Raw genomic sequence first — 144,179 nt, 5'->3', positions numbered from 1 at the left:
CATACAAATGCGGCTCTTTGCTCTGCGCATTGTATGGGGTGCCAAAGTGAAATTGACAAGCTGCCCCGGAAATGGAGACACAGAAACGTGAAATTGACAAGGTGCCGCCGAAATTGACAGCACGACTTCAGTGCGAATTGGCTCTGTGGTATCTATAGCTATTTTTTGGCTCTTTGTCTCTGACTGGTTGGCCACCTCTGGCTCAGATAGATCCCTTCAGCCAGTTTCTTAAGTATTCTAGGATGCATTTCATTAGGCCCTACTGACTTGAAGACATCTAACTTGTCTAAGTAATTTTTAATGTGTTCTTTTCCTATTTTATCCTCAGATCCTACCTCATTTACGCTGATTTAACTATGTTAGTCATCCAGTCACTGCTAACTTTTTTGATGAAAACTGAAACAAAAAAGGCATTTAACACTTCAGTCATGGCTGCATTTTCTGTTGTCTTTCCCTTGTCATTGAGTAATAGGCCTACCCTGTCCTTGCTCTTCCTTTTGCTCTTCTTCTCCCCATGTAGTAGTAAAATATTTACTTATTACCCATTAGGTCCCTACCTAGATTAATCTCATTTTTGCCTAATTTTGTCCATATACACTTGTGTTGGGTTTTTGTATACATCCTTTGAGTTTCAGGGTTTGAATTTCAGTTTATAGGCATATAAATGTCCAGAGACTTTATAAATAATGGTTGGTAACATTTTGGAAGGGATATTAAACTTCAATAGCTAGAGTTTGGCTTAAGATTTGAAACAGGGACCTAGTATGAGAAACAGATTATCCCAGATAGATTAGATGTTCTTGCATCTTCTTCTGAAGCATCTGGAAATAGCCACTGTTAGAGACAGATACTGGACTAAGTGGATCCCAGGTCTGTTCTAGTATGGCAATTCCTTTGCAAGTGTACTTATTTTAGCTCTGACACCTGTTAGCACTTATACAAAAAATACCAAAACTTTCTCCCCTACCCTGAAAAAAACATATGCTGTCTTCACTTCTGTATCATTTCTTGTGCCTTGTCTTACTATTTTCTCAAAGAAGTTACTACATAAATTCTAGTACATTAAAACTCCTACTTTACACAGAACAATTGTTCACTTCAAAACTTGCAACATCCACTGTTTTACAAACATGGTTTTAAAATGTAGGGATATTACATTAATTAAAAATTGTTATATTTTCAATCATTCCTAATTGTATTATAGTCATTTTCTAAAAATAAAAACTGAATGAAACGTTGCTATATAACTACTTTGAAATGTGGAATGTTATTTTGTGCCTATAAACTGCTGACTAGCAATGTCCAATTCTATATTCTTCCTATATTTTTGTTTTACATTTAGAAACAAACTCTGGTCATTGCTTCATCAAGTAAATTTTAAAATGACAGTCCTGCAACTATGCTGGTATTCATGCTTTGGTCATATCAAAGTAATTCTTAGGTTTCCCCTGTCCTGTGTATATTTTGCCAGCATATTACTTCTCTTATGCTGATGCTCTGTGGAGCAAGTGCACAATGGAAATTTTGTCTGGAGCTCAATTAAAACATGGCTACATGTCAAGTACAAGTGCGATGATTGTCATACCCCCTCACAGAGACTGAGTGAGGTAATATCCCTTAGTAGACCAACTTCTGTTGGTGAAAGAGACAAGCTTTTGAACTCTTTAAGCTTGAAAGCTTGTCTCTTTCACTAGCAGAAGTTGGTTCACTAAGAGGTCTTACCTCACTCACACTCTAATATCCTGAGATGAACACAACTACAATAACACTGCATATCACCTCATAGTCTGGCTAATAATGATGGTATCTTGTAGTTGACTTGTACAGTATGAAATTAAATTTTGGGGAGCCAAGTGTAGAAGCAAAGAGGTGAAGATCCATGGTATTATCAATACAGCTCTTCCAAACACCTGCACAGCAATGAATTAGGGTAGAAGTCAATTGCCAGATAAGCCTATTTAGTGAATTCCAAATATGAGTATTATGAAACTTCCATGCCCTCAGGCATCCATTTCTTGAAAGATGACAGATTGTGGTTTTCAGGTCACACATCTTGACTCTGTGTGTGAAAGGAAGGCTTTTAGATGTTTTGCAAATTACTTTTGCTATGACTGGCTGGAAGAAACCTATGGATAATATATGCATTCCTTTTTAGCACACCCTCAAGCTTTTACAATAGTGAGTGAGGGGTGCATAAAATTGTATCTGCTTTCTAAACTTTTATAACTGAACTGCTACACTTAGAATGCTTCCCCCCCCCCCCCCCCCCCGTTTCCAGGCATGAAGTGAAAGCTAACTATTCTTAAAGATACTCCTTTTATTCATACTAAATGAGGGCATGCCTAAAGAGCTTTTACTAAATTGCATCTCCAGACTCTTAGTAGAGGTTGGAGGCAAAACACTTCAGGTAAAGAATAAAAATAACTAAGGTGGGTATGTACTACAGATTCCTCAGGATTGGACAGGAAATTTCAAGGACTTTGAAAATTGTAAAACACACTAAAATTAGTTTTGAAGGCCTTTGGGGAAGATCTTAAGGAGCTCTGTGCACTCTCAGTGCTATAAAATATTACCCTCACACTTCATGCATAACAGGGACTTCTAATAATCCATATTTAACTATGTTAAAGGGCCCTTTCTGAACCAGTAATTTAGAATTCAAGGGATCTCTTCTAGGCCCAATGCCTCTCAGTATTTTTATCAGTGGTCTGGAAGTAAATATAAAATAGCTGCTGGTTTTAAAATTTTGTAAACACACACACAGACTGGTAGAATGGTAAATATTGTTGACAGGATAGTCTCAGTGATCTAGATCACTTGGTAAGCTGGGCCTATTTGATCAGACAACTTACTGTGGCCAAATGCAAGGTGATAAATATAGAAGCAAAAAATGAAGGCCATACATGCAGAACAGGGAGACTGTCCTGGAGAGCAGTGACTCTGGAAAGGATTTAAGAATCATTAGTGGATTATCAACTGAACATGAGCTCCCAGTGCAAGCGCTGTAGCAAAACAGGCTAATGCAATCCTTGGATGTATAAGTAGGGAAGTAGTGAATAGAAATAAGGAAGGTTACATTTACTTCTGTATATGGCAGTGGTGAGAGAAATACTAAACACTGAATCCAGTTACGGTGTCAACATTTTTTTATAAGGATCTGAAAAATTGGAGAGTATGTGGGGAAGAGCCACATTTCTTGAAAGCTGGAAAAAATGCTTACAGTAAGAGACTGAAGATGCTCAGTCTGTTTATCTCCACCAAAAAGATCAAGAAGTGACTTGATTATGGTGTATAGATACTCTCAAAGGGAGAAAATACCAGATACTAAAGGGCTGCTTTATCTATCAGAAAGGTATAACAAGGCCAATAGCTAGAAGCTAAAGGCAGACCAATTCAAATTAGAAGTAAGGCACAAATTTTTGGTTAAGCATTGGAACACCCTACCAAGGGAAGTGCTGAATTCTCTGCCTTCAGATCAAGACTGGATGCCATTCTGGAATATGTGCTTTAGCCACACACAAGTTATTGAGTTCACAGAAGTAACTGGATGAAATTCTGTGGCTTGTGTTGTACAGGTCAGACTAAATGCTCTAATGGTCCCTTCTGACTTATACATATGGGATGCAATTCATAGACTATCTGCCCCAGTTAATGAAAAGCCTTTGTGAAGGTAAAGAACATTGCTGTCTGCTTCCAAATACTTGGGAGAGAATCTAACTGTTCAGTAAACCAGTGGACACAATGATGGAGACGTTGGGCGAGATCAAGACATTCTAACCCTAGGCAGTGCAGGAAAAGTTGCAAGCAATTTTACAGAGTGGAAACTAATTAGTTGTTGTACTCAAAGACTGAAATATTTTTAATGGAGTTTAGTGCATGTAGCATATGCGTAGTTACATAGCATACTCCTTTGGTACTGAACTAGAAACAGTTTTTTTAAAGGTATAAACTTAACTGTTCTGGCAGTGAGGAAAATGTTCTGAAGGCATCCTATTTTTTTTAAATTAGGTGGATCAGTAGAATTGCTGCTAATGGTAATCCTGAATACAAGTTATGACTGCCACTTAAGGTCTGTAGTTTCCATATCGTATATTAAAGAGGCAGCTTACTTAGATTATGCCTGCCTTAGCTCATATAGTGGTATGTATCCAGCAATTATCAGCTGATACAAAATTAGTGTTAAAATTAGTTTGTCAAACTGTGAACATCAGATAAGTACATAGCTATTGGCACAGTTACAGTACTTTAACACTGTAAAATAATTTAAGCCCTTATAATGTCCTGTAGTAGAAGTTTGGGGTGTAATTTTTTCTTGTATATTTTAGGTATCAAGGAGGTGACTCAACACTTGCACCATGCGTGAATACAAGCTAGTTGTTCTTGGCTCAGGAGGTGTTGGAAAGTCTGCTCTGGTAAGTAGTATTCCTTTAACTACTGTAACTAATAGATCTCTTTGGAGCATTTTATACGTGTTTCTTTTTCTACTGACTTCAGGCCTTATTTTTAGTTAGTAGGTAGGTGTGCTTTCATGCACGCTTCCATATGTGCATGGAAACTAATGACTTGTGAGTGTGCATGGCTAGATAGGCACTTACCTCACCATGTATATATGCAAACTGGGGCTTTGTTTATGCACATCCAGTAGTGGGTGCCCATTTGTGTCCATGAATGTACGTTTGCCAAATTGCTGGAAATCAGACCCTTAGTACTAAAAGAATGCTTAACATAACCTTAAGAACACATTCTTGCTGATCTCATCAACTTGAAGGTTAAGATTGAAATATGTCTGAGATCTAAGTTTGACTTTATCCATCTCTGTTTTTGCTAATACCTAGCTGTCATAGTGCTTTACAGCAATAGCTCTCAATGTTTTGCAAAGGAAGGAAAGTACCATCCCTGCTGCACAGGTGAGAAACTGAGGTTACCAAAATGAAATAACTTACTAAAGGTCACTCATGTATTTGGTCAGTTACAGGGCTGGAAGTGGAACAGATCCCAGTTGGGTCAGTTCCCATTTTGACTGCCAGCTACTAGAGACAAAGGTGGTGTGGTTCCCTCCGCCCCACCCCCGATATTTTCTTGATTACAGTCACCAGTACAATAAGGATATATACTGCTCTGGAAGCCTAAGTGAAATCTCCTTGTGTTCCTTTAAAGGGACACTTTATCAGGGTCTAGTATATGAACACTAAATGAATTCCATGTTCATGGAATCTTGATGTATTCAGATGGAAGTAGGTGTTCTCATTTCTCATGTGAAAGTGAAACATATACTATACTGCGGGGTGGATTTTGTCTCCTCCGCCTCTTAAAGGTACCACGTGAATATCAAGAAGGTAAAACTTGATTTTTCGGTACTTTATTGGAGGGCCTCTGGGAGCTTTTGGGGTGTGTACTGTGAGCTCTGGTGCCTTAAATAAAGATAATCAGGGTCTCCAATTATTTAATAAAGCCTTCTTTCATCCCAAAATGTTACTCATTGGAGTTGCATTACAATTTTTAGTCAGAATGTTTAAAAGTTCTTTCTCCTGGATATTTTGATATCTTTTCACTGATTCTCAAGGACTTTTTAGCCTAAAAGGACTTAAATTGAAACCAAATAATCTTTATTATGTGAGTGAGACCCCAGACTCCTCAGGTTGCCTTTTTACATCATAAAGAAGCGAGAATGGACACAAGTCCAATTATATTTCCTTTGTAGGTTACGGTTTAAATAAAAAATATAAACATTAGACAAAGAGTTGTACTGGACACAAGAGAATAAATAAGAATCATTGGCACCTGGTCCAGAACAGAAGACTGAATGCAGAGATACACTTGACTCCCCTAGTTTAAAGATTTATGTTCTGTGGCTTGATCTGGCCCAAAGGGCCCTTTCCTCCAGAGCCCCCATATTTCAAAGTGTTAGATTTGCACCTAAAGGAGTCAGAGGGGAGAGCTTGAGATTGGGGCTGAGGAAGGAGTTCATGCCTGACTCTGCACTGGTACCAAAGCCGCTCCACCCAAAGCTGCAACCAGGGCTTAGCGTGGTCTATTTTTGAGCCCTTCTCCTACCCCATCCACTTCATTACTACCATAGCTGAGCCTGCGGGATTGGGCTCCTGCTCGCTCTCAGCTGTCGCTGCTGCTGCCACCATTGAGCCTCGTGAGACCAGGCTGAGGGAAGATGATGTTTCTGTTTACTTCCTCTCTCCCCAAATGTCCAGAGAATGGAGGATGGAAGGGTATTCTTCAAGGGATAGAGAAAGGGAGTATATTTCCCCAAAGGTGGGATGGGGAAAAGGGGAAGGATTGAAGTAGTGATGGGATTCCTAAAGTGTTTGGGGTGGAGGGCAGCAGGAGGCTTACGCAGTGTGTGAGTTAATGAACTAAGGAAGGAAGTTTTCATAATGTTAAAGTAAATGTGATACTTAACCTGGCTAAGAAGGCATATTCTGCAGTTGGGCATGACAACAAAAATTGCCTTTTGCCACTGCACTCTATACCTGGACTCTGTGAAAGAGTAACTTGGCCCTTCCCAAAGAATGCATAAACCCCTGATTTACACATCATTGCTGTTGTTGCGGTTTCATTTTAATTATTAATTGGAGAAACATAATACTTAAAAAATCTGTATGGCCAACAGTTCTAAGGGCAACAAATACAAAAGGGAGTGCCCTCCACCCCAAACACTTTAGGAATTTACTGTCTGTCAACAGGCTTATTCAGGAGAATTGTAGCGTTTCATCTTTAAGGTAGACTAGTTATTTGCAGGGACTTATCTATGTTTTGCATCTGAGCATAGAACTTGCCTTGGTTTGCCCTCAATTTAGGTTAAATGAGTGTTAAATAAGTGGGACAATGCAGAATATGTAAGTTTGGGCCAATAAACAGTTTTGTAAAACAACTTTTTCCATTAGTGCAGATGTGGAATATCTCTTGTATTTATACCTTATTCCTGTCACTAAGGGCTAGTCTACACTTAACATTTACCGCAGCACAGCTGTTTCGGTACAGCTGCACCACTGTAAGAGCGCTTGTGTAGCCACATTATATCAATGGAAGAGAGCTCTCCTGCCGACATAATAAAACCACCTATACAAACGGCAGTAGCTTTGTTGGCGGGAGAGCATTTCCCACCAATATAGCGTTGTCCACACAACTACTTATGCCTGCAAAACTTAGGTCAACTAGGGGGGAGGGGTCATACTCCTGAGACACACAAGTTTTGCCGACATAGGTGCTAGTATAAATGAAGCCTAAATGAAGTGAATGACTTTGTTGGTGAATCTGCATATGTACTTAATTTGCCTAACATATTCTAATACTCTTAACTGCACTAGGAATTAAGTCAGTGTCTTTATCATGAATCCTGTATTTGAGGTGGCTTCTAACTTGCCTGTTTTTGTTGTGGTGATCGGTGTAAAAATTCAAAAAAGGTACAATTTTGAGCAACTAGATATTAAATCTGTTCAGGAGCTTGTTTGTATTTTAAACAATAGTTTTGTGAGTGTGTCTGTGTGGATCCGGTTGTAGGCGCACATGTATCTGAGATTGGAGTCTTTTGAATAGCAGTGTCGTGGACTGCATGTCTCCTTGTGTTGCCATGCAAGAGCGTAAAGGGCAGTCAGCTGCGATGCTGCCTTAGTTCCATCTTACTGCTTGTGGTAGCGAGACAGCAAGTCAGACATTTGCTAGGTTCTATGCTCTCGAAACTTTGAAACCATTTTTCAACCAACTTTGTGAAGAAATTTTCCTCTTCACACTCCGATGGAATTAGATGTTCCAAAAAACCGTAGCCCATCCTCTCCTGCCATGTACAGCTGGAGAGGGTGCTTCCCACAACCACCACGCCTCATGGCAAATTCCAAACATTCAGGGTTCATACCCTTCATGTCCTGTGACTGACTGACCTCTGTTAAGGATGGACATAGCCAGTGCCTCTTTGCTTAGGGGAAAGCCCCATTCCAGAGAGGCCTCTGTGTGCAAGTCCTCTTTCTCCAGCACCTGCAAATCCAGGGACATGCAGCTCAAGCTACATCTGCTAGGACAGTCTCTTTGGATCACTTCAGACCTAGAGGTGACGGTCACTACCAGAGTAAGACCAGATAAGCCAACATCACTCAGTGCTTCCTCGCGTTAAGCACACATTATACACTGGAATTGGGCAGTGGAAAGAGGGTGAAAAGCATGCCATCAGAGCTGGCACCAGTGACTTTGATGCCAACCTCCTCAACATCGCCAACTGCCCAGGTAGCAAAGCCAGCACCTATCACTATAGAGGTGTCACTGAATCAAAGCCAGATGAAGTTCAAACAAAGCGCCAAGCACAAAGGAAAGTTGCACAAAGAGGGGACACAACATTACTCCAAGGACAGAGCCTGCATGTCCTCAATCAGAACGCAAATGGCAAAGTGGAAGAGAGACCCCATTCTGACCTCTGTCCTGGTGTTGTGACTGAGCCCAGTAAAGGCCTGAGTTTTGTCCTAGAGGGATCCGTATGACTTCTGGAGACATTCCTTTTCCACTAGGTCTGGTTGGACATCATAGCTGAAAAATGGGCATTGAACATCGCCCAAGGCTACCTTATACATTTCCACTCCTTAACTCAGTACCTATCCCCTTCCCTTTTCAGGGACCCTTCTCACAAGAGCCTGTTACAAATAGAAATGGTGTTGTTGTCTTGTCTAGGAGCTGTAAGAGGGGTACCTATGGAATATGGAAGAAGAGGCTTCTACTCAAATATTTCCTTGTCTCAGAGAAGAAGGGGGTTCTCTATCCTGTTCTCGACCTGAGGAGACTGACAAATACTTACACCACCACAGATTCAGAATGGTAACACTTGCCTCTCATTCTGTCTCTTCCAGCTCAAAACTAGCTGAAGGGCAGATCCTAGCAGGAATATGGTCTAGAATATGGTCTCTCACTGTTGAACTATGAAAAATAAGTTCTTAGCCTGTCATAGATAAAGACTGAGAACACTGATCCATTCAGGTCAGTGAGTGTACCTTCCCAAATACAGTCTTGTGAATGCAGTAGCTCTTGCTCTGGATAGAAGCAAATGACTATGATGGTAGAAGTGTCTGGGGCTGCTAATCCATATATCAGTATGTTCATATGTAATGTTGCTTGTCAGACTTCACCTTTGGCCACTCCAGCTCTATCTCAGGTCAGGCTATTCCCCAACAAAACACTAAACAAACAGTCATGATCCCACATCATGTCATCACAGGGCTGACATGGTGGAAGAAACCCAAAAATAGGATAGGGAGCCCACCTGGACAATCTGCATCTGCAGGGGAACTGGTTTCCAGAAGACCTGGGACTCTATCAGTGTTTTGGAGCCCTAAGCCATCAGACTAATCTGAATAGCCTCCCTACCTGTTTTTCAAAAATCCGTCATACAGATTCTGACTGGCAACATGCAAGAAAGCATACACTCATTCCCTTTCTGTCTGGAAGCTATCAAGATCTGAGCATGATGCCAACAAAACAGGATAACTGGGTGGCTTTTTACCTCCCAGGAGTCAGCAACAACCTGAACAGAGTCTGTTACCACTCAAGTGGTTACTGTAGAAATCAGTCATAGCGCCAATATGCCTGTGTTGGCAGACCCTGGTGGTACACTTGTTCAACAGTGGGTGTCAGAACTCTTGTTCAGAGGAAGTGTGAGGCTGGGGTCATTACGACACCTTTCTTCTGCAGTGGTCACAAGGTGTTCTTATAAGCCTTTACATCAACTTCCAGGGTAATGTCAAAATCAAATGAGACACAGCCACAATCACACTTGTACTTATCTACTGATAGAGATGGCTTTGGTTGACAGATCTACAAATGTCTGTTCAGCAGCCTGTCACTCCCAGATGGCCCGGATTTAATCTTGCAGCACTATGGCCAGATACTCCATCCAGACCTGAAGTCAGTGCACCTGTCAGTGTGGCTAGAGGCTGAGTACCACACACAGGGACTGCTACCTACAGATCCTGAAAAGAAAGAGGTTCTTGATATGGGAAGCCCAACATAGACTGGGTCTAAATAACAGATTCTCTACTACCTATTGCACTTAAAACAGATGGTCTTTCATTATGTTCTGCTAAGGTCAGCAACTTCAGCCTCCTATCCTTCCCATGCTCTTTTCTCACCTTACGGGATCTAAGTTTCTCAAAGACCCGTTGAGGCTGTTCTAGTAGCTATCACCTTGCTCACTTTTCTGGCTAAGCTTGAAGCACTTTTGGCTGAGCCTCCCTATATGACACTCCAGGGCCGGAATAAGGTAGCGCTAAGACCTCATTTATCTATCACATTCTGTATTGGGAGAAAGTCATGCTCCCACTCAGTGTCTCCAGGACATTGCTCTACTCTGTTGACAAGACTTAAACTGGTGACAGTCTGAACATCTGTTTCTGGCCATAGCTATGTGTTCTAAACATCAGGCCATCTCTTCACAGAGAATATTGAAATGGAAAACACGTATCTCGTATTAACCAGCTGTCTGCTATACGTCTCCCACCAAACGTTAAGGCTCACTCCACCAAGGCTCAAGTGGCATCCTTCTCCTGCTTCAGGAACGTGCTGATAGAAATCTGCAAAGCGCTCTCCCTGACCTGGAGTAACCCACCTAATGTCAAGCATTATGCATTGGACTTTAACAGTCCGGTCTGATGCCAAGTTCAGGAGAAACTCTGAAACCATTTTTTTTCACTGACACAACCGGTACTCCTCACTGCCACCATCCTGAATAAAATACTGCTTGTTAGTCATCTACAGTGGGATCCACACTGACACATTCAGGAAGAGGAGAGACCTGTTACTTTCCCTACAGTAACTGTGGTTCTTCAAGATATTGTCAGTGCAGATGTCCCAAATCACGTTCCATCCCTGCTTTAACAGTCCTCAGCTATCCCTGACTTCAAATTCCCATAAAACTGCTGGAGGCTCCACTTCACCCCTTAATGGCGTCACAGAAGCATCACAAGGTGCATGCACAGCTCTGAACACTACTGTTCAAGAGACTCTGATCTCACATGTGAGAGATTCTACTTCATCACAGCTGGAGTGGGGGAAACCCTGAAGGACCAGGGATGAGACACACTGATGGATCTGCTTTCTGGAGTTGCAGGCAACTGGTAGGTTGCTCTTTGGGGCAGCAGTTACTTGCTAGCAAGTTTTAACTTCTGGCAAACTCTGTCACTCATAAAATCACTTGCTGAAAAATAGTTAGGTCTTACATAGTGCTTTTCACCCAAACATCAGAGCACTCTGCAGAGAGAGATAAACCTTATTATCCCCATTTGACAGATGGGAAACTGAGCTACAGAGAGGGGGAGATCAGTAAAAGCCAGAGTAGAACAGAGATCTCAAGATTCCTCTCAATTGGACCATTTTAAATGTGGGTAGGGAGATGTGCATCCTTTATGTTCAAATTCAGGATAAAAAATTATCACAAATGGTGGCTTCATCTTGCTAGCAAGTCTACACTCAGTCAAGATCTAATATCTGAATAGTCTGACATACTTTAATACAGGTATGTGACTTTTTTGAAATCTGACCTGAAGTGCATATAGTCTTATTTCCCAAACTCTTGAAATTTGAATTTCTCCTTCAGGAGAATCAGTTGTGCATGCAACAACCTTTCCAGTGTCAGCCAAAGTTAATTTAATTGATATGAAAATAAGTAGTACAATTGGTATGTTAGCTTTTTAATTTTAAATGAAGCTCTTGCAGGATCTTCAGTCTCCTGCATCAGAGCATCACAGAGCGTAGATATAGCTTCCCGTGAGTTACGTTGGTCTCAATCCTAGAAAACAAAGCAGTGAGATGAGTTTGGGAAGAGCATAATAGAGTAGAAGAAAATGAGCAGAGAATGTAATGGAGACAAGATTACGCAGGAAATCAGACACAGAAGTACTACTTCTTGAGGAAAGCTGGGGAAGAAAATGGCTAGAGCAGGCTGGAGAAAACCCTGCGTGTGCCGTACAAATTCACTGAATACTGGCGAAACTTACTGAAAAATATATTCACTGTACAATATTTGCAGCCCTGTGACATATAATTGCAGCTGTATGCAGTAACTTTCAGGCAACATATTGTGCTAAGTTTATGAATGGGTTATATCAAGGTGGGCCAGGGATTGTATGCAACTCCATGGGGGAGAGTGGCCACAGCTCTACTAGGAACTAAGAACAGTGGGAGATAACCTAAGTGATTCATCTTAAACATCTCCAGAGAAGTATTGGCAACCAGGAGAGGCTTGCCATGTACTGGTTCAGACTGGGTTTTCCAGAGACCAACAGAAGGGTGACTTTTGGCACAAAAGGGCTGTCTTAACTGACTTGGGGCTGCCTTTTTGATCCATCAAACAGACAGGACCTTTTTGTCCAAGGGGTAGGTGGAGAGGGGGCACATGTTGGCAGAAGGGTTGGAAAGACTTTGGCCAACTAGGGCCCCAGAACACTGGGTGACCCCTGGTATGTTTTAGTATGTTTTTAAATGTTTGGTTTTTTTAGTATGTTTTTCTGTAATGTTTTTACCTTAAGAATAAATGTGCTTGCTTAGAGCTGTGTGGTAACTCGTAACTGCTGGCAATACTGTTCATACCCCTTGGGGAGAGAACAACATACAGGTGCTGGCCAGTAGGCTGATTGGTTTGCTGGGGATATCAGCATAAGGAAGGAAGCTATGCAGCCTTAAAAAACCCCTAGTCAGATGGAGTGGGACAAGGGTAATGACAGGAGACCTGAAACCTGACTAGGCACTTCTGGAGTGGACCATGTGGGAGGGAGTATAGGTGCAGTTACCCTGAAACTGAGACACTTGTTGAAAAATATATTAATTGTACGATATTTGATTAGCCCTACTTAGTGCATCCTTTGCATTAGTTATACCTTATTTGTTGTGCTCCCTTTTCTTTCTTATTTATGATAGATCATGATTAAGGTTAAGATTTTGTTGCATTTTTTTAGTAAAAGTCATGGACAGGTCATGGGCAGCACACACAAATTCACAGAAGCCACGACCAGTCAGTGACTTTTACTAAAAATAACAGGGCAGCAGCTGGGAAGTGCCCAGGGAGGAGAACGAGGAGGCACACCTGGGGGAAGATGTGGGAGGGGGGTCCTGGCTGGGATCCTCTGCAGCAGCCGGGAGCTGCGGGGACTCTTGCCATCAGCTTCCATGGATGGTGGTGACCCCAGAGCTCAGAATTGCTGCGGGCAGCAGAGGGACCCCAGGACTTGGAGCTGTGGGGCTCCAGCCTCCGGGATCCTCCCATGATGGCTCAGGTCTGGGGGGTCCTCCTCATCACCTATCAAGGCTGGGGGCAGTGGGGTTCCTCCACCACCTGCAGTGACTGGGAGTTGCAGGGTCCCCCGTGGCTGCTGGGAGTTCCGGGCACCCCTGCTGTCAGCTGCACAGGCGGTGGGGACCCTGGAGCTCAGAGCTGCTGTGAGCAGCAGAAGGACCTTGAAGTGCTGAGGGTTCCCCTGCAGCAGCTCAGAGCCCAGCTGCCCACCCCAGCTGACAGCAGTGGGATCGGAGGCTCGGGGCACAGAGTTGCCCGATCCTGCTGACAGCAGTGAAGCAGGATCACTGCCGTAGCCCCCAGAAGCTGACAGCTTCCACCCCACAGGTGAGGTCCCAGGGTGGAAACTGAAAAGACTTATTTCACAGAGGTCCCTGGAAGTCATGAAATCCATGACCTCCATGATAGTCTTATCCCTAATCACAATGTATTTTTCTCAGAACTGTCTCATGATGTTCCATAAAACTCAGTATACTTTACTTTTCCCTTCTGTCTTTTCACGTCCGTCCATGCATGCATGCACAGATCTTAGAAAATGCACCAGACGTGTACTAGCCAGAAGACAAATCTGCCATCTATAAACTAATAAGAAAGAGATTACTGCTTTGACTGTCCAGGAACAAAGTCAAAGTGAGGAACTCTTGCCTTTCCTTCTACCACTCCAGCTTTTGGGAAAGCAGAAAGTTCTGGGGTTCCTATTGGAGTGCTGTCCTTGAGTTTGTTGAAATGAGGGTCTGGTTTCTACAGAATTTGATGCTACTCACCCAGGAAAGCTTCAGACTCTTCATAGACTTTTCTTTTAAAAGCCCTGGTGTTGCCTATAACTTCCTAGAATAGATTAAGTCTTTTAATAGGGAACTAAGGCACTTTTTGGAGCAGAAGCCTATTCATTATGGATAGGCTTTAGCTGAATACCAGCATACAAAGAGACCTTGCTGTTTAAAGAGGCAGTTTGGAAGGGTATTTCAACAAGAGCAAGGGACCGAGGATGAAGCTTTTGACACTACCTAAGTGAGTCCTAGAACTGTATAAACTGAATAGCAGGTTGGTTAAATGGTTGTATATGTAATAAGCTTAAATTATAGATCTTAATGGTGAGATCTTCTTAAAGAGGATTCCCCGGGGTGTTGCTTTTTAGTATATCTAACTTACAGTAGGCCTGTTACCAAAGTTGTAACTTGATACTGTGGTATAGCAACCCCCCCTTGGTCTTGCCTATTGGTAGCAGTCTCCTTTGTCAGTGGGGCCTGCGGTAACTCCACCCCCAGGCTGAACAGGTCTTTTGTCCCTTCCCCTAGGCATGCCCCCAGGGCCTGGGGAGGTACCTTGCTGTGGCTCCATCCTGCTGGCTGGGGCCAAGGGTTTTCTCCTTCTCTGCTCTTGCTGCAGAGAAGCACTCTCTCCTAGCCCGGGGGAAGTTTCTCCTCCAGCTGCCACAAGTCTTCTGGCAGCTTCCTCCTCCTTTGCTCCCCCCTTCCCTTTAGGGAAGGCAGGATTTAAGTACACCTGGAGTAGCCCTTCACTGGGTCCAGGTGTCTCTAATTGCCCTGCAATAACCTCTCCTCTGCCTGCAGGAAAAAGGCCCTTTGGCATTCTTGGGCTCACATACTGGCTACACACTACTTACAATACTGGAAACATACCTTGAGTGACTTCCTCTTCAGAAATAAATGTAAATGTGCTAGGAGAATGGATTGTGAAGTGGAAGGGGGTTTAATACTAGCAAATATAAAGTCTTGAATTTATAAATCATAAAGCAACTACTGTAGCAGCCACATAATGTTCAAAAATCAAAATTTCTAAGTCTTTCACACGTGATCTTTTTGACTGTCAATAGTTACAAGGACTCTCTTTCAAAATATTCCCTTTGGGGATGGTCATTTGTTGGTGCCCGGAAAACATGTAATCTTCCCTTTCTTCCCCCACCCCCACCATCTCAACTACCCACAAGAAGTGGGTCAGAGCTGTCTGTAGCATTCTGGGGCAGAACTGGAACGGTCTTCACCAGCCTCTGGTCCCTGCCAGACAAAATGTTTGTCCACCATTTTCACACCGCCATAAGAATCAAAAGGTACATGTAAAAAATCTGCAATATTGCATTAAAAGCTATATTTTTTTTGCAAAGAATGGGAATAATATCCGAGAGCTTTTCTGGGACCGCTAAATTAGAGGTCCTGTGGTTGTGGTTCTCATGAGGCCCCAAAGACCAGCTATGGTAACCTTAGTTTTTGGTTTTATCAGTAAGGTTGCCTTCAGTAGTCCCTTATGCCAGTGGCTCACAGATCTCTCCACTGACACTGTTGCCTCTCACTTCTATCTGCCATCACACACTTCCTTTGACATTTACTTGTGATAAACTCATGTTTCATATTGTCAGAATCCTACACTTTTGAACTCAGTAGCTTGTTTGAATAATGTCTAGTACAAAGGGAGCCTTAATTCCATTTGGAGTCCTTAAGTGCTAATAGAAATAATGTGCAAAAACACTAGGAAGAAGAAACTATAGAAAGCAACTAATTTTTTTTCTCAAATGCATTTGTCTCTATAGAGTTGTTGCTCAACTGCATTACAGCAACCTATAATATTCCAAAACAGAAGTCGCAGAGCATTTGCTGTTGGTCTGTGGAGAACTGGGTGTTTGCACTATGCTGGTGTCTCCTTTCCAGCTGCTAAATGGCATCTACAGAGAGCTTTTGGTCATGTTACATACTTTGGGATCTTCTGTCTAAGCAATTTGTGCAGTTGCCATCGATGTTATGACAAAAAACTTGAGTGGGAGGCAGTCCAGGAGACCATGCCTTAATTAAAATATAACTTGTGCTATGGAAAAGTTTAGGAACCTTGACCTCTAACTCTCCCAGCATATATAGGAACTGTGAATGTTCTGTACTCCAACTTTTTTATATATGCTTTAGCTTATGTGTGTGGGCTACTGACCAAAGTGAAATCTTTTTCTTTGTAAAAAGACAATAACGGGCAAATTTTCCACCAATTCTGTCTAAGTTGGCTTTGACATAAAAGGAATCCAGAGTTTTTGGTTGAGGGTAGTGGAATCTTTTTGCCTGGGTACTGCCGTTTTGATGTTGAATGTAGCCCCTATGCTCTCAGCCATTGGACCTTTTAGTCAAAGATCCACCAATCCCACATTGAAAGTATGCCTGTGTCCCTGGCCTACACAGATACTCTACCGAGTATGGATCTGACACACTGAGGGATGTCCTGTATAAACTTCTGGAATTCTGCTTGCCCAGCTTACAGAACACTCCTTCCCCGAAAGGAGAGGGAGCAAGATTTGGCCTGAAGTTTAGTAATCTAGAAAATACTGACAGATATTTAGTAGTCCAGGATGCACATTTTGAATTTGTGGTACTAATAAATAGGTTATGGACAATACAAAACAGCTCTTGAATTTTGTGTTGGAAGTCTGACTGTCATGTGGTTAATCACGATTTTTTTAATCACTCATAAGTTTTTGGATGTTCTCTACGTTTTCAAAAATACTGATTTCAATTACAACATAATACAAAATATACAGTGCTCACTTTATATTTTTATTACAAATATTTGCACTGTAAAAAAGAAACAGTATTTCAGTTCACCACATACAAGAATTGTGGTGCAATCTCTTTATCGTGAAAGTTGATCTTACAAATGTAGAATTATGTTTAAAAAAAATTAAAAAAAAAAAAAACTGCACTCAAACAAAACAATGTAAAACTTCAGTTTACAAGTCCATTCAGTCCTACTTCTTGTTCAGCCAATCGCAAAGACAAACAAGTTTGTTTACACTTATGGGAAATAATGCTGCCCGCTTCTTGTTTACAATGTCACCTGAAAGTGAGAACAGGTGTTTGCATGGCACTGTTGTAGGCGGCGTTGCAAGGTATTTACATGCCAGATGCACTATACGTTGTATACCCCTTCATGCTTTGACCACCATTCCAAAGGACATGCATCCATGCTGATGATGGGTTCTGCTCGATGACAATCCAGAGCAGTGTGGACCAACGCATGTTCATTTTCATGATCTGAGTCAGATGTCACAACAGAAAGTTAATTCTTTTTTGGTGGTTTGGGTTCTGTATTTTCTGTGTCGGAGTGTTGCTCTTTTAAGACTTCTGACAGTATGTTCCCCACCTCATCCCTCTTGGATTTTGGAAGGCCCTTCAGATTCTTTAACCTTGGGTCGAGTGTTGTAGCTATCTTTAGGAATCTCACATTGGTACCTTCTTTGCATTTTTGTCAAATCTGTGGGGAAAGTGTTCTTAAATTGAACAACTTGTGCTGGGTTGTCATTCAAGACTGCCATAACATTTTTAACAAGCATCATCAGCATGGAAGCATGTCCTCTGGAATGGTGGCTGAAACATGAAGGGGCACATGAATGTTTAGCATATCTGGCACATAAATTGTAACGCCAGCTACAACAGTGCCATGCAAACACCTGTTCTCACTTTCAGGTGACATTGTAAACAAGAAGCGGGCCTCATTATTTCCCGTAAATGAAAACAAACTTGTTTGTCTTAGCGACTGGTTGAATAAGAGGTAGGACTGAGTAGACTGTAGGCTCTGAAGTTTTATATTGTTTTGGTTTTGAGTGCAGTTATGTAACAAACTACATTTGTAAGTTGCACTTCCACAATAGAGCTTGCACTTCAGCTCTTGTATGAGGTGAATTGAAAAATAGTATTTCTTTTGTTCTTTTTTACAGTGCAAATATTATAATAAAAATAGTGAGCACTGTACACTTTGTATTATGTTGTAATTGAAATCAATATTTGAAAATGTAGAAAAGCATCCAAAATATTTATAATACATTTCAATTGGTATTCTATTTAATAGTGCAATTAAAACTGATTGTGATTAATTTTTAATTGAATTAACTCAAAACAAATGAAGTGCTTTCACTAACTGCAATTGACAGCCCTAGTTGAAAGAGAGATAATTATACAAGGTGTTTATCTACCAACTATACTAAGCTGACTTCCTCCAGGTTATGTAAGTAAGTATTTCCTAGTAACATTAGTTTTTCAGACATATATTGAGAGCTCTCATTTGCTTTAAATAGTCATATTTTAAAAATGACTTATCCATGTAACTTGGGGCATAAAATTACATGCAAGTAGAGAGGTATGTATGTGGCCTAATGTATTTTATTTACAGTCTGGAGGAAATGTCTACCTGTCTTACACACACTCAGATATTTTACAGCTAGACATATGTCTGCCTTTAATAAATACAGAAGCGTGCTCTTGGAAATTGTATATACATCTAGAATGATATTTTGTGTTGGATTGATTGTCAAAATATGCAAAGAAAGTTATATAAAGGAACTTCTTTTGTGTTGCAGACTGTACAGTTTGTTCAAGGAATATTTGTTGAAAAGTACGATCCTACGATAGAAGACTCCTACAGGAAGGTAATGCAATAAATATACAATGATACTACTCTAACTACAAGAATTAAAGATCATTTTTGAAACTCTAAAATGAACACTATTTATTTAAAAAAAAAAAAAAAAAGGGCGGGGGGGGGGGGAATACTTGACCATAAAATCTGAATGGTAAGGGAGCATTATAACACACCTATCACTCATTTGACATCCATGAAGTGTAAATATTCATGAGTCAGTGAACCAGAGCCAGTGATTATCAACATGGTTACTGTTGATAAGTCACTTTTTGATGAACCTAAAAGGGTAATGTGAGTACAACTTTCAGATAAAACATTTAAGCTTAAATTGTAATACTGTCTACAGAATGACTATTAAATTAATGTGCAGTATTGGGGTGTTGGAAGTTTATCGTTTATACAGGATATCATGACAACACCAATTCAATCAAATTCTTCATAAAATCCAAAGGCTGAATGTTCTGAACATGTCTAAAAGCTTAAGCAATAAACAGTTATTACACCCTACAATAACAGGTATAAGTATTTGATCAAGATACTTACAAATGGTGTTGTAAAACCAGGTTGGCTGGCTCCAACTCAGTAAGATGGCTACTTACAATGAACCCTTTAACAGCTCACCTTTTTATATCCTCTAGTAAATAAGTGATGTCATTGCCAGTTGCTAACTTTAGCTAAGAACCAGTTTGGGGTGACCCCTTTCTTGTCGTTGAGTAGACAAGATTTTAGGACTGACCCCCTTCTTTAACGTACTAAAGTTATCTTGGTTACTTTCAGTTTTTATCAGATCAGAAAACAATGTCTATTTGTCTGTTAGAACTGGTTTGTAACCACCTCCCCTTTAAAGGCCCCTTTTCCCAGAAATGTTTTCTCATTAGTCATATTCCAAGTTTAGCATTCTCCCCAAATTTGTCTTGCTCTCGATGCCACGTTTGTTCTAACTTTTTTAACCTAATATTTTCAAGGCCTTGTTACATTTTTCTCTATATTTTCAAAGCCTTTCTATGGCTGCTAAAACCACTGAAATTACAAAACATTATCCTTGATTTCTGTGTGGCGGCATTGAATGGAATAGGCTTTCACTGCAGCTGGAAGCTGTCTACAAAGGTGGGTTGGTGCTTAGTGTTGCAGCTGGTGTAAGTCCTGCTTGAGGCAGTAGTTATAGCAGGGCTGCATTAGTGAACTCCTAAAGCAGTGGTTCTCAAATCATCATGAACTACTGGAGACTATTCATTATATGTACTTTTAATGAAATATTAAAATAGCCTTACCTTTTAATCTGATCTAATTGTGGTAAGACTGACCAGACTGAAACTGCAATGACATGTGAATATTCCTTGTCCTGTCCTCAGCTGGAGAGGGTGGGGTAGGCCCACCCCTCAACCTGGTTCCTGTACTGTATACGTCATCTCTCTGTTGGCAAGGCACTGAAGCAGCTGCTTTGTGCTCGCTGGGTGATAGCACAGGAATCACTGAGAGCAAAGAATATTCTGTATTTACTACTTTCCTGATGACCAAGTGGAGTCACCGAAGTGGAAAATCTCTCTCATGTGAGACTTGTTCCAGCTCTAACTATGCAGGAAATCTAAAATAATCTTTTATTTTTTAAGCAATTTGATCTCTTTTTAATATCAGCCTCAAAAATAAGGGTCAAGAATTTCAGGCCCTGTCCAGATACTATTGGACTCTCACTACTTCAAAATGCCTGCAGTAAATTTACACCAAAAATGCGAGCAAGCATTATGAAAGTGGTGAAATGTTCCTTACTGCATGTATTTAGATCGTTCAGCAGATCACCTTAGACTTGACATTTGCAAATATTTGAAAGATCAGCTTTCAGAAGAAATGAAAGCCACTAGAAGTATGAAAAGGTCAAATTGTCTCAAGAAATAAATTAATCTTGGCTTCTGTTAAACAGGGTGCAGCAGATTTGCGCAGGCCCCCCCTGCTCATCAGGTCCCCTGTGCCCACAAATCATGCACAGTCCTCAGCTTTGTGCTCCCACCAGTGCTCTCTTTCTTCAGGCTTCCCCACCACCAACTATATACAGCAACAGTCCCAGGCTAGGGCCACGCAGCCTCAGCTCCCTAATCAGGGCAGCTCGCCTCCAACTGCGGCCTCACCCTTGCAGCTTGGGTACTCATCCCTTCCCTTGCAGGTCCGTCATCCTGTTCCCCCCGCTGCCGCCGCCATGCTCCCCTGAGCCTTTATAGGGCTAAGCTGGCTCTCCCAGCTGGCTCCACTTCCCTCTTAATTAGGGCTCTGGTGGCAGCGGGCTGGCTTAATCCCCAGGGCTCAGCCAGCACCCTGTCGCACCTCCCCCCTTATGAATCCTCAGGTCCACTCCTCTCTGCCTGCTCAGTCCTCTCCCCGGACGGTCAGAGCGGGGAAGGGTTACTCTCTCTATGGGGTGATTCGCCAGGGTTGTCATCTTTGGCTCGTCCACTCCCCACCTGCAGAAGGTACACTGCGTGGGGGCGGATGGCCCCACAGCTCAGCAGCTGCCCACAGGTTATCACAGCAGTCGCACCCTTGTGGCCGCCCTCGCTCCTTTCGCCCCTCCTCTCCCAGAAGGGGGTCTGGGTTTTGTCACGACCTCCCCCAGGACTGCTAGGGCCGTGGGCTTCACTGGCCCATCTGGGGTTGTCTGGGGTGACCCTCTCAGGAATTGTCTCAGTAAGGGCTCTGCTGGCCCTTCCCCCTTTTCCCTGGGATTGGGGCTAGTCATTCGTCCTGTCCCTTTCTCCTCTGGGCTTGATTGTCTAGCGTTCTCTCTCATTTTTCCTCCTCTGGGCTCTGGGGACCCCCCTATTGACCTTCCCCCTTCTGGACTCTGGTGTCAGGCTTCTCCACCTTCAGTGGGGTTCCTCTACTCCGGAGGCCCTACTCCCTCCTTCTGGAGACCTCCCCCTTTTTCCTGTCTCCAGTTGACTTTCCCTTTGGGGAAGGGGCCCCAGTCCATGCCCAGCACTACTGGGTACGGCAGGCCCTCCATTACTACAACCTGCTTCATCGAATTGGCCCCTCGTCTCCAGGGGCACTTGGGCCACCAGGCAGGACTGCCTATCCCAATGGATACATTTCAAATTTATCCTTTCCCCTGGGAGCATCCACTGGGGTTATACTAGCCCCCTCTGAATGAGTGAGCAAACTGAGGCCATGTCCACTATGCCCCTCCGGGCCGTCCTTCCCACCCTCACGGGGATGGTGGACAGCCTTGGCCCCTTTTCTCAGCCGCTGCCTCCCACTACCCTCAGTCCACTCACAAAACTCTGTGTAGCCACAGTCCATCTGCGGGCAATCATTTTTCTTATGTCCTGGAGGTCCACATTGCGAGCAGATCAGCCACCTGGCTCCACCAGCAGCGCCTCGGGACTCCTCCCTCTTCTGCTTCAGGCCTTTCCCAGGGGTCTGTTCCCAGGGCTGCTTGCCCCGTCCTGGTTCGGTGGACCCTCTTGCCAGAGCAAATGTGCCTCCACATACTCTTTAAGTTTAACTGCTGCATCCACTGTCCCTGGTTGATACCTCCGGACTGAAATTCAGATGTGTTAGGGTAGGCTATGCAAGAACTGTTCCAGGACAATCGCATCCATCATTTCCCCTGTGGTCTGTGTCTCTGGCCTCAGCCACCGTTGCCCCAATCCATGAACCTCTGGGCAAAGGCTCAGGGATGCACACTCCGTCCATCGGGCTGCCCACAACTTCTAGGCCAACCCTATCAAGGATAGCTGCCCTCACCGCATCGTAGTCCCTGGCTTCTTCCTCACTTAATGCCATGTAGGCCTCCTGCGCTTCTCTGGCCAAGTATGGGGCCAGCTGTAGGGCCCAGGTTGCTTGGTCCCACCCGCACCCCTAGCTATCCTCTCAAAAGTCCCGAGGAAAGCATCCGGGCCATCTGCCAGGCCCATCTTACAAAGTTCCAGACCTAGGGGTTGACTGTCATCCCTGATCACAGGTCTCACCATTTGCTGTAGGATCCGCTGCTGTATGCTGGCCTGCTCCAGGATAAACTCCGGGAGGCTTTTCTGCTGCTCAGCCTGCCAGGTGAGCAGGGCCTGTCTCGGTCTGTTGTGCCTGCTGGAAGCTTTGCAGGGCCTGCTGCATTTGCTTCTGCTGCTTCACAACTAATTGCAGGGCTTCCTCCATCCTAGGCTGCCAACCACAGTCTCTGGCTTCAGGTCCTGGACAAGCCCCCATGTGTAGCAGGTTCGCACTGGCCCCCTCCTCATCAGGCCCTCTACGCCCACAAACCATGCCCCGTCCTCAGCTTCGTGCTCCCACCAGTGCTGTTTATTTGCAGGCTTCCCCACCACCAACTTAACAGTTCCAGGCTAGAGCCACATAGCCTCGACTCCCTAATCAGGGCAGCTTGCCTCCAACTGCTGCTTCACCCTTGCAGGCTGAGTACTCACCCCTTCCTTTGCAGCTCCCCCACTGCCACCATGCTCCCCTGAGCCTTTATAGGGCTAGGCTGAGTGAGCCTCTACCAGCTGCTCCTCACTAGCCCCAACCCTGCAGGCTCTCCCAGCTGGCTCCACTCACCTCTTAATTAGGGCTCTGGTGGCAGTGGGCTCAGCCAGCACCCTGTCAGAGGGCTTTCAACTAGGATTCACAACAAAAATTAACATCTGTCTGACTACATGTGGTACTGGAATGACTAAGAATCCTATGAATTTCTTGTTCTCTGAATTGATCTGATTCTAGATAAATAGATCTAAATTCTATTTAGTCTGAACAATATCAATACACCTCTTTCTCCTCCCCCCTCCTCCCTCCTGCCCCCATGCAGCAAGGACAATAGCACTGGCATTCTAACTTGCTTTCTGATTTCTGTGCTTGAAAGCATTGCTTTGGCAATTGTGGTAGTTATGTATATACCTTATTAAATCTTAACTAATATTAAATAAAAGCTTTACTTGAAGTTCAGACTAATCTGCTTTAAGTATTAAACTAATTGCCTTTTAAAACTTGAGAATTCTTTGATTACAATATCTAAATTATGACTTGAGATTTCAACTCAAGATGCCTTATAAAGGAAATCATTCTGAGTATTCCACTTAACAGCATTTCTTTGTAGCCTATTTGTAGTACAACAGTAGCTACTAAAGGGGTCTTATACTCTTCAGAGGGAGAAGAAAATGAAGGGAGAAAATAAAAAAAATTAAAAACCCACCCCAATCTTTCCTTTTTCCTTAAAGTTTTTAATTGATTCAGAAAGTAAGCCTAAACTTAAACTGTCAATCATACATTAAAAAATTAAGTAGCAAGCTCCCATAAAGATATCAATTTGCAAAGCAGTTCTGCCAGTACTACTTCATGGGCAAAGTGCCAGATGAGATGGACCCAAATACCTTGAAGGGGAGAGATGTTGTTGTATTGCACACTTAAACTGATGAGTGATAATTCCCTGTGTAATCTACTCCCAACTCTCCATTGATCCAAATTGCCCTTTTAATGATCATCAGCATGTCTCTTTGACTTTCTAGCTTTTGATCTGTGCTTTTCTTGACCTATCAAGTGTGTACGTGCTTGCTGAGAGCACCCATTGAACCAAGTAGAAACTAGCTATGTTCTCTGCTTATAGTAGACTAAAAATTTATTATACTCTTTAGTATATGGATGACATTTTAAAAAGTGCATATGTACCACTTTCACATTGTTTAGGCTCCTAAATCACTTAGGGGCTTCTGAACACTATCTCCTATTTTCAGAGTACATACACAAACTTATTAGAAGCCAGGATTTTATTTTCAATTACTTTGTCTTGTTTAGGTTTAATTGTAATGGGAAACCAGTAGTCTATTTGACCGACTTTCTTTTTTTGAGAAGAAAATATTTTAACCTGATCTTTGTTTTCTTGGCAGCAAGTTGAAGTAGATGCACAACAATGTATGCTTGAAATCCTAGATACTGCAGGAACGGTATGTAAAACAAATTAGCTTCAGTGTATATCTATAAACACTCAAGCAATTTAAAAGATAATTCCAAAGTAGAGAAATGGAATCGCAATCAGTAGTTTTTAATCGTCCTCTGTACAACACTGATCACATTTACCCCCCACCCCACACACACAGTTCTTCACCAAACCAGTATTTAAGCAGAATTGGAAGTAACCATCAGAAAGTAAATTGTATGTTTCGTTCTTGCTTTACTCTTGATAGGAAAACTTAAAATGAAGCATTATAAGCAACATAGGCCTTGTGCTAGCTCTCTAAGGGATAATTCATGTATGTAAGAGTCTTAAATTTAGCCCAGAAGGTGGTAATCCTGATTTCTGCTGGGGAATACCCCTACCTGAGGTCTGGCTATTCTTGTTTTATTCTAGTCTCTTCTTGTCAGCCAAAGTTGGGCTTAAGTGGGAATTCAATGGATGTGTAGGCTTTGTGCTGACTCTTTGCACAGGAGTGAATTTTACCTTTATGGCCTGATCCAAAAACAGTTAACGTTACTGGACTCCCATTGAGTTCAGTGGGCTTTGGATCAAGACTCTTAGAGTGGACCTTCCCCCAACAACTGTAACAGCAGACTGGGTCCCGTAACACTTCCCTGGGAATTAGCAGCAGAGTTGTCCTTAAATGTGTAAAATGGTAAAAGGATAGAGTGGTCTTTTTTCCAAAACAGGTAATGCTTTTATCATAAGCTATGATCAAATGTGGTTTGTAGCAGGATGATGTGAAAAGAGAGAGGCATCAGAGTTCCACTAGCCTTCTTTTGCTTTCATTTTTCAATATTACTCGTTCAGAGTTTCTTATTCACCTTAAATGTTTGATTTCTAACTACATTTTTCCTATGTTGAATCTAGTTTAACATTTTCCCAGGTTTTACATTCCCTGATTTAATATTTCTGTCTACTAGTGTTTTTCCCTATAGTCATGAAAGCTTTAAATGTTTCTTAATATATGAACTCTGTCCAAAATTAGTATGCTGCTGCTTCCCTCACTGCATCATCTTTATTCACTTCAACAGAGTACTTACATCCTTCTCATATCACCTAGCTCCTATTGGCTGTCAATCTATGGTTGTGCCAGTCACAAGGTTTTTGGCATGACACTGCAGTATTAACACTGCAATCTGTATTGTATGGTAAATACTTCTCACATAAGTTTCTCTAATAAGGTGCTTCCACTTGAGTTAAATTGTTACTCCCTAAATACTCAGTTGTCAATTATAATGTAAATGGAGTGTAATACATTCATTTATAAACCAAAACTTTAGTTTTAGGCACATTCTTTTTAACACACATCCTTTAGTATGACTAACTTGGTTTCCTTGCTAAAATTAAGTTAAATATATTTGGTCATCTCTTCTACTTTACCTAGCTAAACCATGACTTAAACGTGGAACTCCACTGATAACTCTCACTACTTTTGGGTGGTTAATATTTTGGTAACTATAATTCATAAACTATTTTGCTGAATATGGCATGGCATTCTTGACAAGATTTTACCTTAATGGATCTCATTCTTAGCCTTAGAAGCAGAAAGGCCAGGGCATAATTTGTGTATAGTGGGAACACAGAGATAGGAACCAGTGTTGTTTCTCTCATTGTGTCTACAAAGTTTGGTGAATTATTAAAACTCTCCATTGTTATGCTACTTACTGGATCTCCTGTGCCCAGAGTTGGGAAAAATCCTGGGGTGGTTTTTAGAAAACTGCCTCCCTGCAGTGGGTTTTATCAAGCTTATTCTTTTTTTGTAAATTCAGATACAGAATACTTGTAAGTTTTTTGACAGAAACATTAGGGCTTTTACTTTGAATATGTGAATAAAAACTCAACCTTTTGGAATAAAGGGAGGAATGAGACCATCAAAGTGCTTGTTATGGCTGTTAAGCAATAAGCTATAGAACTGTTAAGAAGCATAGAAGGGAAGGTGAATGAATGAAATTGTAGTTGGTGGAATCTGATGTCTTTTAAACATTGAATTGAGGATGTGGATGAAGTTGTGAACTATTATGGGTAGATTGGGTTGCGGATATCTGGAAGCTTCGGGTATCTGTTTACATTGGGCCTATTAGAAGCTATCTGACTCAGGTTGTTTAGTGTTGAATTCACAAAAGTGGCTGATTCTCAGAGCTTGTCTACACATGCAGCAGTGCAGCTGCGCCATTTTAATGAAGGCACTACTACTCTGATAGGAGTTTCTCTCATCAGCATAGTTAATCCACCTCCTCAAGAGGCAGTAGTCTAAATCATGGTTTTTTTCCATACCCCTGAGCAACATAGTTATATCGACATAAGTCTGTAGTGTAGACCAAACCTCATTCTAACTGAACTAAACGTGAAAATCTGCAATTATGAGTATAGGAATTGTCAAGCCGTGTGAATTTAACTAAAATTGAAGTGATTTGAAAATGTATAATTAAAGTATCCATGTGGAAAGGATTCACAGTCCTCTCAAAGTATGGAATATTTAAGATCTTCCAAGATCAAATGTTCCTCTACTGGGTATTATGAGATTATGGGAGACTTTAATTTCCCAGATATAGACTGGAAGACAGTGCTAGTAACAATAATAGGGCTCAGATTTTCCTGGATGTGATAGCTGACCGATTCCTTCACCAAATAGTTGCTGAACCAACAAGAGGAGAATGCCATTTTAGATTTGGTATTGGTGAGTAGTGAGGACCTAGTAGAAGAACCGGTTGTAGAGTACAACCTTGGTTCAAGCAACCATGAGCTAATTCAGTTCAAACTAAATGGAAGGATAAATAGATCTGTGACTAGGGTCTTTGATTTCAAAAGGGCTAACTTTAAAAAATTAAGGGAATTAGTTAGGGAAGTGAACTAGACTGAAGAACTCATTGATCTAAAGGCGGAGGAGGCTTGGAATTAGTTCCTGCAACTTTAACTTGAAGTATCTGAAGTCTGCATCCCAAGGAAAGGGAAAAAATCAAGAGTTTTAGACGAAGCTGAATGAGCAAGCATCTCAGACAGATGATTGAGAGAGGAGAGAGCCTACAAGGAGTGAAAGATGGGAGGGATCAGCAAGGAAAGTTCTCTTGGAGGTCAGAACATGTAGAGACAAAGTAAAAAATGCCAAAATGCCAAGTAGAGTTATACCTTGCAAAGGGAATTAAAACCAATAGTAAAAGGTTCTATAGCAATATAAACAAGAAGAAACAAAGAACGAACAAGTGGGACCGCTAAGCGCTGAGGATGGGGTGGAGGTTATGGACAATCTAGTCATGGCCCAATATCTAAACCAATATTTTGCCTCAGTTTTTAAATGAGGCTAATGAAGAGTTTATGGATAGTGGCAGGAGGGCTAATGGGATTGAGAATATGGAGGTAGAAATTACCACATCCGAGGTAGAAGCCAAACTCGAACTGCTTAATGGGACTAAATCGGGGGGCCCAGATAATCTCCATCCAAGGATATTAAAGGAACTGGCACGTGAAACTGCGAGTCCATTAGCAAGGATTTTTAATGAATCTGTAAACTCAGGAGTTGTATCGTATGACTGGAGAATTGCTAAAATAGTTCCTATTTTTAAGAAGGGGGGGGAGGAGTGATCCAGGTAATTACAGGCCTATTAGTTTGACCTTAGTAGTATACCAGGTGTTGGAAAAAAATTTTGAACGAGAAAGTATTTAAGGACATTGAGGTTACCAGTAATTGGGACAAAATACAACATGGTTTTATAAAAGGTAGATCGTGCCAGACCAACCTGATCTCCTTTTTTTGAGAAGATAACAGATTTTTTTAGACAAAGGGAATGCAGTGGACCTAATGTACGTAGATTTCAGTAATGCATTTGATATGGTTCCACGTGGGGAATTAGTTAAATTGGAAAGGATGGGGATTAATAATATGAAAATTGGAAGGTGGATAGGGAACTGGTTAAAGGAAAGACTACGAGTCATACTGAAAGGTGAACTGTCAGGCTGGAGGGAGGTTACTAGTGGAGTTCCTCAGGGATTGGTCTTGGGACCAATCTTATTTAACCTTTTTATTACTGACCTTGGCACAAAAGGTGTGAGTATGCTAATAAAGTTTGCAGATGACACAAAGTTAGGAGGTATTGCTAATACAGTGAAGGACTAGGATATCATACAAGAATATCTGGATGACCTTGTAAACTGTAGTACTAGAAATGTGATGAAATTTAATAGTGGAAAGTGCAAGGTCATGCAGTTAGGGACTAATAACTTTTGCTATAAGCGGGGACATATCAGTTGGAAGTGACAGAGGGAGGAGGAGGAGATTGGCATATTGGTGCTGAGCTTTCTGTGATCAACCAATGTGGACACAAGAACAAATGGATATAAACTGGCCATCAGGAAGTTTACTCCTGTGACGGTTAGAAATCTTCATCTAATTTCAAGTCTAAAGTTCCAAAACAGCCTTCCAGGGGGTACAGTGGGGGCAAGAAACCTAGCTGGCTTCAGGACTGAGCTTGATAAGTTTATGGAATGGATAGTATGATGGGACAGCCTAATTTGGCAATTGACTGATCTTTGATTTCTAGAGGTAAATAGGTCTAATGGCCTGTGATAGGATGTTAGATGGGGTGGGTTCTGAGTTACTACAGAGAATACTTTCTGAGTGTCTGGCTGGTGAGTCTTGCCCACATGCTCAGGGTTTAAACTGATTGCCATATTTGGGGTTGGGAAGGAATTTTCCCCCAGGGCAGATTGGCCTAGGTCCTTGGGGTTTTTTCGCCTTCCTCTGCAGCATGGGGCATGGGTCACTTGCTGGTGGATTCTCTGTACCTTGAAGTCTTTAAATCATTTTTAGAGGACTTCAGTAACTCAGTTTTAGGTTAGGAGTCCATTACAAGAGTAGGTGGGTGAAGTTCTATGGCCTGAGTTGTGCAGGAGGTCAGACTAGATGATTATAATGGTCCCTTCTGACCTTAGAGTCTGAGTATAATTGAATGCAGCTTCCACTATTGAAGTGGAAGAACAAAAGATCGATTTGAAATCCTCCAAATGAGATGCTTCTCATGCCAATTTCATTGAAATAAGCCATTATATGCTGGAAGGCCTCAAACAGGAACTTGTATATTGAATATCAACTTAATTCAGAAGCACACAATATTCATCTTCAGCACCCCCAAAATTGTAAAGATCAATTGTGTTAATTCCATAAAAGTGAAAACTTGGATTTTATAAGAAGTTGTAACCTATTAGGTAAACATTTGACTTTAAACGGCTAATTTTGTGCTACTTGAAGAAATGCCTGAAACATTTAATCTTTGGAATACTCCTCCACACATTTCGACTCACAGGTCCCATACTGGATGCTGCAGAGGAAGAAAGGAAAAATTAGAGGAAGAATTAAATTGGTAACATTTGTGTAAATTGGTTGGTTTAATGTATGAAATGACTCAATAATGTCTTCAAGCATCCACATGGGAAAAAAGTACTCATTACTGCCATTGAGATTAATCTGAAAAAAGGACAGCATGTTCAAATAGCTGAAGATAACATCTAATAACGCAGAGAAAAGTGAGATGGATCTTTGCCACTTTCTCAGACAATGAAAATAAAACGAGACTTTTCAGATAGTCATTCTGAATTTCTAGTATATGGATGTTTAGCACACTATCCATACCTCCATGGAGAAAGAAACTTAATGTTAGTCCTAAAGCATGCAGCAGTTGTAGAATGACTTTTGAAATTCCAGTGCGCCTCATAGTTGATGGCCCCTATTTCCTGTTGGTATTTGGGACTCTTTCTGGAAAGCTTTGTATTTCCAGTCAACTGCCAAGTGTCAGTTTATAATGGAGCATAAGGACTCTGATCAAAATTCCACATGTTTTTACACGTGACTAGAGAGTAGAGTTGCAAAAAGAACTAAAAGTTCTGGAGGGACTGATGTATTGCAGGCGCCTGACACTTTTGTCATTGTCAGAAGAAATCTGTTCCATTTTTGTTAGTTAGATCCAGATAATGCAAGCAAGAAAAAAAAAATCCTAGAAACAATGGAATCTCTTCATTATTTAACCAACATGAATGATAAATACCAGCGCACTTTGTTTATAAGAATTACTGATATAAGAATCAACTGCATATAGTGATCAGAACCACTGGGACAAAATCATTCCTATACTAACCATGCTAAAGTACGCCACTTGTAAGAATCAAGCAATCCACTTGTAAGAATCATATTGGGGCAAACTGACTACAAGTAATATGATACTCAATCAAGAGCAATGACAGTAAAAAGCCAATAAAGCCGTTCTGAATTTGAATTTGATCACATCTCACATTATTAAGCAAGTAGCATGTATCAGTCCTGTGTGAGAAAACGAGTCATATCATTTATGTGCGACGTGGCAGGAAAAGGGCGCTTTCTGCAGAAGAACACCACCACCTTCTGGAGTCCTACGATAGTCTTCCCAAGATCAGCCAAAGAGATGCAGCTCAGAAACTGGGCATTCCATAACCTACATTGTCTAAAATTCTCAGACTAAGAGCATCATACAAAACTAAAGAGACAGAAAAAGAATGCGGTCAGGCAAAGCACCTATGGTTGAGGCAGCATTTATAAAGTGGTCAGAAACGCTTGAGAGAGAAATACCCCCCAAGTGGACCGTTGGTGATGTAGAAAGCAGCAGAACTGGCGGTGGCAGTGGACTTTACCAACTGTGGTAATTGGTCTGTTGGTCACTGATGTTTATCAGTGTAGGCTGCGTGCATGTGTCCTTGTGTAGATGCTGTCCCAGTTCTGATCAGGAAACTGAGACAGCTCTCACGATCAAATGAGTCGACATGACCACAGATTAGCTGAGCAACGAAGGCATCCAGGCCAGGTTTATTGCGTGCGGCACAAAGAGAAATGACTTAGAGTATCTCTGGGTCAGTTTCGCATAGGCGGCGTTACAATGGTCTCAGCCCAACGGCGGGACTTTCCGTTATCCCCTAGACCGAACGCTGGTATTCCCTCTGACACCCTCTTTTATACACTGTTACATACACTTTCGATCTGCCCCCTTTCACGGAGGTAGTTGCCACCCTCCTGACGTAGTCTAATACCACCTTTTTCCGTTGATTGGCTGATTTGGGCACCGCCACTCCATGTATCATTTCTATTCATAAAAGTGTCATTTCAGAGAGTTAGTATCTTGGTACCTCTTATACCTACTACATATTTTAGTAATATTTTGGCAGTCTTACAAACTTGCAGTATCAGCACTTTCCTGTACCAGTTTGTTAACTTGAGTGACCTCTTATACTTCTGTTCACTCGGCTTTTTCCATTTAGGCCTTAGCCTGTTTTACAGGCCGTAAGCTCTCACTTCTTACTACACCAACTTCAAGGCCAGCTCTGGCTAGTTTGAGCACTTTAAAAAATGAGCGCGGATTGTTTTTTTTTAAAACTGCATGGAGAACCCAAAGACACAGACATTAGGGCATGTGAAGAACGGTTAGAAAACGAGTGAATTCAAATGAGATGTGTCTTTGCTGAAGAAGACATTTGGAATGCAGATGAAAGTGGAATTTATTTTTGAGACTAGCCTGATGACACTCACCTTTTAAATCAGACAATAAAAAAGGAGGGAAGAAGTCTAAAGAGAGGGTTACTGTTCTGTTCATCTGTTCCATGACCGGTAAGAAAAAGGACTTTTTCATCATCACAAATAGTCAAAAACCCCTAGTGTTTTAAAAATATGAAACATCTTCCAGTCTGCTATGCTGCCAGTGCATCTGCCTGGATGATGGGGTATCTATTCAGTGAGTGGCTGAAGGACTGGGATCGACAGTTGAGCCTGGAAAGGGGAGAGATTTTGCTATTAGTGGACAACAGCACAGTCCACTTGACGCAGCACTGAGGAATATCCAATTTGAATGCCTCCCAAAGATCACAAGTTCTGTCCTTCAGCCATGTGATCAGGGAATTATCAGAATTGCCAAGTCGTACTTTTGCAAATAAATGACTCACATGGTGTAGCACCATATTGATGATGATGACAATGCTGATGTGGAAATTGCTAGGAAGATCAGTTTTTTAGATGCCATTCTAATGCTTGCGAACACCTGGTCTCACGTTGATATTTCAACAATCCAGAATTAGTGGAAAAAAGGAGGTCTGGTTCTAGTATCCATGGAAGAAGCAATTATTGTTGAGCCACCAAGAGAATTCAATGCACACAAATTTGAAGAGTGGATAGAAATTAATAATGCTTTTGTTACACAACCTCTCTGCTCAGGACATTGTGACTGAGATCAGAGACCAATTTGAAGTGAAACCCAAAAACAATATAGAGGCAGACTCTGATGAGGTAATCCTCCCATCTTCAACCCAAATGAAGGATGTAATGAAAACTTTGACATCCAGCCTATTGTACAGGGGCTTCAGTGATTTTTAACCTCCTACATCACTTTGAAAAGGAGGTTAACAATGTGGATCATGCAGTGATCCAGGAACACTGGACAAGTTGGTAATAACAGTGACTGCGCCACTGCATTGTGCATTCACAGGTCCAGACATGCCATTCCAGTGACACTCCAAAATAAATATTAATGAGAGTCAATACTGTTAAACAGTCCATTTTGTTTTACGTTTATATTTATGCTATAAAAGTCAGTGTAATGCACTTTCATATGTTAGTTTGAGATTTTTAAAATTTTGTATCTTTAACAGAATTATATACTTAAGGTAATTTACACTTTATGTAAAGTTTTGTAACGTGCTTTACAGTATTAATTGCTTGAATAAAAGCACTATCTAAACGATTGGATGATAAGAGTAGCATGTTACTCAGTCAAAATGTTGGTATGGTTTTGTTCCCTCTTTAAAGTGTAAATAATTTAATTATGGTAAATGAGATGTTTCTCAATTGAATAAAAAAAGCTGGTTGTTTAAAACATAACGGTTAATTTAATCCATTCTTTGCAGTTCTGCTTGTAAGAATCAACCGCTTATAATAATCCAATCATCTGGGTGGATGTGATTCCTATAAAAGGAGTCCACTGTACCAATGTTATAGGTTGAAGCCAGGACAGAGTTAGAAATGAAGCAGATGGAACATATCGTGAATTTTTTTCCTTTTCTGCTAGTATTTAAAATGGAAAATCGATTTCTACCCCAGGTTTGTGTTTTCAAATGTTTCATATTTCAGTTAATCAAATAGAAGGTAAAATCACAGAAGAGAAGGTGGTCAAATACAAAACCTTGTCAATTTAAGGCCCTCCATGTCCAGTCTGCTTAGCACCAATCAAATGTGTTTAGCACACTTGAATTGATTTGACTGAAACATTGTAAAAGGATAGGTTCTGCAAAAGCAACTATCTTTGTATAACAGGAAAAAATATAAAAGAAAGGTCTAGCTAGTTCTTGTTTTTCCTCACAGAACTGCAAGCTTTCATTTTGAACAGTTTCCCTTTTTGGATTAATATATTATTAAATGAATAACGCAGTATGTGTTTTTGTTTTATTTTATAAAACCTTAGTGAGTTTATTTCGCTCTGTTCTTTGGGTTGAGACATTACAATAGCTTTGATTTGCCATCCTTCTAGCATTCTAGAGATTTCTGGACAGATCCTAGAACGGTTTCTAAATACTACATTCTGCAGGTTATCTCCCAAACAATATATATATAAAAAGACAAAAAGTCAGATCAATAATAATATAGCCCTTAGATATTCTTAATGTTACAATGCACAGGATAAGCTTTTAAAGCACAATTTGTGTTCCAAAAATTTAAAACTTTACCACTTGTAATTCTTGTCTGGTTTTATGTGGATATTGGTGATCTGGCATCTTCAGTAGGGAAATTCAAATTAACAGTTGTATGTATTTTTCATTACAGGAACAGTTTACAGCAATGAGAGACCTCTACATGAAAAATGGACAAGGCTTTGCATTAGTATATTCCATCACAGCACAATCCACATTTAACGACTTACAAGACCTAAGAGAACAGATTCTTCGAGTCAAAGACACTGATGATGTGAGCAGTCCCCTAAAGTGCTGTAGAAAAACTGATATTTCAAGTCCTCGTTATAAATGCCTTTTAAAGCTGTACTTGCTTTGAACAGATACATCATTGAATTCATTACAAGCTTTAATTTGAAAGGCAAATCGACCTCTATATGCATTGTATTGAAAATGCGACTTTTGCGACAAGCAGGCGGGGGGGAAAATTATATGCACTTTCATATGGTATCAACGGTGAATCTGTCAGTCTGTTAATCTTTTGCTTTAAAGTACTCTGATAGTGTATATAAGTACACCTAAAACAAAAGTACTGCAGAAGACCCTGTCTTTAAAGCTAAGTTCGGTCTTACAATTTCAGTCTTCATTGTTGTTCTGTGAATGTTTATACCACACAGTTAGCTATAACCAAACTTTTACTTCCAACAGTATTGTTATGAAAAGAGTCTAGCTGTGGACTCATCTTTGAATTTCTTGCTTTCAGAAAGTTGTACTGCAGTTATTAATCAAACTGGGCTATTTTAACAGTTTCCTTTTTTGTGAGTGTACTTGCAAGACTAAGCTTATTATTTTCACACAATCTTAATTCGTATCCCTCTGTTGCTAATGACTGTTCTTGAAAATCTTAAAATGAGACTGAGTCTTTCAGCATTAATTGGGTGTATATTACAGTTTAGGAAGTACATAGATAATTTATCACTTTTGAGTGATGGATAATTTTCAGAAGTTTGTGTTTTACGGTTTCTTAAATTTGTGTTGAACAAAAGAAGCAATTGCATAAAGGAAAAGGGAGCGATTTAATGTGATGAGCTGAGGAACAAAGGTGTCAAAGGAAATAGTGAATCTCTCCTCTACTTCCTCATGTTAATGTGTGAAATACATACTACAGTTCTTGGGTTTTTCTGCCTTTACTTCTACCTTCTCCCTGTTCCTGTTCAGTTGCTAAACTTTGCAGGCAGCTGGATAAGTGATAGGTTATATCTTCAGAAGGTAAATCTGCTCCTAATTTTCCTCTAGCAAAAGTAAATTCTCTGAGCTGCCTGAAAAATACTGCAGCTGCTGGAGGGTGGGGGAGTAGCTTACTTGTCTTCTAGCTGTCTTGCTTGACATGCTTAAGAGGCAACTGGACTGCTGTTCAGTTCTGTGTAAAGCTAACTTTTGGAGGATTAGAGTAGGAAATTTTGACACTTTCAGAAATTCCTTTGACGGAGAAGTAGAGGAATTGCAGATCAATATTTCTTAGACATTTTCTTCCTTTTGAGCACAATCGTGGCTTTTGAGCACACATGAGAAACCTGTGAACAGAACACTCTTTAAGTCCCATAAACATCTGTGGAAATTCATGCATAAAGGGCTATATATGGCTCTCAGTGCACAGTTTATATACACTCAGAACCCAATCTACTTCTCTCTTGGCTGCTTTGAGGGGAGGGGTCTTTCTGAACATTGATGAGGGCTGGGAAAGAACACCTCTCTTCCCCTGCCTTATGCAGCAGGTTCCCTTTGGTGCTCAGATACTATGGGGAGGCAAGTACTTCTGAGGTACTCATCTTTTTATTTCTCTGGTGTTCTTTCTTTCAATTCGGCTATTCCACACAGCAGGATATGTCCTTACTCCTACTTCTGAGTAAAGCATGCTGCTGTGATTACTGCTGCACTCAGTCTATATTGGCAGTAGTTGAAAGAGATGAAAAACTATGTATGCAGGTGAGAGGGAGCACTGATGGAAGCAATTAGGGAAAAGGAGGAAAATTAACTAAATTCAATATCAGAACCAAAATATTTGGCTGTACTTTTGGTCTTATCCTTTGTGCTTTAACACTATTCAACTGAACTTTTAAGGCATTTATTTTTAAAGCATTAAATAGTGCTCTTAAGAAACTGTTCAGCATTCATAGACTTCTTGGATAGATGAGGTACTGAATGTGTTAACTGACAAAACATGACTGGCCGTGGTCATGCTGTACCTGTAAACATTCCGGTAAATGTGAAACTTGGGGGTTGAATAATTCACTGTTAAAATTCTTGTGATAATGAAATACTACACACTGCTCTGACAGCCATTCAGGTAAGTAAGGTGAAGGAGTCTTGCACAGTGATGCAAACTAGACAACACACATACTTTCTGAAGAATCCTGGTCCAACAGGACCTGGAGCATTCATAGATTCCAGAGTCAGAAGGGACCACTGTGATAATCTAGCCTAACCTTCTGTATAACACAGGCCGTAGAACCTCTCCAAAATAATCCTGTTTAACCTATACAGCATACCTTCTAGAAAAAATCCAATCTTGATTTAAATGTTGTCAGTGATGGAAAATCCATCACAACCCTTGCATTCCAAAGGTTAATTATGCTCATTGGTTTAAAAAGAAAAAAAAAGCAGCAGCACTAGGCCTGTGTTCAGGGTATCATGGTCAAGAGAATTCTGGGTAGCCCTTTCCTTGAGAGCAGTTGCTTATTGAAACTCCATCTATATATGGAAACTTCTTAGTCACATAGTGACGTGACTCCTTTGAGAACAAAGATCTGCCTACTTACATAAGGTCAGCACCAGAAGGTGTGAATTCTCTTGATTTGGGCCTCAGAGCGCAGAGCAAAACTCTTAATACTAGGGCCATCAGTTTATACATGGTTGAATATGCAAGAGCAACCTTTCCACCATATCATGGCTGAAAACAAGGTTCTTGGGGCTTGGAAGAATTATGTTCTTGGTGTTTGCTTTTTATGAAGCATATAACCATTGTTCACATGCACACAAAAAAATAGTAACTACAGACAGTGTAGTAGAATGTGTCAAATAAGCCCCTACAACTGCTTCCGTCCATCTCTTCACGTGGCCTTCTGAAGTCAGTGTGTTCAAGTTCAGTAACGGAGGGGAACTTACAGGAATTGTGTGGTCTCAACTTGTAGTTTAACCAGTCAAGTAGTTCTTTTTCCACTAGCCTAATACAGCTGGCAATCTTCAGTTGGGAGAGGTCTTGGAGTAAATAGCTTGAGCTGACTTAGTAAAATGAACTCACTTGAAATATTTTGCACATGTGACCAGATCCTGTGATAACCAGCAGCTCAGTTTACAGTTCTGCAAGCCGTTCATATTCAAATCAAAATGACTTGATGTAACTCTTAAGTTGCAAAAAGATCTTCTTGTGCTCTTTTTTTCCCCTGTTGGTTGTTAGTGATTCAGCTTCTGTCTTCATTTATATAGATTAAAATATCTGTCCTGTTTAGGTGCCAATGATTCTGGTTGGCAACAAGTGTGACTTGGAAGACGAAAGAGTTGTGGGAAAGGAGCAAGGACAGAATCTAGCAAGGCAATGGAATAACTGTGCATTCTTAGAGTCTTCTGCAAAATCAAAAATAAATGTTAATGAGGTAAGGCTTAATACCTAATGAAAAAATGAATTGCTATTCTACTAACAATTTGTTGCTTCTTGCTGTCTAAGAACATGAAGTTCAGAATTTTGTCAACAGTTCCCTTAGATTTCAGTGGGCAGAATTTTACCCTAATGCTGCAAGAAATGTTATATTATGTCAGATGCTTGTAATCAAGACTTATCTACCTAGTCACTGTTTACTGCTAACTTCCTAGTTATAAACTTAAGGCTATGGGATTGCAACTGCTTTTATTTCTGCTTGCTGTGGATTTTTCACCTATCATGCCAGCACTTAATTATTGTATTCAATTATTCATTGAAAACATATTGGACAGAACATGTATTCTTGCTTTGTTTCTAGTTTTTGACTTTTATGATAGAGGTGGAGCAGCAGGGTTGCTTCTTGGGGACCAGTATCTAGTAGGGAGGGATCCCAGCCATTTTCCACAGGAAATGTCTTGCACAAATGTCGTTACCAATTGTGTTAATATAAATGACCTTTTGTGATATTGTTGGCCTTAGACAGATCTAGTTTCAAAGCATGTCATAGCAAGTATGTATTTTTCTATTTAGAATTTCTGAAGACTACCTGCTAGCCAATAGATCAATCCATTTTGTTAATGGTAAAAGTAACACATTTTAATGAATTAGAACCTCATGCAGTAGAAAACACTTGCAGAAATAGGTAGGAATAGAATATTCCAATGTGGAAAATACCCAGGAAATAACTATAGTGTAGCCATAACCTATGAGCTTATTTCAGGACATTCAGAGATTGAGGAGATACTACTGGGAGAGGTGGAGGGGAGAGACCTTTATTTATAACCTGAAGCATATGCTATTTATTCCAGTATTTAGACCTGATTGACTTGCATCTAAATTAGTATTCTTAGGAAATTAGTCCTTGTACAATTCCAATTAGATAAGTATTCCTACACTTCCTGTCCTAACTTATGTAGTTTTGCTATGAACTTTTCAATTATTGCCACATTTTAACCCCTGAGGAAGCTGCTGAATGAAACTTCTATTTTGATTAAAAATCAGGATGGTACTCTAATATTAAATGAGTCATTAAATGTATGAAAAATCAGGCTAATTTAAACACTAAGAGAGAATTCATAGATCTTATCAAATGTGTAACTTACACCTGAGAGAGTGGTTACAAAGCATGCAACATTCTAAAATATACAATAGGAATAGACTAGAATCCTCTTACAGAAATAATCTCTTTAGGGGAAGTAATTCTACAAAAAGTACATAAATTGCTTATAGCTCAATTTTGTCCACTGCATTTGATCTGAACACTTACAAATAAAAATAATGTATATAGTTAATTAACCGTGTTGGAGTATGAAATATAGTTCAAATATATGTGAATACAGGAAGCTTTGCCTGCAAGAAAAGCTGCTCTTGATGCTACCTGAAGTATGTTACCTCACTTCCAGTGAAACTGAAAAAGCCTTGACAGCTTTAACTAGAAGGGGAAGGGGAGATGAGGCAGAAAACAAATAGGTATCTACTAACACAGTTTGAATAGGTCTCAAAATGTGAAAGTTAAATGTGTGCTTTTTTTAAGTAAACAAATGCGTGAAAGACTTAGAGGCTAAAAGCCAGAGTAGCAGCTTAAATTGCCTAAGCTAAGAACTTCTTGTGTTTGCAGATCTTTTATGACCTTGTGCGGCAAATTAACAGAAAAACTCCAGTGCCTGGAAAAGCACGCAAAAAGTCATCGTGTCAGCTACTTTAATTCATAGATGTACTGTAGCTCTGAGCCAGGTAAGCTAGCTTACTTACTTTTAGTTTCTCAGCTTTTTTTGTTGTTGACTTACCATGAACTGTTTTCAAAGGTTCAATTTAGCTATTACTTTAATAGTGAATACAAAATAGGATCAGAGTTTTTACTTGTTTTAACTTAAAAATATTTGAAATAGTGTTTTGGGCTTGGCCATTCCAGAGTCAACTGAAAAGGCATGCATAAGATATGCTTCTCTCACTAATGGACCAAAATCTTTTGACAGACTAAAGGAACAACTTGTATTATGTTCAGAAGAAAATGCAAATATCACATTCCTTTTTGAGGTATCTTAAAGCATTAAATGTAGCTAGCAAAAATAGGCAGGCTTATATGAAGGCTGATTAAACAAAATTTATCTTACTGATAAAATTGCAGTTCTGGAAGACAGCAGTATACTACTGTATAGCTAAAATGTCATATTTTGCTTTGTGATCAGTTATAAATATGTACATAGGATCATAGAATCTATATTTAGATATAGTTTTTTAAAACTTGCTCTGGACTGTAAGAGCATTGTGTAGGTTTCCCTAACACTTCAAACATACGTTGTCCTAATAGAGGAGTTAGTCTTTAAAAAAAGAAATACATTGCAACACGTATATTTGGAAGAGAGCCATTGGACAATCATGTTTCATATGCATCACTTCCTGAACCTCTTTTACTGGGAGCTATTGGTTTACTAGATAAACTTTTTTAATGTGACAATTAATTAGTGCCTTATATAGCTAAGAACCAGTTCAAGCATGCACTTTTTTCGGCCACGTTTTTGAGAAGTTGGTGTTGAGTCACAAAGATTTTGAGGTCAAGTTGGTGTTGAGCCACAATTCTCATGGTTGTCCTGCCAGTGGATAGCTGTCATCTGTTCATATTGATTCTTTCAGGTCTGTTGTCAGCCTTCAGTAGGCTAATTAAATGGATAGGATGCATTTCAGTGGTTCTGTTCTTCTAAGTGCTCTCATACAGGATTGTGTCATCCCTCCCACTCAGTGTATTTGAGGCTTATGTGGGTGGAGGGAGTTTTACTGTCTGAGCTATGGTATCATTAGTACAGTGATAACATGCAGACCTGTCTTAAAATTCAGACCTGATTTTCTGACAGGCTCACCAATGGTCTGACCAGAAGGTATTTAGATTCTTGTCCCAAAATTACAGGATGTTGAGTTCAATACTTTGGGTATGTGGCAAGGACATTCACACTGAGGACAAAGCCAGGCTTTAGAGATCTTCATTAAAATAAATGACAGTTATTAAAGCTACAAACCCTAGAGCTATGAACGTGTAATACAGTTCTGTAGCCCCTTGTGATAACATTCCTTTACAAAAGCTACTTAATCTAACATACTCACACCCTTCTGAGGAGACCCGGCAGTAGGTGACAAAGGACCAACCTTGTTTCTGGCATGCCAGAATGGGTTTGAGGGTCCAAACTGGTAAAGATCAGGGTCAAGTGTTGACTAATTATGCTATATTGCTAAACGCAGGGAAAGCAAGAAAAGGACCACTTCCACATGGAGGGTTGCCCTCTTATAGGGTCTTGGTACTATTCTGAATATTCATGTCAGTGCCCAACCTTCCATGCCCAAATCTTATTTCCTCACCCTAATAAATCTTAAGGTATACATTCTCTATTGGCTAACATACTCTTACATATTAATATCAATGATCTCATCCTTGAAACCATTATCTTTGGCCTGAACTCTTGTGGTAACCAGTAATCCAGAATCCGGGTAAACACATTCAGCTCTCGATTCAGTTTCCCAAAGTTAAAAAGGGGTAATGGGTAAGCCATTTATCTATGCCAGAGGTTACAAAGATTTATGCTAACTTGCTCAACTAATCATACAGGACACAGGGCCTGTAGGTTCCTTGCATTACAGCTAAATATAATGAAGTAATGTGTACTGGAATTATTGAGTACAAAAAAAAATATAATAAATCAAACTAATAAAGAATAAACAGATTATATAATATAGCAAGCTTGAAGGCTATCCTCATGAGCTACACAGTGCATTCTTTTCTTTTCCAGTATCTGGCCAAAAACTGTCTAGGCTATGTGAAGTGTCCTGAATGCAAATAAAATTTGGTTGGTTGCCAGAAGCATCTGGAGAGAATGACAAGAATGATGATTACACCCTTTGTTTAATGGGGTTTCACTTTAGTGGTTGGTCTTGATCCCCAATTATTCCTGGGTTTTGGTAGCCAAAAATTTCTCATCTGTGTGTAGTTTCTCTGACACGATAGTAATCCTATGCCTTTGACTTCAAGGTTGGGCTACTATGAGTTTCACATGGGGCTACCCTTGAAGACCACTCAAGCTACAGCTGGTACAAAATGTAGCAGCTCATTTCCATATCAGTTAGTTAGCTGCCCACAGCACATTGCACCAATGCCACAAAGGCTGTGCTGGTACTTTGTTTGTTGCTGGGTGCAATTCAAGGCTTTAATAGAGTATCTGCAAAGCCATACATAAGCAACTTTCAAATTGGTACATAAGCTGAAATAAGAAGGTAAATACACTGTAAACCAGTTTATCTGAATAATCAATTATAATTACACTCGTATTTTCAAGTAGTATTCCTAAATAATATATATTGCTTTAAAGTCTAAGCAGTGCTGCCCTCCTCAGTTTGGGTCCTGGCTACAGAACTATTCTCTTCCTCCTCCCAAGGGGACTTGAATGAGCTAGTATATGTGCTCTCACTTAGTCTGACTCTAGATTTTCAAATCTGGAGATGATTTTCAGTGTACTCTGTCTCCTTGGTCTTGCTAAACCAGAATCTGATTTTTAGGGCACAGTATAAAAATCTGTTTGCTCAGACTTTTGCCTAGTGAGGTGTGGTGATGTACAGTAGCTGTTTGTTAGTTGACAAACTAAATCTGAAGAGGCAGCCTAATATTATGTATTCTAAGGTTTAAAGACAATGTTGAGAGCACTTATTTTTTTTAAAAGTTGGCTCATATGCACAGCGGAAGTTATATAATCATAACCTAAGATAACAAAATTCCATTCTCTTTTAATCAAGTTGGTGTTGAAGTGTGTGATGTTCTACAAAAATTCTGAGTAGGTTTAACCCATTTCTTTATTGTGCTTCTGTAACTGAAATGGCAGAACAGTGTGGCCTCTTTACATGGGGAGATGCAAATTTGCAAAATTGGTGATAAGTGTTCCTGTCCCTACGTGAAGTTCTGAATTCGTTTCATTCTGGAGAGATTCTTGTTGACTAGTCAAAAAATACTGAAACATTGTCAAATCTTATAACAATAGATGTGTATGCCAGAACTAAGTAAAGTAACAGTTGGGGGGGGGGGGGGGGGGGAGTAAAGTAATGGGTCTGTATCAAAACCCCAGACGCCCCTGAACTATTGTAGAAGTGGCATACTCTGTGTACTAATAATAATCCATAGACTAACTAAATGGTTTGGGCTCATCATCAGTGTAAAATACAAGCTGACAGAGAGAAACTGAAAATTAATCTGCCTTCTCTCACTCAAGTTTAGAGTTTATCCAGGAATCAGGCAAACTTGGGAGATTTTCTATCATGTCTGAGTTACTGAAGTTTTAAATATGGTGGTGCTGGTGCTACAAGTTAGGGTTTTGGTACTTCTGATGCTGCATAGTTGTACCACTTCAATCACTCTACATTGGAATTCCACTGTTTACATTGTTGTTATAGCAAATGATTGATAGTTTTTAAGGTAATTTAAATGTATGCTGCCTATATTTCCCTAATCTCATTAAATTATCACTGACAAATGGTGTACCTTTCGGGGTATCAGCATCCACCTGATTTTTTTTTGCTCCCTGTCTAATTAATGTCTTTACAAATCCAAATGTTGGAGAGATTGGTAGTTCTTCACATGACAGCACTAGTGACTCAACACAGTAAGCAGAGAAATGTTAAAGGAAAATTTACACTCTTGCTTTTCATTGGTTCTTGATATTTAACAAGCAAGGTTATAAAGGTAGAAACTACACTAAATAAAACTTAATTTAAGTTTTTATTTTTAATAAATCTGGGGGTATCTCTTTGGGTAGCTTTTTGTTCCTGTTGCTCATATAATGTGAAGATCCACATTTCTGGAATTTTTATCATAACTTCTCCACCTAATTAGTTTTCTGAAACTCTTAAAAAGGCAGCCTCTGGGGCTGTTTTCATTGAAAGGTAAAAGTGAAAATGTTCACAGTTACAGTGAATACCCACATAACTTGGGAGTATTGAGTCAAAAAGTCAAGTAGTACACTTGTACATAAGTAGTAAAAATGCACTTATCGAAATGTAGTGCTGTTTTTATAATACTTCAGTTTTGGTCACAAATTGGCTCATTGGCCCATAAAGCTAGTCCCATTTCCTCATAATATCTTTATCAACCGATCTGACTTTCTTTTCTAAGGTCCCTTTTGTAACTAAATGGTCAAAAGCAAAATTTTACAAAAATATATTTGAAGAATTCTTTAAAATCCATTTTGTTTGGCTTTTAAACTAATTCAATTAATAAAAGATTAGGTTAAGTATGCTGTTAAAAAAGTTCCTAAAATTTTTAACTTAATTCTGAGAGTTCTATTAACTATTTTTATAATTTTCTCCCATTCTGTCTGATTTAAAATCTGTCAAATACATCATTTTACTGACTTAAATTAAAAAAAAAGTTGCTGATATAAATGTCTGTTGCAACTTTTTACTTTCCAGTGTGAAAACTCAGGGTCTTGTGTTTCCGAAGCATGTGTCTGAGTTGTTTCAGGCAAAATGCACAGGCAAGATGCAGAACACTTGCACAGGCAAGATGCAGAACACTTGCACAGTTTTCTAGGACTAATCTCTTGTTTCAATATTACAGGTCTGAAGAACTGTTGCCCAATTCAACAGTGCCAGCATTCCAACTTTATTAAACCTACCAACATTTTAAATGGACTTTCCTGTGGTGGTACCCTTTAAGAAGTGGATGAAAGCTACTACATCAGTTTGCACATTCTAATCACTTTCCAGTGTCACAAGAGATTTTTACTTATAAATATTCTAAGTGTATGCAACTGGTAAAACCAGAGCCTACATCCAGTATTACTGATAAGAGACGTTCATCCACCAATGTTGTACATGTATGAAAACTGTGTACTGTATACTTCAATAATCCCCATACTTTCTATTGGAGAGTACAATAATGTAAATCCTGAAAGCACCACTATTTTAGCATAATAAAAGAAAGTCCAAAGAGCTCCTATATAGACTACTCCAGATAACTTTGCTTCATCGGTATTTGTAGCTTATTGTAACTTTTTTTTAAAGAAATACAGGATCATCATCATCATATTATACAAAACCGCTTTGATTAACACAACAGCTATATAGTTTTTTAATTTTAGGAAAAACCTGTGGAGACAGTGATCTAGTCTTTAAAATAAGAGTCCTTTCAGTATGTCTGACTAAAGACATTGCCTTTAATATCTGTTGGGAAGGAAATGTCCAGACTTTTCAACCTTTTATTGTATGTTTCCTTTTCCTTGTTTACATAGGGAACAATGTTTATAGTTGTGTGTACAGTGGGGGTCTACAACAAGAAGTGTATATTTTAAAATGATTTTTTAATGATTTAACAATTTTGTAAATCATTTTCAGGCTTCTGCAGCTGTAGATTCTCACTGTTAATTCCCTTGCTTGCTCATGCATAAGTGTATTTGCAATACCAAATATACAGGTTTTAGTACTTTTGCCTGTTAGTGATTGTTTTACATGTGTAACGTTTTGGTTGAGATGTTAAATGGTGGAAGAGTACTGTGGATGTGAATGTGGGAAGTAATTTTAATCATGTGTAATTGGTCACAGGGCCTAAGTTGCAGTAATTAACTTTTGCTGATTTATTTAACAATGCCTTGTTGCTTTGTATGAATTAACGTTTGGGTGTAAAGATTGTGTGTATATCCAACAGGGAGCCACAGTATTTAAATTGACCAACCTAATGTTACAACTGCTTTGAAGTGGCCAAATGTAAACTAAAAGCCTTAATTAAAAGTGGTGCAATTTTGTATGACTTAGCATCAGTAGTTCAATAAATTTGGATTGCCATGCAAGGGCTTGCATTACAATTATCTACTACTTGAATGTTTTGTGTAGTGTTTTAACAGTGCCAGTAAATATGGGTTTAACAATTTTAAACAATGTGCATTTTGCACTGTGTGGCTTCATAAATCTTAGGACCAAAAGGGAGGGGGGACCCTTCTGATCATACATTCTGGCCTTCTGCGTAACACAAGCCATAGGAATTCATCCAGCTTAATGAGGGTGAGTGAGTAAGTGCCCATTGATGACCATGACTACAAATGTTGTCTATCTAGTGTTACATAGACAGATGGGTTTTTCTCAGAGCACTAGTAGTATCACATTCAAATTTTTCTTTTCCTGTGGAAAACACTTACTAAAGGAAGCAATCCATATGACACGAGTTTTCAGTGGCTGTTTTGGGGTACTTGAAAGTGTTGTTTGTAACTGACTTTTTATAGGATGATCTTATCACTAAAATCAGCATGTTATGGCTATTAAAAAGTCTCTCTGGATGAAGTGAACTAACATACTGCTTCTTTCTAGATTAAAACATGCTTTCTCCAAGATCAAACAAGTATCTGCAATGCTAGGTACAGAAGTCTCACCTCCCTCTCTCTCTCTCTCTCTCTCTCTCTCTCTCTCTCTCTAAAAACATTAAGGTTGTCAAGCACTCATTTAGGATATGATAGAATTAAGGTTGCCTTTACCACTGCAACGTCAAGCACTCATTTAGGATATGATAGAATTAAGGTTGCCTTTACCACTGTAATTCAGCCCCTTTTGTGCATATGCATTATGATGGTCTTGAGACTACATGAGACTTGTATAGACTCAGCTGCCAAAATCAGTGGGGGGTGGAGTGTATACTTCAGCTGCCTCACCATGCTCTCGGGTGGGATGGCCACTCTGGGGAATGGGGGGCTCACCCTGCTGCCTAAAAAGGGGGAGCTCTGTGATATCAGGTTTTGCTCTCCAGCATGGACTCTGATGTTGTAGTGAAAGTCATCTCACTGGGGCCGGGGGCTGAGTTGGTGGACGTGATCCGCTCTGACCAGACCTACACCATTCTGGCCTGGACCATCTTTGATAACCTCTGTCTGGCCCAGGACATTCTCCATCAAGAGTGTAGAGAAGATCTGTCGTTCACCCACCTGTCCTTGGACCAGGAGAAGATATTTGACAGCGCACTTGGGGGGCTTTTGGCTTCCAGCCCTGCTTCATGGGGTTTCCCCAAGTGCTGTAGGCCTTTGTGGATCAAGCTCAACTGGGCCTTGACTGAACATGTCATCTTTGGTTGAGGGGTACATCACGGTGCCCACTGTCTGCTAGCAAACCCTCCTTTTTCTTTTCCACAAGAGGATGTTGAGGTTGGTGCTTGGGGAGCCAGACTTTTGGGTGGTCCTGTCAGCATATGTTGATGACATGCTCCTCCTGGGCCAAGACCCAGGTGACCTCTCATGGGTTGGGTCTTGCCAACTCATCTATTTGGTGGCTTCCTCCATCTAGGTCAACTGGGTCAAGAGCTCTGGCTCGAGGGACAGGTGACAGGCAGGCTCCCTCCCACCCATGCTCCAGGCCATTTGGTGGAATGCAGGTCCATTGCTCTACCTGGGCATGTATCTTTCTGCCAGTGGTCCCTCCCTGCTGGAGAATTGGAGCAATCTAGAGGCCAGGGTATCTGACCAGCTGTGGAGGCGGAAGACATGGCTGCTCCAGTAACTTACTTTCAGGGAAGGGTGCTGATACTCAGTCAATTGGTCCTATCCGTGCTCTGGCACCAGTTAAACACTCTGAAGCCACCCCCAGGACCCCTGGTCAGCCTCCAGAAGAAGATCCTGGAGTTCTGCTGGTGAGGGCTGCAGTGGGTCTCTGTGTGTCCTAAGCCTCCCCTTGTGGAAGGGCAGATAGGGCCTGGTGTACAATCACAGCTAGGTCCATGCCTTCTGGTTCTGCACAAACTCCTTCACCGTGTATATAGTCTGGCATGGAGTGTGCTGCAAGGGCTCCAATGTGACCAGCAGCTCTTTTACCTCCACCTGCGAGGTCTTCCCCAAGACCTCTCTGAGCTGTGGACCTTTTAGCAGGACACTCTCAGAATCTGGAACTAGTCTCATTGGCCAGGTCTGTAGCGGTCATCGAGGGGGAAGACCTCCACACAGAGCCCTGGCTATACAACCTCCAGCTCCTCCCTTGATGGAGTCTTCCTTGATGTGCTGGAGGTTGGTCCTGGCTAGTACCCCAAGACTGAGACCTTCTGGACTATGATCAAAGGGAGTGGGTGGATCCCCTACAGCACTCTACCAGTGCATGGGGTTGCATGTCCCCTGTTGTGTGGTCCAGCAGGCAAGAGCTGCTTTGCCTCCTGCTTCTCTCACTTTCCTCAAGTAGGTCCTGTGGGAGGGTGCTCCTCACTCACCCCTGGCCTTCTGGAACTCACCATAGGGCCCCTGCTCTGCAGGACTCCCCAGCTGTCCCAAACATGTCACTTGAGCTGGCTGCACAATATCCAGGCAGTCTGCCTCTGACTGTGCCTAAAGAACAGCTGGGTGTGCCCGTGCTTCACCCCATCCTCTTCCTCACATCCTTCCATGAGACTGAGTGGTGAGACCTGTCACCACCCGAGGAGGGCAAGGTACCCCAGTAGGCAGTCTGTACTCCACTATGGGCCCACGACCCTCTGGGAATATTAGTTGGCAGTGCTCTCACTGAGCTGTGAGCACAGGTGTGTACCTGGTGTGGTTCACAAACTCTCCTGACATGTCCTTTCTGCAGTGAGAGGGAGACCCTGGCATGCATCTATGTAGGGTGCATCCCTTCTGGTTCCTCCAGAACTTCTTACTGCGGTTCTAACTGCACTTTTCCCTATGCCTCCCATCCATGGTCTCACAAAGTTGTAGGACCTCCTCGTCAACCGTCTCATGGCACTGGCTAAGGTGGGCCATCCATCACTCTAGGACTGTGGGACCTGTTTCTGATCCCTTGTAAAATTGTGCTTCCAGGCACCGTTCCTCTGGGTCCACTGACTCCCCAGCCACTCTTGAGAAGTAGTGGGTGCTGTTGGGGGTTCTCTGCTCAGAGTCCCACTCTAGAGCCCTGATTTCCAAACCTTGACCCCACTCCCACTCCTTTTCCTTCATTTGTTGTCCCCAGAAATCATTTGTTGCCTGGGATCTGTGGTTCCTCCCTCTTAATTGAGGGGAGGACCATTATAGGCAGGTCTAGACCCACTTGTCCTTACTACTTCAAATAGTACACACACTCCAACTTCTTCAACAAATGAGGCAGGGGTTCTAAAGACAACAGCTTACTTCATTATACGACCCTGATGCATTCCCTGAGCATTGTCCATCCTGTGCAGTGACAGTGATCTTCCAGCCACCTCTGGCTCCCACTATCTTTGCCCAACCAGTCCCAGTTTCATCAGACTCCTTGACCCTATCTACTCCTTTCCCTCCCCTGCTCTGGCTTTTGTCCCCTCTGCATTCAAAATAGACAGCTTCCTCCTCCACTCTGCCTAGCTACCAGCATAGGGGTTATTGAGAACACAGGGGAAAGGCTTCTTGCTTTCAGTTTCAGTGCCCTGCCCAGCCACTACAGGGAAAGTCCAGATTTGCCTTTGTAGCCCTGGGCTGAAGTATTCCCCATTGCTCACAGATAGTATATGCAGTCTGATCACACGTAGGAGCTGTGGGGAAATAGAGCCTGCACCACTTGTTTTGTGGGGACAGCATGTGTGCGCTATGGCCAGCAGAATAAGTGATGAGAGAGTCAGGCATGCTCAGTGAGAACAGAATCTTCACAGATTTTTATATGCTAACGTCTCTAATAAGCATCTATGAACTGAAATTTTCCTAAGGCATATATAGTTTAGCCACACTCTTGGGGGTTCATAATGGGAATGCTAAAAGCCATATCCCAGACCCCATGGCCACCCCTGGTCAAATTTCCATATCCTGCTCCAAAGATTGGGGATAGTAATGTGTTGTCAAAGATCTTTAATATGGACAAAATGCTTTTCCCTACCATAGTTGGATAGGAAATGACTCGGGGCTTCAAGAAAGGCATGGAGGCTGCCCCAAAAAAGTGGAATAATAGTTGTAACAGTTAAGACATTAATTTATGATTTATTTTAAAATACTTTTCATATCATCCCTCTCTGTGGCTAATCTTATTGCTAATAAATGTGGGTAATACAGTGTTGACCTGGCAGACAAGTAGCAATGTGTTGCTAAGTAATGGGTTTAGGTCCTGGCCTGGGAAGGTGAGTACAACACATTCCTCCTACAGAGAAGCTTATTCAAGTAATTGCTTGGCAGACCATGGAAGGAAGCTGCATTTGATTATTAGAGGGAAGACACCTAACAAAGGGCCATTAAGGGAGAAAGAGAGAAGTCATTGGATAAAAGTGAGAGAAATATCACTACCACCTGGGAGGGTGGGAGAGGACAAAACATTGTCAGCTTTTGTGTTTGGAATGTTATTGAAGTTTTGTTTGGGGGTGTGGGAAATCACTACTACTTTTGTAAATTAATTACAGCATGAAAAGCTGCTGCTTTGCTTTTGTGAAAAGGTGAACGGCGAGTTCCTCATGGCAATTGGTGCTGTGTTTTTGTAAAAGAAAATGTTTAAACAGTAACTAGACTAGACTAAAGGCTCAAAGTAAGAATCATCTTTACATATGAATTTCAGTTTGAAAAACAAAGTTGGAAGGCAAATACTTCTGTGGACTATTTTACAAACAGAAATCCACACTACTACTACTACTACTACTACTACTACGGTGAAATAAACACTCCAATACGACAGCCAGTACAATTTAGGAATGTAGATAGTCCTATCTGTTTTCTTCTTACTCTAAAGATGTCCCTCAGGGAGGCAACCAAATCTGTCAGACTACACTAAGTTTATATTCCAGAGGGGTAGCTGGGTTAGTCTGTATATAGCAAAAACAACAGGAGTCCTGTAACACCTTAAAGACTAACACATTTCTGCGGGCATAAGCTTTCGTGGGCTGCAACCCACTTCATCAGATGCATCTGATGCGTCACCTGCATCTGACGAAGTGGGTTGCAGCCCACGAAAGCTTTTGCCCGCAGAAATGTGTTAGTCTTTAAGGTGCTACAGGACTCTCATTGTTGGTTTTTTTTAAAGTTTATAGTGGGTCCCCAAAGACACAGAGAAGCATCCATGTTTTTAAAGAAGTTTTGGCTAGTAAATGTAAGAAATGCCTCAATAGAAGTAACAATATAAAACTATCAAGAAACTGATGCAGTAGTTTTCCCAGCAAATTCCCACATTTCTCCATCTCTGAACATTTGTACAGAAATGTGGCATTCTTGCTTACCTGCTGCTTCTTGTAAAGTTATTTTACTCGTAGGAAACAAACTGTAGCAGGCAAAAGCTACAACTATTTGATTTCTAGCTTAATCTGGAATTGGCACATCTACAGGCATTAAATTAGTCTCTTAATAAAGTTTCCTCTGAAAGTAATACTTATTCCCTGAGTTATAAAAACATTTTCTATTTAGGAAGAGTGGGGTGTGGGTGTCAGGAGTCCTGCCTTCTATTTAGCATTCCCCTACTAAAGTGCTTTTACCTTAGGCAAGTCACTTAACCTCTCTCTCAACTTTCTACTCCGTAAAATGAATATGTTTGCTTACTTATGTCACAGGGGTGTCTGAGGCTTTCTTTGTAAAATGCTTTCAAACCCCCAACTGAAAACTAAATACAAATTATTACTCTTATCTCAGGTGTGTCGTATCTTGTAGAAAATGCCAGAATTAAATATCCAGGTGGTTTCATAATAAGATGATTAAAATAGGAAATATTTTAACATAATTTACAACTTGTAAATAATGTTTTAAAAAAATCCTTTATTTTATCAACATCTTAATTGATTGTTTAAAAGTGAAAATGTGAAACTCCAACGGATTTGTCACTGCCTCACTTTTTGTATCTCTGTCAGGTTGGACATAAGAAGTCACTGAGTCAGTTTACTTTGTTCTCCTGATTTTATATTCAATGTTGAAATATTCTGTGTTTCAAACAACATGGATAAAAATTCATTTTATTTTAAAATTGCTTTCACTGAAATGTTCTTTAAAAAGTTATGGAAACCTTTATTTTTGTCTTAAGCTACATGAAAGCTTTTAATTTTGAAAAAATGTAAACATCTTTTTGAGTCATGGATTTTCAAGATGAGGGTCACAACAGTTTTTGGGGCCTCACCACCCTCTTTTCTTTATGGCTAGGTCTGAATGGGATGGTGTTGCAAAATTTGTCTGTTGTAATGGACATAGTAGGGGAAAAGGTTGAATCATTGCTTGAAGTTAATCAATTAGCATTTAGTCCCAAGACATCTTAACTCCAATGTTATGAGCTCTGCAGAGTATAGAATTGCAGATTTAATGTTTTTCTAGGAAGCTCTATTAGCTACCACTAGCTTTTTCCTTCAGGACTGTGGCTGGGCTAAGATATGGGGAAATTTTAAAATGTTTCTTTCAAATGCAAAATCTATTCCTGGCTGCCATAAGATCTTCTCAGTCTCTGATTTGAAGTGAAATTGTGTTTCCTCCTTTGACAGGTATTGCATAATTCAATAATACTCAGACCTCAGTGATTCAAGAGCCAAATTAGCGATCAACATTACCCAAACGAGCCACAGTAGTGTGAATTCACTGTTTCATTATATATATAAAAATTCTCACAGCAAAATGACTGACCAAGTATTGTACAATTGATAACTTAGTAAAAGCATCCTGATTGGTTAATAACTTACAATTGGTTAATTAAATCACACAGTGTTTTAATATCATGTGCTGCAAAGAGCCGCAGGAGACACATTAAAGAGCTACCTGAAGCTCCCAAACCTTTCTGGGAATCACTGGCATAACATATAGCTACGTTATATTTGTCTTCCTCTAGGTCTAACAACGGGGGATTCAGTTGCTCAAGTCACATACTGGGAACACCAACCAAAGAATTCTTGTTCTTCTTGTTCTAAGAGAATAATTGAATAATAGGTAACTTCTCAGGTGAAAAAGGGGTATGCATACCTGTACTTTAAATCTTAGCTCCCATAAACTAAATTATATGTACGTACAGTGCCTAGCAAAATGGAGTACATTCTTGTTTGACTCCTAAACACTACCATAATAAACATGATAATTGTACAGTGTAGACACAATAGTATTAAAGACTATGCGACTGTCACCATCTGTCAGTTATAAAGAACTAAAAGGCTACTCCCTCGAGCTCTGTAACCCCTAGGAGTAGAAATAATTGAGCCAACATTCAATTTGCACTGATCTTATAGCAAGACTTCTCTTCATTTTGTTGAGTTAGCTCTAGTCTACATCTTGAACTCAAGTAAGCACATGAACAATATCATCCTTTAAATCACTGTAAATCAAGAATATGTAGGTCTAGAATCTGACATTAAATACTTTGCATCAAGAGAAGGAATAAGATAGGGGAGTTCTTTCTTCCCTTCCTCACTTACAGTAGTGAATGTACATGTTTTTTCTTTGTACTTATACTGCAGAAAGCTCAAGTAAACCTGTTCTTGTTTCTGGCAATCAAAGTGTGTTCTTGGGAAAAGTACATATTGCTTTCAATAGTAATTCTAACGGAAAGTATGAATTGTGCAATTTTGTGACAGCTGGCATGATTTTCTATTGTTGTGATACCCACAGGTAACTGCTATTGTTTTTGACTTTCCTATTGAACTGCTATAAAACTTTATTTATTCAAACATGCACTACTAGGTAAAGGTAAGTTGAGCCAGCACTCTGATCAAAGTGCAAAGCTCATCTGCTAGCTCCCATCACTCTGTCACATTCTGGAACTAATTAGGTCCCCAAGGGGGTTTGATTGGGTTGCACTTATCTAATCAGGTGGGGAAGGGGTTGCTAGAGGATTAATCAGCTCATCAGCTGAGGACTGATAAAAAGGCACAGGAAGGAAGTGTTGGGGGTAAGGAGCAAATCTAGCAGAGCCCAGATTCAGAGAGAGCTCCAAGAATGGAGCCTTCTTTTCCTCCTCCTGAGCCCTGGAGAGAGGGCTGACAAGAGAAGAGACAATGTAAATAGTACTTCCACAAAGAACTTAATGGCATTGGTGGAGGGAACTTAAATAAACTGCACAGAGTGGATACCTACCAAGTGGAGTCGGAGCGGCTTTTGCGGCGCAAGAAGGCAGGACCAGAGCATGCCCTGTTACACACTCCAAATCTCTGGGTTTTACTGTAAAACAAACAGGACTTACAAGATGATGTACTTATATAACCTACTGTGTGACTGCACACACATTTTAGAAATATGAAAACATGCAGTTCTATGCTCGCAAATCCACAGAAGTTAGTGATGGAAAGATCTAATTTAACCTCCCTACTAATACACACATCCTACCCTACTGAACCACCAGTACCATGCACACTCACCTGTGTTCGCCTTAGAATTCTTCCATGCAAGTATAAAGTATCCGACCCTATTTGGGTTTTTGACTGATAATACGACTACAGTTGGAGGTAATATGGATGCAAGTATGTGAAACTTATTCTGGGCTTAAACTCAGTAAGACTCTAGATTGTTCAGAACCAAGGGCTCTCAGTATGCACCATTGTGAGCCCCTTTGATTCTCCAATACACAATGTATCAGGCCAGTGAGAGATGGTATGTAAGAGTGGGTTGGTAGATCTAGGGCTTCCCCCTCTGGCCCCTGGAACTGTGTGAGAATGGTTTCCTAAGACATGTTTTCCTTTGTTTCTTCACTTGCTTGTCCTGTTTGTGTGCCCTCTTACTGTTCTCTTTTCCTATCTATGTTTAGTGAGCATATGGAGAATGTGAGAACCATGAGGAAAAAATACTTGCACTCCTTCTCATATGTAAGTCATAGTGAACAAGGCCACATGCCAGCACAGGTCCACAGGCTGTGGCTAGTTCTTCTGAGCTCATAATCAAAGTACTTTTTTCTGAATCCTTTTCTAGGGTTACCGTTGTCTGGCACCTGCCTTTCCAGTTTCTGTCCAGCCTTAGCATTCCATTTGCTGATTTTTTTTCTCCCTTGCCCTGTTTCTCATCTGCTATATTGCTTTTCCACTTATTCTCTACCTCCTTCGCCCAAGAAGAAGGATGTTCCAGTGGTTAGGGTGGTAGCCGGAGACGTCCAAGACATGGTTTCAATTCCCTATTCCACCACAGGCTTCTAGTGTGATCCTGGCCAAGTCACTTAGGCCCATTTCCTCAAAGGTATTTAGTCAATGGGTATTAAGCACCAAAATACCTCTGAGGACTTGGGCCTTAGTTGCTGTATGCCAATGCCTCAGTTTTTTTCCCCAGCTAACTGGGATTGGGTCACTGGATCAGTTTTTCCAGGCTTGCCAGTCCAATGCTCACTATCCATTTCAACATCCCTGTGAACGTGCTCTTCTAGGAGCAGCGTCTGGGGTTGCCCTCTGAGCCCATTACAGAGGGGAACCGGTCCTCCTAGCTCTCCCTTGCCGGGGAAACAGCCTAGTCTTTTGCCCCGGCCCTGGGCAGGGCGGGCGGGCCAACAGTCTTTTGCCCCGGCCCTGGGCAGGGCGGGCGGGCCAACAGTCTAATCTCTGGGATGGTAAGGGGGGTAAGGTTCTCCCAGGGTGGCTCGGGAAGGGGGACGCAGGCCCCCGTCTCTAGCTTGGAGCCTCCAGGGAGAGGTATCCTTCTCCTCAGCACTGCGTCCCAGCCCAGGGCCCTAGCAGTGGCAGAGACGCCTGCCACTGCGTTGGTGGGGCTCCTGACGCAACACGCCAACCGGGTTGCCCCAGACTCAGCCACTGTTTAGGGCTGCCCTGGGCTTCTTCCTCCCCGTACCCCCAGGTACCTGATTCCTCCGGGTCATTGGGGTGTGGTAATCCCATCAGGCCCTCCTCGTCCACTGGTGGCAGTTCCGGCAACTCCATGGCTTCCTCCTCAGAGGGCAGCTCCTCCAGGTCCTCCGGCCCCCAGGCCACAGGTAGGTTCTCCGGGTCCCAGGCCTTGTACTGCTCAGGCCTATTCTCCTCCTGTTCCCTGGCAGCAGGTAGCCCGGACATTGGGTTTTGTGATATCTTTTATCTGCTAGATTAAAGAGCCCTTTATCAAATATTTGTTTCCTATGTAGGTAGTTATAGATTGTGATTGTTACCCCATAGCATTCTCTTTAAGCCAAACAGATTGAGCTTCTTGATTCTATTATCAGGCATGTTTTCCCATGAGGAATTGTCTTAAGGGAATCCATCAGGATTATTAAAATAAACAAAATATAAGGTATTTTCTACTGTTATCTTTATGCCCTTTATAAGCAAAATATCAAGAAAGAGACTGTCACTGAATTCAGAACAGGTAGGAGAAAATATAGTATCTGGTAATTTTCATGAAATAGTGTGTAATGAATAGAGTTCCTCTGTAAATATACTGGCAAGTCTTTCTCCTAGCCCTCACTTATGGAATGAGAGTACAGAAATTAACTGCTGTGTGTTGCAGTGAAATATCTGAAACCTAGTTGTAGAATAAATATAAAATTAAAGAATTAGTTAGTTTTGTTAAGGAAATGTGTTTGTAAAGAAAAGTCCTAACTAGCAAAAAGAAGGAAGACTTTGAAAGTAATAAGTTATTAAGGACAGAAGGAATGAAATAGGGAGAACGTCTGGTTCAAAAATAACTAAGGGAATAATGGGAAGTTTCTAAGAAGGCCTCTGACTAATAGGGGTGACTGCAGATGTTTTTAAATAGAGTATCTTAGAAGGAGCCAACATGGCCCTTCCCACCCCACATACCAGTGTTCTCTCAAAAATTAGGTCCTATGTGAACCTAGGTGCAATGGGGAAAAATTATTTAGTCAGCAGGAAGAAGGGGAAGAGATAGGGAGGAATGGCCTTGGGAGAAAGGAAGAAAATCTTGTCTGGATTAAAACTGGAAATAAGGGTGAACTGTCTCAAACTGTTTAACTGATGCTGATAAGTGGCAATGACTTCACTGGTTTGTCAAAGGGCATAAAACAAATAAACTCTTAAAGGGTTCATTGCTCATACTTGCCCAAATTGGAGCTCATTTGTAAGCATCTTGATCAAATGCTTATAACTGCATGAGTGTAGTAAATTGCTATTATTTAGGCTTTTTAGAGCAATTGTATAAATATCATTTAACCTTTGGATTTAATCAAGGAATTTAGGGTTAAATGAGTGCCATAGTAAAACCCTATCTATATAATAATAATAATTCCAACACTAGTTCATGATATTTTCCACTTATTTCTCTTAACTACGGGCAGAACCTGTCATCCGAATTACCCATTAACATCTATTTAGAAGTGGCGTATTTTCCTTACGCAGCATTAACTTCCCCAAAAGCAATCGAGGGCAAAGGTTTCTAAGTCCCCTTTGCTGGCGAGGAAGACGACGCCCTCCCTACCTTGGGCTGGTAAGCGATCATTCTTTGAAACATTATGTATTTAATAGCCGACAGGGGCACGGCTTTATGCTGGGAAAGAATCTTCCACCTGCGCCTCTCAGCGGTAAAGCACCGCTGCGTCTCGCACGGCTCCTGCGCCCCAGCTGGTGCTCAGGAGGGAGATTAACAAACCGTGTGCGCCTTTGCGCCTGAAGCTGCCCCCCACTGACGTCCGTTTGCCCGCAGCCCAGGGAAGCTCCTGGCAGAGGCAGCCCCGGCTATGCTGGCGAGCGGGGTAGCTGTGATGCGCTCGCCCCTCACTATGAGACAGGTGAAGGCTGGCAGGATTGAAGGCAGCGTCGAGCACATGCCTGTGCGCCCGCCCGTCGGAGCTGGGCGGGAAGGACGCAGACAGGCGCAGCAGGGGGCAGCCTGCTCCGAGGGGCGGAACCCCGGCGCTGCAGAGTCCGGCGATGGGCGGGGCTCCCCGACATCAGCCGCCGCGCGCAGGGGCGGCGGGGATACCTATGCAACCCCACCAGCAACGCGGCGCGCGCGCCAGTGATGAAGAAGGGATGCCCCCGGCAGCACGCGGGCAAAGAGCTGAGCCCTCGCGCCGCCTAAAGAACGCAGCAGAGCAGGGCACGCCGCTATGCGCATGCGCAGCGCAATGCAGGACGGAGCGACTTCTCCCCCCGGCAAATTCAGTCTCAACTTCCGGGTCAGAGAACCCAACCTCATCATGCGCTTCCGGAAAGCGGCGGCGGGCCGGAGTGAGGTGAGGTGAGGTGAGGAAGTAGCGCGGCGGCCGCTAGGCCCGGGGCCATGGAGCGGTGAGTGAGCGCGCGCGCGCGCGGCAGGCGGGGCCCGAGACAAGGGAAGGCCCGGCCCGCAGGCAGCCCTGGCGCTCGCTTCTCCCGCCCTTTCCCGGCCCTGGGGCGCTCGCTCTTCTTCGCCCGCCCCCCTCGCGCTCGCTGCCCCGGGGCTGAGCCCCTCCCTGGGGCATTACAGGCCGGGAGGAGCCGCCAGGGAGTCCGGGGCGAGGCGGGCGCATCCCTTCCTTCTCGCCTGCTGGCTCGGGGCCGCGCTCCTTGGAGCCCTGGGTGGGGGGGACGTTGGAAAGGCTGGAGGGTTTCTCCAAAATAATTCCCCCTGCTTCAAGTTGCTGGGGTTGAACTAGAACATGTCTCCTAGAAAAATATCCTGTCTTGATTTCTAAAACTTCTAGTGATGCAGACTCCACACTGTAACCCTTGGTAGATTGTTCTAATGGTCAGTTAACCCCACTGCTAAAAATGTGTGCAGTAGTTCTAGTCTGAATTTGTCTTATTTCAGCTTCGAGCCACTGGATCTTATGTGTTTTAATACAGCTAAATGCAAGGTCATACATTTAGGAGCAAAGAATGTAGCTCACACTTGTAAAATGGGAGCCTATAATGTTGCAATCAGGGACTCTGAAAGGGATCATAGTAGATTATTAGTTGACCATGTGCTTTCAGTGCAATGTTGTTGTTGTTAAAAGGGCAAATGCAGCCCTTGTAGAGGGATACCAAGTAGGAGCAAGGAGGGCATATTACCTCTGAATGTGACAATAGAGAGTCTGTTTGTAATATTGTGTCCAGTTCTGGTTTCTGCATCTCAAAAATTATGTTGACAAATTGGAAATGTAGCTCTTTTCAGAACCCAAGAATGATTTGAGGTCTGGAAAATCTGCCTTACAATGAGATACTAAAAAATTTCAGTCTATTTAGTACAGCTAGGACAGGGTAAAGAGGTGACTTGATCATGTCTCGTATGTAATACGTATAGAGAGAAGAATAATCTGATGATAGATGGACCTTTAATCTGTCAGAAAAAGGTACAATGAGTTCCAATGGTTGGAAGTCTGAATTTGTTTGGCTTCATTTAGAAATAAGATACAAATTTTTTTAAGAATGCAAATAATTAACCAATAGAACAATTTATCCATGGACATGCTGGATTTTCTGTCACTTGAGTCTTTAAATCAAAACTGGATATTTTTCTAAAATTACTTCTATTTGAGGTATAATATATATTGGATGAGGTTCTTTGGCCTGTGTTATGCAGGATATCAGACTAGATGGTGATCCCTTCAGACCTTAAAATCTATTAATCGAAGTGAAGCTCCATGCTACCCAGTGTATATAAATTGACTTCTGGGGCTCTGTAGCTTTGGCAGTTTTCCAGATAGATTAGGAACCCCATGGACATGAGATATTTTTGGGAGCTATATAAAATTAAGCATTCCACAAGATTTCTACGGTAAGTGGAAACTAAATCATCCTCTCCCCCTAAAACACTGCTCAATTTCTTGGATGTATGATAAACCAAAATATCTTGGAAAACATCCAAGAAATGAGATGACTTCACTATTTTAAACTTCGTAGCTCTTAAACACATCTGGTTTGCTACCATACTGTAAGATCAGCAAGATTTGGAATTTCAGGCAAAATTTGTTCAATTTTACTGAGGATAGTCAAAAATTAGACTGGCTATGGAAGAGACTAGCATCTTCCTATAATAGTATTAGAGAGAAGGTTCAGTGCATCTTAGGGCAGGTCTACACTGCAAATTTACAGCAGCATAGCTGCAGCGCTTTCGGTGAAGACGCTCTTAGCTGACGGGGGAGAAACCTCTCCCATGGACTTCATAACTCCACCTCCCCAAGAGGCGGTAGTTATGTCAGTGAGAGAAGCTCTCCCGCCAACACAGTGCTGTCTATATTGGTGTTTAGGTCCATATAACTATGTCGCTAAGGGGTCTGGATTATTCAGACCTCTGGGTGACATAGTTATATCGAAGTAATTTTGTAGTGTAGACCAGAGCTATTTCTCACTTGTGGAGTTGAAAAACATTTTCATTTGAAGAGAAAACCGTCTAAAACAATTAGTTAGTATTCCATCTGTAACGTCTCTTAAATATTGTATAGAACATATTTTCATAAAAATAGATTTAAAAAATCCTTTGCATAAATTTACTGTGTTTAGGTTTTTTGCATAACTTCCTCAAAGTACTCTGACTAATGGCTTAAAAACTGTCGCCTTGACAGAATTATGAGAATCAAGTGCTCCACATGACTTTTTTTTAAATAAAGACTATTGCTTGATATCAGTTTTTGAGGTTCCAGTTTTAAGTTTTTCTGCCTGATATTAGTTTTTCTTTTTAATTGGGTTTTTGAGTTAGTGCCATAAAGTTACGAGCTACTCTTCTCATCCTTTTGGGAAATGTAATCTGAATGTGGTGATAACTGTAATATCAAATAATCAAAAGGAAATAGAACCATACTCCCCTACTTATAGCCTTGCTCAGATCTTTGTGTTTACTTGTAGCAACTATATATCCTGCTTTGTAGGAATGAGTTTGGAGAGATGTCATCCCCACAAGATGTAGAGGTGACCAGGCCTGCTCGGAAACAAACCTCTAAAAAAAGAGTTTCTAGTATCCTTTTTCTGTCAAGCTTTTTTCTGTTTTTAAATGGTATACAAATTGTGGTTGCAGCACACAACTTTTCTTGCTTTTGAGTATAGTAAATGAAGGCTTTCCAAAAATTGAATTTTTGTCTGTGGAAGAGTACTGTAAAACCTATTCCTTGAATTTTATACCCATTTAAAGTCACAAGATATATTGAAGTATACTTTAAAATCTCATTTCTGAGAACTTTATACCTACTGTTTTTAAAAATAACTTTTGTCTATAACTAAAAGAGTTTAAGGAAAACTTATTTACTCTCACGTAATTTGCTTGTGCACTCAAAAGCAATGTGTGTTCACCTATATAGTCCTTCAGTTTTGCCTATTGTTTGCATGATTTTTTTCACACAGGAAACTCCTCTTATATTTTGTTTTAAACTTCAGAATATGTTCTAGGTTATTTTCATAATGTTCTTAAATCAGGAATTGAATAATCCATTTATCCATGGCAGGCGGGAAGCTTATTAAGTGTGTGTATATGGGTAAAAGATACCAATTTCTGAAGAATGTAAGGGTTTGTTTTCAAAAATAGTTTTTGCAGTTGAGAGAGAGTTTTCCATATGTGAATTAATGCAGTGATATTTTCCGGAAACTGAGAGCAAAGGAGTCCAGCATGTCTGCTATTGCTGATAGCTCTTCCAAGCAACTATAGATTAAAACTGAAAAGATGCTGGCCCTTTTCCCTCCTGCTCTTCAGAATCCTGAAACTAGCAGTGAAACTGACAAAAATCATGTCTGTTTCATGCTGCTAGGTAAATATATAAGCAATCCAACATTGGAGGATGTTGAATAGGAGAAACCACAAACAAACTGAAGAAAAGGTAGAGGAGCAGAGAGTTCTTCTCCTCTCCAAAGCAACTAGCAGGTGTCTAGAGAGCAGATATAGAAAGCTTTCTCCTTTCAGTGTGTGGTGGAACTTCAGATTAAGAAGTTATGTTCTAGCCAAGGGCTGATGTAATACCCTCCTTGATCCCAGCAGCTGTGGGTCTGCAATACTTCCCAGAGGGTTTCTCCAGCTCACCTTTCTGCGAGTCCCCCTCCATATGTACACTCATTTTCAATATCTACCTCAAGTTAGTGGGTTTAACTTTAGTCCTCTAGCTGTTAAAGGTATCTGGTAAATAGTCCCTGTTAGATCAGCTTGAAATATCTCTTAGCCTTGTTAAATTTAGTGGAGTAGATGTACATTCCTTATGGTATCTTAAGGATTTCTAATGATGCTATTACCGGAGATCGCTCATTTATGTTGTAAACCACTCAATAGTTTTGTTGTGGACATCAGATTAAGTTTAGGGCACTTTTTCTTAATGTGTCCACCAGTTCTTGCATCCCTGGATGACAGTCTTGGTAATGCAACACCAAGAGGCCAGATGGTTCCCCGAACTCCAGGATCATTGCTTCGCCAGTCCTGTAAGATTTTTTTTTCTTTTTCCACTTTCATGTATAGTTAATGGCAGTTTGTGATTATGCAAACACTAAATGTTTTGTTTTCTGTATTTTTATTTCTCTCTATTCTGTTTTACCTCAAAGGCTCTATTCTGTAATTGTCTTAAAGTTTGTTGGAACTGAGACAATGTAGCAGCAGGCATGGTGTCAAAGCCCAAATAGTAATAGTAAGGATAATGTTACCTGAATTTTGAGAGAGAAACAGTTCAGCTGTTTCCTCAGTTAACTGAATGTTAAACTTGGTAAATACATTTGCAATTTCAGTTACTGATTTTGGGAATGGAGCTCCATGGCCTTAAACTTTCTTTTTAGAAAAACATTGTTTTGCTTTTCAGATACTCCACAAACACGAGGTTCCACAAAGCAGCTAGACATGTCTACCATCCTGGGAACAGGAGGGAAATCTCCTCAATTTACGCGTACTCCTGGATTCTTTGGCAATCTAACTATGGTATAAAGATTATAGGACATGTTGTTCTCCCTTCTTCTCACACACAAATCTTATGAAAAGGTAGAAATGCTTACTGTGTTCAGACCACACTTTGAAATTAGCAGGATGGATTGGCTATTTAAAGGCTATTTAAATCACCAAGTGAAAAGCCTCAATTTAAATAATCCATTTCAATGTTTTCCATTTGTACTTCATTTCTTTTCTAAAGAAAGGTGCATTATCTTATTGATAGCCATTAAAGCATGTTGATATATAACTAAATAGGATCTTTATACTAGATTTGATGCATCTTTTTGCTGTGTAGGAGCAAAATACCTATATACATTTATTAAGCAATTATACTGCTTTAATATTTTCAGATTCCTATTAATTATACATGTTAAATGTTAGTAAATTAGCAATATATCATTTTCTAAATTTTTGCTCATAATTTGTATCAAGCTGCATTAGGATGGTAACTAAAATGTAATTAAACACACCACCATATAAAGTTTATTTTTATTAAATAAAACATCCCTAAATGTTTTGAATACATAAACTTCTCTGATCAAAACATGTTTCATATTTACAACTAAACTATTTATTAAAGGAACAGAGGGATTAATTGTAGTCAGTGAATTTAACGTTTTATCAGGTCAACCTGGAATGCCCAGCTGAAAGTGACTGAAATGTAAGTTCCCACTTGCCTAAGTCTCTTGAAAATGAGACAACCACAGTCTCCTAAATAATTTAAGCTGTCCTTCAAACATTAATAGCCTGGAAGAGAAGAAAAAGCGGGAAAACTTGTCTAACTCCCAGTTGATTTCTCCACTTTGAATGAATTAGTCCAAATGGAAAAAAAATATTCTTTCTGTGCTTTCAGAATAGGCTCCTGCTGTCAAAAGCTGGTTTAGCATTTCAACAAACTCTGGTTCCAGGTGCTTACCTAGTGACTTCCACCAGTTGAGTGATGAGACTCTCTTTAAAACATCATCAGTAAACATGTACAGCTTGAATGGTTCACATCCAGCCCTGAAATGCATTATGGTTGTTTATGATTGATTGGGTGATTGTTAGATGCCCATGTCATAGCAGCAGCATCTTCGGCAGTACCCTGGTACTTTGGGTTGAGAATAGTTACAAGAAAATGAAGTGGAGTAAGTGCTCGATCCATCTGTATTTTTTGTCTGCAATTTAACTTTGTTGGGTATTTCTTTCTTCAGTGGCTGAAGTTCTTTCCAGATTTCAACAGCATCAGCAATACAGCAGCAATCTTTCTGCAGTTTGTTCAAGGCTTTGGAAATAGGTTTTGGTATATTCAATGTATCTTCTACATTTCTCTTTGGGCTGATATTTACTACTTTGGCTGTGATAGTTTCAACTATTTTGTCAGAGTTTTCATCACAAATTGTCATAAGAATAGGCCAGTTCTTAATAAATGGTTCAAAGCAGTCAACCATTGAATCCATCTTGCATCTTGGGGGATGATTTGTTTGACTCTTGCTCTATTCAGTGATACTAAAACAAATTGGTTGTTATGGAAGTATTTTGCAGTTTCATCAACATTTTCCTTTATTGCTGGAGTCTTGGGCTAAAAGATTCATCAAATGAGCACAGCACCCATATGTTTTAAGTTTTAGGTTTCCTTCATTATCATCTAGATTTCTTCTCATCTTTGCTACAAGCGTAGTATTGTCTATGACAAAGCTATGCGCTTGACACTTGAATTTTTGTTCAGTTTTTTTGTAGCTTTTATTGTTCCTTTTAAATATTCTGTTGTATGGGCATTTCCTAATCTATCACTAGTTTCTGTAAAATAGACAACCTCATCTTCTGTTTTCGCACATGTACGTATTATTGGATCATTGTTCCACCTATCAAGACTCATATTAATGAATTTCCTGTTAATGTCTTTTGTACACTTTTCCGTTTCCTTCTCATACACTGTATAGAGAAACCTTCCAGCAATGTCTGCTCTGCAGGTGTAATGTAGTCTGGTTGTAATAATTGAACCATGTCAATGAAATGTTTGTTCTGAATAAGGCTAAAGGGGGAATTTGTTGCATGTGTGAATCAAGCAATTTTTTCATCCATGGAGGAATTTTCTGGTCCTTCATCCAGTAAAATCACAGAAGAATTCGTAATAAGAAGAGTGTTTTTTTGGTACAGGTAATTTACTGTTTGACGTATGTTTAGATGCAGCTCTGCTGGTGATTATCAGCAGATGCTCTGAAGTTGTAGATATTACAGATGATAAAAGTTCGTAACCACATATGTGTAACCTGAAACAAAATGGTAAAAAAGTCACTCACTCGGTGCTTCAAAAAAGAGATTGTAAATGAAAGATTCTGTCTATTGCAGCTCTTTGTACCACTATTTAAATGATTTAAATGATATAACTTACTCTAAATCCAGTCTTATAGGGGGAAAAAACAAATCATAAGGATTATCTAAATCTATTTAAATTTTAAACCCTTATCTCTAACAACATACAAACAGCTTGAAAAAAAATTAATGTTAAAATTCATAAATGCCTAATAAAACATAACTTTTTAAACAGGAAATCTTCACATCTGATGTTTTAATTTTATTGAGCAGTAAAAAGTCATTTGAGAAGTCCAACACAAATAGTAAAAATGTAATTAATAAATACTGCCACAACAAACTAACATCAAAATATAACTGGTAACACAAATATTTTGAAATTCATAAGTAATCTACCCAAAATACAAATTTCTGACAGTCTGTTATCACTTACTAGTGTAGCAAGACAAGCTAAGCAGTTCACAAGAATGGTGCAAATATAAGTTTACTAACCCGTTGATCCAGATTGTTCAGACATTGTCTTCTGAGGAGCGTTTTTCATAATGTTTCATTCTGACAACTAGCCCGGTATCTCTTTGTTGCAGTGTTTACATTGGATAAAAAAGGAACATGTGCCCAGAGTTACAAGAATTTCTTGTATTCCCAAATAGGGTCTTTTTATGACCTACAGCCATGGCAGTTTTTTCCGCTCCAGTTCAAGGGTGTTGAAATCACCCCTAGGGGCTGCATTCTAAAGAGTGTTGTCCCTTCTTCCCCCAGTGTTCTGCTTTGACATCAGTGTTGCTCTTTTCTGGTTGCGCACTACTTCTCCCATCCCACCTCTACCCTCAGTAAAACAAAACAACTAATAGTCCAAGATTTTTGCTTATGTAACTCTCCTGTCGCCTTTTGCACTGTGGTATTTTATTTGTTTAGAAAGGGAGAGAGGTAGTAGAGAAATTAATGGATTTCTGTCTGTACAATTGCAAGGACACAGAGCACGGCTGTTGACTTGAAGTGCCCAGAACCATCCAGAAAGAAGCAAGGTCTGATATTACTGGGTAGATCAATGTTTTTCCATAAGAAGGAGAGTAAGTTTCCATAGTGGGTGGAGACATGAATATTCATATTTTGAGAACTGAGATCTTTTTCCCCTCATTCTTTCTTGATATAGAAAAGCAGCCTTTAACAGTTTTTGATAGTGGCTTATGGATTCAGCATATTTATTTTTTATTTAAATATTTGAAAAGGTTATAATAAGGTTAAGGCCTTAACATATTCAAAATGAAATCTGAATTTAATACAAAACAGATTTATTTTTAAAAGAAAAACATAAATAGCAAAACAATAAAAAATCCATTCTTTACTCAAATTTATTTTTATCCAACCTGGAAATAAGCTTAATGTAGGGGGTTTAAGGTATTGCTTTTAATTTGCTGTATATGTTAATTTAGTACTGGTACCTAATTAATGGTAACTTGGTTTTGTTGCAAGGGATTTAGTTTTGCTTGTTATATGTTCCCCAAATGAGAAATTCTTTAACATTTACTAAACACACACAAATGGAAAAAAGGCAAAACACTTAAATGTGTGTGTGTGGTTTTGGTTTTTTTGTTTTGTTTTTTTTAAGTTAAATTTTCATTTGAATAGCCTTTGTTATTCCTTCTTTCTTTATCTGGTGTAGAGCTTTTTGCAGGATAGAACCTTTGTTTGGCAGTCACAAATGGAGTTAAATGTTCCTGTTCTACCATGATGCCTGTGGAAACTGAGGGGCTAGGTAGATGGCCAGTAGGAACTCCTGACATCTTATTTTTTCTCAATTTATTTTTTAATTAACTGACTCGGTCATCTGTGTGTACAAATCTTTCTTTGTAAACTCACATACTAAAGACTGTTTTGGTCCTCTTTCCTGCCCTAATACTTCCAATTGTTTAGACAGTACGTTTTTTTGAAGGCAAAATGCCTTACTCTACATTTATACAATTCCTAACACAATGAGCGATTGCTGATTTGGGGGCCTCTAGGTGTTCCTGTAATATGAATAATTATTGTTGCAGAAGGAATCAGTTTTAGATGGTAGCTCTTAGTGCTCAAGTTCGTTTGTTAAAGGTTCAATACTCTGCATTCTGAAAACAAAACTAGACAAAGGCGCACACAGACGGGGAAGGGGAAAGAGAAAAAAAATTACTTTTATTCAAGAAAAACCTCTGATGTGTCTGAGCAGTGTTTGTTGCTGGAGAAGCAGAGTGCACCTCACACAACCGTGTCACTTTGGGACCTAGCATGCTCTTACTGGAATTGGGCTGCTCAGACACTGCTTTTAACGTTCTACTCTGATCCCAACAGCATGCTGCAAAGTTAATTGTCCAAGCTGGATAGAAGGCAAAAAGGCAAAGATAGAAGAGAAGCAGGAGGAATAAGGTGGGGGTGAAATTTGGAAAAACAGGTTGGAGATAGCAAGGACCTAGATTCATATTTCAGGAGTTGCTTAATGTACTGCCATGAAGATGATGATATTTGATTCCCTATCCTTATTGGTTCAGTCATAATATCCTGCAGAGTCAGGAAAAAGACCTACTGACAAATCATTAAGGACCTAGTATGTAGTGTTGGTGATGGTAGCCATGGTGATGATTATTAGGATGCTTATCATTGTGGTGAGATGGTAATAGCTCCAGTCTCTGTCACACTCAGCCAGCTTGCTGCTGTGCTCATCTGGGTAAGTTACCAAATGTTCCCCCAGAAATATCCAAAAGGAATGACAATCATGTCCCATCAAACTTAATCAAGTATTTCCCATAATCCATATTTTGTACACTTCCTCTCATTTTGTGATCTGTTCCTAAAATTTACCCTTAATTTTATAATCTCACCAGAAGCCTTGAAAACTCCTAATTAACAATTTTAATTCAGACAAATCTGTTTGTCATTTTTTGGCTCTGTTCTATGTTTTTTGTTTTGTTTTTGACAGCTATCTTAACTTGCTTATAAGTTAAAATGATTCTGCCATCTTTCACCCACTTTGTACAACTTAAAGCTTCAGATCAAATTAGGATTTAAAACAAGGCATAGGGAGAGAGGGGAGTGTGTGTGTTTCAAAAGTGAGTGAAATTTTTGCATCTTTTGCATTAGATTAGAAAATCATGCTAAGACATCCATGATACATGCAGAATTGTACCTTTTTAAAGGCAAACCTCTCCTATCTAAAAGCTGAGCCATTCTTAATTATTAGAATTACTCTGCTTGTATCCAAAAGAAATAATCATGAATGAGAGCATCTGAAAGATCCTGATAGTCTAAAATTGCTATTATTTTCCCTGTGTTCTGTGTTGTGTTTTTTAGTTGGATGACAGCAATTGGACAGCTGCAATCACACCTCCACATACAGGAATGTTCACAAACCTAGACTTATCCAATGTGACAGAGGATGTCACCATGAGTGCTGTTCTGTTGCGTGAGGATGATCCTGGAGAAGCTGGTGAGATGACTTTTTTGAGCTTTCACAACAAAATAAAACAAAACAATTATTATTTTGTGCAATTCCTAGATGCATGTTTCACTTCCTTATTATAATGTTTTTCCAGAATAGCCTTGCCTGATTCCCTGACCCCACCTTCCCCCTAATTCTTCTACTTGCTGGTTGGAAGAGATACTTTGTGGGCTTTCTAGTGACTGGAGTTGTCTTCAGGAAACATGTTAATCATCATTAATGAGAGGGGAAAAAAGAGTTCTATAAAACATGGAGTCACAAATAGTCTGCCAATGCTTGAGATGTAAGGTGTAAAATAGCTTTTCTTATGGAGCTAAGCTCTTTCGGTGTATCTTTAAAGCTTTCTCATACAACCAGGTCTGTAGCAAAAGATGCAGTATAATTGCTGCGTGACTCAAGATCCATAACACTGAGAATCTACCTTTTTTTATGTAGGTCACTTTCTTAGTTGTGGTGGTAAATTTGCATGACATTCTGTAAGGCACAAATAGTTCATGTAAATGTCTGTATTTTATTTTTATTATGACTGTGCCAAAGAAGATCTGCAATTGAGATGCTCTTGAAAAATAGAGCTTTGATTAGTCCTTGAAAATGTTGAATTTAAATTTGTCAGAATTTTTAGTGATTTCAGTTTTTAACAAAGTATGGCATGCTATCACAGCTCTCTTTCTCTTTTAATGTGTTCTAGCTACTATGAGTATGTACTCAGATTTTCTGCATTTGTATTTGAAGCACACTTCAACTACAGTTTTTGAACTAGTAGAAGAGTATGAGAATACTTGTAATAACCAGGTAAGTAGTTTGAAATTCTTTATATTTGTATTTCCTTTCATAAGAGGTTGTGTTGTTGAAATTAGGGATGTTTCCCCTTTTGACCAGAGCTGCTAGTCAAATTTAGGAGCTCGTTGGATATTCCAGTTGGAAGCAGTAATTGAAGAAGTTTGGTATTCTCCATGACACAATTCTGTTTGTTTGCAAATAATGTACAAAGTCCTGCTCCCTCAAACACAAGAGAACTTAAAACAAAAGGAGCAATTTCTTAACTTACATCCCCAAGGCTTTTTAACCAACCCCAGACCCAAAAGCCCTTTCTAGCTTTTCCCAGGGTCATAGTCATAGAATTGTAGGATTGTAAGGGGCCTCAAGAGGTCTTGTAGTCCAGTTCCCTGTACTCAAGGCAGGATTAAATATTATCTAGACCATCTCTGACAGGTGTTTGTCTAGCCTGCTCTTAAAAACCTCCAATGATGGAGATTCCACAACCTCCCTAGGCAATTTATTACAGTGCTTAACTACTCTGACAGGAAGTTTTTTTCCTAATGTCCAACCTTAATCTCACTTGCTGCAATTTAAGCCATTGCTTCTTGTCCTATCCTCAAAGATTAACAAGAACAATTTTTCTCCCTCCTCCTTGTAGCAACTTTTAAAGTACTTGAAAACGGTTATCTTGTACCCCCTCAGTCTTCTCCTCTCCAAACTAAACAAACCCAATTCTTTCAATTTTCCCTCATAGGTCATGTTTTCTAGACCTTTAATCGTTGTTCTCCTCTGAACTTTCTTCAGTTCGTCCATGTCTTTCTTGAAATGTGGCACTCAAAGCTGGACATAGTACTCCAGTTGAGGCCATATCTGTGCAGAGTCACCCAACTCATAACACCCCACACCTCAGCTTTGCTCATCATTCCAGTGGAGCCCCAATGGTGATATGGAACAACCTATCCCAAACAATAAAAATAAATTTATTAGATAATAAATGATACAAGTTAACTATTTACATATATACAGTATCTTTTTGTTAGGATAATTTCACAGCAACATAAAAGTTTTATTCCTTCCCAGTTCTCTTTGGGGCTTTTCTCTTGGATTTCAGTCAGCCCATGTGAAATCTGTGTCCAACATGAAAGGGGTTTTGCATTGTGGCTAAGCCACAACAAGAGTCGTCCCAAAAGCCTTATTTAGCTCTGAAAATACTAAATCACACCCTGCTGACCACTGAAATAGTTTCTCTTATATACTGTTTGCTGCTTGTCTGAAACATTCAGCAAATTATCAGGGATCAGTTCCTGTTTCAGATCCATAAGAGCTTTACCAGCTAAGATTTTCCTGAAGTCCTGGGTCTCAAAACAGGTTTCAACACTCCCCATCTTTGCCTTGCTGGAAAGCAACTAAATCATAACTCGGGGATTCCCAAACATTTTCCCTGCATGACCACATTTTGAGGCTTATGGTTTCCTGTGACCTCAGACAGCAGCATAGTGACCCAGGAATCCAGGGAATTTATACATTAAGGGTATATCTACACAGCAAAAACTCATGGCTAGTCCATGCCATCTGATTTGAGCTGCAAGGCTATTTTGTTGCTGGCTCAGCCTGAGCTCTGGGACCCTCCCACCTTAAGCTGGACTTCAGCCCAAGCCCAGAAGTCTATACAGCAATGAAACAGCCCCGCAGCCTGAGCCCCGTGAGCACAGGCCAGCCCACGGGTGTCTAGTTGCTGTGTAGACGTACGCTGTGTGTGTTATTTAAAGGTCTCTGATATGACACATGGGCTTGCGTGTTGCGGCACAGCTTCTCAAAGTTCAGAGGCGTGGTAGAAATTGCACATTTAATTTCTGTGACCTCAACAATAGATATATACCGAGACTTGATGGACACAAATATGCTAAATCCAGCTTCCCACAAATGTTGGCTCGTGAATAGCACCATCAGTTTCACGGCACATATTGAGAGTGTAGGATATTAATTCTTGACAATGAACCAGAACTCTGGGAGAGAAAGTTGATCATATGGTCCTCACAAGAATCAATCACAGAAAATTTTGATGAGCTGTTTGATTTAGCTGCTGGCAAATCCATGGCATCAGTCTTGCACTCAGAGGGGTTTCGCACCCTTAACCCTACTTAGTCATGTCCAAATTGGGGGGAAATGATCCAAACTGTTGCTCCATCTGGCTGAGATGTTCAGCCATCACTTGTGTGGGAGGCAGAATAATTTCATTGTCAGTCAGGAACTTGCAGCACAGAGACAGTGGTGTACGTTTATTTTTGTCACCAGGATACTAAGGGTGGCATAAAAGAAGATATGGGCCCTTCCTTAAGGAGCTTACAAGTCACTGCAGATTCCCATCTCGGAAAAGGCTAGCACTGGCTCCTACCAGGTCAAGCACAGAGAATGATCTGTTGATAAGGCTGCTGCCCACAGATAAAGATCTTCTGGATGCTTGCACAGCTGGATGATGCAAATGGCAAAGTGGCATCTACACAGCTGCCTCTTGCACAGCAAACATGTCTGGACTCACTCCACAAACTGCACTGTGAGGCCACTGTTTTACAAAATAGCAGTCTCTGCACTAACAACGAGAGTCCTGTAGCACCTTAAAGACTAACGAATTTCTGCAGGCATAAGCTTTCGTGGGCTGACAAAGTGGATTGCAGCCTGCGAAAGCTTATGCCCACAGAAATTTGTTAGTCTTTAAGGTGCTACAGGACTGTTGTTGTTTTTGCTGTATACAGACTAACATAGCTACCCCTCTGGAACTTTTCACCATGGAAGTCTCTGTATTGTGTGACCTTGCATGTACCATACATGTGAGGTCATGCTGCAAGGAGTCCTCTTGGCATGGCACTAGTGAAGCAGGTCCAGACATGTTCAGGGCAGACAGTATCATTTCATGGGTTGAATCTGGCCCATTGAACCGATATCTTCTGCTGATGGAGTCATGACTCAGATTTGGGCACCGCTGATACAGCTATTATAATGATTTCTACCCCTAGAGGCAGGACGGTTCGTTCACTGCAAACCAATTGCCTACAAACCATTTTTCTGACCTGGGCCATATCTTGAAAGGGAATTTGTAAGACACCTCTCCTGCATTGATTACACAGTTATTAGCTGTAATGAAATCCAAGCCAATTATTAGCTCATCTGCTGTTTCTGTCATCCAGACTTGCTCAAATTCCAGTCTAGTTTTTGGATGGATGCCCTTGCCCCCACACTGTCTGCATTTAAGACCAGTTGGGTGGCTGAGTTTTGGATCCCTAGGCCTTTTTAGCATGTCTGGTTTAATAACTTATGTTTGAGTCACTGCTGTGCTTGATTTACAGATCCTATTACGCACACTAGACAGACTTCCCCTATTGTTTAACTACCCAGAACTAAACAAAAACTGTGGGGTTGATCCTTACACCTCCACAAAGCTTTATCCCCCTCATCTTGGTGTACTTCTGCTTCCTGAATGGCAAGAGAGGCTTTCACTAGACATTTCCAACAGTCTGTCTTGGCCTGTGTTAAATTTATAGCAATCCTTCCTTTTGTGGCCTATTTTGACTCAGTACCAGCATTTAACTGAACTGTTTTCTTTAATTTTTGCATCATTGCCAGTTTCCCTTTTACAAAACCAAATTTATCAGTGTTTCTAATCATTCACTAAAATCATGAACCAGCTTAGAATCCCCTCTGTCAGGAGTGCTATAAGCACAGCTCTGTGAAAATCATCACTCCGGTTGTAATCCAGTTGGAGGTAGAAATTGATGGAATCTGATATTCTCCATGATGCAATTTTGTTTACTTACAAGTAATGTACAAAGTCCTGCTGCTCCAAATGCAGGAAGAACCAAAAACAAAAGAAGCAGTTTTTTAGCTTACAGCCTCAAGCCTCTTTAGCCAACACCAGACCCAAAAGCACACTCTAGCTTTTCCCAGGGTCATGCTGTACTTACAGGTCACCTCTTGGCTTCTTTGCTTTTTTTGCCTCTGCCTCTGTTTCTGTCGGTTTTTGTGTGTTCTGTTCTCTCTAGTCATGTATGTTTTTGTGTGTGGCCTCAGATTCTATTAGGCCTTGTTTTGGGTGTGGCCTCATAAGTGTTTTTTACCAATATTTAAAGTGAAGGACATATTCACACATCAGTTTGAACAACGTTTTAACTGCGTGACAAGGTCTCACACAGCTCATAACAGGGACTTAATAAGTTTCCCTTCAGTTAATGAGTCATGATGCTTAGAACTGACAATTTGCAATTGTTCAGACGGTTGGTAGGCTTACGTTATGTATACACTACATCAGCGGTTCTCGTACCACCGGTGGTACTTACCGGAAGGCTGGGTGGTACGCGCGTCGCTGAATCCGCCGCCGCCGGAAGGGCCCTCCCACCCGCCTGCGTGAAACTCTGCTGCCGAAAATGGGGAAACGGCGGAAGGGTTTCGGTGGCGGGTATTGTTTCCGCCGCGAAACCCCGCCGCCTGTCTCTCCCCGTGGCCGCGAAACCCCGCCGCCTGTCTCTCCCCGTGGCCGCGAAACCCCGCCGCCTGTCTCTCCCCGCGGCTGCGAAACCCCACCGCAAGTCCCCTCCCTTTTTTTCCCCGAGTGGTACTCGGCTCGGGTACAGTCGGGTCAAGTGGTACTTGACCTGACTGTACCTGGCCTGAGTGGTACTCGGGGAAAAAAAGGTTGAGAACCGCTGCACTACATTTTTAGGTTGGTATAAATTATATCGCTCTGGCATGTAAATAAGACACCTCCCTGAGTGATGTAAATTATCCCAACCTAAGTGCAGGTGTGGACAGCGCTGTGTCGGTGGGAGAGCTTCTCCTGTTGACATAGCTACCGCCGCTCATGGGGGCTGGAATAATTGTTGATGGGAGAGCTCTTTCCCGTTGGCTTAGAGCATCTGCACTACAGCGGTGCATCATCATCTTAGTGTAGTGGTTCTCAATCAGGGATACATGTACCCATAGGAGTACACAGAGGTCTTCTAGGGGGTACATCAACTCATCTAGATGTTTGCCTAATTTTACAACAGGCTACATGAAAAGCACTAGCAAAGTCAGTACAAACTAAAATTTCATACAGACAATGATGTGTTTATACTGCTATCTAATATACACTGAAATGTAAGTACAGTATTTATGTTCTATTTGATTTATAATTTATATGGGAAAATTTAGAAACCAAGAAATTTTTCAGTAATAGTGTGCTTGGACACTTTCTGTATTTTTAGGTCTGATTTTATAAGCAAGTAATTTTTTAAGTGAGGTGAAACTTGAGGTTATGCAAGACAAATCAGACTCCTGAAAGGAGTATAGTAGTGTGAAAATATTGAGAGCTACTGCCTTAATGTATCTGCTCCCAACTAAAACAAGCAGCTTTTGTTTCTTTAAGATCTGTCTTAGGTAACAGAGAATGTAGGTAATGCAGGAATTGCTTTAATGGCTTGAAACAAAATAAAAAATGGGTAAAGTAATTTATATAATTTTTATTTACATCAGGTGAATATACTGGGAAAAATAGTTTACCGAGCAACTCCTGGACAGCAGAAGTTTTCAAAAACTGCTAGTGTTCTGTGGCTTCTCAAACAAGAGATGGTAACCTGGAGACTACTGTCCTCACTTTACAGGTAACTTTTTTTTAAAAGTATGTTGGTTTTACTTTGCAATGAGTTAGTCACTTGGATGCACAGACTACCAGATTTATGTTCTGCACAGAAGGATAATTAAGCAGCATTGCTTGCTGGGAACATGCTTCATAAATGTGCAGAAGATGAAAAAATTGTCACTGCATAGGTATTAAACATGAATGCTAGACAGATCAATGAGCGGCTTCGTCATTTCATTTGTATTTATTGAGAAGAGTTACAGTGGGAAACACAACCTTATAGACTCATTTCCCCAGATGCATTGGTGATCTGGTTTCTATATCTTTCACTTAGTTGTGTCATTTGGGAAGGTTACAAACAGATTGCATCAGCCAGTTTGTCTTGGGAATTCTTAGTTTGTAAAAGAATTGAAAACTCCAAAAACCTTTAACCATTGGATTGTCCAAGTGTAAAAGTGGCTTCTTTTCTCTAAATCAGTGCTTTTCAACCTTTTTTGCTGTGTCCAAAAAATGAACATAAAATTACTCTGTGACCCTCTGTAGTCCTAAATTGATCCCAAACACAGGGACTTCATTCTGTTGCTCATTACTGAGTGCTGTGAGGTGCTAGTTGTACATTTCCCTGTGAAAATCAATAAGATGCATGACAGCAGTGCTCTACAATAATGTGGCAGGAAGGAGGAAATCGATGGTTTCACAGGAGGATCGTTTTGTTCAAAAGTGGCTTACAATAACTCTTGATGCCCTCTACTATTGATATCTCTAGCTTTACTCACCTGTCAGTTATTTCTTATCACCCATAGTTTTGAGCAAAATTGGAAAAATAGAGCACTTACAGTCGTCTTTTCAGTCATCTTACATTAACATTTCACCAATATTTTCTAAATGAGGTTCTTCCATGTTTAGTTCATCTTACTTATCAAGCCCTCATTATATGAATATTTGATATCTAATTATTGAAGGAAATGGTACATGTATTCAAATCTGTAAGTGGAGAGCCAGTTTGATTGCTTTTGTAATTTGTCATGTATAATTTTTTAAAACTTTCTATATTTGAGCATTTTTGTAACGATATTTTTAATCACATTTCTTACATTTACATTAGAAATAACAGATCTTGGTACAGTCTAAGTAGATGAATTAATTTATTTCATATTAGCCATTAGTAACAGTATGTGCTTTTGTCTCTAGAGATAGAATACAGTCTGTTCTGGAAGATGAAACATTTGAAACTGTGGTAAGGTTCATGATATAGTGAGCCCTTTTATTTAGTTTAAGGGTCAACTTTTAAATCTAAATACACTTGTCTTTATTGTTTGCAACCCAAATATTGTACCACTCAGAACTTGAAAGTAAAACTGAATAGAAACAAAAATTAAATTGATTTGATTTTCATTGTCTAAGATGACATGAATAAAAAACTGCATAGATTATGAAAAGTGAATCAGATTAAATGTTTTACTTGGGAATTGATTTAAAATATGATTAAATTGCATCTGTACAACCACTCCATATATAATTGGAAAGTCTCTGTTCTAAGTGGTTATCTGTCCATTTCTTATAAGCTCCATCAGCACAGATAATGGTGTTCCTAATGGATAGTCAAGAGTTCAGAATTTTGTTCTATCATCAAGTAATAGGAGACCCAGGATGCTTGTTTGCAGCCTGTGCTGGTAGAGTATATTGAGGAAGGTTAAAGAGTAAGGAAAGTAACTTTTCTTTTGTAAAAATTCATAACTACAGATCATCTTTTTGTCATAAAAATCTCCAAATAGTAATTAGTTGAGTAGAGACCTATCAATATTTCTAAATTAAACTCTACCAAAAATCAACCCTGTTCACCCTGCTCCACACCCACCTCGCTAAAACATGCAAAGTTTTGGGAAGAGCCTCTTTTTTTTTTTTTTTTTTTTTTTTTTGGCCTTCTTTTGGTGAGGGTTTAATGGGAGTTGGATCTGTGTGTGTGGGGGGGGAGAGGGGGGAAATACTGTATTGTGCTGGCTGATCAATTTTTTGTTTTGTTTTATAACTTACAGCAAGGACATCTAGAATCTTGTTAACGCTTATTTTTATTTTCGTTTAAATCCAAAATAAATACTTGAACAACTTGACTGGGATCCAAAGTATACCAGTATTTGCTACCATCATCGGATTTGTAACATGTCATCTATGGACTGATTCTGCAATCTCATGTTTATACATGATTTTATTTTACCACATATGGAAGCATATCAAGATAAAACCGATATAATGGGGTTTCTATTTTTAATCTACCAATATAAAACTGATATTAATTTGTCTTCCCTGACCTTTTTGCCATTTACATTCTGATACTAAGTTTATTTTTTTTATTAAAAAGTAATAGCTCTTTCTTAAATAGGTTCTAAATGCTAGTGAAAAGACGGCTGTAGGCATCTTGTTTCAGAAAGACTCATTGGTTCGACAAAGCCAGGTATGATTTAAAGATTGAGATATGGGAGTAGATAAGCCTCACAAGTTTAAGTATTTGTTATACTTAGTTATAAACTATAACAAATTATATGTAGAGTATTAAACTGTCTCTAGCACTATATGCTTCTCTAAAATGAGTTTACTTGGTTATATAACCTCATTAAGGGTTGTATGCACAGTTCTGTTTGTGAAGGCAAAAGTCTTTCTTAGTTTCTGGACTGATGGAGACCAGATACATTATTGAGGTTAATGTGAAAAGGACAGAGGATTAGGAGATTTGAGAGTTATGCTCTTCTGGAGTATCCTTTACCAGCCAATGTACAGAACAGAATAAGCTGATAAACAGGGTTGTTGTAGCAGCAATGACTAACAAAAGTGGGTATTGAACACACAATTTCTCAAGCTTGGATACTCTAGGAAATGAGGGTTGAGTGATCTGGAGGTGTATATACATCTTAGGATACACAGATAATGAAAAGACTAGGAGAGGGCTGTAACAGGCTTGTTTTAAAAACAGCTTACTTTTATATTCCAGTTGGTGGTAGATTGGTTAGAGAGCATTGCCAAGGATGAAATTGGAGATTTCTCTGACAACATTGAGTTCTATGCAAAATCTGTATATTGGTGAGTTATTAAATCATTATTAAGAGCCATACAGAAGTTTTCTTTTGTATTCTGTAAACTAAAGATGCTTTTTGGTCAACCATTGACACATTTCCCAAAAAAAGAGAATTCAGTGCATTTCTTTAAGGAAAACAAAATGGTGTAATATGAGTGGTTTTAATTTAACCTAGAGGCAAATCAGTAACTTCACACTTACATATATTGCCCATAAAAATAAAGGACAAGAATTGATTTGTCCTGAGTGGCTAGGTTACTGACACCACTGTGATTGCTAATTTATGCAATCTGTCTACCTTCTTTGCTGCCTTGTTCTACCCCATTTGTCTGTTTATTCAGGTGTCAAAATCCTAGTGTGATTGTGGTCAGTGGAGGGCCACACTGAGAATCTTAAATCAGAGCAAATTGTAAAGAATGGGGCAGACGATCCCCATAACTGGTGGTTTGTTCTAATAATTAGATTCACCAAGCCAGTAACAAAACAGTTTCTGCAATACCTTACTGGTTACCAAGAAGCTGAGGCCTGGCCTGTATTTAGGGGGAAATTCGGCGGCAGTTGCTGGGAGTTACGCAGAGTAGCTTGCATAACTTATGTTGACTTCCTAAATCCTCTTCTGCACGCCATCTCCACTATTCTGCATCAAAGGGAACTGTGTACCCATCAACTTAGTGCTACACCTTTTGTGGAAGTGGTTTAATTGAATCGACTTCCAGATTGATTGAACGGGTCTTCACTGCCACTCAATCGATCTGGATAGATCAATCTGACGGTGGTGAATTTGCCGCCATCAGTGAAGTCGTACCCTAAAATACAGTTTCTCTTAAGCAATCCCGTCTCTGGCTCCCACCCAGACAGCCAAGTCTAATATGGTGAGGATTACTTAAAATCTTATTCACCATATATAAAGTTCTACCAATCCCAAGAGATTGGCCACATTACCCACCAGATCAATGTATGTTTCAGATCTTACCCAAATACATGCTTACAGCCAATTCTTACCAACTAATTGAAGATTTATTATTGAAAAAAAAATTACTGTGTTTAAAGGTCATTATACATATAGATAGTGGTAAAGTTCTTAGGTCAGTTTCATAGTAGAGATGGTGAGTTGCTGATTTGCAAAAGTCGTTCCAGAATCAATTCAATAGGTTATAGTAGTCCAATAGGCAGTCCATGTGCAGGGTTTGTTCAGATTATTCCATGAGAAATAGCAGGTAATCCAGGTGGACCTGGAGACCTCAATCTTGCGATTTAAACTTCCCCCTGACAAAGTTCAACCAGATCTGAGATGGTAAGGATCAGGCCCTAGAGTTCTTTTATAGTCCCCTAGCAGGCTACAATAACTCTTGACAGCAGGTAACATAGCAGGCATTCCTTGGATGAAGAATAATTAATGTACATTGTTGCTTTGAAGTAAGGAAATCTCTATTTCCTAGGCACACACTGTTAACTAGCTGCATTCATTAGCATAAGGTAATTAACCATTCAAGCAGTGAAGAGACAGTTTGCTACAAACTTCAAAGAGAAATAAAGACAATTATATTACACTCCAAGTTTAATCTAAATGTACTATATTCTATTGATGCAGAGATCAAAAGGGAATATTAACACAGGAACAAGCTATTTATCTACAAAGCTAATGTGCTTACATTGTTAACTTCTAGCAAGATATAGGTAAAAACAGACAAATGCAATTATTTTCTAATTCTCTAACAATAAAGGTTTGCATTTCAAAGAATTTAGTCTAATTACATGGCTTTGATAGCCATCTACAAGAAATGGCCCTGTTTACCATTTCAGTACTTCTCTACTATATTGTTAAAGGCTGATTTTAAGTCATTTAGCTTGTTTGTTGCATAACTCTCACTGCCTCTGTCACACCTATAGTGTAATTTTTCTCTGCCAAGGGACTGTTGTAGTTTTATGCAATGCTTATCATGGAAACATATAAGATTAGGGCTGGAAGGGACCTCAGGATGTTATCTAGTCCAACCCCCTGCTCAAAGCAGGATAAACCTCAACTAAATCATCCCAGCCAGGGCTTTGTCAAGCTGGGCCTTAAAAACCTCTAATGATGGAGATTCCACTACCTCCCTATGTAACCCATTCCAGTGCTTCACCACCCTCCTAATAAAAAACTTTTTCCTAATATCCAACCTAGACCTCCCCCACTGCAACTTGAGACCATTTCTCCTTGTTCTGTCATCTACTACCACTGAGAACAGCCTAGCTCCATCCTCCCTGGAGCCCCCTTTCAGGTAGTTAAAGGCTGCTATCGAATCCCCCTCATTCTTCTCTTCTGCAGACTAAACAAGCCTAGTTTCCTCAGCCTCTCCTCATAAGTCTTGTGCTCCAGCCCCCTAATCGTTTTTGTTGCCTTCTGCTGGACTCTCTCCAACTTGTCCACATCCTTTTTGTAGTTGGGGGCCCAAAACTGGACACAGTACTCCAAATGAGGCCTCACCAGTGTTGAATAGAGAGGAATAATCACTTCCCTCAATCTGCTGGGAATGGTCCTGTTAATGCAGCCCAATATGCCGTAAGCCTTCTTGGCAAGCAGGGCACACTGCTGACTCATTTCCAGCTTCTTGTCCACTGTAACCACCAGGTCCTTTTCTGAATAACTGCTGCATAGCCAGTCAGTCCCCAGTCTGTAGCAGTGCATGGGATTCTTCCATCCTCAGTGCAGGACTCTGCATTTGTCCTTGTTGAACCTCATCAGATTTCTTTTGGCCCAATCCTCCAATTTGTCTAGGTTGCTCTGTATCTTATCCCTGCCCTCCAGGTTATCTACCACTCCCCCCCAGCTTAGTGTCATCTACAAACTTGCTGAGGGTGCAAATCTACCTGATCCTCCAGATCATTAATGAAGATGTTAAACAAAACTGGTCCCAGCACTGACCCCTGGGGCACTCCGCCTGTTACCGGCTGCCAACTAGACATCGAGCCATCGATCACTATCCGTTGAGCCCAAATGATCTAGCCAGCTTTCTATCCATCTTGTAGGTCCATTCATTCAACCCATACTTCTTTAACTTTTTGATAAGTATACTGTGGGAGACCGTATCAAAAGCTTTGCTAAAGTCAAGGTATATCATGTCCATCGCTTTCCCCATATCCACAGAGCCAGTCATCTCATCGTAGAAGGCAATCAGGTTGGTCAGACGTGACTTGCCTTTGGTGAATCCATGCTGACTGTTCCTGATCACCTTCCTCTTTTCTAAGTGCCTTAAAATGGATTCCTTGAGAACCTGCTCCATGATTTTTCTGGGGACTGAGGTGAGGCTGACCGGCCTGTAGTTCCCTGGATCCTCCTCCTTCGCTTTTTTGAAGATGGGCACTATATTTACCTTTTTCCAATCATCCGGGACCTCCCCCAATCGCCACGAGTTTTCATAGATAATGGCCAATAGCTCTGCAATCACATCAGCCAACTCCCTCGGCACCCTCGAATGCATTGCATCTGGCCCCATGGACTTGTGTATGTCCAATCTTTCTAAATAGTCCTGAACCTGTTCTTTCAGCACTGAGGGCTGCTCACCTCCTTCCCCTTCTGTGCTGCCCAGTGCAATAGTCGGGGAGCTGACATTGTCTGTGAAGACACAGGCATAATAACCATTGAGTACTTCAGCTTTTTCCACATCATCTGTCACTAGGTTTCCTCCCCCATTCTGTAAGGGGCCCACAGCTTCCCTGACCACCTTGATACTAACATACCTGTAGAAACTCTTCTTGTTCCCCTTCACGTCCTTTACTAGCTGCAACTCCAATTGTGCTTTGGCCTTCCTGATTTCACTCCTGCATGCTGAAGCAGTACTTTTATACTCCTCCCTTGTCATCTGACCAAGCTTTTACTTCTTGTAAGCTTCCTTTTTGTGTTTAAGCTCACTGAAGACTTTTGTTAAGCCACACTGGTTGCCTGATGCCTAGTGCAGTAGGACCTTTAAAATGGATGAAATAGATCATGTGAGTGTGAATACAATGATCTGTCTCCTCACTTGCACCTTATTATTTATTTGCTGAAGTCCTTCTCACTATTACTGTGTCTATAATGCCTTGGCAACAGTAGTTCTTGCCATATTTATTCTCAGCAATGAGTTCAGGTCAGAAAATACCAAATCCCATCATGGATTTTAAATCAGACTTGAAAGGCCAAAGATGGTAAGTTCTGGAATCCTGAAGTGAATTCTGACTGTTCTAGACTGACTTTAGAATTTAAATATTTAATCTAATTTATCACATTGAAATGATTCCATTATTTGGATGAATGAAACAAATCTACATGAATTTGATCAGACATCAGTTTGGTGGCCTACTTTCATGTTTTTAGCTGAAGTATATTTGACCAACAGTATTTATAGCTGATTGGTTCTCAGTGTATCAATTTCTACAATTTAACCTTACGCTTATCTTGTGAAAAATCAAAAAATATCCATTACTTTGTTTTGATGTGCCATTTTGAAAAAAAAACCTTAAAATGTCTCTTCAAAAAGAACATTTCTCATCCATTTTAGGGAGAATACTCTACATATCTTGAAGAAGCGACAGTTAAACACATATATTGGAATTACTCGTCCCCTGGTAACTGAACTAGTAAGTATAATTTAAAATGTTTGGCTTCATATTAGGTGTAAATTGGATTTTTGGAGTAATTAGTATTTTTTCGTATCCAATACAACTTCCCAAAAAGTTCAGGAGTACTTCTTAAAAATGGAAAAACTCCTGCTGTGGATTTTTAATTTTTTTTTTATAACAGCAGCCCCTGAATGGCTGGGAAATTGTGTACAGAGTCTTTATTGTTCTGGGCATCTGACTTTAATCCATCCACAAAGATTCAGATACATGGATTTTGTTTTTCTTTCCACCTTCGTCTTTTTTTTTCAGCAGAAGTACTCCTTAGCTATTGATTGAGGTGAGTGGCTTTATTGGTACTTTTGTTAAGTGCCCCCAAAATGTCAGTGACTTTCAGAACAAACACTGTCCCTACCCAGAAGAGCAAATAATCTTGATTTGACTTGACACTACATGTGAAGGTCATAAATCAACAAAGATAAGAGTGGGGTGGATTAAGGACAGGTGGCAATAAAATCATACGATTACACAAACCATCATGTTGTACAAATGCCTTTCTGATTCCCTATTTAAAATTCCCTTTTAAATTTGTTACCTTTGCACCTTCACTTTAAAACCTCACTTCCAAAAACTTTACAGGAATAATTTGTGGGACAGGGAGATTAGCTTGGTGTTCGTTTATATTGGATGTGCAGTATTATTTGTAAGTTGTCTAGGGCGCATTTTTGTACAGCATTTGGCACAATGAAATGTCAATCCTGTTTGGAGCCACTAGGTGCTACCATCCTCTTCTGCTACCATCCTCCTATTATTATTTCTTGTATATTGAAAACCAAGGGAGGACTGTCCAGGAAGAGGGAGAGATCAACTGTGTCAAAGGCAGAGGAAAAGTTGAGAAGGATGAGTATAGACCCTGAGATTTGGTTAGGAGGAGGTGGTTAGTGGCACTGTTAAGAGAGTTTTCACTGTACTGAAGAAATTGGACTGGAGTGGATCTACGAGCAAGTAAGAAGAGAGGAAGTCAATGGTAAAGGGAGGGAAAGAAATAGTGTGGTAGCTGGAGAGACTGGTTACAAGGGAGAAAATGTCTGAGGGAGTGAAAGGACAGGGCTTTTGGGATGGTGAAAGGATTGGAACTGACAAACAATAACCTCTCAAGGTCAGTGACTGAGAGGCGAAGAGAAGAGACAAGGAATGTCATGCCAGTTTTTATGCAGATTAGTCAGATAGTTGTGTCAATATGGGAAAGTGATTACAAATGGATTTACTATAATTCATAACGTTTTATATATTGAAACGTGCATACAGAGGGCAATGTCTGCAGTGTATGGGATGGAGAATTCATTGTCTGTCATCTTGTAGGACCCAGATGCCCCCATAAGACAGAAAATGCCGCTTGACGATTTGGATCGAGAAGATGATGCAAGGTTACTCAAATACCTGTTCACTCTTATAAGAGCTGGGATGACAGATGAAGTAAGCCACCAAAACCTGTAGCGTACTTCCCTTTCCTTAGTATTTGTTCAAGATAGTTAACTCCAAAGCAGACTGTGAAGAGTTACAAAGGGGTCTCACAAAACTGGGTGATTGGGCAACAAAATGACAGCTGAAATTCAATACACATTGGAAAACATAATCCCAAATATACATATAAAACAATAAGGTCTAAATTAGCAGTTACCACTCAAAAGCGAGATTTTGGAGTCATTGTGGATAGTTCTCTGAAAACATCCACTCAATGTGCAGCAGCAGTCAAGAAAGCTAACAGAATGTTGGGAATCATTAGGAAAGGAATAGATAATAAGACAGAAAATATTATATTGCCTCTTTATAAATCCATAGTATGCCCACATCTTCAGTACTGCATGCAGATCTGGTCGCCCCATCTCAAAAAAGATATATTGGAATTGGAAGAGGTACAGAAAAGGGCAACTAAAATGATTAGGGGTATGAAACAGCTTCCATATGAGATGAGTAATAAGATTGGGACTTTTCAGCTTGGAAAAGATATGACTAAGGGGGGAATATGATAGAGGTCTATAAAATCATGATTGGTGTGGAGAAAGTAAGGAAATGTTATTTACTCCTTATCATAACACAAGAACTAGGGGGTCACCAAATGAAATGAATAAGCAGCAGGTTTAAAACAAATGGAAGAATTTCGTCACACAGCGCACAGTCAGCCTGAGGAACTCCTTACCAGAGGATGTTGTGAAGGCCGAGATTATAACAGGGTTCAAAAAAGAACTAGATAAATTCATGGAAGGTAGGTCCATCAATGACTATTAGCCAGGATAGGTAGGGATTGCTGTTTGCCGGAGGCTGAGAATGACCAACCAGATGGATCGCTTGTTCTATTCATTCCCTCTGAAGCGCCTGGAATTGGCTACCGTCGGAAGAGAGGATACTGAGCTAGATGGACAATTGGTCTGACCTAGTATGGCCGTTCTTATGTTCTTATTTTATTAAATCAATTTAAAATCACACCTTTAGTTAAACCAATGCAGTTTTGTGTTGAGATCAGGCATTAAGGTGGATAAATTAAACTTAAGGTTGTAAGGTCAGCACATTAATAGCACTACTTGGTACTAACGTGGCTTAGTACTGACTGCTCAGTGCTGTATGATACATAGTTAAAACATAAGAAAGAGCTTATAAACTGGGCCTTTCATAACCATTAAATTATCATGTGCCACCTCCTTTTTCTCATATTAGAGCTGTACAAATTTGGAAAATAGCATAATTGATTCTTCTTAAGTTTCGATCTAGTACTGAATTGCAAGGATGCTTTTTTCCTCTGCTGATATAATCCTTTGATGATTTTATGTGGCTGTGGAAAACATTAAGAATGGCTTTCTTTCTTAATGTTGACTCTGATTTGAAACTGTGAAGAAAACAGCACCTGGATTTCATGTTTGAAGAGACAGATGACTACTTCAGTTCCAGTTTTCTCCCTTTTCTGCTGCATTTATGGCTTGCCAGGGACTTCAGAAGTCAAAATTTTCCATTGCATTAATCCTTTGGCTGAATGTAGTTCTCCTTCATAGAATCATAGAAGATTAGAGTTGGAAGAGACCTCAAGAGGTCATCTAGTCCAAACCACTGCTCAAAGCAGGACTAACCTCAGCTAAATCATCCCGTTCTTTGTCAAGCCGCAACTTAAAAACCTCTAAAGGTGGAGATTCCACCACTTCCCTAAGTAACCCATTCCAGTGCTTCACCACCCTCCTCGTGAAAAACTTTTTCCTAATATCCAACCTAGACCTCCCCCACTGCAACTTGAGACCATTGTTCCTTGTTCTGTCATCTACTACCATTGAGAACAACCTAGCTCCATCCTCCCTGGAACCCCCTTTTAGGTAGTTAAAGGCTGCTATCCAATCCCCACTCATTTTTCTCTTCTGCAGACTAAACAAGCCTAGTTCCTCAGCCTCTCCTCATAAGTCTTGTGCTCCAGCCCCCTAATCATTTTTGTTGCCTTCTGCTGGACTCTCTCCAACTTGTCCACATCCTTTTTGTAGTTGGGGGCCCAAAACTGGACACAGTATTCCAAATGAGGCGTCACCAGTGTTGAATAGAGAGGAATAATCCCTTCCCTCAATCTGCTGGGAATGGTCCTGTTAATGCAGCCCAATATGCCGTTAGCCTTCTTGGCAAGCAGGGCACACTGCTGACTCATATCCAGCTTCTTATCACTGTAACTCCCAGGTCCTTTTCTGCAGAACTGCTGCCTAGCCAGTTGGTCCTCAGTGCATGGGATTCTTCCATCCTAAGTGGAAGACTCTGCACTTGTCTTCTTGAACCTCATCAGATTTCTTTTGGTCCAATCCTCCAATTTGTCTAGGTCACTCTTTAGCCTATCCCTACCTTCCAGGGTATCTACCACTCCCCCTATCTTAGTGTCATCTGCAAACTTGCTGAGGGTGCAATCTACCCCATCCTCCAAATCTTTAATGAAGATGTTGAACAAAACCAGCCCCAGGACCAACTCCTGGGGCACTCCGCTTGGTACGGGCTGCCAGCTAGACATCGAGCCATTGTTCACTACCCGTTGAGCTCGACAATCTAGCCAGCTCTCTATCCGTTTTATAGACCATTCATCCAACCCATACTTCTTTAACTTTTTGATAAGAATACTGTGGGAGACTGTTAAAGTCTAGGTATATCATGTCCATTGCTTTCCCCACATCCACAGAGCCAGTCATCTCATCATAGAAGACAATCAGGTTGGTCAGGCATGACTTGCCGTTGGTGAATCCATGCTGAGTATTCCTGATCACCTTCCTCTCTTCCAAGTGCCTTAAAATGGATTCCTTGAGGACCTGCTCCATGAGTTTTCAGGGATTGAGGTGAGGCTGACTGGTCTGAAGTTTCCTGGATCCTCTTTCTTCGCTTTCTTGAAGATGGCCTCTATATTTGCCTTTTTCCAATCATCAGGGACCTCCCCCAATCACCACGAGCTTTCAAAGATTATAGCTAATGGCTCTACAATCACATCAGCCAACTCCCTCAGCACCCTCGAATGCATTGCATCTGGCCCCATGGACTTGTGTATGTCCAATCTTTCTAAATAGTCCTGAACCTGTTCCTTCAGCACTGAGGGATGTTCACCTCCTCCCCATTCTGTGCTGCTCAGTGCAGTAGTCTGGGAGCTGAACTCCTCTGTGAAGACAGTGGCAAAAAAGGCATTGAGTACCTCTGCTTTTTCAATATCCCCTGTCACTAGTTTGCCTCTTCCATTCTGTAAGGGGCCCACACTTTCCCTAATCTTCCTCTTGTGGGTAACATACCTGTAGAAATCCTTCTTGTTCCCCTTCACATCCCTTGCTAGCTGCAACTCCAATTACGTTTTGGCCTTCCTGATTTTATTCCTGCATGTTTGAGCAGTATTTTTATAATCCTCCTTAGTCATCTGACCAAGCCTCCACTTCTTGTAAGCTGCTTTTCTGTGTTTAAGCTCGCCAAAGACTTCTTTGTTAAGCAAAGCTGGACGCCTACCATTTTGCTATTCTTTCTGCACATCGGGATGGGTTCTTCCTGCACCCTCAGTAAGGTTACTTTAAAATATAGCCACGTCCCTTGGATTCCTTTCCCCTTCATATTAGCCTCCCAGGGGATCCTCCCAATCAGCTCCCTGAGGGAGTCCGTCTCCTTTTCTGAAGTCCATGGTCCGTATCCTGCTGTTCTTCTTTCTTCCTTTTGTCAGGATCCTGAACTCTACAATCTCATGGTCACTGCTGCCTAGGTTGCCACCCACTTCTACTTCCCCTACCAAATCTTCCCTGTTTGTGAGCTGCAGGTCAAGAGGAGCAAGGCCCCTCCCCTCGTTGGTTGCTCCAGCACTTGCACCAGGAAGTTGTCTGCAACACTCTCCAAAAATTTCCTGGATTGTCTGTGCTCTGCTGTATTGCTCTTCCAGCAGATGTCAGGGCGATTGAAGTCCCCCATGAGAACCAGGTCCTGTGAACTGGAAACTTTCCCTAGTTGACTGAAGAAAGCCTCATCTACCTCATCCTCCTGGTCTGGTGGTCTGTAACAGACACCCACCACCACATCACCCTTTTTCTTCTTACTTCCGTGATGTGACAGTCCCTACCTGGGCCTTTTTGTTCAACAGGGAGGATGGACAAGAACACCACTTGCACCTCAGACTCCTTTATCCTTCTTCCCAGAACTACATAGTCTGCAGTGATCCACTCAAGGTTGTTCTTGGCAGGGTCATTGGTGCCCACGTGGAGACGTAGGAAGGGGTAGCGGTCTGAGGGCTTGATAAGTCTCTGCAGTCTCTTCGTTACATCCTGAATCCTAGCTCCAGGCAAGCAGCACACTTCTCTAGTTTCCCAGTCCGGATGGCAGATGGATGACTCCGTCCCCCTTAGGAGGGAGTCCCCGACCACCATCACCCTTCTCTTCCTCTTGGGAGTGGTGGTTGTGAAACCCCCATCCCTAGGACAATGCATCCCATGTCCTCCGATCAACAGGGTCTCCCTCTGATCCATTCCCTCAGATGAGTCCTCCAAATCGCTCTCTGCTGTAGCACCCGTGCAGAGAGCCCGAAAACGACTTCCCATCTCCATCCTCAAGGTGGTCATATGCTGCCACCCTTCCTCCCCGTTCTCCAGTCTCCCCTACACTGTCCTCCCCGACCCCCCATGCCGTGCCTGCAGCAACAAACCACATCTTTGATTAAGAAAGACCTCACCCTCTCCAATGCAATACAAGGCTGACACCTGGGTCCCCAGTCCCCCAACCTTCTCTTTCAATATGGAAACCAGCCTGCACTTTGTACAGATGAAGTCGCCTCTGTCCTGTGGGAGAAAGACAAACATAGCACATCCAGAGCAGATGACAACAGCAGATCGCTCACTTTCCATATCTTTCCTCTGAGAGCCTCCCCAGATGCTGCATTTACTGCTCAGCTAAGTCTGAAAGGCAAAAGCCCTTTGTGGCTCCCCCCTACCTCTGGGCAAACTCCCAGACAAACTCCCTCTGTCTGCCTCTCCTCTCTTTGCCCCTCCTCTGCTCGCCACCCACCTGGTTCGCTTCTCTTCATACTTTACAGAATTTGTGGTGTAACTCTATTGCCCACAAATTTGAGGGGAATTACAACAGTCACTGTGAGGTAAGCATACCCATGGTATGCTTATGTGCTCTCAATCAGCAGCACCTTTGTAGTTCCAATCCTGGGTCTCTCCTGAGTAGAAGCTCCCCATTGTGCCAGTGACTTTCATGATTAATAATTAAATATTTGTATTATGGTAGCCCACCACTGAGGTCTGCAAATGCTTGGGGCTGCCAGGATGTTAGACACTGTACCCATGCATAATGAGCGGGGGAAAATGTTCCTGCTCCAAAGATTTTACAATCTTAGGAACATAAGAATATGGACATTTGTAAGAGATGAAAGTATTATCCCACTGTGCCACCTAGCTATCAATTTTTTCAGTTCCCTTCAATCTTTATCATCATTCCCAAAAGCTGCTGCAGCTTGAAAAGAGTAGAATCTGACTAAGAAGAAAGCATGACCATTTAATACCATCTGCCTCACTATTCTGTCAGTTCTGTGTCAGTCATGGAATTGATACATCAGTTAGATAACTAAGTAATTGGCTGTTAGATGGGTAACCTTCAACAATGTATGCTTGCTTACAGTCCATGCAAGCTTATTTTTTTTCTTCCTATCACTTTTACTCCTGCTATATATTCATATAGCTAGAGTAGGCACCAAAATTGATTTTGAGAGAAGTAGACTTCTTGAGTAAGACTAGTTATGGCAGTATATAGCCTGATATATATTGTCAGCACAAAGGATGGAATTTCCCAAAGCACCTGAGAGAGTTGGGTACCTAATTCCCTCAATCACTTTGGAAAATCTCACCCAAAAAGATGGATTTTAGGCCTTTGCAACAAGGGGCATATTTTCATAAACTAGAAAAGATTTAATCCAAAACCACTAGTTAGAAGTGAAGGATGTACAATTACTGATCAAGCCAGCAAAAGGTCTTGATGAAGAAGATAGATTGTTGTAATATCATACTTCTCTTGCACTGTTGAAAATACCTACTGAAAAATTGTATATACATTCACTGGAAAATAAAATCTCTGAAAAATAAAACTTGGAGTTTTTATTTTAAGACCCTTTTAGTTTGAATTTAGACTTGCCAAAACATAAGCATGTTATTTTGTGTAAAGAAACATTTGATTAACCATGTTCTAACATCCAGGCACCACTAGAGGAAAATACATGTGCTTTTGCTGCCTTGAAAACTGTTCCTCAGAATGTCCTTTATTTTACAGGCACAACGCCTGTGCAAACGATGTGGTCAGGCCTGGAGAGCTGCAACTCTTGAAGGGTGGAAACTGTATCATGATCCTAATGTAAATGGAGGTACCTAGATCAAAATTTATTTGAAGCAGAGGCAGAAATAAGGCATAGGACTTTTTGTTATCTGGATCTGTCTAAAGGAAGTGCGGCTCTTAGCTGTCATTTTAAGGCCCTTTTATTTTTTGAGAATACTTTCACAGGTGTATGGTGGGGAGGAAGCTTCTGTGTCTTCATAACTGAGACCTTATGAATATTTTAACATTAACCATTTTTAAAGAAATTTCAAAGCTGAAAGTGTGTTTCAACTGAATCCTGCTAACACACCAAAAATGACTTTATTTATATATGTACTCCTACATTTCTTTAAAACTTAATGACAGGGAAACAAATATTTAAGGTTTCTAGGCAGTCCTCTCACCACTGTCTTTTCATCACACCCTTTTGCCCTATCTAATTTATACCACCCCTCAAGTGCCCCCCCCCGGGCTCATCAGAGTGGGACTCCACTCCCCCAGCTGTTACCACCAAGACCTATTATTGACTTGCTAAGAATTTTACCTTTCTGGGATAATGTGTACAGCTGAGAAGAATGAAAGAAGGGATGCTTTGAGCCACATGAAAAACTTTAAGTTCTCTGCCTCCTCTTCTCTATGCTCAGTACCCTGCAGGATCAAGCCCTAACTGTTCCCAGTCCAGTAAGGAAGTTAAGCCTATGCTTTACATGCTTTGCTGAATCAGGGCCAGAGTGCCCAATACTTTCAGGATCGAGTCCTCTGTGTCTGGATCTCCTGTGCCTCCTTATTTCTCCTCTATGTGCCACCAGTGTCCTGCCCCTACTTATATTGCCTCTTTCCTACCCCTGAGTTTCCCCCTCGTGTATCTTCCTTCCAAGATGAGAGCATACTGCTCCATATGCCATATGCTTCCTTGCCACATTTCGTTTTGGTCTGGTATCCCTCAGTCCATATCCCTACCTCAGGCTCAGCCCCAGCAGCTAGAGTAAAAAAGATCTTTTTATGTTCAAGTTTTTTTGTTTAAAGACAAGACTGCAGCCAAATTTTCAAAGTACTGTAATTTTAAAAGAGATGTTTACCACACTTTGCAGGAAAACAACCTGGACTGAGATGTTGTTGTATGCAGAATTTCACGAGAATCTGAGTTTTGGGGGAAGTTCCAAGGGGGTTGAAAATTGGGTTTATATGGGAGAATGGTCTTCAACCTCAGTTATTGTTTACAACCAGAAATGTATGAGTTCAGTTGTATCATGGGGTTGCTTGTGATGGTAGGAAGAAGGGCTCAACGGCCCTGGGCTCACTTCTGTTTGATGTCTTATATTCCTAAAAGCTCATGCGTTAGGGTTTCAGCTGGCCACCTACAGGGATCAGGAAGGAATTCCACCCCAATGTATTCTGGGAGGGTTTTTATCTCCTCCTTCTGAATCGTTAGGGACAGCCACTGTTGGAGATGGGACATTGGGCAGGGAGGGGCCAGGGCTCTGAGATGGCACCAAGCATTCTCTCTCTGTTGCTTGGCTGTCTGGTTCTGGCTCACGTGTTCAGAATCTAATTGATTGTCATAAGTGGGATTGGGAAGGCATTTTCCCCCCAAATCAGATTGGCAGTGACCATGCAGGTGGGGAAAGGTTGCCTTCCGCTACTGGATGGAGTGTGCGTCGCTTGCTAGGATTATCTGGGTGTATCTTGCTTAATGATTTCCCTTCCACTGTGGGGGTCCTCAGTCCCTTCTGTGCTGTCTGTGGCACACAGTAGTCCAGTCTCTTGTGGGCTGTAATACTTTGGTCTCTTTTCAGTTGTTGGGTTTAGAGTATGGGTGATGGATGTTGGTTGTGGCTGAGATATGGACAGGAGGTCAGACTATTGATATGGTAGTCCCTTCTGGCCTTAAATTCTGACTCTATGAAACTTCAAATACCAACTGCTTTTTAAATTATCTTTTGCATATAGGAACAGAGCTGGAACCAGTGGAAGGGAATCCATATAGATGCATTTGGAAAATAAGCTGTTGGCGAATGGCAGAAGAAGTAAGATAAATATTAAGTTGCTTGATATTGTTAATGGATAAACTTTTTTTTTTTTTTTTTTACCTGAAATCAACTGATACTGACACATTTCCACACAGTCAAATCTACTCTTTATGTCTCAGAGGGGTTTGTTTTCAGTATTTCTGAGAGGATTTCTCAAGTGTGTAGTATATTTTTATGTATTCTGATTAATCTGTGGAACTGACACCGTGATTGAGACAAATGGCTTAGGAAATATCTAAAAAGGATTAATCTTTTTTTATGAATGAGGGTGAGCCTGTAGCTACTAGCTAAGATAATTATAGGGACTGATAATCTTCATTTTTCTGGGTGTAAGATTATGTGCTGAGGTCAGGAAAAATCTCCCCTTTTTCCCAACTCAATATAATATTGTCTAATAAGGTATCTTGCGGGTGGGGATATATTTACCTTTCATTGAAACAATAGCCATTGGCCACTGGGAAGAAATAGGTACTGGACAAAGTGGGCTATTGATCTGTTCTAGTATGGCAATTTGTATATGGCTACAGTTCACCGATTATTCTTGGAAGCTGCTGAATTGGTCCTGTTGTAATGGATTGGTGTGTAGTAAAATTTCAAATGATCATGAGGTCAAATAAGAATTCTAATAGAGATTTTTTTTTTAAATATGTTTTAGGAGCAGTTTAATAGATATGAGAGAGCAATCTATGCAGCACTCAGTGGGAACCTCAAACAGGTATGTGATGCTTCACAAGTAATACTTCTCTTGGTAAAAATGCATTTCTTTCTCATAGCTGAGTGCAGGATTTTAGATATCCTTACACAGGTAACTGTGCTAGCTATGTCTTCACTGATGGCGGCAAATTCGCCACCATCAAATCGATCTATTTGGATTGATTGAGCAGTCGGTGAAGACCCGCTCAATTGATCCGGAAGTCAACGCATTAAAACCACCCCCTCAAGTAGCGAAGCATTTCTCATCAGCGTAGCACAGTGAAGACACCGCATAAAGGAGGAGTTACAAAGTTGACAGGAGTTACGCAAGTTACTCTGTGTAGTTTATGTAACGTCCGTCGACTGCTGCCGAATTTCCAGGTAAGTGTAGACCTGGCCTAATAGTGTTTGTAAAACCTAGTAAATAAGAAAATAGTAAACATGACACAATTGTGGTAGACACCTTTATATCATTATCTTATGTAAATTAAGCAAGCACAATAGAACTTTATAGGTGACTTTTTTTTGCTGGCTATCGATGGAACCAATTCTGATTTTTCTCCTTTTAGTCAGTCCGTATTTCTAGTATTCTTTGATAGCTGTATTAAACTAGCATATGACAGAAGTGTGAGATGGAAAAGGACCTAATATGCTACTTAGTCCACCTTCCTTCTCATGCAAGAGTATTTCTTATTTATCTTCAGTGTTTTGTGCGGTCTAGTTTTGTTTTAAGCAATAAAACCCCTCATCGTCTCACGAGATTATTCTGCAACCTAATCTCACTGTCAGGCTTTTCCTGATATTCAGCCAAATTGTGCCTTTTTCAGATATTTCCCATTACTCCTTTGAACACCTTCTCCCTTTTTTTCTTGGTTTTAAACCCTTTATGTATTTTTGGTACATCTTCTCCACTCCCATTTTTTGGTATTACCAAGTTGTTATACATATTAACTTTTCTTATATTTCCTCAAAATGTAATCCTTCCAACTTCTTCCAAAACTGAGGCAGCAGTGGCAGAGTATGTTGGCTGAGGCACCTGGACCAGGGAAAAGACCACTTTCTAAGTTTAACTGTAGCAACTCAAAGACCTGAGCATCATTGTTGACACGTCAATGAAAACCTCTGCTCAATATGCAACAGTAATAAAAATAAGATGCTAGGATGCTCAAGGAAAAGGATGGACAACAATACTGATGATATTACGATTTATTTACGTAATGGAGTTGTATGACCATATCTGGGATATCCTGTTCAGTTCTGGTCACCCTGTTTAAAAAAGATATAGTAGAAAATCTTTGCTGATCCTGCATGTGGGGTTAGACGGGGTCACTTGGCACAGGGCATCGATGGCAGATTCAGCATCTGCAAGAGGAATGAGTGCCTGTTTTGAGAATTTTTGCATGAGGTTTAGCAGTTGAGATATAGTGTTCATCTGCAAAGGCATTTGGGAGCGGGGATTGGACTCCAGTTCAGCAACTGGGCAGGAAGAGCTGAGTCTGCACACTTCTTAGTGGGGTTGTGGGCCAGCTCAGCAGCTGGGGAAGAGTGAGTATCTTGTCAAGGGCTTGCTAATAATATGGGTGCACCTATGACTCTTCTGTTACTTACGTGTTTCTCATCAGCAATTTAAATAGAAATCCATGACTTAAGTAGCATCATGTACATGGTTGCTGCATGTCCCACACGCTCTTCCCTTTGATCCCTACTATCCACACTTTCCTTGGGCCCAGGGGAAGCAAATGGGATGCTGTCTTGGAGGTGACTGATCCTCTTTCCATGTAGGCATGAGATCCAATCAGGAAGTGCCCCTTGTGGCAGTCATGAGCATGGTCAAGCCACAAGTCCAGACCCTGTAACTAGTTTGATTGTTGTTTCTATATGATCTTTAGACTATTTCTTCTTTGCATCTATTCCTGCCTTTTGCTCTGAAATTATGTAACCTTTTGGTGGTTGAATATCAGGTTATTCATTCTCTACTCAAGGGAGAGAAATTAAGTTAAGGGCCAATGTTGGCTCAGAAACAAATAGATAGATATAAATGGGCCATCAATAAGTTTAGCCTTGAAATTAGATGAAGGTTTCTAACCATCAGAGGAGTGAAGCTCTGGAACAGCCTTCCAAGGGAAATGGTGGGTGCAAACCCCCCCGCCCCCCCCCCCCCCGAAGTTTTAAGACTGATCTTGATACGCTTATGGAGGGAGTGGTATGATGAGATTGCCTACAATAGCATATGGCCCATCTGTGACTGCTGTTAGAAAATATCTCCAGTGGCTGGAGATGGGCCGCTGGATATGGAGGACTCTGAGTTACTACAAAGAATTCTTTCCTAGGTGTCTGGCTGATGGGTCTTGCCCACATACTTAGGGTCTAACTGATTGCCAGATTTGGGTTAGAAAGGAATTTCCACCTCCTCCCCCCCCTTCCCCCCCCCCCAGGTCAGATTGACAGAGACCCTAGGTGTGTTTCCGTTGCCTTCTGCAGCATGGGGAATGGGTCACTTGCTGATCTGAACTAGAGTAAGTGGTGGATTCTCTGTAACTTGAAGTCTTTAAATCAATATTTGAGAACTTTAGTAACTCAGCCAGAGATTATGGGCCTATTGCAGGAGTGGGTGTGTGAGGTTCTGTGGCCTGCAACATGCAAGAGTTCAGACTAGATGATCATGATGGTCCCTTCTGGCCTTAGTCTGAACCTAAATAGAAGAGATTCAGAAAATGGAAAAGAAGAATGAATAGAGATATGGACTGGCAATTATTTACTTTAGAGAGGAGATGAATAACAGGATGTGATACAAATATATAAAATGATGGAATAGATAAGATTGGGCCCTGCTCTTCACCCTTTGTATAATAGAACAGGGAGATGTTCAATGAAATTGAAAAACATCAGATTTAAAACTGATAAAAGGAGAGACTTTTTAACACAATTAAGTGTTAGCCTGTGCAACTCATTGCCACAACATGTTGCCAATGCCAAGAGTTTCGCCGTATTCAGAAAAGAATTGGGCATAAAGTCTGGGATTTTCAAATGAGCCTAAGAGATTTAGTGTACAAATCCCACTGATTTTTTCAATCTGATTTTGGTACCTTGCTCTTTTAGGTCCTTTTGAAAATCTTTTTTAATAGAGATAGTATCGTACTTCTGGAAGTTCTTCCTAAGGATTAAAAATTCAAAAGAAACTAAGTGTTTTGGAAGATACAGATACCCTCGTGCTTCTGGGCATAATAAAACCAGCATCTAACTAACAGGGTTAGGTTACTTCAGGTTTTTTTCCACCTTTCTCTGAAGCATCGGAGGCCACTATTCAAGACATGATACTAGATTATATGGAGCATAGATTGGATTTTGTAGGCCACTACATCTTCTATTAATGCAGATTTTTTTTAAACATTAAGCTTCTTTCAGTTTGTGATACCTGGGAAGATACAGTCTGGGCATATTTCCGGGTCATGGTGGATACGCTTGTAGAGCAGGAAATCCGTACATCAGTAATGACCACAGAGGAGCTGGAAGAGCTCCCTAGAGAGTATTTAGAAACCAAGTAAGTCGTTAGTACCACTGTGTACTTTAACCTTAGTAAAGGTCACATCATCTGCAGTCATTCAAACTAACTGCTTCTGTACCTTCATTTTTCTCTTATTTCTAAGCTGGACTTTAGAAAAGGTTTTTGAAGAACTCCAGGCTACAGACCAAAAGGTAAATACTTAATATAGAATTTCCCTTCAACATTTATGGATATTTATATTGTCCACTGGGAACTGCTTTTAATTTAATATTTAACAGAATGATCTTGCAAATGTGCACTGAGACTGAAGAAGTCAATGGCAAGCTCTTTTTAAAAAAAAAAAAGTCATTTGGTTTTCAGTCTCCTCCTGAAAGGTTCTATTATAGATTTCCAAGCATTTTCTTGCCTTCAGTGAATACTTTTTTGAATGCAAATGAATTAAGTTGAAGAATTCTTCCCCCACTCACTGCCAGCCCCTTTGACAATAAAAGGGATACAGACAACCTGAAAACCTGACAAATTTAAAAAATGAGGTACACCTGACCCTAACTCTCTCTCTCTGCCAAACTGTCTGACTATATTGAAGGAACAGTGAAGCTGACTATACAGTGCTCTCAAATGTTCAAAGTAGGAAAAAAGAGAGTTTTTACCTAATCTTGTTTCTTTTACCTGTACTAGGTAAAATTTTCATGCGATTCGGTTCAGTGTCCCTTAAAGAGGTTTCAGCTTTTGCATACTATGCATAGCATGAATCTGAACAATATAAGATTGTATTCAGTTAAGTAGATTGTCTATCCATGGTACCTTTAACATTCAGGGTATTGATTACATTTAAGATAGAATATATATCTTATTTTTTGCACAAGATTAGACTGAAGGCCTATTTATTTTTACCTGTTGAATATTCACTTGAGTATATTGACATTATTATATATGCAAATTGAGCTTATAGTAATGTTGCTAATTTGAAGAAAAACATGCAGATAAATATGATTTACCAAGCATGCACTCATATCTACACCTACCTAGTTATTCCCACAATGTCCAATTCTTGTTTAAGATCTTTCCAATTGCATCTCTAGTATGTTCCATGCATTAATTCCTCAAGGCATACAGACTTTTCTTTGTGTATGTATATCTGTGCTTCATCATGTTGTCTGTCACTCTAATAGATTCCACAAAACTATTTTCTCTAACCTTTAAAATTGTATACATCTTCATCATACTTTTTTATTCTTGCTAAGAACGCAAACTTAGATGAAGAAATGAATGCCATTAGGAAAAAAATACAGCCTTTTCTCTCCCTGCCTCCCCATTTCTTCTATACTTTTATAGTAATGTGGCACCCATAATAGCTGATGGTACTATAAGTGTATACTCTCCTGCTCTTTACACAATACTCTATTCTCAACACAGTTCTTTGATTCAGATTAGCCCTCTTCAGAGAGGGTAGTATTGTATGGTGACATGGTTTTCATAGGAAATGTGAACTGTTTTTCAGAGAGTTTTAGAGGAGAATCAAGAACACTATCATGTGATTCAGAAGTTCATTATTTTAGATGATGTGGATGGTAAGCTTTGTTTTGTGATTTTTTTCAAATGTCAATTTATTTTATACTTTATGGTTACGTTTATGGACCCTTACAAGTGAAAATATTTTCTAACTGCCAACTGTGTAAACTCAGTCTGAAAGTCAAGCTGATTTCTTTCTTGTTTACATGATACCAGCAATAAAGATTCTACAATGAGAACTTTAGCTCTGCCTCCTCAAGTAGTATTGACCTCAGCAGTTCTAGCAGAAATAAAAGTAGTAAAATATAACTTAGTCAGAAAAGCATGCAGATGCATCTGAATACATCTGGGAAGAAGATTGGTGGAATAAAAATGTTGTTGTTCAGAATAGAACAGCATGTTGAGAGCTATGCTTTAGGAAGACAGATATATTCCTGTTAGAATATTCTAGCTCTCATGCTATGTTTTTATTTGCTGTTTGATACAAATACATTATCTTGAAATATTTTTCCGCTGTCGTCTTCTCACCCACTGTAAAGCTAATGTAAACATGTACTTTGTGGCTACAGGTTTGATGGATGAATTTAACAAATGGCTTTCCAGAGACAGAAGTGTGCTTCCAGGGCACCTCCTTCGGTTCATGACCCATCTCATTCTGTTTTTCCGCACTCTGGGACTGCAGACAAAGGTAAATTCCAATTTTTTATTAAATTACATTCAGCCTGTTGCTGTGGAACTTAGGCTTCTTAATTAAAATAAGATATATATTGTGCATGCACAAATTAGGCCAGATTGCTATTAAACTGCCTAAATAGAACAGTTGTTACTTTGGGATTCTAGGATTAACAATAACAAAAAAGTAAAGCAGTACAAAAAGACAACCAAATACTAAATAAAATTAATATCTTTCACTGCTTGCCAAATTTTTGTGCAAGGAGAACAATGCTAATCATAGGAGCGATTTATTGATCAAGACCCTACTGCCAAACTCAAAGTTTTAGGAATTGACATCAAGACTCATAACTTCTGAATTTTTTGGGTTGGCAGTACTGGAGATGTCAAAACCTCAATCAACAGTATCCAAAGCTACTGATATTGAATAAAATCAGTATGTACAGCTTTAGCCTAGTCAATCAGCAGGATGAGATCAGCCACCATCAGTAGGAATAAAGTCAGTCCAAGGTCAGAAACCAGACTGATGGTGATGTAGGAAAAGTATGTTATATTTTCTGCCCAGTAATGCCCCCTGCTGACTGTGGCTCTGCAGCAACTTGACTCAATTTCCCCTTCTCTGTGCCCCTTCAGAACTCCAAAAGGTATATATACAGTCCTGTGCTATGGAAATGATTGAGACAGACTCTGTACATCTGCTATATTCTGACTAATGTCTAGACAGTATATATCATAGAACTGCAAACATTCTGTGTAGCAGTCAGTGATGGCTGGAGCACTTTTCAGCCACCAACTATATCTTCTGCTTCTTCATATCTCAGGTAATGAGCAGAACATGGTGACCCAAAAAGATGATGTAGAAGCTGCCTAGATTAGTGGTTGTGTAAACAGATGATTATAATTTTCCACTAGGGCAAGAACTGTGTGGTTTAATGGCTGAGCACTGAAATCCCCAGAGCATTTTCAAGACCTCATTGGGGCCATCAGCCTCCAAGAGCAGACCATAGAAATGGGTCCATCATCAGAGCTTGCTGTAATGAGTAGATTACTGAAGCAGTGGTATACAGCTAGCTCTGTGTCTGCATCTAACCCTGGCAATCTTATGAGTGCAGTGGGGGGAAAAAAAACTGGCAAGAAGAGATGCATAGCTACTTTTTGCTATGTTGTTTTACTTAACATTGAAATCTATTTTTCCCATTAAGGAGGAAGTCTCTGTTGAAATCTTAAAGACCTACATTCAGGTAAGCTTTAAAAAGTATCCCCCTCTCTTCCCCCCCCCCAAACTATGGTTGGTTGGGGGGGAATAAAAGGAAACTTTAAAGTTACTGTAGCATATTTCAATGCAGAGAATGGAAACGCTTAAGGAGAGCAAAGAAAAGTGTTAATTGGGACTTCCTAATAGATGCACAGGAACTCACTGGCATATACCAGAGCTTGTGTTAGCAATGCTTGAGTGAGAACTAGTTTGACAGACCCTTGCCTATAAATGAAGATTCAATGGAATCTTCATGTCAAATCTGGGGTTTTGTTTTTTTTTAGAAATTTGTGTTCAGCATTCTAATATTCGTGTGTGTGTGAGTGAGTGAGTGAAATATAAATGCGGAATATAGACTCGGTTCTGTAGAAAAGCATATTTATTACCATTGTATTTAATACTTACTTTTATTCTGCAGCGGTTGATATGTGAAAGGCTCACAGATCTAATAGCATTTTATGTCAGCCACTTGCCTCAGGAGCTAGCTGTTGCTCAATATGCTGTATTTTTGGAAGAAGTCACTGAAACTGAACAACGTCACCACTGCCTTGAACTAGCAAAGGAAGCAGGTGAGAAAAGCTGCTCTATAAGCTTTTTCTGCCTTGCGATGTTATCTTTCAGAAACATTAATTCCATTATTACTAGTCCTAGCTACACAAATGTTGGGCAGTTTTTACTATTTTCAATTGCATGAAACTTGCATCATTTTTGTGAACAGTTACACTTTTAAGGCTGGCCTGTGTTTCAGGGGGATCAGTCTATCTTTATAATTGTTTCTTTGAATTGGATTTTTCTTTCTAAATTAATCTGAGATACTTTTTTAATATGCAGTCACTTACGAACCAGACCAGAAACCATGCCAAGTTAACTGCCTTTTTCATCCATGTGTCCTTATTTTTGCAAAGAGTTGGCCAAGGCTTTCCCGATTCCTACCCATGCCTGAATTAAAGAGCATGCAAGGGAGGCTCTTGTCAGACCCATGCGCTGGCTCAAGGATTTGGCAAAGCTGTGAAGCTCACTGTCCCTTTCCCACCCTGCTTCCAGTGCTGCTTTCTTATCAGACACAGTGGTTGTAAAAGTAGCATACAACCTTTTCCTTCTCCTCCTCCAAACCAAAGAAAGAATTCCAGCTAAATGGCCACCTTTGCTTCGTGCGTGAGCGGGGCCCTATTGTCACGTTCAAATTGGAATCTCTCACATAGAAGCATCTTTACTATGGTGTTGTCTAATACGTTGGTCAAGCTTCTAGGCATGTCCTCTGGCTCATAATACCCTTTCATCTAGGAAATATTCTACCTTCTTGTTTTTTCTAAAACAGTGCCCTTATCTTCATTGAGAAAGCAAGACAATATGGCAATATAAGTATGCGTTTTATACATTAATATTTGGAAGGATGTCTAAACTTCAGCATTTTTATTAATCCTCTTCCAGAGACAATTTAGCTAAGATAACATCTCTTCCCAAATAAGAGTTGCTGATAAAGATGCTACAAAAGCACTGCTGTGAGGTTCCCTTAATCTAGACCCTATTAAATCAGTTGGTTGCCCTCTTTACTCCAGGGTTCTGGGAATAGGTGGCCTTAAAATATGTGCCTATATATTGGTCTTACTTAACATTCACATTTACTCTCTTTTCCCACTTTTTTTTTCTTTAAAAGCTCAAATATCATTCTTTTAAATGATCATGGTCAGTTTTGCATTTCAGAATCATATTGGTCAGCCTTGCAGTAAACATAGTCATATAAGAATGACTAACACTAAAATAAAATTATCAATAAACTATTTATTATAAAAATCCTCTATTACCCATCTAGATTGATTAAATATTGGTATCTGATTTGTCTCTTAAACTTAGGTCTGGATGTTGCAACCATAACAAAAACTGTTGTTGAAAACATTCGAAAGAAAGATACTGGCGAGTTCACTCACCATGACCTTGCACTAGATGCTGGCACAACAGAGGTAAATGTCTATGTACAGATTTCAGCCGGCAGCACAAATGTTCCAGTGTGCATTATTCAGGCACAAGACTCTCTTTACCAACAGTGTCCATATTTCTGTTTTCAAACAAAGACAGAAAGCATGTGCACGAGAGAGACACTTACCTTTGGAGGTACGTAAAGATGTGAAACAGGTTTTGTGCATCTCTTGACCTTTCATGGCTGCAGTACGTGTTAAGTATAACCACTCTTCAGAGAGCTAATAGTAAATGGAGATGAAGTCAGTAACACAGCTCTAGCAAGGATGTGAAAGGGTCGGTGTTGAGGATGCTGTCGTAGCTTCTTATAAATTTGGAAAACTCAACCTTCATTTGTTCTGTCTTCTCCATCTCAAGAACAAATTTTTGATCTGACCTGCACTTTAGCATATGACTGACTGGCACACACCCAAATTAAGGTGGAAAATGTAATCTTGCCTCCTGCCTTAGGTTCCTTGTCAACACCGCTCAACAGCAGCTAAGCCCCATATAGTACTTTGGTGATCATGATACTGTAATTGGCCATGAACGCTCTTCTCCACAGTATGGTATGCGAAGCAGTTGGCACCGTGAAGCTAGAGGAGCCAATTTGCAAATATGTAGCACTTCAGTCTGTCAAGCAAACTGTTAACTTGCTTGCTTTTTGGTAATATTTTTGAAGAAGTAGAGGGCAGGGTTTTTAAGTGCAAATCAGCAGCTGGTCCAGTGAATAGTAATTAACTGAAACTTTGACTGTAATAGATTTTTGGTGGAACGAGGCTGCCAGAGAATGGTTTTTCCCAAACCTTTTTGTAGTAGACTGGTTTAACCACAGTTTTATCATAAGTGTCCTATCATGCTGTCTGAAGACCTTCCCGGTAGAACACTATTTACATACACTTGGTTCTGGACATTAAATACATATTTAACATTTTGCTGTATCCTTGAAAAAGATCTTAAGTCAAATAAATATGCTTTTTACAGGAAGATCGCTTGAAGATTGATGTGATTGACTGGCTGGTATTTGATTCTGCACAGAGGGCTGAAGCACTTAAGCAAAGCAATGCTATAATGAGGAAGTTCTTGGGTACTATCATTTACAGATTTTATTTGTGTAGTAGATTTTAACATCTGTTCATAGACTCATTGACAATTACAGTCTTGGCAATCTAAAACATTAGATTTGGGCTAAAATCATATAGTTCATTAAAGACTATGACCAAGACAGTGAAGAGGGCCAAGCATCCCCCATCTTGAAATTATAGAGAAATTGTATCATAACAAGTCTGTCACCAGCATTAACCAATTTTGTAATAACATTATAAAAGTACTGAAACTCTAAACCACATTGTCACAGCATCCAAGAAACATGAAGCAGCAAAAGATGTATTTGTGAAGATACCACAAGATTCCATAGCAGAAATATATAATCAATGGGAGGAACAAGGAATGGATAGTCCACTTCCAGCTGAAGATGACAATGCTATAAGAGAACATTTATGTATTAGAGCATACCTGGTGAGAATCAAATGCACTAAAGGTTGGGTACCTGAAATCACTTATGGATAACTATACTTTTTGCCTCTGACATTAGGATTGGAAATGGCACTAGAGAAGCATGTACATATTTGAGCAAATATCCTATTCTGTTGAGCACACTCTAGTTGAAATGTTACAAGGTGGTTGGTGTTTTTCTGCATGGTTGGCGAATGTTGACTCTTGAGTAACTTTGGAGAAGCAAAATATGCTCAATTCTTCTGTTGTAAAAATTTAACAAGGAGATCAGTGTAATTGAACAATGCACAGATCAATCAAAAAACATCTGAGTAGCAATCTTTTAATAGCAAATGTTTTTCCAATGCAATTTAGGAAGCCCATGAAACCTTCAATGAGTGGTTTAAACACATGAACTCAGCTCCACAGAAGCCTGCTTTGCTGTCACAAGCAAGCTTCACTGAGAAAGTGGCCCATGAACATAAAGAAAAGAAGTACGAGGTATACAGAATGTGTAGATGTTACTCTCATAATGTTTGTTGACAAAGTATGTTGAAATGTAAAATCGCACAAATACTCTACATTCCAATAGTCCCTGTTTAGGCAGGACAGTCCACTTTTAATACAGTAGAAATGTACTAATTCACATTGATTGGGAGAGCCATTTTGTGAATTACTGAATTTTGAATACTGAAGATGAATAAAAAAATCAGAAAAACACAGGCTGCTGCCTTCTAAAGTGCTCATATTTTACAACTGTATTTAATCTTTATTGATAGCACTTCATAATATACTAGTAAATATTGTGTTGTATAATTTTATAAAAATATTCACTCTTAGTAATATGAGACCTCACCACAACATTCTGCTAATAAATCTTCACAAGAAAGTGAGGGAGAATGCTGTTTCATGTGAGGAACTATTGTATTTTACTGCCCTCTTATTCCCTCTTATAAAAGATGTTGCATGTTTTTCTCCCCAAAAGACCCTCTTTATATACCTCAGATGTTGGTGGGTACAAAATATACTGTAGGCAGTTTAATTGAAAACGTGCAGTTGGTTCTGTACATATATGAAAATAAATTGTCAAAATATCATCTTCCTCTAATGGCTATGCCTGATTTTTAAGTCATCTTTAACTGTCTTTATATAGGTAATTAAGCATGCATGACAATGTCTATTAGCAGCTGGCATTTAAGCCAACAGCTAAAACTTAAGATTTTTAGAATTAGATCTGTCAACGGCTATACATTAGATTAAAATATCTGTTCTGTTAAAATAGGCTTTGGATGATATTCTGTTATTTACTCTTTCTCCTTCAGATGGATTATGGTATTTGGAAAGGTCTCTTGGATGCTGTAACAGCTGATGTGAAAGAGAAAATGTACAACGTCTTGCTGTTTGTTGATGGAGGATGGATGGTTGATGTCAGAGAGGTAAAATGCCCAGAACAGACCTAAAAAAACTGTTTCTACTCAATAACAGACATTAGTACTGTCCAGTTTCACTTATTGTTGCTGCTCAGTTACAGTTCACTCTGGTGTGATTTGATTATCACCATGAATGGATTTTTTTCCCCCATGGTTGGGAATATGAGAATTACCCTTCCAAATCAGATCAGTGATCTCTCTATTCCAGAGTCCTCTCTCTGACAGTGTTTAGCACCAGATTCTTCAGAAGAGATGTTAAGAAACCATGTAGTGGATAACTAAAGAATAACCTGCTCACAGGAGTAGTTTCTTCCAAACTCCTTGAACCAGTGGCTGGTTTCTGCCCTGCTTGAGATTGGGATGTGAATTTGCAGGACAAAGCTACTGAAAAGAAGCACTTTACACAACACATTAAATATTTTTGGAAAACATGGACTTCTTTAACTGGACACAGGCAAAATGTGGACTTAACGCAGTTGGCATTTAGTCTGACTACACCTGAAAAAAATACCCTATTATGAAACTTTTCCTTTTTGTGTTCCTTTTTTAAAGGAAAATCACTTCCTTTGCAATAAAATAACTTTTAAAATTGATTTTAAGTCTTCAAAACTTGTAAATGTGTGTTATAGCTATTTCCCCAATGTTTAACTACATGACTTCCACCTGACAGTTAGAATCGGTTGCTTTGTGAGGACAATATAGTCAAACCTAGTAAAGGAATGTACTTGTAACTCATACATGCTTTCCTGTAAGGATGCTGAAGATGATCCTGAACGAACACATCAGATGATCTTGCTGCGAAAACTGTGCCTACCTATGATGTGCTTTCTACTTCATACGGTTTTACACAGCACCAGACAGTACCAGGAATGCCTGAGACTAGCTGATATGGTAGCTTCAGAGCGACATAAGCTCTATGTGGTGAGTGACTGTGAGACAGAGTTCAAAACCACTTACTGATTTGCATTTTAAATCTAATTTAAAGAAATGCACAATCATTTACTAAAGTTAAAACTGAGTGTGTGTTTGTTTACAAAGTCATGAATCCACAGTTAGGAAAACAAACACTAGATCATATTGTTTAATCCTGTTAATTGCAGCAGTAAAAGATTTCCTGTCACTTTTAACCTTTTATACTGATGTAAGATAAGTATTTAACTTCAGTTTTTTGCTATGCTTTCTTTCAAAGTTGATAAGGGCCATGAGAATTACACTGAGATATTGCTTATCTGAATATTTTCATTCTTCTGAATGGTGCCATTTGTGTGTGTTGGTTTATTATTTTAAAAATTGTATTAAGAAAGATTGATTGTCCGCCACTGTATTTCATTGCTGATAGAGATCTTATTGAGCCAGTACTTGCTGATGCACTGTACCAGCACTTTTGTAAATTTAATGCTTTCTTTATGTTTCTAGTCTTTGTGGCTGTTTAAAAAAAAAAAAAAAAAAAAAAATCTTTCCCAATGTGAATCAATAAGGGATTGTCTTGCAGTTTGCAAGAAAACCAACAGCTGTGAGAGCTATGACCTGCCCAACTTCAGTGATATTGATTCTGAAGCCTAATGACAACAAACATAAATGTTAATATTACCTATTTCCCTGCTGATCTTCCTAGAGGAAACAACAAGCTGTTCTGGGTTAGTGGGTGGGTTTTGAGGTTGTTTGTGGACTTCAAGTACCCTGTCGCTCTCTTCCAATCTGACTCCTGATCATGGAGTGCTTTATTGTAACCTATTTTACAGACTAGGCCATTGACTGCCTAGACCTAAGTTGAGCAACATACTAAGCCTGTTTACCTGAAAATGTGCTCTTATCTGTCAAGAAGATATGACCTCATGTATTTTATTTTATTTTTATTTTCAGGTGTTTTCTAAGGAAGAACTCAGAAAGCTGCTACAGAAGCTGAGGGAGTCTTCTCTAATGCTTTTGGACCAGGGTCTTGATCCTCTGGGATATGAAATTCAGTCCTAGTTGTGCCATTCTGGTTATTGATAGGAACTTTTGAATGGCACTCTGAATGGGAAGTCTGAACATCCTGTTCTGTTTGAAAAGTACATAAACTTTTTGGGGTTATAATGTCTTGACTCTTTCAAATCTGAGTTTAATTTTACAAAATGCTGCCTCAACACATGATGCAAGGTGATATACAGTTTTCTTAATGTTTTTCCAATAAAATTGCTTCACAAGGAAAGCTTAATGTTTGTTGATTGTAACCTGAAAGTGTACATTAAGACCCCAATGCAGCAAGTGACTCCAGACGTGAACAGACCCCTACATTTGCTTAACCAGGCAAATTCCACAAGCTACCCGTGGACTGGAACAGCCAGCCACCAGCAGAAGAATGTCCAGAAGCCACAATCCCTCAGTTGAGGAAGAAGGCTGTGCTGGTTAACAAACTGAGGGGAAGTTGATGATGATGAATAGAAATCAGAAGTTAGGAGTTGCAGAAAACTGATAGGGAAGCAAAGGGACACAAAAAGAAATCTATGGCCAGCAGAGCTAAGAACAATAAGAAGTAGTTTCTTAAATATATTAGAAACAAAAAGAAGCCTAACAATGGTATTGGTCCATTACTAGATAGAAATGGTATCATTATCAGTAATGCTGCAGAATAGCCAGAGGTGTTCAATATATATTTCTGTTCTGTATTTGGGGAAAAAGCATATGATAAAATCTCATCATATGGTCCTAACTCTTTTCATTCCACTAGCCTCTGGAGGACGTTAGAGGAGCTAAGAAGTTACATATTTTTAAATCAGCAGGTCCAGATAATTTGCCTCGAGTTTTAAAAAAGCTGGCTGAGGAGCTTGTGGGACTGCTTATGTTGATTTTTTAATGAGTCTTGAAGCCCTGGGGAAGTTTCCAAAGACTGGAAGAAAGATAATGATGTGCCATTTTTAAAAAAAAGGATAAATGGGATGACCCAGGTAATTATAGGCATGTGACGCTGACGTATATTGTGGGCAAGATAAAGGAGCAGCTGATAAAGGACTAAATTAATAAAGGATTAAAGGAGGGTAATATTAATGCACATTAAGATGGGTTTATGGAAAACAGATCCTGTCAACTTAACTTTATATCTTTCTTTGAAGAGATTACAAGTTTGGTTTAAAAGATAATATCACTAATGTAATATACTTAAACTTCTGTAAGGCATTTGACTTCGTACTACAAGACATTTTGATTTAAAAAAAATTAGAATATAAAATTAACATGGCACACATTAAATGGATTAAAAACTGACTGATCTCAATGTAATTGTAAATGGGGAATTGTCATCAAACGGGTGTATTTCCAGTTGGGTCCCTCAGGGATTGGTTCTTGGCAAGCAAAGTGTATGCATTTTAATATGGCTAAATGTATACATTTAGATACAAAGAACACAGGTCATACAGGATGTGGGACTCTATCTTAGGAAACAGTGACTGAAAAAACATTTGGGGGTCAAAATGGATAATCATCTGAACATGAGCTCTGTGATGATGTGGCTAAAATGGCTAATGCATGCCTTAGGTGCATATGTGGGAATCTCGAGTAGAGCGGTTATTTTACCTCTCTATTTGGCAATGGTGCAATTACTGTTTGAATACTGCATCAGTTCTGCTGCCCACAATTCAAGAGGGATGTTGATAAATTGGAACGGGTTCAGAGAAGAGCTATGACAATGATTAAAGGATTAGAACACATACCTTTTATAGGAATAAACTCAAGGAGCTCACTCTATTCATCTTAACAAAGAGAAGGGTAAGGGCTGACTTGATAACAGCCTATAAATCTCTGTGAGGAACAAACATTGAAAAGCCCATTATTAAATATAACAGAGACTAGTATAATAAAATCCAATGGCTGGAAGTTGAAGCTAGACCAATTCAGATTGGAAATTTAAATATATGCCTTAACAGTGAGGGTAATTAACCAATGGAACAATTTCCCAAGGGTGGTGATGGTTTCTTCATCACTGACCATTTTTAAATCAAGATTGGATGTTTTTCTAAAATAAATGCTATGGCTATGGGATTATTTTGGGAAAGTTCTATGGCCTGTATTATACAGGAGGTCAGGCTAGATGACCACAGTGGTCCCTTCTGACCTTGGAATCTGACATGCAGTGAAGAAGGGAATGAGGCTGCAGGGAAATGTATGGTGGGGGGGAAGTGGGGAGAGAAGACAACAGGTGGGAGGAAGGGACATTAAATGAAGGGCACAGAAAGGTGGAGTTACTAACCCTTTAACATTAAAGACTACTTACCGTTTTAAAGGCGGTTAAATATTTTCATATGTTCTTGATATTCGTCTTTCATGTAAGCAATCAATGTGGTTGTTTCAGGGATGGTGTGATCTCAGATCAAAAGTGGTCCATGCTATGAAAAAGTTTTAGAATTCTTTTACCAGAATAATTGGTATTTCTTTTAGAAACACCACTTTCAAAGTGTCTATTGCCATAGTTTTAATTACGTAATTACTGAAACCTGGAACTTTTTTTTTCCACTAGCCGTAAAAAAAGCAAAGAGGCTAGAGCTAGCTGCATTGCACACAGGGATTTTGAGTTAGTAATTCAAGAATACAAATTCCTGCTCTAAGCACCAGGCCTGAGTTTGAAAGGAGGAACCTCTACCGATCCTTTCTGTTTGTATCAAGAAGCTGTTCTAATGGTCCATGGAGGATTGAACTGCCTTTGAAACTCATTGCTGTTTCTAACAGTAGATACAGAGTAACAAGATACTCTCCTTTGAAGGGCTGGGAATGCAGTGGAGGCAGCTGAAGCAGAAAGATGGGGGAGAAACAATCTGAGCATTTCAGCTTTGAGAACTAATCACAATACCATGAGGCCAATCCTCCACTTCTGCTTTTCTTTTAAGATCAACTGATTTCACCACTTAATAAGGAGTTTCACTGCAACCACAGAAACAGAATTTCTAAAAGACATACTGCTGTTGGGTGCTTTTGTAGGTGTGTCCATTTCTGCATTGGTTATATTCAGTTCACAAGCAAAAAGATGTGCATAGTACAGCCCTGGGTTCTTTTTTCACTTCCTGTGTTGCTACTAGTGATAAAAATTCTGCAGGTGTAATTGGGCCCTCAATGACCCTTGTACCTTGAATGATTCTGTACAGGTTTAAGTGACTGGAACTTAATAAACATTTTCTTAATGCACTGGTTTATAAAACACAAATGCTTACAAAAAGATGTAAGGGGGGAGGGGAAGCCTGAAATGTCTCATCAGTAAGTATTCAACTGAGGAACTGCTTAAGTTTGCTTCACCCCTGACGATGTTTGAAGCTGGTTTCCATTTTGATTTGCTAGGTATTGGATGGTTCTGTTCAAATTGCTGCTCACGTGGAGCTTTTAGAAGCTGTATTTGAATGGGCAAAAGAATTTAACTCTCTTCCATGGACAGAGGAAGGAAAAACCTGTCTGGCAGTGAGATTGTACAATGTTTAGGATAATGAAACCTCCACTCTCCATCACTGTGATGTTTAGAGCAATGGTTCCCCATCTGGGACCCCTGGGCGGGAGCACCAAAGATTACAGGGGGGTCAGTGAGGCTTCAGTAGTAGTGAGGTAATTTAGGCCCCTGTGCTGGCCGGGCTGAGCAGCAGCCCCTGCAGCTCCCAGGCTGCTGAGTGCCAGCCACAGCTGAGGAACAGGCCTTCCCCACAGGCTTTAGAGCAGAGGAGCAGCCCCCCAAGCCATCCAAGTGCCCAGCTAGAGTAAAGCAGTCCTGTGCTCATGGGGCTGGGAGCAGCTCCTCCCCCTGCCTGCTGCCTCTATTACCTTCCATCTATGAGGGATGGGGAGAGGCAGGGCCACACAGGGCAGGTGGGCGCAGCTGTGTCAGGGAAGGCTTAGCTTCTTACTCAGGTAAAAGTAATTTATTATCTATGTCATTTAGTGTTATTGAGTTGATGGGGGTTATATGTGTTTGTGGGCAGGTGTGTGGGGTGGGGAGTGTAGTGTGGAGAGTGCCTGTTTTACCTCGTGGTAACCGGTGGGGCTTTCACTCAAAAAGGTTGGGAACCAGTGGGCCCATAGCTGTGCTCCTGCCCAGACTCTCTCATGAAGATCTCTGAGGCCCTGGGAAAAGATTTTGCTAGTGAGGTTAGTGGGTTAACAGCTTTTCTCTGCAGGTTGGGTAGGAGGGGGGGGGGGGGCATTTTTGCTGTGTTACCATCTGGCTCTGTGGACATAGAAATGGGACGGGTTTTGCTGCAGCTTAATGATTTGAAGAGGGCGATGGGTCTAGCAGGGACCTTTCGGGCCACGGAGCCCAGACCTCTGGGGTGACAGGCCGTGCTGGTAGGTGGCCCTGTTCCCCTCAGCCGCCCGCACGTCACGTTAACGCTGATTATGATTGACGGGGGGTCCGAAGCCCGGCCGGGGACCCTCTGACGGCCAGAAAGCGCCTTCCCAGCAGGGTCAATGCATCCACGGCCAGGTCAGACCCGCTCCTGCCGCGCTCTGCCGGGGGGGCAGCGCGGGGTGCGCGTGCCCTGGAGGGGGACGGTCGGGACTTCGCAGCAGAGCCTGTCTCGCGGCGGGCGGGGCCGGGGGCTCAAGGAGGCTTTTTGCCCTGCCCGCGCGCGCGGCCCCGTCTGTCTCTCTCTGTCCGCGGGCCGGCCTGGGCCTGGGCGGGTTTGGGCCGGCGGCGGGGCGGGGCTCTCTCTGTCTCTGTCACTGCCTCCCACCGGCTCCGCCCCGACCGCCAGCGGAAGCTCTCGCGCCCCCCAACCCCGCCCCCTCGTGTGGCGCCGCGCGGGGCGGGGAAGGAGGCGGCGGCGGCCCGCCTGGTTGAGTTGAGCTGCGCTGCGCTGCTGGGCGGGCTGCGCTGTGCTCGCTGGCCGCCGGGCAGCCGGCCCCGCTGAGCGCGGAGGAGGCGGGCGCCATGGGGCCGGGCCGGCTGGCGGCCGGGCTGCTGGTGAACCTGGCCGCCTCCATCTGCATCGTGTTCCTGAACAAGTGGCTCTACGTGCGGCTCGGCTTCCCCAACCTCAGCCTGACGCTGGTGCACTTCGCCGCCACCTGGCTCGGCCTCGGCCTGTGCCAGGCGCTGCGCGTCTTCGCCCCCAAGAGCCTGCGGCCCCGCCAGGTGCTGCCCCTGGCCCTCAGCTTCTGCGGCTTTGTGGTGTTCACCAACCTGTCCCTGCAGAGCAACACCATCGGCACCTACCAGCTGGCCAAGGCCATGACCACGCCGGCCATCGTGGCCATCCAGAGCCTCTTCTACGGCAAGACCTTCCCGCTGCGCATCAAGCTCACCCTGGTGAGCGGGCGGGCGGGGCAGCGCAGGTCCCCTGGTCCTCTCCCCGCTTCCAGCCCCTCTGCCTTGGCTGGGGGAGAGGGGTGGATCGGTAAGCCCCGGGCAGGGGGGCCGATCGGGGGACCTCTGTCAGGGGGAAGGCACTAGACAGCTTCCTGTGACTGCCGCCCCCGCTCCCTTTTGCCCTTCTCCAACGGGTTGTTTCCTTCTGCCCCTTCGGCGCTCCCTGACTGGGTAAATCCGTTCCTTGACTCCCCTGGATTTCGATGGTTCTGGGGCTCCTGGCGCAGAAGGGCTGAACGTTGCCTCCCCAGGGTGAATGTACACGGACCCTCTCTCCTGTGTTGCTGTGTGTGGTGTCCAGGTGCTGTTGCTCGGGTGGACGGCAGCCAGCCTCAAAAAAACCTTCTCAAATAGCAAATAATGAGCAAAACCGCAGCACCGAATGCTGGCCTCTCTGGGTAGCGAGGGCACGATGGAGGCTTATCTCTTGTGGGTCAGTGTCAGGGCCTTCACGTTGTTTTGACATTTTTTCATACCATCAAGGGAAGGTAGCCGTGTTATATGCGGTTTCTGTCCCATTTAGCAGCCTGCGTGAGAGGCAGCATAGGAGAAAGTGCAAGTTAATCTTTGTGAGATTCTCAAAAGATGAGACAATCTAAGCGTGATTACTTTCAAATAAAATTTGTGAATAGCTCTTGCCATGTCTTAATCATGGACTATGGCTTTACAATGTCTAGTTGTAAAGCTTGAGTAACTCTGGATAAAGGGCTACTTTGTGTGTGCAGACCTTTCCAAAACAAAGTAGATTAAGTAGGGTGGAATAAGTTTTGATCCATTGCGTTCCATCTGCAGCAAATGTAAATAATAGCCAACATTTTCTTTCCTTACAGATTCCCATAACTTTAGGTGTATTCTTAAATTCCTATTATGATGTGAAGTTTAACTTCCTTGGAATGGTGTTTGCTACCCTTGGTGTTCTAGTTACATCTCTCTATCAAGTGGTTAGTAACTTTTTCTATCTGCACGTTTCATTGAAAAAAAAAAAACCTTTTTGACACCTTGTTTCAAATTTCAGAAAGTAATAGAGACAGGCTAAGGGTCTGGAAATAGTATGTCTTAAGTTAGTAATGGTCTATAAGTAGCTATATAGGAAAGCGATTTCTGATATTACATAGCTCTTTAGCAGAAAAAGGTGTAATAAGATACTGGGATCTGAAGCTTGACTTTCAGACTAGACTGTTAAGGCACACATTTTTAACAGTGAGGATAATAACCATTGACAAAATTTTTCTTAGGAATGTGGTAGAGTCTGTCACTTGAAGTCTTTAAATCAAAACTGGTTATCTGTCTAAATTATATGCTAGAGTTCAAACAGAAGTTATGGACTTGAGGCAGAAATTATGAGGTGAGGGTCTATTGACTGTCAGACAAGGTGATGATGGGCTTTTTTATCTTAAAATCTCTGAACAGAGGAAGAGAAACAGGCAAAATGACTGTGATGGTACATTAAATGTATAGCAGAACTGCTGGTTGGCCTGTGTGTGAAATTATGTCCTGTGCTTTCTTAGAAAGCCCTTAAATAGAATTTAGCCTAATTATAGTTTTAAGTTAGAGCAGAGATTATTTCAATATAATAAATTCTCTTATACAGTGGATGCTGAATTACTGACAATAACTCTTTATTAAATGTTAGAAATAAAATATGAAATTAATGCCTTAAAAATAATTTTTCTAAAGAGCTTTTCATTTACAACATTTATTTTACTAAAAATAGATGTTAAGATACAACAGTAGTTATCTTAAATTATACATACTGCAAAATCTCATTTATAATCTATAACAAAATGAAGTTCAGTATATGTATAATTAAAAGGAGGAAAAACCTGGAATTATAAAAACGTTAGTCATGCTTGTTAGCTTATATGTCCTAATGCCAACTAGGGGTGGGGGCATAGGGAAAGTAACAGCTGTTTAAAGTATATTTAAATAAAATATCTACTTCTAAGTATAGAATATTGTATAGTAGAGTACTACTAGAATTTATTTCCTGTGGCTGTCTGTCATAAGAATATACTGCAAAGCTTTTGTATATGATGGCATATTACGTAGTTTAAAGAATTGCCTAAAATATGCTTTAAAATGTTGCATGCTTTCACACACATTTGTGGTAATTGCATCAAGTTACTTGATGCAGTCAGTTATAACTGTAATAATTGTGCTCAGGCATCCCACAATAGCAGAAAGTTGAAGAGACAGGTAGTGTCTGTAATACTGCTTGCTCTTACTGGGAGAAGGTGCTCATCTTTTACTAGGCTGGGTTCAGAACTGGTGTGAGAATGAAAGGAGCTGCTTTTTTCAAACCCTCCTATTTATCTGTCCTTACTCAGGTGGCAGACTTCTTTCATAGAGTGTGGGAGGAGAGAAAGAATAGAGAGAAGATGAAGGGAGAAAGATTCAAACATTATTCATCAGATATTGTAATGAAAAAGTTTTTTCAGCAAGTTCTCTTCCTTCCTCATATGCCGACCTCCAGTGGCTTACACTGCCTTCTTAAAGTAGGGGGAAAGACACATGCCTCTGGTTAAAATACTTGGTTTTCAATAGAGGGAAGGGGAAAACAAACAATCATCTCATTTATTATGTTGTGTCGGCCATGAGAGATTCCCTCCTTATTAGTAACCAAGTTTCTTTTATGGGGACTTGATTTTCCTCATGTTTAACTACTTTATCTCTTGGTTTTAGTGGGTAGGAGCCAAGCAGCATGAGTTGCAGGTAAACTCTATGCAGTTGCTGTACTATCAGGCACCAATGTCCTCTGCCATGTTATTGTGTATTGTACCCTTCTTTGAGCCAGTATTTGGAGAAGGGGGGATATTTGGACCCTGGACACTTTCTGCTGTGGTAAGATTTTATATTTTATTTTTTTTAATTTGACACTAATGACCTTATCTCTTAATATAACAGTTTCATATATAGTCATAGGCAGTGAATGTGACGGGGGCTGCAAGGAAAGAGAAACACTCCCCGCTCCCATTGTTTTAGCCTCACTCTGTGACAGAGGAATATCTCTGTCAACGTGTTTGTCTAAGGTCTGGTCTACATTTAGGTCAACATAGCTACAGTACCCAAGGTGTGAAAAATTCACACCCCTGAGTGCTGTAGCTGCACCACCTTAATCCCAGCATAAATTTAGCTAGATCGATGGGAGACTGTTTCTGTTGGCCCGGCTGTCACAGAGGTGGAGTTCCTACAGCGACAGAAAACCCCCCTTTGTCAGTGTAGGCTGCGACTGTGCTATCAGGTTATGTCACTATAGTCCCTGTAGCCATTATAGTGGCCTAAGAGTGTTCTCTCCTTATTCTTGTTTCTAGTTAGAGGGCATTTTAGTAACAGGAAAAAAGTAGACATTGGCTCCCTCTAAAGTTCAGAAATAAGTAACTTTTTAAACTGTTTATTTAGGAAGCTTTATTTGCCATGTAAATATCAGAAACACATCAATCATTGCAACAGCAAGCTTTTGTTTAGAGACATTATACAGTAATATAGTCACCAGATCTCTCTCTTTTGCAGGGTGTTACTTGCATTGTGAGCATCATTACATTTCTAGTGATTTTATTAAATTCATTGAAATCTCTGATTACACATATTTAACATACCAGGCATAAGTCTGTCAAATGTTAATATTCTAGAAAATTGGACAGTTGTGCTAGGGATTTTTTGCAGGTGAATGTACTTTGAGTATTAAGTAAATGGTGACCAAATATCTAGGTATCTATTTGTCTTCTGTCTATTTTACTGGGTACCTAATTGGAGTGTTAATATTTCCATGACAACCTCCCATATCTTTTGAACCATTCCTCTAGAGTTGGACTGTTTTTCTTTTTCAAATGAGAGGCTATCAGTAGCGTAGCAGCTACTACCAGATGATGGATTAATTCTTCATTTCCTTTTGTGTGACCATTTCCTCTAGGAAATCCTAGGATTACCAAAGGATCATTTGGTAATAAATATCCATCAGTGTGATATTTGAGCAAGCTGGTACTAGATACCTAATATTTTAAATGTAGTGGTAGATAAACTCAGTTAGTGGGTCATCTGGGGGTTATATATATAAATCAAATAATAAAGCATTTATCTAGATATCTAAACTAGATTAACAATATAAGTCAAAAGCCAAAAATCAATTGGCATGAAAAAGATTCTAATCAACAAAGAAATTAATCTTTCTATTCCCCCCGCCCACCCACAGATTTTACAAAACCCTAGTTTTTTAAAGTAAAAATATATAAGTGCCTTAGGAGCCAGCACTTGGTCTCCTCTGGGGAAAGATACAAATGCTTTCACCACTCCCTGACTTCACTTCCAGGAGAGGAGTGCTGGCAGTGGTTACCTTCCATAGACAACTGTTGCTTTGCATTGGGAGGGCTCTAATCTCCTCCTTTATCCTCATCTTCTTGATCCCCCTCAAGAGGACTAAGGCTCAAATATATAGTCATAAAATACTATTGTCTAAGGTGGGAGGTATCTTTAATTTAGAAAGTGCCAGTTACACTGTTAGTTATATGTCAGCCAGTGACTAATGCAAGGTCTCTCTCTAATGGTACTGAAATCAGTGACTGGAATAATGAGTAGTCACAACAAATGGGACAGATTATTTCTGTAACCTCAACTAAATTTTGCATCTAAAAGCTGTGATCTTTTAAATATGGTTATGGGACGCCATTTTCGTGAGAGAGCAGTTGAATTTCTGGGGTCATTCTCTCATACACAACAAATAAGAGAAAGAAGATACGCATTTTGTAGCACAATACACCTTTTGAGACCATGTTCTGAACTACTTAAATCACCAGTGTCTACATTAAATTAGAACTCACCTTTGCCTTTTTTTTGCTCTCAGTTTGATCTCTTCTCTTGTGTGATATCTTACTGATTTGCATTTGATAGTGATGAAACCTAATTAAATAACTTGGTGTGTAACTAGAGATGGTCAGAAATATATGTTAGATTACTGACTGTGTCCATTAATCCACAGCTAATGGTACTACTGTCTGGTATAATAGCCTTTATGGTAAACTTGTCCATTTACTGGATCATTGGAAACACATCACCTGTCACGTATCCTTTTTATAATTGGCCACAACCCTTGTTTTCAGATGAATGGCAGTATTCAGTGAAGTATATTTCACAATGAAAAAAGCGTACCAGACAAATAGGCTGGTAAATTTACCTGCTTTACTGTGAATGTTAAAACTAGAAAAGCACAATCCAGTTTCTCAGTGTTCTTTCTCACAATTTGTACCGACAGTAGTGGTTAATTTAGTAGTAAGAACTTTGTCCATAAGAACATACTAAAACATTTACACATGTTTTGGTGACTCCATATAGATTCCTGTTTGTATATCAAATATCAGTTAATTTGTAAAGCGTGTTGTGTGAAAGGTGTTACATAAATGCAAGTTGTTCATTATAATTGCACAGATAAAATGGAAAAGTTGTATGACTAGAAATTGATGTGAACTACTATAGCCCATTTTGGGGATAGTGAATCTCTTAGTGTTCGTATGTTTATTTTTAATATTTTGACATTGTTATGATCCTTAACAAAAATATGTAGCTATAATATGTTTGGACACTTCAAGTTCTGCATCACTCTCTTGGGAGGGTACCTGTTGTTTAAGGATCCACTGTCACTTAATCAAGTCCTTGGGATTCTGTGTACTTTATTAGGCATTTTAGCTTACACCCATTTCAAACTTCGTGAGCAGGAAGGGAGTAAAAGTAAACTGGTTCAGCGTCCATAAATCTAGATATTCTGGAGATGATAAAACTTCAGAGGGAAGGAAAACAAATATTGAATATGCACTGATGGTAGAACAGGCAAAATAGCTGGAATAAAATCTGTATTAGTAGTAACACCGGAATCATCATGCTGTAACAAAATAAAATGAATCATTACATAAAACATATTTGCCATCTTAGTCTATCCTATATTTAAAGAGTAACATTTTTTTTTTAACAATCAAGTGTTCCATGTTAAATTAGAGTGGAAATTGTACAGAAGTGATTCTGACTTTCACATTGAAATCAAATGAGCTCATCTTGGCTAATGTTAAAATAAATGCTGAAGGAATTAGTTTTGCCCTTTGTGATATCATGCCACTGTTACCATTGTAAAGAATCTTGTTCAAGAAACTTATATGCAGATATTTTGGTATATGACAACACATGCTTCCTGTTTTCCTAGTAGATGAAAAGGCAACTTGCTTTGTTTGCTTTTTTAAAAGAGCTGTCAAACATAATTCTGATTCGGACATGCTTGCATGTGTGTGTTTGGGTTAACTACATGAATAACTTTCTGTTGAAGGGATCAGATAAAATTATTAGTTAATTGGAGACTCAAGCAACACATTCAACTAGTTATTAACTTGAACCAAAACTGAACGCCCCGAACTTTGGGAAAGTTGGAAAACAGCTCTGAACTTTGCAGCTCGAGTTTATTTCTAGATCTAAAAGGATATTTAGTAAGTCACCAGTGTTTTGGAATCCAATCTGTTTTTGCTCCATGATTTTCTAGTGTCAAAAACAGGGACTTTCACAAGAACTTGTGAATCTCTGTGGGCTTAATAAAGCTATATAAAGTTTTAATTGCAAGCAAGACACACAAACACCCATTTCTTTAGGGCAGCAGATAAACTATGCCAAGACTGGGTCCAAAGAAATCTTTAAGAAGTTAAAAAACTAAGTAGGTAGGATGTGGAAGGTGAACCTCATGTTGTTCTAGTGTTCAGTCCTTTCCCTTAGGTGCGTGTGCACACTACCCCCACTCCTCCCCAGGCAATTGCCTGAAAGGGCAAGGTACATCCTAAGTTTGCAGGTTCCACTGCTACTACTGTTTCTAGAGGGAAAGGTCAATGGATTGCTTAGAAATTTATTCTCTGTCATGCCGCACATAATATTCTGGAAAGACAATCTCCTCAGGAAAATCTGCAGCAGGTGATGACCTTGGTATGGGCACAGGTTCCCCTGTAAATTGGGGGTGCTTTGAAGATGACCTTGGGCCAAAGTTGTGCATAATATTTTGGCCATTTGGAAAGGCTGTTTTGAGAGCCATGCTGTAGAAAATTGAAAGTTACAGTGTCAGTTTTCCTGCTTTCAGTAAATGTGATAGACACATACGTTTGCCAGACTGGCAAGTGATTAGAATTGGCACTCCTTAACTGGCATTTTGTTGTTTTTCTTCATTTATTTATAGTAGTTTTAAAGAGGAAAATCATATGAACAGAAACATGTGTTTGGGTTTTACAGCCACCAACAAAAATGATTGGGTAGTTATTCTAAGCCTTTTTACAGTGTAAATTATCAGAAAACTTAATGCTGTGATAAATGTGCAGAAGCAATCTCAATCAAGTTATTTTTACAATGTGGCCTGTTTTCAGGCTTGTAAATTGTTCAGTGTTTGGAGTTTGATTTTTTTAAAGATCAATTTCTCTTGTGTAGCCTGTTTACATCATATTACTCTGTATTGTTTCAGTATTATAAATAGTTTACATCTTTACCAACGGTAACTGAGGCATTGTACAGGTGCAAGGAAAATTTATTTTGTACACATTTTTATAATTCTGTGATTTGTTAGAGTTCAAAAACAAACACGGACTGATGAGAAATATGTTCAGAACAGTGCAATCTAGGTGTATATTCTTCAGTACATGCACTGAGAAAACAGTTTGCATTGATTTGTGCTGTGCACAAGCCCTTCTAAAATGTAAATACACCACAAGGACATTTTTTAGGATTAGAATTAAGATGACTGATTGAGAAGCCTATGTGACGACAAAATCTGAGATGGGATTGATCTAAATATATAGTGAGAAAATAACTGAATAAAAATGTATGATGGTGCAAATGACTTTCACCACAGCATTCTAAAAGAAAATTAAGAAAGTAAGTCAAAAGCATTGATGAGTGAAAAGGATACACTATAAGTACAGTCTGTTGCTGGAAAATGTACAAGTCTTGTAGGTCGCTGAAGTGACTGGATTTTTTTCATATATTGAACAGTTCTACTTTGGGTTTTACCTAGTATGACTAATGAATAAAATAATTCTTGAATTTCTCTCTTGTCTTTTTTTGTCAAATGTTTCAAAATATTAAACAGGGAAGACTTGTATAATCAGGGTCTAAATAGATGCCTTGATACATAGTTAGGGAGGACAAATTTTGTAATTGTGACATGTACTGTACCTCTAGTTGTTATATTTTTGAGAAGAGGGGTAGCTGGATTCTTTTTTGATTGAATTGGCTGCATTGTTAATGAAAGATCTGGGGCATCAATATAAAACAAGCACCACTTGTGGTTTTATAAACTTAATATACATGCTAGAGTGCCACACACTGCATTGCTTCTGTAAGGCAATCTCATTGCATTCAGAGGCTCCTTGAATCCATTCCTTCCCCCCCAGTCCCGACTTCCTGTGTGCCACTTTCCAATCTCCCTATGTTTAGGGACTCTACAATCCCACCATCACATCAAAAAGGCTCTCTGTGCCCCGCATTAACCCCTTCTCCCTCCCTTCCCCACATAAAGGTCCCTCATTCTCTTCTCGCTACGTTAGCGGCTCTGTGCGCCCATGTCCCCTTCCCACCATTCCACTGTCCCACATTCTTCCTCTGATGCTAGGGACTTTGTGTGCCTCTCATCCTCCCCACCCTTTCATTATTTCTTTTCTCTCTGGGAAATAAATAATTAAGGACGTACACCTTTTGAACTAGTGGGAAGGTGGGCAGAATTGCGATGGGGGACTTGATATACTGGAAGGTGTTAATGGCTGCCATCAACTGGTTCTTTGATCTCTTGACGTTTGAAGACCTGGTTGAGGCTGGTGGCTCAGCTAATGAGTTGTAAGGTGTTCCATGTGTCCCACATATTTTCACCTTCTGGTTTTCACCAAAACCAGAAGGTGAAAAAATGGGGGACCGATTCTAGGGACACATCAATTTCACCAAAACCAGAAGAGTTCTGTCTACTGTCGCCTAGATACAGCATTCCCTGAAATTTTGGAATTGACCAGAGGCAGCATTCAAAAGTTCTTGTGTTGCAGCCAAACAAAAAATGGCTATTGTGTTGAACATGGGGCCTCATTTCATTCAGCCATTATGGTTATGACCTAGGATGAGTTACAGCAGGAAAGTGCCTTAGTTTCCCCATCTGTAAAATGGAGATAATGATACAGACCTCCTTTGTAAAACACTTTAAGATCTACTGATGAAAAGTGCTATGTAAGAGCTGCATATTATTAAGCATTTCTGTATCCAAATCAGACCTGGCAAAATTACACTATTTTAGGATCCAGGCCTACTACCCCAGCTCAGGCTTTGATGTCACTGGACTACTCACATAACTAAAATAAACAGGATTTGCCTTTAGACTGTACGGGAGCGGGAGAGACAGATACCAAAAAAATCCCCAGAAAATACAGGTCTTTGTTCCTTTTTCTAAACTATTTGGATTTGGTGGATCTGGCATGTTTCCTCATGAGAGAGAGTGTGTGTGTGTATTTATGAATATTCTCTGTGCTAACAGTAAAGCAGTAAAACTTGAAGTAGCCAAACTCCTGAGGGAAAAGCACTAACACCAACTTTTGACACACACTGAAAAGGTTTCTTACAAATTAATGTTCTGTCTGCCAAATACTTGTTCATTAGGAAAGTAACTGGTCCTGATGCTTTAATTGTTTCATTCCTGCTATTTGTTTGTATTTAAGATTCTAAGTCATCTTGGTTTTCATTGGCAGTGAACAGGAGAATTAGCATTTTTTTTTTTTTTAATAAACCTGGTTCCCTTTTTGGGTGTGAAATGGTCAGCTTCCGTCTTCGATATGCCCTTGTGACAAAACCAAGCACCACGGCAAGGCTGCTTGTTTCCTTTCTCTGGTGGACCCGTTGCTGTTGTGCTCACTTACTGGCCCTCTGCCCATGACCTCAGCCCTCCGGGTGGGTTCCTGGTAGTCCTCTTCCCTTTCAGAGTGCTACAGAGTCCAATGTTTCGGGAGGCCAGTTGTCGTAGCTTGAGAGCATGAAGCCCCTGGCCTACCTGAGTGTGGCCCATTTGCTTAATGCCTTACGAAGCTCTCTTGGTAGAGGAACCCGGGTCCTCTGACTCTGTGTTCCAGGCCAAGGCTGTAGATGAAGTGGTGGGCACCACTCTCTCCCACCCTTGACTTTCCCTGGCCTGCTTCCTACTGTGCTGCTCCTGGAGTCTGGTCCACTGGTTCAGCCCTATGGTCCTCTCCTTCCAAGGTCCTGGTTTCATGGGCACCTTCTCATAGTATGTTACTGAGACCCCCTTCTCTCAATAGCTTCTCTGCCTCTCACTGGGATATATTCCAAATAGAGTGACCACCAGATAGCAAGTGTGAAAAACGGACATCTTTTTTGGGGGGGTGGGGTTATAATTGCTTTTATCAGACAAAGCCTCTAATATCGGGACAGTCGCAATATCTGGACATCTGGTCACCTTAATTCCAAACTGTCTTTATGGTTTGCTTCCGTAAGGGAGGAGTTTCCCCTGGCTCTCCTCTGGGAGCTTGCACTGGAGTTCAGGCAGCTACCTGGGCAGCTCCTTTGGGGAGGGGTGACGACTGTGGTTTAGGCCGGATGTGGGGCTTTAGCCAGCTTTGCCTTCAGCTAGGCCCTTTTTTCCGATTAGTCCTCCAGCTTAGAAGGTTCAACAGACCAGCCTTCTCCTGCTGTCTGGCTTGTTCTGAGGGAGGGGCAGCATATATGCAGGTTTCCTTTCCCAAAGCTCATCCCAGTCGGCTGGAGAAGGGAGCTTTGCCCCACTCACTGCAAGGCTCCTGGGCCCTTAAAGATACAGTAACAGGATTCCTTCCATTTGCTACTTGTTTCTGGAACCGTTTCCTCTCTCCCCATGTCTCTGGTTTTTGAATATCTGACCAGCCCAGGCTCTTAAAGGGCCATGCCATGTGATGGGGATGAGCTGGCCACTAGGCACCACTACCCTTAAAGGGACAGTTCAGCCTGTCACAATGCACCATCATAATTGGAGCTATGTGGTGTATGCCAGAGTATTGACATGTAAATATCTCTAATCAGCATTACTAAAATGCTGCATTAGTGATTTATTTCTATAATACTGGTAAATACATTTGTTCTCCAGCACATGCAGTAATCACCTACAGTTTCTTAAAGTTGAGAAAGCAGCAAGCAATTAAGTGTTGTTTGTGTTCTTTAAAGAACTGTGGGATTGGGGAAGGAAAGCATTGATTCATATCCCTACTACAGGCACGTCTTATTTTCTGCAGAGAATTCCTGCAATAATGAACAGTAATACTTGATTGTTATTATTGTGTTTTCTAAAGGTGATAGAGAGTTATCATGAGGGGATGGGCCATGGCCTCATATCCTGTGAAGAATCAAAGCATCCCCATATTGATCTTTTTCCTAGAAATTTATCCCATTATTGCTACCACCAGTGCAGCTCCCGTGGGAGTGCTAGACAGTCTGTTGGCATTTAAAACGCTGGGATTGTCCAGCCATGCTCAGAGCAGGTCCAGACACCTCTGTGGTTAAAACTCCAGTGGGTGGCGGCACCTTGTCTATTCTAGCACTGACCCTACTGGGGCTATTGATGGGAAACTTCAGGATAATAAGTTAACGCAGACAAGGTCCCTAATTTTCCCAAAAGAAATAAGGCTTATGCCTTCACCTTTATACACAGATTCTCATTTGAGACATTTTTATAGCAAATGGGAAACTCTGAAATAACTTTGATAACCTTATGCATGTTTGACAGCATATATACTTGCTAATCTTGGATGACTTGATAAACTATGGCAGGGGGTTGGAAGCACTGTGCTGGGGAAGCTTTTCCTGCTGGTGGTAAACAGTTACTTGTCAGCGTGGAGGCTGAAGGAATGTACTTTGCTGATGTTCAGTGTATGAAAAGCGGGTTTGTCTTCCTCAAAGTCTACCTTCAAGACAGAGCTTCCATTCAGCAGGAATTTATCCTGCCTCTGTCTGCTCATGCTAAATGAATGCACAACGGTAGCGCAAGGTCAAAGGAACACTGAGGCCTTATTCAGTCTGCTTGTAGTTTTATTAAATTTCTCTGAAAAAGTTGTGGACAGATAGATCACACTTGATAAGGGGTTTACTTTAGAGGAAGGACAGGGAAAAACATTTCTATTTAGCTAGGAAATATTAGTAAAGCTCTCATGATAAAAACCTTATGCTTATGGACAGTAGGAGCTGCAGAAATATTTAAAGCATACTGAAGTACAACCAAGGACTTGTTTAGCACATCTGTTCCCATAAAACGTACTGGCAATAACCCCTCTCCACCCAACATCTGTCTTTTAACTATGCTGTGTCTGTTTATGTGCTTGATTTGTAAGTGATCAGGGATTTTGCTCTTGATTAATATGTTATAAAGTACTGTGTATAGCTGTGGTACCATCTAGTTAGTAATACTTTTGACAATGATCTAGACAGGTGCTAGTGAAGTTTCTCAGCATATTTGGGAGGGCAGAAAGGAGGCAGAAGCTAGAGGTCTCATTTTAATCACTAAGAGCAGGGGGGAATATTAACTCGGGGTTGTTCAAGTCAAACTTAGGGTTCCAATTACGGTTCCAAACCTCTAATGCAGAAACCATGACAGAAAATTGAAGGATTTTTAATGGGACTCGAATCCTTAAATGTGTTGACGTGCTGGTTCAAATAAACTTTCATTAGCGGTACCCTTGCTTCTTTTTGAGGAGACGATCTGCATCAGGGCAACTTCCTGGTGACTCAGGTTCTGGAGTGACCTGGAGGTCTGGAGAAGACACACAAAAGAAGATTTTGGAGCTGCCAATTTAGTTGTAAAATGTCCCTGTAGTGAGGATGCTGTAGAAACCTCTGTGCTTTGCAGCTTCCTCCACAGCCGAAACCAGAGCAGGCTTTACTCAAAGCTGTCGGCAAGGGCTGCTGGCTTTGTCAAAGGTGCAAACAAGGGAAGCACTATGGAAGACTGTCCTGAACACGAATGCTGAGAGGGACTGCCGGTGAACCCAGTCCTGAAGAGGAGGAAGGCAAATGACTCTTTGAATTCTTCTTCCTTTGAGATCCCTTAGCTGAAGAAGACGAACGGCTTCTGGACCACCCCTGTGCTGTGGGGTAGCATGGCAGGTCCCCATCCCATGTTTCCCCTCCCCACTCCCAGCAGTAACTGCTCCCTTGAGGAGCTCCTCTGCACTTTTGGCACCAGCAGTTACAGCTTCTCTGCACTTACAGCAGTGGAGACGAGGCTCGGCACCAGTAACTGATGTGGCTTGGTCTATGCTACAAAATTAGGTCAATGTAAGTCACCGTGTGTATACCTATCTGTGCATGTCTCTGCACTCAAACTTGTCTCCGGCCGACATAAGGGCAGCCTTATGGTGATGCAGTGAAATCACCTCCCCGAATAGCGTAGAGCTGTAGTTAACCTGCTGAGGTTAATGCAGTGTGCGTGCTGGTACTTCGTGGGCTATGTCGACTCTGTCCTCCAGCAGCTGTCCCTGCAACAGTGACCACACTGGTCACAGCTGTGAACTCCATCATCCAGGGGCATGAAGCCCAGAAGCCACCCCCACTTTACAAGCACTCTGCATATTTTTGAAATGTCTCTTTTGTGACTGTCCACCTGGGTGAGCACAGCAAGCAGCTTTCCTTTGTTGTGTGCAGGTGCCCAACGGACTATGCGAGCACTGCATGCAAGAAGCCTGGGAGAAGAGGTTATGCAAGCACAGCTATGGACCAGCCGTAGAAACGTGGACACCTATGAAAAGATTGCACAGGGGATGCAGGCAAAGGGGTATGATAGGGATCAGCAGCAGTGCTGCGTGAAAGCGAAGGAACTATGGCAGGCATACCACAAGTTCAGGGAGGCCAACAATCAAATCTGATGCTGAGCCATAGACCTGCTGCTTTTATAACAAGCTGCATAACATACCTAGTGAAGACCCAGTCCCGACCCTGTGGACCACGATGGGCTGAGGAGCCCATGACACAGCGGACCCTGCCATGAACAGTGTGTGCGGGGGAGACGTGGGGTGTCCAGCTATGCTGCAGGCCAGGATCTGTTTGAGACTCCACCACAATCTCGCAAGGTTGGACAGCTGATCACAGATTAACCTGATTAAGAGGAAGGAACTTTGAGCAAATATGTGCATGCATTTTCCCTTACAATGTTTAAAATGTAAAGATAGTGCCTGGCCCATCTCCCAAGGTAACAAGAAATATGTACTGACAATGTATTGTTTTACTCATGTGAGAAGGGGTAAAAGTACAACAGACAGAGGTAAAGTTAGTATCTGCTTTTATTATCCTGTAGGGTTGGGTTGGGGGAAGTGAGGGAGGCATGCGAGCAGTTTGTATATGTACATAGGGATGTCTCTTGTATCCGACCTGAGAGATTTTGATGAAACTTTCATGGGAGGTACTCTGCAACCCTCTCCTGATTGTTTCTAGGGAAGGCAGCCTTATTTTTTCCTCCATGATAGGACACTTTCCCACGCTGCCTCAGGATGAGTTAGGCTCACACCATGGTAATAAACAGGCTAGTGGCATAGGGGCCTGGGTGGCTTCAAGACACCAGCCGCAGCTGTGCTCTGTGCCTTTGTAACCCTTGGGAATGAGATACCAGCTAAAATCACCACCACCTGTGGGAAATACTGCCAATATTCCCTTCCATTTTCCTATGTGTGTGCCCATGGAAACAGGGACTGAACCTTTGTTTCATGCTACTGAAAATCTGATTGACCTCCTTCCCCCCTTGCTGTCAGTGAGCCATAGTCACCAGGGCTGGGGCTGGAGAACGGCTCTCTGCAGAGGCGCTCCAATGAGCATGTCTTGTTGAGAACTTGGGGATAAGGAAGGGAGTTTTGAAACTTATCTTTCTTTTTCTGTTCTGGTTGTAAATCCAATGATATGTCTGTCTGTTTTACCAGCAGCTGTTGCCATTGTGGCTGCAGCCTGGAGGGGTGCCCATTTCACACCCACAGCATGCCTAAGCTTGATGAGGGGGAGAAAGACAAGGACTAGGGAGAACATATTTGTGGAGATTCTGCAAGCCAGTGCTTCATCAGACCGTGAACAAAAAGCTCGGTGGGCAAACACTGCATGGAGAGGGAGAGAGAGAACAGGAAAGTGGAGAAAGGCCCAGGAATCCCATCTTGAAAAGGAGGAGAGGGAGATGCATCAGGACATAATGGGACTTCCCAGGCAGCAAACACTAATGCTCTAGACCCTGGTTGACCTACAGGTCCAACAATCCCAGACTTGCCACCCTTTGCAATTGTTTGAGAACTCCATGGTTGCAGCTCCCTGCACCCCCTTACCTTCCACATAGCACTATGGGCTGCATCCCTATCCCTTCTACTCCACACTGTGGGACAGCAAGGAAAACCCTAGCTTTACATATATTTAGTATGTGGTGCTAAAATGCACTACACATGTGTGCACTGAAGTGGACAAATGTTTGCTGCATTCCCAGTTTTAAAGTTTGGTTCAGTTATGTTAGAAGTTTGTATTGTATTGCCTTGCACATGGTTATTCTGCACTGTTTTTGCCACTCAAATTTCTATTTTTTGAAAATAAAATCTTTATTAGTTCACAACACATATTGCAGAATCCATAGTGGTACTTCTAGCACCCAGGATTTGTATGTGTACAGCACCATTAAACTTACAGGTTTAAGAAAATCCCCAGTCATATGGCTAAATGTACAGCAAGCACAGCATAATTCATAGATTCAGGGAAACACACTGTAAATCTGTAAATATACAGTAAGCATTACATAATTCCTATCAGCACCCAAAGCTCCAGGGCCATAGAACAGTCCAGCACAGGTCACTTTTATGGTTCATTAACATGCTCTTTCAAAGCTTCCCTCAACTGCATAGCTCCATATAGAGCTCTTGTAATGGCCTTTGTGTCTGGTTGTTTCAAAGTCAGCAGACTGACAGCTTTTACCCCTTTATCAGATACTATGCAGGACACAGCAGGCAGCTATAACCACTGGGATATTTTTCTCACTGAGATCCAATCTGGTGAGTAAAAGCCACCAGCATCCTTCAGTCTACCAAAAGCACATTTAACTGTCTTTCTGCACCTGCTGAGACGGTAGTTGAATCTTTCCTTAGTGCTGTCGAGGGAGCCAGTGTATGGCTTCATGAACCAGAGAAGCAAGGGGAATCCTGGGTCCCGCAGGATCCACTGTTTGGAAAGCACGTTCCTGTTTGCAACTTTCTGAACAGCCCTGTGTTCTTAAAGGTGCGAGAGTCAGACACCTTCCTCGACCAGCCCACACTGATATTGGTGACCATGGTAACCATATTGGTAACCATAGAGAAGTAGCCCTTTCTACTGATGTATTCTGTGAGAAGAGGGGCTGATGCCAAAATAGGAACATGCATGATGTCTATTGCTCCACTGCCATTTGGGAACTGAATGTTGCAAATCCATCCACTGTTTCCTGCACATTGCTGAGGGTCACAGTCCTGCATAGTAGGAGACGATTAATGGCCCTGCACACTTGCATGACAACGGTCCTTCATGTGGATTTTCCAACTCCAGAATGATTTTCCACAGTATGGTTACCATTCACTTCTCAGCTGTCAGTGCAGCTCTCATTCTGATGTTCATGTGCTGGTGAGTTGGGGCGAGGTTGGCGCACAGATCCAGGAATGTGGTCTTTCATAGCCAAAAGTTCTGCAGCCAGTGCTCATCATCCCAAACCTGCACTATGATGCCCTCCCACAAGTCAGAGGTCGTTTCTCAGGCCCAGAAGCACCACTCCGTTGTCTGCAGCTGCTCTATAAATGCCACCAACAACCTTGAATTTGTTTAAACTATGTCCCTCAGCAATCTGGCTTCAAAGTCATCGTTGGGCCTTCTTTTGTTTTGGTTCTTCAAAGATCATTCGTCCTGTGTTTGTAACATGCATGACAACAGTGCAGAGCTCTTCTGTCAGAGTTGGAGGACAGTGAAAAGTGCCACATGGGTTTGTGGGATTTAAAAAAAAAAAGGCATGAAATTGATGGGCTATGGATGGCATTATGGGATGAAGAAAGTTGCATGATCAGAACTTGACCTCTTGCTCCCAGTCCCCCCATGTGATTTACTTGTGTCCCACCATGCACTGCCGAGAGTGCCCCTGCTGATGCCGTCGACACCGGAGGCTTTTCAGACAGCAAGAGCCTGGTTGGCCTTGCCTACGTGCCCCCCGCTGAGGGAGAAGGGGCTGGTGTCATGGGGGAAATCTGCATTGGGTCCCCCTGAATGGCGGTGGAGATCCCCAGTATGGGGAGGAAGATCTCCCGCCGGACGGTCCCTAAGGGTAGAGCAGAGCCGGTCCCCCAGTAGTCGCTTCAGGTCAGTGTCGTCGAGCCGACCTGCTCCCACACAGAACATGGAGTCCCCCTCTTGGCGCTGACATCAATCTCTGGCACTAGAGGCAGCGCATGCCAGGAGGCGGCACCGGCCAAGATCTGCCAAGCAGCACTCGGACAGCTCCTGTTCCAGATCCCTGGCACCGAGGAGTTCGCCCGTACCTAGACGGCGCAGAACCCGGTTGCCGTCGGAGGACCCGGCATCGAGGAGTTTGCCTGCACCGAGATGGTGCAGAACCCGGTCGCCGTCAGAGGACTCAACACTGCGCAGTACACAACACGGAACCAGGTCGCCAGAGGCTGGCTTGGCACCGAGGAGCTCGGACCAGCGCCGACCTCAGTCACTGAAGGTGTCTGCAGGGCCGCACGGCAAGTGGCAGCGGAAATCATCGGTACTGAGATGACACTCCAGTATCTCTAGCTCTTCAGAGCGTGCCTTCGTTCGTCGGCACCACTCATGGTGAAGGAGGCAGTCCTCGTCGTCCTCCAGGTCGGAGGCATCGAGAGGGCGGTCCCAAGCACGGAAGGGTGCCCGGGACCAAGGACGTACATGGCACTGCTGGTCCAGGGCCTCTGACTATAAGGATGGCTCGGAGTTTCCCGGGGGGGACAGTCATCGGGGGAGCCAACACCCCCACAAAGTGTCTCAGCCTGTGGCGCAGCCAGCCCCAGCTTGACCCTAGGGTCAATGGCCGCAACAATGGCCTTATTGGGCTCCATGGGGTATCCAGGTGGGGCCGGGGCCCAAATCCATTATGTCATCAGGGATGCAGTCCATGCCTCTGGCACAGGAGAAGGCCCATAGACACCACTCCTCGGACGAGGAGTCAGACCTCATGGAGGGACCCTCAATGGGTGCAACCCTTCGTCAGGAGGAGGTGCACCCGCAGGATACACCTCGGCAGTCGTCGTCTTCCTCACCTGACGAGGCAGTCTCTCGGGACCACTCAGCGCCACTGAAGGATTTCAGGGCGCACCAGGAGCTGCTTAAGAGGGTGGCATCCAACTTGGGGCTAGAGGTGAAGGAGTTAAAAGAGGCTGAAGATAGCCTCTTTAATGTGCTGACGGTGGCTGCCCCAGAGAGTGGCCCTCCCAGTCCATGAAAGGGTCCTTAAGATTGTAAAGGTCTTGTGACAAATCCCTTCCTCGGTTGCCCCAACATCAAAGGTGGCTGAGAAAAAATACTATGTCCAGGCCGAAGGGTTTGAGTATTTGTTCACTCACCCGGCCCGCCCCGGGAATCCTGGGAGTAGATGCGGCTAACCAGTGAGACAGCCAAGGTCAGCCTGGGTCAACTCCCAAAAACAAGGACAATAAGAAGCTGGACTTGTTTGGGAGAAAGGTTTGTTCCACTGCAAGCCTGCAGTTCAGGATTGCCAACCATCAGGCCCTCCTGGGTAGATATAATTTCAAACTGTGGGACTCCCTCAAGCGGTTTGCTGAGGCCCCAACCCCGGACCAGGCTGCAGACTTTAGCACCATCGTGGAGGAAGGAACCACGGTGGCTAGGGCAGTGCTCCAGACGTCCTGTGACTCTGCTGACTCGGCAGGCAGGACCATAGCCTCCACCATCTGTATGAGGCTTTGTGGGCTTGTCCCAGAAGGTGCAGCAGTCTATTCAGGACCTCCCCTTTGATGGATCAGCCCTATTCTCCGACCAGACCAATGTGAAGTTGCACAGTCTGAAGGACTCCAGGGCCGCGCTTCACTCCCTGGGCCTTTACACGTGTCAGTCACGGCCCCAGGCGCAGCAGCAGCCAAGGCGTCCACCCAGGCCTTTTCAACCCTATAAGAATAGGGATAGGATAGGAAGGAGAAACCAGACCCCCAGCTTGTCCTCAGCTCCCGAACAGGGGCCCCCCAGGAGGTCGGGCAACCAAAGGAGACAATTTTTACGGTGCGCCCGAGGGTGGCGCCCCGACTGCTCTCCTGGATCTGCCCGACCCCTTCCTAAACAGGTTAAGGCCTTTCTATCCCAAATGGGCAAAAATCACTTCGGATGATTGGGTTCTTGGGATAGTCTCAGGGGGCTATGCCCTACAGTTTGTCTACCCCCCCACCCCAACAAACCTCCCCCTCCGTCCCTTTTCAGGGACCCCTCTCACGAGCAACTCCTCTTGCAGAAGGTGGACACCCTCCTCAACCTGGGAGCAGTGGAAATGGTCCCTCAGAGCAGAAGGGGAAAGGGTTCTATTTGAGGTACTTCCTCATCCCTAAGGCAAAGGGGGGTCTGAGACCCATATTAGACCTGCATGGTCTCCCTAGCCTCCTTAATCCCTTCCCTGGATCCAGGAGACTGGTATGCCGCTCTCGATTTCAAGGATGCATACTTTCATGTGTCTATCGTCCCCAGTCACAGGCGTTTTCTCAGTTTCACCATGGCTGGCTCCCACTACCAGTTTACAGCCCTACCCTTTGGCCTATCTTCGGCTCCAAAGGTGTTCACCAAGTGCATGGCAGTAGTGGCTGCCCACCTGAGACGAAAGGGTATGCAAATTTTTCCTTACCTGGACGATTAGCTGATCAGGGGCAGGTCCAGGTCCCAAGTGCAGGAAAGCGTGACCCTCACTTGCTCCACACTAACCCCAGTGCAACGCTTAGAATTCATTGGCGCCACCCTGGACGCTTCCCAGGCCAGAGTCTTCCTGCCTCAGCCACGTTTCAAGGCGATGGTCTCTATCATCTCCCAGCTGCACTGATGCCCCACAACAGCCAGGCACTGCCTACAGCTGTTAGGCCACATGGCGGCCTGCACGTACGTAGTGAGACTAGCTCGCCTGAGGCTCAGACCGCTTCAAGCATGGTTGGCCTTGTTATATGTGCTGAGTGGACATCCGTTGGACCAGGTGGTCACACTTCCCCCGCCAGTCCTAGCCTCCCTAAACTGGTGGTGGACTCCCAGGGCAGTGATGAAGGGTGTTCCATTCAGGGAACTGGTCCCGTTGGTCACCCTAATTTCCGACGTGTCGGACGTAGGATGGGGAGTCCACATCAGCGCCAACCTAGGCACTCAGGGGCTCTGGTCGGGGGAGGAGAGGCTCCTGCACATCAACGTGAAGGAGCTGAGGGCCATTCGCCTAGCGTGCAAGGTGTTCCTCCGATTCCTGACAGGCAGAGTGGTGCAGGTGCTGATGGACAACACCGCAGCCATGTTTTAAATAAACAGGCAGGGGGAGCACGCTCCTTGGCCCTCTGCGAGGAAGCTATCTGTCTGTGGGACTTTGCCGTGAGACACGATTTCCACTTGACTGCCTCTCACCTCCCAGGAGTGAGGAACGATGAAGTGGATCGCCTCAGCAGGTCGTTTCTACCCCACCACGACTGGTCATTGCACCCAGAGATGGTGGCTATGATCTTCCAGAAGTAGGGCGTTCCCCAACTGGACCTATTTGCGTCAGCCAGGAACACGAAGTGTCTGAGGTTCTGCTCGCTCCGGGGTCACGAGACTGGATCGATTTCCGACACGTTCCTCATGGACTGGATGGGGACCCTCATGTATGCGTTTCCGCCCATTCCACTCCTACCCAAGGTCCTGCTGAAAATAAAGAGGGACAGGGCGAACATTATACTCATCGCTCCGGCCTGGCCAAGACAGCACTGTTTCAGCATGCTGCTGGACCTTTAGATCACCCCACCCCTGGAGCTCCCGAGGTGGCATGACCTTCTATCCCAGGACCAGGGTCGCTTGTTGCACCCAGACCTGGACTCCCTGCACTTCACAGCCTGGAGACTCTGTGGCTGACAGCAGGAGAGAGAGCCTGCTCAGTGCAGGTCCAACAAGTTCTGCTTGGCAGCAGGAAACCTTCCACACAGGTCGTGTATTAGGCTAAATGGAGGCGGTTTACCTGTTGGGCGGAGTCTCAGGGCATTCCGCCCAGCCTCTCGTCTATACAGGCAATCCTGGAGTACCTGCTCCAGCTAAAGCTCCAGGGTCTGGTGCTGGCCTCGTTGAAGGTTCACCATTTCGGCCTTCCATCAGCTGCTAGAGGGGAGATCGCTGTTCTCCCATCCCATGTCGGTCAGATTCCTCAAATGGGTGGAGAGGCTTTATCTGCAGGTCTGTGACCTGGGGCCTCCCTGGGATCTCAACCTGATCCTCTCAAGACTCACGGGGCCCCCCCTTCGAACCCATGGCTTCATGCCCTCTGCTCCCGCTTTCATGGAAGGTAGCCTTCCTGGTGGCCATTACCTCAGCCAGGAGGGTCTCCGAGATTAGGGCCTTGACCTCGGAGCCCCCTTATACAGTATTCTATAAGGACAAGGTTCATCTGAGGCCGCATCTGGCCTTCCTACCCAAGGTGTTTTCCCAATTTTATTGTAACCAAGATATTTTTCTCCCCGTGTTTTTTCCCAAACCTCACAGTTCGGAGGAGAGGAGATGACATTCGCTGGATGTGAAACGAGCCCTGGCCTTCTACATCGAGTGTACAAAGCCATTCCGGAAATCGACGCAGCTCTTGGTCGCAGTGGCAGACCAGATGAAAGGCTCACCTGTCTCCACCCAGCGCATTTCCTCGTGGATACATCATGCATCAAGTTCTGCTACGAACAGGCGAAGGTGCCGCTTCCGGGAACCATCACAGCACACTCAACCAGAGCTCAAGCCTCATCTACAGCCTTCCTGATGAGAGAGTGCCCCTGCAGGACATCTGCAAAGCTGCCACCTGGACGTCGGTGCATACCTTCATGTCCCACTACACCATCGTCCAGCAGGCGAGAGAGGACGTGGGATTCGGCAGAGCTAGGCTGCAGGCAGCTCACCGGTAACTCCTACCCACCTTCAAAGGTATTGCTTGTTAGTCACCTGTAGTGGAATGGACATGAGCAAGCACTCGAAGAAAAAAACAAGGTTAGTTACCAGTAATTGATGTTCTTCGAGATGTGTTGTTCATGTCCATTCCACATCCCACCCCACGTCGCCACTGCCAGAGTTGGCAGAAAGAAGGGACTGAGGGGGCATAGGGCCAGCAGCGCCTCATATACTGCGGCATGTGCGCGGGACTCCAGGGGATGTCGAAGCTGGCCCTACGGGATCTGCTAAGGGGAAAAAAGTTCCGGGTAACTGTGCAGAGAGGCGTGCACACACTTATAGTGGAATGGACATGAGCAACACATCTCGAAGAACATCAGTTACTGGTAAGTAACCTTGTTGTTTGCTGCAGCAATGTATGTTGGAGCTTCTTTTGCCATCACAAGGAAGAAATTCCTTTAAGCAGATGTACAAGAGGAATACAAACTACAGAGGTGACGTTTAACCTCTATAGCTACCAAGAAACCCTTTGGCCAAAGAAACTGCCATAGGAGAGAAGAGGTTATGCTTGAAGTACAAAGTAAAGGAACTAGGGGACAGGGAACAAGGACTGTCCTGAAGGTGGCCACTATAGGTATCTTGGCCCAATTGATGAAAAGAAGATACATTGAAAAGTGATTACAAGTTAAGAAAAGCTGGACAAGGAAAACTGAAGCAAATGTCAGCAGTAATATGTACTCTAACTCGACAGCTTTTGACTAATTATCACTTGAGGAAAACTTTTGGGAGCTAGACCCAATTTACTATAACACCTAAGGGTATGTCTATACTGATGGCGGCAAAGTCACTGCCACCAGATCGAGCTTTCTGGATCGATTGAGCGATCAGGAAGTCAACTGAGTAAAACCACCCACTCAAGTAGCGTAGCGCTGCGTTGACGGGAACACAGTTCTGTTACCAGATTTGCCCTTCACCTTGGGGTATGCTCATTTATTAGGGTTACCTTCCTGGAAGGGGGGTGTGATTCTAGGGGTGGGATCCTAGAGGTGTGATTCTACTAATGTGCTGCTTGTGTTACCTGTGTGTTCATAGGGCTACAAGCCCCCTCCCAATGGAGCTATCCTGCCAGACCTAAGGTTTTCAGGGCTGGGTTCCTCCAGCACCTGATTCAAATAAACCCCCACAGATACACACACACACACATTTCAGATTAACTGAGTGCGTCTGAGCAGACCGGGCTATCAGCACTGTCAGCTGACCCCTTATATGTCCCTGAACTCAGCAGACTGGGTGACACCACACTCTCAGTGGCTACCCTTATATGCCCCTTTGCAACGCACCAGAATAGAGCAGGCTGGGTCCAAACAGCATCTTTTTGGCTACTCCCCTTAATTGCCCCTTGGACTCAATCAGGCTGGGTCAAACAGCACTTGAGCTGCACCCTCATTTGCCCCTGGACCCCATAGGCTAGGCGGAATTGCACTTCCTGGCTGTCCCCTTCATATGCCCCTTTACACCACAATTGTTCTAGCAGTAATCCCCTTGATGAGCAAACCCCATAGGATTTTTGGGCACTCCAGGGATCTTTGGCTTAGATAAGAGAAGTGTTGCTACAGAGCGAGATAGGGACCAAGAACACAAAGGAAGAAAATAAAGTTTGGAGAGAGAGAGACAGAAAGTGGCAACCAGCTTGATTATAAGTTATTTTATTGCTAGGTATATAAAACTTATGATACTAATAGTAATACCATACAAGGAGAGAAAAACAATCAAACACTTACAGTACTACATAATTACAATTGGGGTATTGGAGAAAGCTATCCCAGGTTTGATTACAAAAGTAGAAAGTTATACCTGGACTGAGAGGGGGGGGGGGGGAGAGAGAGACCAGTTGTGTTGGGGGAAGAAGGAGGGGGTTGATCTCACCACTCCATGCAGTTCAGAGGTTCCCAGGAATAGGCTTGTCATCTTAGTTTCTGGAGTGCTTTTAGTCTGGCAGAGTCCCCGACACGGTTAGTCAGGAAGAGAAGACAGGTTACAGTGGAACTGATGCAGAGTTTGGATCCAAGCATCAGAACAGAGGTTTGAGCTTTGATAGGGGATTTGTAGATGTCAGGTTTGTTCATGGATAAACAATGTCTGGACAAAAGGAGCTGATCATTCCTGGAAGAGCATCTTTTTTTGAGAGAGGGCTCACAATGCAACCCAGGTTTCAGTGTTTTGCATACCAATAACTAGAATGGTCTGATAACTGCGGAGCTGGATGTGTACAGGTGTGAGTTTATTTACATCGAGCGGAGATTTCCCATCATGCAGTGCTTCCCTACTTCAGCAATCCCAGAGTTCAGTGCGTTCCCTGCTTCACCAATCCCAGAGTTCAGTGCGTGTTCCATCTTCGATGTAGATGAGGCTTCTGTTCTCCATTCATGTGCTAACTGAGATGCTTATGAGGCCTGGGGAGTTGTCTCACCCTCGATGGGAGGGTTTCAGCATTTTCATATTGACATGCCTTTGGTTTCTGATTCAAGCATGGGCTGGTGGGGGGGTAATTCATGTGAGCCAGAGAGAGAGAGAGTTGGGGTTTTGCGCCCTGGTTCCCCAAGAACACAGAGCTGCTAGGTAACAATTCCTGTTGGCGCAGTGCAGTGAAGACGGCGTGCAGAAGGGAAGCACAGCAGACGACAGAAGTTACGCAAGCTACTCTGCGTAGTTTGCATAACTCCCGTCGACTGCCGCCGAATCTCCAGGTAAGTGTAGAACAGGGCACAGTCTCTAGTGATACTGTATCGAGGCATATAAAACAACACAAAACAGGCAGGCTGAGCAAAAGCAAAGTGATAGAACAAGGTGAGGATGTGGGTGAGCTGCCTTGGCTTCTAGAAAATCTGAAATTTTTAGTGTTTACATACTGAAACTTAATCCTTCTGGAGTCAAGCTAGGTTAAAAAAAAAGTCTTCATTTATATTTCTGTGAATGCTAATCTACACCATTAAAACAGACAGCACTGTCCTCCACCCATTCAATTAAAACAAAATGAGGGAGCCTTTTTTCTGAGATACCCATCCACAGGCTCGCTAGTTCCTTTTGGGTTTGGCTTGCTTAGACTGATGGTCTGTGTTTAAGTCTAAGCTCTGAACTTGCTGGCAGTGCTTAATAAACCATCGTTACTCACAAAATATACTACCAGTCCATAGTGCTGGTTTTGGCACTGCTTCCCCTTCAGGTCATACTACCCTTATGTGTTTCAGAAGCCAGCTACCACTGTTGTCTCCCACTGTGGACTTTGGCTTAGCATGCCTCTATCCATAATGAGGAGTATCATCATTCCAGGTTGACTTGGTATGCCCCCTTGATTTTCCCTAAACCCCAGGTATGAATGCCTTCAGACAGACCATGACATGCTAAAGAGCACCTCCTTGTGGAGGGTCTCATTTGTTAACAAAAGTCATTGTAGAACATAAACAAAACTTTCACCCCAACATCTCAGCTTGGTGATTGGGTGATGGTTAGTTCATCTGTCCCCCACCTCTATCCAGGCTCTTCTCCAAGGGTTCTCTTGGTTCCAGTCTCTGCCCCTGGTGGTAGGCCTCCTGCCCCTCCTGGAATAAGCTCCTTCTCTGGAAGGTCTGTCCACTGTGACTCTTCTCCAGGAACCACAGGTGATCCTTGCCAGGCCAGGCTTCTGCGCAGAGACCTCTTTTTGGGTGTCTGCTAACTGTGGCTGTCTATCTAGGAGGCTCTCCTCTCTGGAAGCACCTCTTATGGGCTCCCCATTTTGGGGGGTGTTCCCCAGAGAGCTCACCCTATAGAACTCTCTGGCTCAGGTCTCTCCTGGGAGTGCCTCTTCCATGGGCCCTTCCGGTCTTCTGTTGGAGTTTTCCTCTACCTGAGCTTGGATAACCTTTATTAGGCCCAGGTGCTTTACTCCTCCGCCACTGTGGCAGTCAACTATCCCACTTGTTGAGGGGGGAGGGTCTTCAGCTGTAGGTGGGCTTGTGCCTACCATTTCCAGGCATCACACTAGGTACTCTAGGAAAATTTGCAAAGAATTTCTCACTGTTAGTAACACCAATTCAGCTCACAGACCATGACAAAGTGTATGTGACCCCGCAATGGTCTGCTAACGAATCTCAATCCTGGCACAAAGCCTGCACATCTAATAACCTGAGTATTAGAGGGTTAAATCTCCATATCAAGCCAGTCCTTAGCCTGTCTTCTGAAATTACTGTAAAAAGTGCCAACTCTGATGGTTTTCAAATCATAAAACCCCACTATCAAGTAATTTTGTATAAAGACTACCAAGGAGTCTTTTTACTGATCTGGAGAGATTTAAAACAGTGATTTGGAGGCAGAAAGCTCTGAATCCCTTCACCAAACCACTACAGCATCCACGCCTTCCTATAAAATATTAATAGGCAATGGAAAGATTAGAAAACCAAGATTAAGAAATTCAGGGAGGGAGGACAAGTTGCATTATGTGACAAACTTGAATGGAACCAAACAAAGTATAGGGCAAAATATTTATAAGGTGAGCATGGTCTTTCATCTAAGGTCAAGAGTGGAATTGATTTAATATTCAGATTATGCCCTGCTTTAGCAGAGTAATGGACTAGATGATCTAAAAGATGTCGGTTTTTTAACTTCTATGATATTTTGCATGGTTTTTAAAGCTTATTTTTTTGCCACGAGATGGCACTGTTACCAGTAAACAAATTTCTCAGTCTGCTACAGAGCATGGATCTTAACTCTGATCCTACAACAAAGCTCCTTAAATTGAGCTGCTGTATAAATTGTTTCTGGGCATTCTAAATACTTGAACATGTGCACAGGGAGGGAAAGGTGAACACCATTGCACTTTATCAGTACTGTAAACAAGTGGAAATGCAATTTATGTCCTAAAGAATAAAACTTATTTAATTGGCAAAAAATAAAATAAAATAAACCATATTTTACCCTAAAGGAGTCACTTGGCACAGAGCTCAAGTAACTATGAATAAAGCCCTGCAAATCTGAGGATATCTGCTTTATATCCGCAGACCATGTTTGCAGATTGCAGATGGGTGTGGATCCAAATTTTATATCTAGAGCCCTGCAAATCTGCGGATATCTGCGGACCATGTTTGCAGATCACGGACTGGATGCGGATACAAATTTTCTATCTGCGCAGGGCTCTAACTGTGAAGTCCCACAGTTGGCAACCTTCTTCTCCCCTCTTTCCTCTAGTGCTGTCCTCCCCCCCCTCCCCCCCCCGAAATCTTGTTTCTTGCCTTTTCTTCAGTTGTTCCCCTGCCTCCTCTATTTCATAAGTCTTGCACCAATACTTCCAATCTAACAAAACCTGTTTAGAGCAAGATTTGGGCCTCAGAGGCTAGGGGTGGAGGAATCCTCCTGTTTTTCTCTATTTCAGAGTAAGTGGAAAGAATTTATTCTTAGAACAAAAACAAGTCACCTGCAAGAATTATTCAGCTTGATCAAGTTTCTGTTCAGTGTGGCCCAGCAAACCACTCCGCTGATTACAACAGGACTATGCGCTGCCCTGAACTGGACTTATAGAATGTTAGCAGTTTCTAATTCCTGTGGCAGCCTGATATTTATTTTGGGCAGCCATGCTTCAAACCTCCAGGAGTATATTTACTTCTCTTACTGAAGTAGTCTGGTGATATTCAGCACTATTTTGGGGAAGAAGGCTGTGTCGTGTTGAGTCTAGATGCAGGATTGCTTCACCTTATGTTAGTTGACTTTCAGGGGAAGCTGGAAGAGAGGCTATAGTTGTAGTTATGTTGGGTCACAACAGGAAAGGGAAGGGCTCAAAACAGGGATGAAGGAGAAGCATGAAATAAAACACATTAAAATGTATCAAACAAGTAAATATATAGGTGTTAGAAACAAATCCCTCTCCTGGCATCCCCCACCCGCCTCTGCTTTGCCTGCCAACAGTATGTTGTCTATTTAGACCCCAGTCCTACAAACAGTTTTGTGCATGCTTGCATAAAAGCTAAGCACATATGTTTGCACGACTGGTGTCTTAGATTGCAAGCTCTTTGTATGGGACCTATTTTCCCACTTGTCTTCAAAGATTCTAGCATGCTTTTAGGTGCTTTTGGTGTCCTGAAAGATAGCAACAATAAGTGCTGGAAGGGAGGAGGAGTGCTGGAAGAAGAAGCAGCAATGATGGAAAGGAAGATGGGAAAGAGATAGTCAGACATACACTGGAAGAAAAACAGAAGAAATTCAAGTTGTAGATTGAAACTCATTTAAATGGCTAACAGGCATACCTGAGCCTCAAGGACAATGGCTAGTGTAAACACCTGATGGCTCAGGAAGCTAGATGTCCTCTTAGTGATTCCAATTCCAATGAGAACAGCACATTTGCTTTTAGAATTTCTGTCTCATCTGCCACCTACCTGTGAGGCCCACCCCCCTTCTTCCTCCACCCTACCCCCACCCCGAGTGTAGCCCTAGCATCCTTGATGTAAGTAGAGTGATTGAAGTGTCTCTGCATGTATGTAACGACCATTATCACTGTTGTTCTCTCTAGATGGGACAATGTCTGTATTTGTAAGTGAATAGATAAAGAATTTAAAATGTACTATGTAATCAATAAGAAAGCATATATAATTGACCACTGTAACATCATGAAGTTGCAGCTGATTTATCAGACTTCCTGGTATCGTGAATAACTCTCTTCAGCATTGTCTGTGCTGCCTGATTCTTGGAGAAAGAATCCTTCGTGCTTTACACTAGATAATGGCATCTAGTCATTTTTAATTGGCACCATAGTCTTCATGGGAGATTTGAAGGGAAGATAAGGTATCTGTCTTCCCCACAACCCTACCCCAAATTGCAGACTGAATATACCAATGAACCTGTGCCTGACCCCATCATGAACAGCATCTTTGTTAGGGAATCCAAATTTTGTGGCTGGTTGTCCACTGTCATTCTAAAGGATATAGCCCCCTGCATATATTCAACTCATTTCCCACAGGTTTTTAAATAGTTGTCTCATGGTTGGCTGGATTTTTTATTTTTTGTCAGGCTCTTCTTAGATAACTTATTTATGAGGTTTGGGGCAATGTGTCGTTGCCATTCGCATTAATCCTATTAGCTTGTGGATACTATTCCCTTCTAAGGCTATGGCTACACTGACGGTGCAAAGTCGCGGCCGTCAGATCGATTTCTCTGGATCGACTGAGCGGTCAGTTTTTTGCATAGCTTGTGTAACTCCCCTCGACTGCCGCCGAATCCCAGAGGTAAGTGTAGACAGGGTCTAAGTCACCTCCTGCCATAGAAAGTTGTTTGTGCTAGTTTAAGTGGTGCATTGTGTGAGAACTAAGCACTAAATAAAACAGTCCTGGTAGCACTAGCAAATAGTATCATCCTAGTTTGTTTATATCAGACAAACCACCCATCATAAGTTTGAGATGGGTATCTATGAGCAGATATGAAGCAGTCAACCCCGCACAGCAGGAGAGATCACTGGGACAAAATATTTTCACAGTTGCTAAGTAGTATAACTAGTTGCTACAATTACAGACTTTACTCCTCTCTATCAGCAAGAAAATATTGGTGGGGGGCAGGGAGAGTGTTGGCGATGCAGGGAAGAAACATGTCCCATTTCCCCACTCAGTGACGTCTTAGCCAAAGCTATCATGAATCTCATCAGAAAAAAGACTTTTCCTGGGATTTTCTGCTGCAGCATCCTAAAAACACTCCTTGGCCCTGTCTTGAGACAGCCATTTTAATAAATCTATGCCCTGTCCACTCCACATCAGCTAGACTAATTGTGTTTGCAGAAGGCATTTATATTTAACTTCTGGATTTAAACACAGTTTCTTAACATGGAGGAATCTGTTGCAGATGGGTCTTAAATTGATTCACCTCAGTTGCATGCTAGATGCTGGAGATCTCTACACAAATTAAAGGGATTAGTTTTATTTATTTAATGTTTCTTTGCCAGTTGGAGTTTTAGTGGCAGATACACAAAATTGGTTTGCTAACTGGGCTTGTGGTTGATTCAGCTGTTACTAATAGCCAGCATGAATTAGAATTGGGCAGGCAGGGACTGACTTAAGAACTGCTCCCAAATATATGATTGGAAATCAATTAAAAAACAAGTAAAGAAAGTTTGTGTTCTGACCCAGGATTGTTCCAACTTCAAAAGTGTTTTTGAAACAGCTCGTGCTCAATTATATAATAATGATCTAAACAGTAAGGCCCCAGTTGAACCTAGTGCCTTTTAGGAGGCAAGAAGAACACGTGACTAGTCTTTGTTAGAAAAACATTTTTTAGGACTCTGCTAGCCTCGTGTTTAAGCAGCCAAGGTACTTAAGGTTCTGGTTCTTATAAACTAAAGAGGGTTGGATCTGATCATTACTTGGACAGGAGATGGGGAAAACATAAGAATATGTATTAGCAATTCAGTAAGCAGCACTCTTCCCTCTGAGGCCCTATCCCCTTAAAAAAATATTCAAGTTACCTGAACCAAGACTGCATTAATGACATCACAGCATGCATTTCTGCGAGACAGCTGAATTCCCATGCGAACAACAGCTGTACTGTGCTTCCCACAATGTCTTCTGGAAGGCCATCATGTGATTGTGCTGCTAGCTAGCCTGAGGCAGACCCAAGGACCCTCAGGTGGAACTGATTAATTCCATTATCTGGAATACTTCAATGTATGCCAAAGATGAGCCAGCTTCCGGCTCAGTGCAACATTGAATATGATGCCAGACAGCATTGAGACAAAATTAAGGGCCTGAAGAAGCAGTGTGAGGTCTCTGAGAGTGAGGGCACGTCTACACTACAAGCACCACAGTAGCAACACTGCAGCACAGACACTTGCTACAGGGATGAAAGGATTTTTTTTTGTCGCTGTAGTTACTCCACCCCTCAAGAGGTGGTAGCTAGGTCAATGGAAGAATTCTTCCATTGGCCAAATGGTTTCTACACCAAAGTTTAGGTTGGCTTAACTACATCTCTCACTGAGTCCAAGTGATATTGCTAGGGTCATGTCTACATTACAAATTTTGGTTGACGCAAAAGTTTCTATAGAATCACTCGGGCACATGTATACTTGGCAGCTTGTGTTGGTCATGCGTGTACTCAGGTCAATGCAAAACGCAGACAGCGGCTAGCTGTGCTCACCAAGGTGGGAAATCAAGAAAAGGCATTTCAAAAATACACGGGAGGTTATAAAGGGGGAGGTAGCTTCTGGTCTCCATGACCTCCGGGCAGTGGAGTTCACAATTGTGATCAAAACAGTCATGTCACAGGGAATAGGGCATTGGCTACTGGAGGAATGTTAGGGTCAACACACATCATACAGTGTCTACACTCATATTTCACTGACCTCAGTAGGTCTACTGTAGCTCTACACCAGGGACTCTCAAACTTTCCCATGAGCAGTGAGTATAACAGGCCAGGGGAGCCTCCCCTGGTGCAACCGCAACCGAACACCTGGGACATGGTGGCCCTGCCCTCTTCCCCTCCCTGCTGGGATTGGGCTTCCACCAGAAGATTTTGCTGATGTATTATGTGCCATGCAGGTTTCCAGGCAGCTGAGGAGGCTGTATCTGCTACTCAGCTTCCCTGGTCCCTTGGACTCCCCACAGAGATTACTGATGAACCCGGGAATCTGAGTAGTAGATACCGCCTCCTCAGCCACCCAGGTATCTGCATGGCGCATAATAAATAGGCTCGGGGGAGGGGCAGAGAGTGCAAGCAGTGGGGGACTCGGGGGTCAGAGGATGTGGAGGAGAGGAGGGGGAGGCCAAGCAGGGAGGAGGGATGCGGCAAGGGGGTTGAGTAGTGGGGAGGAGAAGAGGGACAAACACCACGAGCAGGGGGAGGGCCCAGTGGGGAAGGAGAGGGGCCTGGGACAGAGCAGGGTGGAGTGTGGGCGAGGCCTGGAGTGGAAGAGGTGGAACGGGGAGCTAGCCTCCCCAAGGAGAAGCTTCACCCACCACCCATGACCTTTCCAGACAATTGTA

General features: G+C 41.7%; 3 protein-coding genes across 5 annotated transcripts in view; all 3 read left to right on the top strand.

Moving 5' to 3' along the window:
- The window catches only part of RAP1B (RAP1B, member of RAS oncogene family), a 79,812-nt gene extending 33,988 nt beyond the window's left edge, over positions 1 to 45,824 (top strand). The window contains exons 2-8 of one of the 2 annotated variants that reach the window (XM_067564065.1): positions 4,326 to 4,412; positions 18,630 to 18,698; positions 24,556 to 24,612; positions 34,450 to 34,590; positions 37,805 to 37,948; positions 39,611 to 39,726; positions 44,582 to 45,824. In XM_067564065.1, coding sequence (XP_067420166.1) covers positions 4,356 to 4,412; positions 18,630 to 18,698; positions 24,556 to 24,612; positions 34,450 to 34,590; positions 37,805 to 37,948; positions 39,611 to 39,697 — 555 coding nt within the window. In that variant the 5' untranslated portion in view covers positions 4,326 to 4,355 and the 3' untranslated portion in view covers positions 39,698 to 39,726; positions 44,582 to 45,824. Of the gene's footprint in view, positions 1 to 4,325; positions 4,413 to 18,629; positions 18,699 to 24,555; positions 24,613 to 33,583; positions 33,730 to 34,449; positions 34,591 to 37,804; positions 37,949 to 39,610; positions 39,727 to 44,581 lie in introns of those variants that run through there. The other variant, XM_067564066.1, reaches the window with a different exon arrangement.
- An 11,801-nt stretch (positions 45,825 to 57,625) lies between these two features.
- On the top strand, positions 57,626 to 106,941 carry NUP107 (nucleoporin 107). Of its 2 annotated transcripts, none has more exons than XM_067564060.1 (28): positions 57,626 to 57,966; positions 60,562 to 60,647; positions 62,000 to 62,089; positions 62,461 to 62,576; positions 68,202 to 68,337; positions 69,038 to 69,141; positions 74,614 to 74,741; positions 75,911 to 75,956; positions 77,100 to 77,171; positions 77,706 to 77,794; positions 82,307 to 82,385; positions 83,727 to 83,840; positions 90,162 to 90,252; positions 92,154 to 92,230; positions 92,889 to 92,948; positions 96,322 to 96,467; positions 96,574 to 96,622; positions 97,933 to 98,002; positions 98,513 to 98,631; positions 99,818 to 99,856; positions 100,289 to 100,439; positions 101,725 to 101,831; positions 102,811 to 102,913; positions 103,184 to 103,344; positions 103,696 to 103,821; positions 104,643 to 104,756; positions 105,504 to 105,671; positions 106,614 to 106,941. In XM_067564060.1, exons 1-28 carry the CDS (start codon positions 57,662 to 57,664, stop codon positions 106,719 to 106,721), a joined length of 3,054 nt encoding a protein of 1,017 aa, XP_067420161.1. In that variant the 5' UTR covers positions 57,626 to 57,661; the 3' UTR covers positions 106,722 to 106,941. The 2 variants fall into 2 exon arrangements, with proteins under 2 accessions (XP_067420161.1, XP_067420162.1); XM_067564061.1 differs by having other exon boundaries at positions 57,910 to 58,021.
- Positions 106,942 to 111,177: 4,236 nt separating this feature from the next.
- Positions 111,178 to 120,124, top strand: SLC35E3 (solute carrier family 35 member E3). Its single transcript, XM_067564062.1, has 5 exons — positions 111,178 to 112,011; positions 112,902 to 113,012; positions 114,754 to 114,912; positions 117,044 to 117,126; positions 117,626 to 120,124. Exons 1-5 carry the CDS (start codon positions 111,634 to 111,636, stop codon positions 117,810 to 117,812), a joined length of 918 nt encoding a protein of 305 aa, XP_067420163.1. The 5' UTR covers positions 111,178 to 111,633; the 3' UTR covers positions 117,813 to 120,124.
- Positions 120,125 to 144,179: the final 24,055 nt, after the last annotated feature.

The sequence above is a fragment of the Emydura macquarii genome, unplaced genomic scaffold (assembly GCF_026122565.2).
Source record: "Emydura macquarii macquarii isolate MOO-44397 ecotype Brisbane River unplaced genomic scaffold, CSIRO-AGI_Emac_v2 contig_2636, whole genome shotgun sequence".
NCBI classification, from domain to species: Eukaryota; Metazoa; Chordata; order Testudines; family Chelidae; genus Emydura; species Emydura macquarii.
This window is presented reverse-complemented; position numbering and strand designations above follow the sequence as displayed.

Coding starts and splice junctions, on each gene's coding strand:
- NUP107 (XM_067564060.1), top strand. CDS start 57,662: ATGGGCGGGGCTCCCCGACATCAGCCGCCGCGCGCAGGGGCGGCGGGG. Junction 75,957..77,099: donor ATGAAACATTTGAAACTGTG/GTAAGGTTCATG, acceptor TTTCTTAAATAG/GTTCTAAATGCTAGTGAAAA. Junction 96,468..96,573: donor AGAGAGTATTTAGAAACCAA/GTAAGTCGTTAG, acceptor CTTATTTCTAAG/CTGGACTTTAGAAAAGGTTT.
- SLC35E3 (XM_067564062.1), top strand. CDS start 111,634: ATGGGGCCGGGCCGGCTGGCGGCCGGGCTGCTGGTGAACCTGGCCGCC. Junction 114,913..117,043: donor CCTGGACACTTTCTGCTGTG/GTAAGATTTTAT, acceptor ATTAATCCACAG/CTAATGGTACTACTGTCTGG. Junction 117,127..117,625: donor GGAAACACATCACCTGTCAC/GTATCCTTTTTA, acceptor AAAAATATGTAG/CTATAATATGTTTGGACACT.